This window comes from Neopsephotus bourkii, unplaced genomic scaffold (assembly GCF_033783945.1).
Source record: "Neopsephotus bourkii isolate Nb327-2 ecotype Australia unplaced genomic scaffold, CSIRO-AGI_Nbou_v1 NB_1248, whole genome shotgun sequence".
Classification (NCBI taxonomy): domain Eukaryota; kingdom Metazoa; phylum Chordata; class Aves; order Psittaciformes; family Psittacidae; genus Neopsephotus; species Neopsephotus bourkii.
In genome coordinates, this window is record NW_026901733.1 from 4,484,433 (window position 1) to 4,607,801 (window position 123,369).

The following is a 123,369-nucleotide window of genomic DNA, read 5'->3' on the forward strand; positions in this document are numbered from 1 at the left end:
TCTGGTTGCTTTTTTCAGTTACCTGTATCCTACGGCAAGCTAAAATCCTCTGGGCTTTTGGTAGGGGACGGAGTTAGACTGGGCAAGAGTTGTACTCTCTTACCCTGTTACTAAACCACACGCTTCAGCTGCCAGGGCTAACAAAGATGGTAGATGGCATTTGTTAAATGGTTACCTGAAAGACATTAAAGCCAGTTTGTGGTTGAGAAGAACTGTAGAGGAGTGGCACAGGCAAGTTTCTCTGTTCACTGAGCAAGTTGGATAAGCACTTGGAAGGAAGGCACAATTATACCTTCGTTTCTCATATCGACATTAACTTTTGAAGATTAATGGTACTACTTTTCTTTCCATTTTATTAATTTAAGGAAGATCTGGTCAGCTTAACTCCATTAGAAAATTTGGTGACACCAGCGTCATGGGGTGTGTTTCAACAGCACATTCAAATTTTCACATAGAAAAGGTGCTTAGAGAGATAAAAGTGACACCAACTGCATAAATTGTTTGATAGCACTGATCTAATTAGAAGATGTATCCTGCACTTGCCAACTTACCATTATTCTTCAGTGTATTGTAGAAGTAGGACCAACAATAAAGGGACAGAGTGAAGCACAGCTTTCTCTTGGAGGAAGAGAACCAGGCAGACTTGTGATCAACAGTGCTGCCTTTAAATCAGTTGTGTTTTAGAAGTATTTGCAGTGGCCATTTTAGTATCCTAAGTAGCTTCTATCCGCACAGCAGCTTTAGTCTAGAGACTTAAAGAGCTCCCAAAAACTTAACTCAGTGCTTCCTGAACAGCCACTGAATGTCCCAAACCCATAGTACCAACCAGTAAACCCATCTTCTTTGCCAGAACCTCTGCTTTCTCCCATTTTCTTCTCCCTATTTTTTTTGTTTCTTTAACCTCTGCTACACTTACTATGAAGCCACAAAAGCATGCAGTAGACACAGAAACCTGGCTGCACTATGTGAGGCGTATGAGCTACTGCATGTTAAAGTCTGTGATGATTTCAACGCTCCATGGCAAGAAATCACATTGTAAGCAACATCTCTACTGCATGTAGAAGTAGCAGACCTATTGCTGGACAACTGGTGGAGGATGAAATTTATTATTCTGCTGAAATTAATGACATCTGGGGAACGTTACTGCTTTTTCTCCTTAGTTAAGAACAGAAAACCAAGAATGAAAGCAATTGAGGGGAAAAAAATCATGAAATTTAGCAAATACATGTTCAGAACAATATAGTTTGGATATTTCTGTGTTCTGGGGGCAATGTCTATCCTGGTGATTCATAGCGCATAGCGTGATTCAGAGCATACTCTGGGAGCGTAATAAGCATGATCCTCTCTTCTCCCTCCTCCCACCACCAAACTCACCTCTGCCAATCAAACTCAACTTTGCCACCCTTATAAAGTGCTGATGTTTTTAACCACAATTCAGATGTAATCAGTCTCATAACTCACCCTTACTCCTTATCTGGTATGCTCAAGAGCTTGACCACTGGGATTGTGGTATCCCAGCTGCTTTGGTTCCCAAATTCTTTGCATGCTGATACGTGCAGATAAGTAGCTAGTCCTGTAGTGTACACCAGTTAAGGCAAGGGTGGAAAATTTTTGGCTGATACAAGGACGTGTTGAGCTGATCTGCTGAAGCCAGAGTACCTGCATGCAAGACAGCCTGGAGAACTTCACCTGCTCCCCTCAGCACATCAGCAGCATCACACTGCTCCCTTCCCAGTGCTGCTTCTAAACAGAAGAAAATTGACCTCTAAAATACAGGGCTCCTGACATCCTTTTGCAGCTTTCAAGTTCTCACCCCTAGTGCTTCATCTGGCCTTTTTGAGAGCACATGCCTCTTTGGAGGGGGATGGTGAGTGTGGCTTTCTCCCCTGCTTTCGGGCCACGCTGCCATGCACAGCATCCCAAGACCTCTCAGGGTACGGCCAGCCTTTAGGTAGTGATAGCAAAGCCCAGTGTTGGGAGTAGAATTCTGGAGAAATATAAAAGGGAAAGGATAGCAGTAGTGTGAAGCAGTTTTCTGGAGAAATCCTGGGAGTTGCAATAGCAACTGCCCATCTCATGGCTGCTTGTGAGGTCTGAAGTGCAGCTCAGCAGATGCTGTTCCCTCAGCTACAGCTCTGGCCTCTCTTCCTGCAATACTTTGTGGCAAAGTCATGCAAGAGGTTACCTTGATGCTCCCTCATCCTGGTAGAAGAGAAGCACCCTTTAAGAACAACCACCATCTCTCTTTGCTCTTTTTCCCATTAGATGCACGTACATCCCTTGAGGGCCTGAAGGCGAAAGCTCTTAAAAGGAAAGAAAAAGATGACATTTCACCACTGAGGGTTGGAACAATGGAAAAGCACTGCAGCAGCTGGTCTTCTGTGCTGGAGCATCCATTACTGCTGCGGCTGGTGGTATTATTCTTCCTTCTCACGTCTACATAGGCCCTGCTCTGGGGCAACTGATGTTTCCTGGCATTATCCTCTGCACCTGATCAAGTAGAAACTATCCTCACTGTGGCAGGGACACTGCTAGCCACAGGAAAGACAATAAAAAGTATTAAATAAATCTGTCATCCCTCCTCTTCTCCCCCTTGAGCTGTGCTTCATTTTGGTTTACATTTATATGAAACCAAAACCAGCCTGTCATTGAAGCAGATCCCCACGCCCTTAGGACTTACTCTTTGTAACTCTTGCAAATTTGGAGCAAGGAGGGGGAGAGAAAAACAAACCCTTGCATGTGTTTGGGGTACTTTTTCACCTCTCAGAGCATGCAGATGACTTGTTAATACTGATGAGGCATGCAGGTAGCTGGAGGGAAGCCCCTTGCATGCTGAAAAACAGCATTGCAGGGGTGTGAGTCAGGCACGTGTTGCAGCACCTTTCATTGGTCTGGTAAAGAAAAAGCTTTGAAAACAGGAATATCTGAATACTTTTTAAACAAACTGTTAGTATCCCTGGGCTGTGGCACCTCTGCCTAGTTTAGGGCAAGAACCAAGCGTATTTGATTCACTGTGCACTCAGAAAGGGGCTATGTGGCAGGGCAAGAACACGTCCACATGCTTTGGATGCATCTGGAGACAAGGTGCCTGAGAGACAGGCACCCAGGAAGAAACGATGATTTAAAAGCTGTGCAGGTCACAAGCAGGGTAAACTAACTATGGATTACTAAAACAGATGGAGACTTATAGAAATCGTCAAAGGAATGCGGTGCGCTTGGCAAGCGATGAGAAAAACCAACCCTGAAAGGTGCCTGAGCAAAAGCAGTTAAATTAAAACCATCTTTGCGACTGAGTCTGAGGAGGAAAACAGCTGGTAGGGGCTGCAGCTTGGTGCAGCCTGGGAGTACACACACTGTTAATGGTTCCTCCTGGTACACCAAGCTGAAGTCACTGCTCTTTACAGTGCAGGCATGGGAAGTGGAGTCAAGAGAAGAGGGGGACTTCTCAAGCTGTTGTAGTTGTGCCTCAGCTCTGCTCTGGAGGAAAGGGATTAAATCTGTGAGTAATTTGGAAATGGGAAAAAAAGACGGTGTATCTTAGGGGGATTTACAAAAATGGAACAAACTGGATTTCAGTGAAGCTTGGCTGAGAAGTCACTTTTAATAATTTTCATTAATAGCTAATATTAAATGATACATTAATAAATACTTGTATGAGATGATAGTATTTTCTTACTAATTAAATTATACAGCCGATTTTTCATACCCATGTATGTACCTGGGTTAGCCTAACCAATGAGCTATCCAGAAACTGATCATTCCCCGGATCAGGGTGGGTAAAAATTGTTTACGTTAAGTAACAAAAGAATGGGTATTTAATTCAAATTGGATTTCTTTTAGGTAAAAGACTAGTATTTTAAAAATCTTTTCAATATTATATATGAAATCCTGGCAATGTATATTAAAACCTGAACAAAAATAATTAAAATTCTAATATCTTTTTCATTTACCGATGGAAGTTTTCTGAAAGAGGCAAACAAAACAAAAACAAAAAAAAACCCCAACAATCAACTGAGAAAAAGTGGCAGAAACCAAATTTTGTTGCAGCAGTTTGAATAGAGCCTTTGCTAGCAATAGACTCTTTTGAAGGTATAAAAAGCAGATTTCCTTATGTTAGTGTATTCACTTTGTTTACTGCAATAAGTGTTTAACGTGAGGCTGAAAATGGGGGCAGGAATGGAACAGCAGAAAAGCAGCTCTTCTTATGGGTGAATAAAACAATAAATAAATAGGAGCGGCAGTGATCTACCACTTCTAAATTCTGGTAGGATAGAAGAAATGGAAACAACATTAGCTCCACTCCCCAAATACAGTAATTTGTGTCCTCAATACACCTGTTAGCTTCAAAGACAGGGCAGATGAGAAGAAGAGGATTGTGTATTCATGGAAACATGAACAGGATCTTCAATGGCTGCTGCTGACAGGGGAGGGAGTATGGAAGTCCCCTTAGCTCTGCTGATAAATCAATGCTTTGAAAAATGCATCTCTATTATTTACAAATCCAGCATGGCTTGCCAGATCTTCTCTCACCCCAAAATACACAGTTTTTTGTTCATTGTTATTGAATTCCCATTCTGTTTACACACAGCTTGGTAGGAATAATTAGTTTGAATAGTCTTCATTAATACAAAAGAGATGGTAATGGAGCACATGCACTCCCTGAAGGAAGCATAAAATAAATTAAAAAAAAATATTAGTTTAATCTGTGTTTCTCAAATGAAAATCACAAATACAAGAAGTACCAAATCTAAAGACTAAAATTAAATTGCTTATTGATTGCCAAGTGTTGAGAACTTACTTTTTCTTAGAAAAGAAATAAGCAAAGTAAAGATTTGAGACAAAACTTAACACAGATCTCTCCTTCTCTGTGGCTGTAATTCTAAATTCAACCCCGTCTTACATGCCTGAAGCATGTAAGGGCACTCCCTTAAGGGCTTTTTCTGGACCTAGGAGGTAATGCAAACAGCAGGGTCCCTTTCTGAGGGTCAGCTGGAGGACGGGTGGGCTGGAATAACATCCCACCTGAAGCCCCTCCTAATGCTCCCAGCGATGCAAGTAATAGCAGATGCAACCCCTGCTGGAGGTTACATGACTAGACTGGTCCTTCAGCTACTGATTAACTTCCCTCCAGTGAACTGGACTTGTTGCTCCAGATGTGGAACAACTGAACCATATGGATCCAGCTGTTGAATTTCAAGGTCCATCTTTCAATGCAAAATTCCCAGGAGGGATATTCAGCCCCTGAGCACCCGGGGATGTTGTATCTCCACAGCTTGGACTTGGCCATCACAGCAGGAAGGCGAAGTTGATGCATTGCTCATGCTAAGATAAAAAGAGGAAAAGACCAAGTTCACACAAACATTTCCTTTCTCAGCTCTCTGGACTTTATTTTTCTAGCTTGAGTTACAGCAAACCTTCTGAATACAGTGCAAGCCCGGAACATGTGGTGAACGATCATTTCAGATCCATTTTCCAGTAAGCTGAAGCTGGTTTGTAGCTGAGACATACGCTTTAATCCTCCCATTTGGAGTCACATGAAAAGTCAGCTCGGTCCTTTTTTCCTGTCCCTGAAGTTGCAGGTATTCCCTGTTGCTGCCATTGACACCTGGCCAGTGGGTCTGGGTGATTTGTCACGTCTGCTGGGACTTTATGCTTCTTCCTTGGACAGGCAGACAATCCTAGGAGATGTCGAGCAGTAGCAAGCAGGTTGCACTGGTCCCTGCCTTGTCCTCAGCTTCTTTACATCACGACTGGCGCTTTGGGCAGGACTGTGTAGGAAAAAATATCATTGTCAAAGGCTGTCAGTGAATACAGACACCGAAGGGAAAAGGTCTGTTAGAAGAATTATAAAGGTCCTTGGCAGAAGATGGAAAGAAGTAAGTTCCTTTGAGATTCCCAAATTAGTAACCTACCTAATTAATAAGGACTGGTAGCAGAGGGAGACAATCCACCGATTTATTTAAAGGAGGGAGTGGTGGAAACTCTCCTCCCAAACCTGATGGTCTGTGGTCTCAAATTAATGACTGCCAGCAATTTTCACACCCCAACGCTCTTAATGAACAGCCAGTGCTGTTTGGAAAGTTCGTGCAGATCTTAGCGCCAACACTACGGGCACCCCCAGCACACCACGGTACGACGGCTGTTTTGGGTGTACTTTCAGCATCGGAAGTGATTTTGGTGGCGGGACCACTCATGGCCTGTGGGCCCGGGCAGGTGCCGGGGCCTAACACCACCACAGCGCTAAGAACGCAGCGGCTTTACACCGCCAGCCTCTCCAGCACCGGTTTGCAGCGCTGCCCGACCACCCCCGCCTGCCTCCAGTCACCGGGAGGAACCTCCGGGCGCGCCTCCCGCAGCAGCGCACAGGCGTGGGGCAGGGGGCGGGACTGAAGCAGAGCGCAGCCAATCGGGAGGGCGATGGGCGTGTCAGTGGGCGTGGCCCGGCGGCCCGAGCGCGGGCGCGCGGCTGCCGCGGGAGAGCCGGAGCGCGAGCGCAGCGGAGCGGCCGCTCTCTATTGGCGCGCGCGAGCTGCGGGGGGAGACGCGCGCACAAAGTAGCGCGAGCGGGGCGCCGCGTGCTAGCGGGGCCGATCGGCTCGCGGGGGCGGGGGGGGGGCGCGTCCCGGTGGGGGCTCCGGCCCGCGGCGGGCGTGAGGCGGCGGCGGCGGCGGCGCAGCGAGGAGGAGGAAAGGGCAGCGGGGCCGGGAAGATGAACCGGAGTTTCAACAAATCTCAGACTCTGCGGTATCTGGAGTGCAACGCGGTGGAAGTGAAGAGCAAGGTGAGCACAGCCGAGGCCGCGCCGCGCTGCCGAAAATGAATGGACCCCCGCCTCGTCCGTCCCGTACTCCCCTCATTCCCCTCCGGCCGTCTCCCCGCCCAGTGCCGCCGGAGCGTGGTGCCGTAGTTCGTGGAGAGGCGGGATCGTCGCTCCGGGCGCAGCCTCCGGCGAGCAGCCCCTGCCCGGCGTGAGGCGGCCGCGGCGGCGCGACCCTTTCCCGACCGCCCCCGGAGCGGCGCCGGGGCGGGCGGGCGCCGGGGGCCCCGCGCCCGCCGCTCCCGCTCGATCTTTTGTTTCGCCGCGGGAACTTTGGTGGTAACTTTGTGGGGCAGCTCGGAAAGCGCCTTGCGCCGCGCCTCGCCTCGCCTGCCGGGATGGCTGGGGCTCGGACTGGGGGTGCCTCTGCTGCCCGCAGCCGCCGGAGCACGCCGTCCCGCTGCTTCGGCCGTCTCCCCGGTGGTGGGTCCGGTCTCCCGGTGCGGTTTGACAAGGGAAGCGGAGGAGTGAGAAAGAGAAGGGCTCCCCCGCTCCGGTTCTGGCAGCGCCGAAACGCTGCACTTGATCCGTGTATGAGAAGACAAGAGCGAGGCCTGCGAGAAGCTTCACTCTCCTGCGGCGGCTTGGCCAGGTGGTACAGAGGGTGCCAGCACCCGCCGTAAGCCATTCAGCTAGTGCAGCCTCGTACTGTTGGGGAAGGGACGGTATCCGCAAGGCTGACGTGCACAGACAGAAGCAGCCGTCTGCCGGAGACTGGCTACTTAAAATGCTGATGCCGGTTCGTGGTGTCTTTGCTTGGTCTTGCTGAGCTCCCTTCAAGAGGTTGCTCTTGGTTGAGCCAGCGCGTCAGAATCTTGCCTGCCACCCCCTGTGTGCAAAAATAAGTTGCATTTGAGCAAAACTGAGAAATTTCCCTGGGAGCCCATGCTTTACATGTCTGTAACTGAAAGGGTGTAGGCAGTGCGTAAGTTGAAAAGAGGATGGAGTAACGTTAGCATGTTCTGGGCTTGTGCACAGCCCGGGTCACCTGCTGTGACAGTGTTGGGACTCAGTGCTGAGTGCACCCTGGTTTTGTCCCTTACTGCTGTTAATATTTGCGTTTGGACCAAACACCTCTGAGCAACACAGATGGCTGGTGGGACAGCTTCAGTAGAACTACCTTGTATCCAAGGGGCTCTCCAGTCATTTCTAACCGTAGCCCCTGAAATGCAGGTTGAGGCCATTTCCTGACCTCCTGTTGCGACTTGGATGGGCTCAGCTGGCCTTAAAAGTTCCATCCTGCTTCCACTGATGGGAAGTTTCAGTTCAGTTTCTACCTGTTTTAAGGTATAACCTACCCACAGCATTCACTGTGGCCCAAATCCCGTTTTCTTATTGCTTTGTTATACCACATGCACTGTTTGAGCTTCAAACTAAACCCCTGACCATGATAAGACTTTTTTTTATTATGTTAATCCTCTCTCTTCTATGTTGATATTGCTATAGCTTGACTTTGCCCTATTAACAATCAAAAAGCAACATTATAATGAACACTGCATAGCCTCCTTTACAGCTGCAGCAAATCCTGTAAGTGAACCCATGTAGCTGTATAGACAAAGAGTGATTTAGGGAGATTTTAAGTGTACAAATGAGTGTAGATTTCTGGAGAGAAGGAAAATAAACTTGAGTGAACGGGAGGAGTTTACTGGAGGCCTTCTGTAGCTCATGGTTTTCACTGCTGATGGCCCAGAAGTTATTTTGGACAACTGTACTTCATTGTAAAGAGGCTTAAAATCTGCTGAGGGCCTACACCCAGTGATGATCCATTAACATGCAGCATGGATCAGTGCAGGGTGTGCTGCTGCTGGGGCTATGCTGTTAGCATGACTTGTGCACAATAACATCTAGACTGTTTATGTAGTAGGCTGTTGGCAAACAGAGGTTGGTACTGACATTGCAAGATGGTTTTCTTTTGTTTGTAAAGCTTGTAGGTTCCCTCTGATGGACTTAAGTGGTTAGAGGTAGATGCAGTGAAAAAGCACTGGCCAATGGTACCTGGCAAGGTACTGTGTAAAAGACCTTATACCTTTTGTTAAAGAGTGGTAATCTTGTGGAGATGGTTATCATGCCATCTGCCTTGTCTCTATGGATCACTGGCTTGTCCTGCAGTCATCTACATATATGAATTGTATTACTTTCTTTTTTGAATGGGTGCACTATCTAAGGCTGGGGAGACAAAAAGATCCCATAATGCTGCTTTTGGTAGCCGTATGTAGTCAGCCTTTTAAACACTTAGTTGCCTGTGTTTTGTAAGTGCAAGGCCTGCCTGGGCTTGCCAGAGAACTTGAAAGTTGAGTCTGAGAACTCATGATTGTGCAGCTATCGCCCGGGAGCGCAGGCTGCCAGGTGAGCGGAGGTGGGTGCAGTCTGCCTCTGCGCCAGGGCATGCTGCTGGCCCACGATCAAGGGATTCTCGGGTGGCTTTTCAAAGGCTGGGGAAGTGGTGGGCTGTGGGCAGGTGGAATCCCTTTTAGCGGAGGAGCTGGGTGTGAGAGCGTGCCACTTCTACACCACGGTGTGAAATGGCTCTTCTCCTTTCCTGACAATAGAGCTGGACTTGAAGGAGCTCTGGGAATAGCTGTGCGGAGTCATATAGGCAATAGGCTGCAAATGTTGGGTTTTTGATATGCCTGCCTCTGTTACAATAACTAGGTGGTTCCTTTCTTAAGGGTAATCCATCATACATCTGGTGTGTTGCATTAGTCATGATTCAGAAATGGCTCCTGTCAAAACTGACCAAGGTTTTCCTGGATTTCCTGAGTTTCCAAACAAAAGTTCTTGAAAGTTGGTTTGTGCCCTAGGTTATTGGAAGAGGAGAGTTTGTCAGCTGCTTAATACCATACTGGGTAAAGACACTTCTCTGACAATTGTCAAGTTTCCTTCAGTTTTAAGATTCTGATGTGTATCAAAGGGGTTATTAAATAAAAAGGGGTGTGTGTGTGTGTGAGTGGAAGAGAAGGATCTTGGTGGCCCATAAGCATGCTTCAGCTCCTGATGCTTCTGTCTGTGGATGTTTTAATGCTTTGTGATTATGTGGTGGGAACATTTCAGCGATATGTTCTCTGTCTACAGGTCTTTGCAGAAGAATGAGCTTTGTGGCGATGTGTGGTATCACTTTGTGTACGTCGGGTCGTTTTCCCTCTAGGCAGCTAACGAAGCACCTCAGATCTCCGTTTTGCAGCAAATACTGAAAGGAAGAAAGTGCATCAGCCATCTGTCTGCACCTCTGCTTTCAAACATGGCAGTGATGGAAACTGCTATAGTCCTCTGCTTTAAGAAGCCCCCTTACATCAGACTCTGTGCTTCCTCTCTCTTCCTCTGTCTCCTCCCCAGAGAGCTGGCCTTATAATCAAAACACTTAAAAGCTTATTGCTAGATAGGAAAGAGGAAGGGTACAGAGAAGCCTGCTTAGAAATTGGCACATGTCATAGGAAAATATTAATTGAATTGTAATTACACCTTATCCTTCTTCTCCTGTCTTTTACGACAGAATAAATGAGAAGCTCAGTTCTTATCTAGGTGTTGTCTGTGTAGCTCAGGATTAATGTTTCAACCCTTTTAGCCAGGATCTGAAAACACATTATCTTGCTGGCTTGTAACAACTGTGTATTCTCATGTGTCTAGTGTTCCCTGGCTCGTTTCCTTCAATGGGTGACAAGTGAAGTATCTGTCCCCTCTCAAGAAATTGCCTCTAATCTCTGAAAAAGGTTTCCAGATGACCCTTTCTCGCCTTCTTCTCCCTTTTACCAAGAGCTCCAGTGCCTGCAGTGTGTGGGGCTCTCTCTGTTTGTTTGTTTAGGTTGGGATCTCCTGGCTTAGGATTCTTAACGTATTTTTCATTTTCTGCGCTTAGCTTTACAGAGAGGTTGCAGGCCTCCTTCCCCGTGAGTCTAAGCCTAGAGAAGAACAAATACGTTTAGAATAGGAATTCCTACATTAATGGTGAGACTTCTGTTTAATTACATCTCCATGTAGCCAACCTTCTCTGAGTTGAAAGAGATTTCTTTTTGGTCATTTTTATTCTTGGATTGTATGTACAGCTTTTCAAACAGGATAGCTGTCAGCCCAAGTGTGTACTTCTTTTCCAGCAGCTTGAATATTCTGGAATAGTAGAGGTGTAAGATTGCCTCAGGCCTTTCAGTGGTACCGTTTGAATTGTTTTTGAAAGTGTGGATATGTTTCTGGCTTAAAAGGAGCAGAGAACTATTTTTCTGCTACTACTGTATGATTTCCTGCAAGCTGTACATACGAGCAAGAACTAATTTTCATGCTTTCAAAATAGCTAAATGCACTCGTGGCTCCCCAAAATACAGTCCTTTGTGGGACTTTGTGGGGAGGGAAGCCACCCTTTTTGTTGCTGAGCCCTCTCAGACAATGGAACTCTTGATAATGGCTGAGGATTATAAAAGTGCAGCTAACCTGACCCAAGTGCTGACTGTGGCATTTCTGCTTCATCAATAGTATCATGTTTTCTTGCATGGCAGATTGGTTTACGAATTAACAGTAATGTGGCTAATAACATCGTACTATTATAAACAAACCTATTAAGATAAATATAACCAGTTAACTATAACCATATTTTTTTCTCTTTTTCCCCACCCTGTTTTGATTTTGTTCCAGTAAATGCTGGTGTTCAGATAGATGCTGCAAATGAATTTTTAATAAATTGTCAATCATTTTCTGATGTGCTCACAGCATAGATGTGATACTGTTACAGCTCTCGAAAACAGAGCATGTTTGGGACCATTCATGCTCTGAGTTCTTACAAAGTCACTAGCAGATAGCATGATGTGCTTTGGTGTGGGGCAAGTATAAAAGTCAGTGCTTCAGCAAGTCTCCCCAACTGCTAGATTGATGTGATTTCCAAAGAGCTTGTGGGTTGGTTGTTTGCTCATGTGTTGTCTCCCCTTCTTAGGAGTGTACCTATACCCATTCAGTGAAGATAGCTGGTTTTAAACCTTTCACATTTTCCCACCCCCAAAAAAGTCACTGATGGTGCTCAAAGACCTTAGCAGTATTGCATGTCCATGTGACTGTTTAAATGCTACATTATATGGACACACATTGTGCATTTCAAAGGTATAAAGTATAACATCAAGCAATGTTACAACTAGCAATAGCTGCAAGAGCAAACCAGTCCCGTGTATAGAGATTTTAAAGTTCTGGTTCTTTTCTGCCTGGTGTTACCTGAGAGAGGTCTACAAATTGTGTTTTCCAGCCTTTTGTACTTTGATTTCACTCTAACCCTGAATGAAGCCTTAGAGGCCTTCTGAAGTTTTAAGAAATGTTTTCCATGTGTGGCATGCTTCGAAATTGATCAAAAAGCATCGCTCTTCTTAAACCTACAGGATGTTAAAACAGACTTCAAGTCTGCTGTCTTTAAGCAGTACTTTAGATTCTTCCAAGCTAAGGTCATACTTGTTGTACCTAGAATAAAACTAAAATAGGTGCAGTGAAAAGCTCTGTACCAGCTGATTTAACTTCTGGTTTTGAGCTTCAAAACATCTTTGATTATATGCAAACCAAATGTGGCACGGACTCAGAAAACCGCAGTGCTTCCCTCTCTCAAATGAAGACAGTATGCCACAGCAATAGCAGCTTGAGACAGTTTGGACTCTTGCAAAACCTGTCAGGAGAAAGAGACTGTAAACATTAATCTCTTAAGAAGTCTTGCCTCTGTTCCTTTCCCTCCCAGTTTGCTGGGCTTCTGACAGCAGGTATTGTATTTATTCTGATGTGAATAGCATCTACTAAACTCCTGGTTCCTCTGTTATTACATATCTTTGGTTTTTTTCATAGTAGGATGACTTTCTGAAGTGGTTGTACCTAGTGAGTTTAAGTCTGCCTTTAAATGTCTAGGTGACTTGAGAGAAAGTGACCACAGCTTAACAAGTCACCATGCAGCAGCTGAGCCACAGCAGTTGGTCCTGTGCATGCTTGCTGCCCTTCACAGATGAGAGGCTGAAAGGTGTTGGTTGCACAAAGTCATTTTGTGATAGTTCTGTTCAGGTGACAGATGCAGTAAGCACAAGCATGGTGTAACCGTCTTTCCTGACCTGTACTCTGGCACTGTGTGTGCCTGTAGGAGATACAGGGAAGTCTAGGACATGTGCTTTGAGCTGCCTGGCTTCATAGAGCCATGGGATGGAAGAGGGTAAGCTCCGGGTGCCCACTTTACAGTCTCACAGTCTCAGGTCCTTCATAGCAAAACAAACTAACAGAAAGTCAAAATCTAGTTGTGGAAAGATAATAGTTCCTCTAACAATGTTCCCAAAGTAAGAGTATTGTAACCAGCTTGGATATAACTGTGCTACCGCAATGGTTATCAGTATCTGTATGATGCATTGACTGGAAGGCTAGGGCTGCTACCTTGCATTTCAGCATCTCCCATACTCTTCTATTCTTGATCTTGCCTCCAGGTTGTCCACCTTTGCTTTTGTAATCATTTTCAGACTAGTAACTTGGGAATTCCCGATCTGCTTAGAACTTCATCCAACCAGTCTGTCTTTTGTGAGGAGTCTCCTGAATTTTAGTCTCACCACACTGAAACAGTCTTAAAGGACACAGAACAATGAATGGACTTTTAATTTTCTGAGGTGCTCTTTAAAGTTGAAAAGTTGTTTACAGCCAAGTCAGAAAGGCATGTCTCTTGTGTGAGGTTAAAATACCTGTGGAGGCTCTGTCTGGCAGGCTGCAGGACTAGCTCCCTCCAAGGAGTTCTTCAGGGGTGCAATTAATAATGCTTTCCTTGGTAGTCCCTTATTCCATTTGAAAGAGACTGCACATGCTTAATCTGAGCTTTTAGTAACCAAGAAAGCCAAGGATTGCTTGCTTGCCTGCCTCTAATTGCCTTTACAACGTGGGCCAGTACTTAAGATGAAATGCATCTTAGGAGACATTCCCTCTGTCGAAGTGAAGGCAGAATGTCCCAGTGCAGAGGTAGTCCTGTTCCCATTGGAAATTCCTGAGGTTAATGGAGGCAGAAGTGTCTGGGGCAGGGTGTGGTGCAGCAGCCCACAGCCTGAGGCCATCCCTCCTGCTTCTGCCCTGCGTGGCTATTCCCAGTCCCCCATCAGGTCTGGCTAGGGCTATGCATGTGTACTGAATTGCTCCTCTGCAGCTGGTGTTGGCCCTCAGCTCATGGGAAAAACTCTGGTGGAAACTAAAATGGGCTTAAATAAGCACCCAACCAGCCAGAGCCCTTACTGGTTACAGATGTCTTGTAACTATGTGGGTATCTCTTAGTAAATGTTCAGAATGGGATTTGCCCTTGCTGGAGACCTGTACTAGTGCAGGTCTTCCTGCAGGAAGCTGGGATCATGTTTTTTTCTGCTGTTGGCAGTGTTGATCAGACCTCCTGATTCAGTGGTCCTTTATCCTTCTGGGTGGCAGGGAGCCAAATGTTCTTTCCCCCTTGTACTGGTGGTGACATGCCGTGTAAGCATGCATCCTGACCTGTGTGCTGAAGCTGTGTGATGTGATGGGTGTGTGGTGCTCGGTGTTCTCTTGAAAATACAGGGACAGCTTGGTCTACATCCTGTGCAAAAACAGACCTTGGTTTGTACCCAGAGATGTAGGGAAGAAAAAAGGAAGAAATTTGCCTTCTGGAAAGGCAGACCAACCACTTAAGGCGAAGATTTATTTTAAAGACTTTGCTGTGAACAATTGTTTCTTGAAGGAGAACAGCACTGTGGGCTTAAATATAAAGAGTTGAGGCAGTACTGATTGAGAGACATGGTGGGGAGAAAGCAGCTATGTAGGTGACCTGATGGGAGAGGAGCTATGGTAGCAGAGAAAGGGATGGTGAGTTTAGAAGAACAGGATGGGACAATTACTCTTGTGGATAGATGTTTTCACAAACTGTTGAGGCAAAATAGTGTTTAGGAACACTAGGGAAAAGGACAGAGCGGCAATCAATTGAATCAAGGGATTCAGTTACTGAATCTAGAATCAGAAGCTGAATTTGTCTTCTGAGTGGGTATGGAAGAGAAGAAATTGTTTTCATGGACTGAGCCTCACAGACTGCTGGAGAGGTTTGAAGGGGTTGGAAAGGCTGTTCTGAAAAGCAGAGTCATGAAGCATTGTGTCCAAGAAGAATGAAGAAGAGGGGAACCACTTGTTGTCTTTGGGACACATGCACACACTATTCTAAGGATTGAAGATACTAAAGCATGGCTGCATTTTTACAGGGAAGTGAAAGGGGAGCATTCAGGGAGGAAAAGTAGGAATATGGCATAATGCCAATCAGGAAAAACTTTGGGGGAGAAGGTAGTGAAATTATGCCTGTGATGGGGTTCTTATGAAAGGCAAGTAGAAGAGAGGCTGTCTTGCTCTGTGAGTGTCTCTTGGAAGTAATAGCAGGGGGCTGAGCAGAACATGCTTCCCATGCTTCCCACCAGCTTCTTCACTGGGATGGAGCAGAGGTGCTTTTGGGCAAGAAATTAGAGTCTGTGCAAGGATGAGAGTGTTTTTCTTTCTGTTCCTGATTTTTACTTCATGGGAGAGGTAAGTGGCTAACGTAATTCGTGTTTATTGCTAAATATTGCTCTTTGATGTTTTCTTATTACAATAGCCTGAACTCAAAGCCAGCAATAAACTAGAGGGATGGCACCTCATAAACATAGGGCTTCATTTTTGACTATGTAAACTTTGTGAAACTCTAAATTTTAAGAAAAAGGTTAGTCTTTTTTGCTTGTAAATAACTCCTCCATTTAATTTCACAAAATAACAGCCCTCCAAGCAAACAAACATCAAATCCCTCCTCTCCCTCCTCTCCTCTGACCTCTTGTCCACGTAGCCAGAGAAAGAAATCGTTGCTTGCTCTCGGTCAGCCTGTGTAAGTTTTGGTCAGCTGACAGTGACTTTCTTCTTCTTTAACCGGGTTTTATCAGAACACTGCTTTTTCTTTTCTTCTTTTTGCTAATTTTTCATGGCATCTGTGTTTTGCTCAGGGTTCCTGTTTATTGCACAGTATTTTGGTGAGTGCTTTTTCTCATCTAGCTGCAGACAGCAAGTACAGTGTCTGGCTGATACTTCAGATCATCTTGGGACAGAGCTTATTCTTTGTGAAACAAAATGTACAGTCCCTTTTTCTTCCAGTCATGATTAGCTCTGTCAGACTAAATTCTTTCAAGTTCTCTTGGGCCTTCCTGTCCTCTGACTTCTGCAATAGTAGATGCAGTATTTGCATTAGAGAAATAGGTCAGGGTAATTTACTTCATTATGGAAGACTAATCTACTTGTTAAAACTACTGGTTTATTGAGCAGTGTAATACAGTATTGTTCTAGCAGAGACTCTGCTGGAAGACACTAGTCCTTGTGCGTCTTTCTGTGGAAGGATATACTGAAGATGAACTTTGTAGCTTAGAAAAGCAGATAGTCATCTTGACTATCTGCAAAGCCCTTAGAATTTGTAGTTTCTGGAAGATATGGAGTGCATATTATCTTGAAATCCTGGCTGAATACAATGCAGAGCACCCAGTCTCCAAGCTGTGTGGTACTGCAAAACCTGTTACTGCTGTGATACTCTCTATCAGCCTCATTAGAGATGATGAGTGAGCCAAAGCATTTTCCCCGCTCCCCCCTTCTGAAAAGACCCACTGACAGTGGTTGCTGTGTGTGCATAGGCACAGGGTGAATTAATCAGCCAAACTATTACTACAGTATTACTAACCTTTAAACAAAAAAACCCATCATCTTTACTATCTGCTTAAATCACTTTTGAAGAGGTTCTTCCCTCCTGCTCCTCTCTGCAGAATCGCCTTCTAGCTCCCTGCTTTAAAGGGAAAAATCACAAGTGAAATTGCTTGCGTTTGTTTATCGTTGTGTTGTTCCAAAGTGAAGGAAATTCCCTCTTGGACTTTCCTGAGGCTGGACTTGTGAACAAGTAGATTTGGCTGTACAGTGTTTGCATCAGAGCTCAACACCCCAAGTCTGCAATTGCATCCCTGTGGGTGGACTGTTTACCCTTGTGTCACGCTCCATTGATACTATCGTGTGTAGTGTGCCCAGGGGGGTTAGGATGGGAGGCTGACCCTTTCACCAGCTACCCACCTCTCATGGGGCAGCTTAAACTGAACTGATTATACCAAAGTGTAAATAACCATCCGTCCTTCTTTCCTCTCTCATTTCACACATCACTTTCCTGCTGATCATGATACTCCACCCAGCATGGGAGCTGGCCTGTGCCTTGGCGTGTGTGCTGGGCAGAGCAGGACTGGTGTGCTTCCTAGCAGACCATGCAGGGTGGGTGTGTAGGAAGGGATAGGTGTTGCCCTGGCTGGGGTGAGACCGCACAGCATCTTCTTCCTTGCAAGTACTGTGCATGCCAGTGGTCTTAAACAAGTAGTCTGTCCAGTAAACAAGTGGTTACTGAGATTGGCATCTAAATGCCCTCCTCTGGTGTGCTTTTGGCTAAAGGAATACTTTATTCCTGTTTATGTGTGTGGAGCAACTCTTAACAAAGCCAGCAAAGATCTTGTTTCTGCACCTTTACTGTAAAGATGTTAAACTTGACACTTGAAGATGGTTGCTTCTTACTTGAATTGAGCAAAAAGAAAACTGTAAAATACCCTTTAAATAAAAGACTTAAGCTTTTTTTGGGTTTGAAATGTGCCAACAGAAGTTAGTTGCATCTTGGATTTTTCTGGAGAGAAGCAGGGGTGGAGGACAAAAGAGGACTGTTTCTCCTCCATTGGAACCAGCTGTGGTTTGTTCGGCTTTTGTGTATTTGGATGGGCATTCTGAATTGAAATCCAAACTGGAACTAGCAGTTAATATTGCAAACAAGCAGCATAATTTGACTAAACAGGCTTTCAGATGATCATAACTAGGCTTTGATGCTGAAGAGTGGGATTTTCATAACTGCGGAAGTAATTTGAGAACATGCTTGCACCCAAAGCCTGTAGGATTGATTTGGTGTTTTTTGGTTGTTGGGCTTTTTTTCTTTCCTTGAAGGTTATTATGGTGGTGATTCATACTTTTGTTGGCCTTGGCAAATGAGTGGCTTGCATGCATAGTTGATTTAAAATCTGAGCACCTGTAAGCAAGTAATTCTCCATTTTGAGAAAGAATTTATCTAGAGAAAGTTCAGATTTTTTTGTTTTTAAATCATTTGCCTGCTTGTTAGTTTTTTGTCATTGGTTTCTTGCCCTGGTATTGACTGTCTTTGCAAATGAGAACTTCCATGAGATCATGGTCACAGCCTACCTTGTCCTTGGATTTGTGTATGTGATTCCTTGTTTTCAGGAATGAGTTAGCATGGTTGGGGAAGTTCAGTTGATGAACAGTAGTTTACTAGTACTATACAATTTGAGTTATGAAGTTAAATCTAGCAGAAAAATGATTTAAGCTCCTTATTTTAACTAGATGTCTGTTTTCACTGTTCATTTGCCTGAATAGAGAATCTGGTCGTTCCCCCCCCCCCCCTTCTGTTCTTAATAGTTTGTTTGGCTTCTAATGTCGAAAGAAGGTCCATTGGAATATTTTTTTTCAGTCACTTTCTGATTTGCTTAAAGCAACTTAATGGATTTTTAACACCTTCAGTTGTGCCAAATCAAACCCTCTTTTTTAATTTTTTAGGTTTTTTTTGTTAATTATTTTAACAGCCACTCAGTGGTCTGTAAAGCTTCAAAAATAAAAAACAGTGGAGTGACAGAAAAACTAAACCCATGAAAACTAACTTGGAGTAAGAGCTTTCCTCCTCCTGTATGGATTACCAGGAAATTCAGGGGGCATGTAGAGTGAGTGTATTTCCTAATAACAGGCTGTGCGCTCACATACCACACTTCTTTAAAGGTCTTGTGGTTGGCATCCCAGTAGTATTGATGAGAAACGTGTGAAGAATTTTTATAAGGTTGCTTGAATAGCTGAGTAGCTTCTTTTGAAAGTGGTAGAGTGAATGCTTCTGCTTTGGAGAAGAATGATTCTGTGGATGCCCAAGGTGATAATGAATGATGGCGCTTCAAAGTTAGATCCTCCAAATGGAATTATCCTCTAGAGGATTTACTGAAAACTTAATATTTAAAAAATACACTTTTTTAGGGTGACACTTTACCATATCTGTTGTCAAGCAAGGTGGTGTCTTGGTTATGTTCTACAAATGGCCTTTTGGGTCCTCAGATTTGAAAGCCCCAATATGTGATGATACTCATCATAGAAAGAGAGAGGTGGTGCAGACCGTGTTAAATGCCAAGCTAGAGTGTTTGTCTGTGGTGACATTTGACAATAGATGTTCTGTTTGTTTTCTCTTGCAGTTTGGGGCAGAGTTCAGACGGTTCTCCCTGGATCGCTACAAGCCGGGAAAGTTTGAAGACTTCTACAAGCTAATTCTTCACATTCATCATATAGCCAACCTGGAGGTGATGATTGGATATGCTGATGTGCATGGAGATCTTCTCCCCATTAATAATGATGACAACTTCTTCAAAGCTGTTTCAAGTGCTCATCCGCTGCTCAGGGTTTTTATACAAAGACAAGGTAAGATGCAGTTTCGTTTCAGTGCCTCAGTGTTCTGAGGGAAGGTGAAGATTGGATTTGTGCCCCCCATTTAAGGGCTGAAATGATATAAGAGGGACCTAGGAGCCCTCTCACTCCTCAGGACTCTTGTCATGCACTTCATTAGCCATTTGCAAGGATGGCATGACTTCAGGGCAGGTAGAGGAACTGCATTGCTGCCTGTTAGGTGTTTGAAGGCTAACATGTTGAAAATCACCATCAGCTCCTTTTCCAAGGGGAGTGTAACTTGTGCCGCTGATACTGTGTCATTACATTAGCATGCCAGCTCCACTTGTTTGAGCGAACTGAGGAGGAGGAGGGGATCATAGTACTGTACATGTATAAATTTTAGCTATCCATCGTGATAGTGTCATACCCAAATGATTCATGCCTGTATAGTGTGTGAATGGACACAGATGCATTGTTATTAAAAGAGAGATTGCAAGTCTGTCAGAAATGAGATCTTGTTTGACTGTTGACCTGGCAGACAGACAAATGATGATTCTCCTCTCTGTCCTTACTGAGGAGTGTTGAATCTTCCCATTTTGAATCAATCATCTTGAGCAGAATTTCCTAAACGTCAAGATGACATCAGGTTTAAGTGTTTGTGTGTTTTTCTTGTCAAGCCTTGTGGATATCTGAAGCCTTCTCCTTAAAGACTGACAGTTGCTTCAGATGAGGACTGAGTTTTATAACAAGGTGTCTTCCCCACAGTGCTCCTTAAATCCCATGGGAACCTAACACTGTGTTAACACTACCTCCGTGTTTTTTTCAGTCATGTAGTGATTTATAGCACAGGGCTCTTGGAATTAAAATCTTGTAGCAGAGTCAGAAACTAGATGATCTGAGGCTTTGAGCAGTCATGTGTCTCTTTTGGCCTGGATTTCCTTCTGTGTGGGTGTTTACTGATAAGGATTTAGCAGGAGGCTCCAGCCCTGTGCATTGGTATGGGCTGGTATAGTGTGTGGTTAGATTCAGTATCGTCAGATGCATCCAGGGCTGTGTGGCCCTGCCCATTCAAGCATGTTGTCTGCCACCTTCCTTTAGAAGTGGCACTGGAGAAGAGGATCTAGAGCAGTTTGTTTTGTTTGTGTCCATCAGATGAGTGGAAATACCTGTGGGAAAGGACTTGGGTTGCTAGCTCTCCCTTTGTGCAGAAAATGCAAAGGTGGATGACAAGTCCTGTTAAATCTGCTTCCTGTAATGCCTGTTAGGGCTTGTGAATGTTCATGGTGGGTCAGGTCATGAGAAATCTCTTGCATGACTTTGTCATGCTTGCATCAGTTGGAGTTTATTCATATCTCTGGATCAGTTCTGTTCAAAATGTGTCTTTCTCTGCTTGGGCAAACTGATGAAGTTGCTGAGTACCCTTAACTCTGTTGAGACAGAGGGTTGCCACCAAAATGCTGATCACAGAAGTAAGCAAATGAGAGAAAATTCTTGACTACATGTGGGTAAAAAAATGCTCCCTCCTCTTCTTCAGCAGAAGTGTGCTTGTTGTGGTGGTTTAGAACTTGTAATCTTAATGGACAAATGCATTCTAAAATGCTTTTCTTCTACCTGTTGCTCAGTGGAAAGAATCGTGCTGACAAGTAAGGAAGCCCATACAAGATGGAAGATAGGCCCACGCCTCCTCTTGTGTGGCAAAGCGTAAAGTTTTCCCAACACACATTCTCCTGTGCTCCTTCTATAAAGCTGAATGGAACAGTGATTTCTGGGCTTTCCCTTTAATTAATGGCACTTTTAATAAGGGACTCCTGAGGTTAAACACTAGAGATTATACTTGTGGGTGTTCCCAAACAATCATGTCCATTTTCTTTTCTGAGAAGAAGCCTTTAGAAATTGTTCCCTTAAACAGTAACAGGAGTTACTGAAAATCTTATTTGTCTCCTCTTCCTTTGCTCCCCTGCTGCTTTCCCTGTCTTCAGACTGGGCTGATGGAGCAATGCTGGCCCTTCTGTTGGAAACCTGCACTTAGAGAACAAGGCAACTAGCACCATGAAATCATTGTGCCATCCAGCGAAATGTGGTGTGCCTGCAGTGCTTCAGCTCACACTCTAAAATCTGACTTCAGAGGCAGGAAATTAAGCTGACGGGTGCTAGTAAAGTATGAGGACAGTTGTCTTCTGTGACTTTGAAGATTGAGAGCATGGGCTGTCTAGGCTGTTGGATCAGGGATCATTGCCCTTCAGTGGGAGAAGTCCTGGGAGGTGGCTGCCCAAAGTTCTTGTAGTGTTGTATAGCTGGGATGATTTGAGACAACTGGGCAAAAGTGTGCAAGCGTGGAAGAACTGAATAGTTGAAGTTCAGGTCTCTTTCTAGCAGAGGGAACTGCTTATCAGCTGCATGATTAGTCATCTGTTTTCCGGATTTGCAGCTGGGTTATCCCTTCTCTTGTCAAGTAAATTATACAATCATGTTAAAACGGCTTATCTGTATGCTCCCAGAGTGGCAAATAGGTAACTTACTCTTTGCACAATAGTCAAACAACAGTTTGCTGGTTTGATTTGTTCGCCTAGTTTTTCATCTGAGCTTAGTCTTGCACTTTTTAGATCAAAAGTGCTGCCCTCACTTTTACCCAGAGGCAAGCCACATGCGCACTGATTGGACGCTTGCACTCCAGGTTCATGTGTAGGTATGGGGTGCTGGTTTATTCCTCTTTCTTATTTTTGTTCAAGTATTCTGAGCATCAAATTTTTCAGGATCACAGTAGCTGTTGCCTCCTTAGGCAGGAAATGCCAGTGCTTATTAGTGAGCCTTTTTGCTTAGGATATGGATTGTCATATCCAGTGTTCTTGCAACAGTTACTGTTCATAGCTTTGGAGGTCTTGAAGGCTCTGGGATGTTTGCAAGTTACGTTTGAGTAAACTCAGCTATAACAAATTTTTATAGCTCATACTGATCCGTCTGCTGAAAGTATGTGGTGCTTTTCTTTTTTCTCCAATACCAAATTACAATGCAGACAGAAATTCTAATTAGAGAGCCAGGCTATAAAAAGAAAAGGCAGTTTTCCTTTGACTTGTTTTCCCAGGCTGAAAGTATGGGTTGCGTTCTGTGTTGTAAACCGATGTGGCTCTTTTGACTTCATTAGTACAGTAGTGATTGGTATCAGCTGATGCTTTGAGCCCAAGAATTTATTCACTTGGCTCTAACTAATATTAGACATCTGGAACTCTCTATGTAAGGTGCCTGCTGCTGGGGAAGGGACGGATGTCCCAAAGATCTTAAAACAATGCAAGGAATTATGGATGTGTTTTACTTGCTTCATACTAACTGAACTCTTGTACTGTAACCAAGACTTGCATGAAGGAAGAGCTTCCTCATCTTTTCGAGTTTCTGTTTGTTCTGGCTGAAGCTACAGCATTAGAGACAATCTCTTGAATACTGCAAAAACATTTAAGTGTAACCTCTAAATTCAACCAGAAACAACAGAAAAACTGAAAGGAGTTAGTATTACATACTGTCAACCAATTATATTTTTTCTTATATGATTAAATGGAACAGTATTATTATCAAATCTTGCTTTAATACCTCTTGGAGGCAAAGGTAGATCCAGCACCAAGATGCTGAAGTGCAGCAAGCATAGGTTGTGGCTCTAATTCTAACTGAGCACACCACTATAAATCCAGACTAATGATTCTGAGATAAGTGATGGAAGCTGCTGACAACCAGACCTTCGCATCCTACCACTCTTCAGGGTATATAGATTTTGCATGGTCATTAACAGAAGATCTGCTGTAGCTCAAGTAGCAGAGGAGGCCTAACAAGCTGCTTTACCACATCTGGTTCCCAGGCTGAGGTCAAATGATCTCTTCTTCTGGGAAGCTCTTTTCTTTTGTCCCACTCACAGCTGGAGGTGTGTCCTGATGGTGGTTTGAGGCTTTGGAGCTCTGCTTGCTTTGCCTGAGTTTCAGCAAGTGCCCTTGTTCCTATAAACCCTCATATATATATTGATGAAAACGTATCCCTCAGCAGACTAGTTCTCAAGAAAAACTTAAAGGAGTTGGGGTTTGGAGAAATAACAAACTTACTTAAATACTCAGGCAGTCTTGACAAGACATATGCCAGTAGGACTGTGATTGTGAATGTGGCTGTTGGGTGAGCACAGCTGCTGTTCCCGGTGAATCAGCAGTTGTATTATGATTGCTTTTAAGGAATTTCCATAATAATACAATAAATTAATGAATATGGGGGTACTTAGTGAATCCTAAAGCAGGTTCTAGATCAAATTCATTATCTTTTCACCCATAAAATTAAAGGTTTAAATGGTTTCATGGTGAGTGTCCTACTACTAGGAGTACAGGTGAAGTACTGGAGTGTCAGATGCAGTGTCTGTATTTCTGTGTATCTTTGTGAGATACTGCACATCTTGTAGGAATATAAAAGGCAAAAAATCTGAAGAAGCAAAAGAACATTCTAACAGCAAATAACCCTAAACCCCTTTCTACAACTAACTGGATCAGGGCCTTACATAAAATTTAGTAAATGCCACAAATGAACTGCAGCTGTTAACTGAGGAGGCCTGATGCTGGAGAAGGCTGATGTCTTCTGATACCTATATTGTTTTGCATTTTCAGGTCTGGAAGACTAGCAGTGCGTACAAAGCCATCAAGTATTATCTTCAAAAACGTTTCAGAAAAAAAACAACCCCTTCTTTTGTAGTTATATTTTTATAGTCCATTACTGTAACAGTAAGCCAGTGGTGAACACCAGTCGCTGCTTTTCTCCTTGAGTGGTTAGAGCTGCAGTCTACCATCAGTTCTCACTTAAAGCCTGGTCCAAAATCAACAGGGAAAAATACGCATTCACCTGGTTGGGCTTTGGATTTGGTTTAGTTTAATTTACATTAAATTACAGATTGGAAGATGCTGTTTTTCCTCAACTGTATTTAAACTGCTGTGCCATGCAGCATATTTCTGTATGTTCGGAATCAGTTCATAACTCCTCAATTTGCTATTTACCTGGCAAGGTTCTGTTCTGCTCTAAGTACCAATGTCTATGCTTAGCTTTCTTGTATTACGAAATCAGAGCAATCACACTCAGTTTTAAAATAGAAATGTGCTAATGGGAATCATGCCCAGGTTTGACTGAAAACCCGACAGTGGGTTCTTTTATTGTCTTTCATACTCTAAGCAGATAATCTCCAAGAATGGTGGTTGGTTGTCTAACCAGCATGTGTTAAACACAAAAACTGGCTTTGAGGCAGCAACTAAAATGAAACCTATTTCCAGCTACCTTTAACTCTCTGCTTTGTCTTCTAGAGCGGGTACAGTTAGAAAAGTTTGAAACTTTTCACATCTTTTGGTTCTTCAGTAACCTTCCTGTTTATTTTACAGCGCAGCCGTTGCCTTCACTTTCTCAAGATGTATTTCCAAGCAAGAGCAGTATGATTTTACTGCTCTCGTTAAAAGCTTCTCATACATTAAATAATAAAGCAGGTTGCACATGTTGAGGGAAAATACTGAACTATTTTTTGATGGAGCTGGGCAGATTTTCACAATAGCCTTTTATGAGTCTAAGGGAATAAAATCAAATCAAGGGTACAGAGAAGGTGACTTGAGGTCTTCACTTTATCTGATCCTGTACAAGAGAGGGAATGGGGAGGAGGCAGGGAGAAGAAACTCTTCTGGCACTCTGTAGCTCTCTGGGGTACTGGAGGATGTGGCTCTGATGTTGGGCAGGCTGTCACAGGGCTGCTACCCGGTCTCCTCTGCCCTGGCACTGATGTTACCAGGTGGCTGAGCTCTCCAAGCCAGCTCTTTGGCAGTAAACTTAGTGTTTGAGTGAGGAGCTAGCATGGGATGGGCAGGAACAAAGCAGATTTAAAGTGACTAAACACTGCCGTGGAGCTTCTGCTTCCTGGGAGGAAGAACTTGGCTGCTTGTAGCCTTTGGAAATGTGTGATGCCACTGTATTTGGAAAGGAAGCAAAGCATTGTGTCTTAGCTTTGACAAGATTAGAGGATGGTGGTAGATTTCATGCTAGTAAAATAAGAATTGCTGCTAGGCTTAAATTAAATCCTTTCACAATTTTCCTCAGAAACATCTCTGGTTTTGAGCTGGAGGGGTCTTTGAATGCTTGTCAAGCCAAGTAATCTCTGTCCCATTCAAGTCCTTTGATATCTAAAGATAAGTAAAATGCAGCTGTTTGTTCCAGTGAAGTCTGGCAACAAATTACTGTAACTTCTCTGCTCCACCTTTCATGTGCAAATGATGAGACTGGTTAATCATTATCTTTCAACTACTTTATTAAGCAACTTTAAAAACATTATATTTTATCTGGCTTGTCAGACATAAACACAAACAACCTTGGATTGTTTTGCTGGTGTGGTTAGTGTTACCTGGTGGCTGAGCAGGCCAGCACAGGGCTGCTTCTCTCCTTGAAAACTCCCTTTTTAGAGTATGAGGATACTTGATTTTCATCACTGGTTACTTTACCAGTTGTTCTGGTTGCAATTAAGCAAGAATTTTCAGTGAAAGGAGGGCAAAGTGTGTGGAAATAGGATAGCCTAAGATAGGCTTTGTAGAATCAGTCAATAACTGATAGTGGGAACTGTAGCAGAAATATGCACTGCATAAATATTAGTAGCTGTAGTGTTTAGTAAGCGTGGAACAGAAGCCTGGCAAAGATGTGTGGCTGTTGCTGCTGCTCTGTCACTGACAGCAAACATATATTGCACTTATGTGTTTGATCTACATGGGATTTGATTTCAGTTTCAAAGTTTAATAACTTAATAATAAATACATATAACCAAATATGTTAATAGCAAAAAATAGACTTCAACAGTTGGTGTTTCTTAAAGATAGCATCAAGCTGGTACCAGTACCACACAGTTTTGCTGAATTTAGACTAAAGAAACTTGTTTACAGTGGGAACTTGTGCAGCCTTTAATAGAAGCCTCTACTCAACGCCATGCTTAGCTTTAGCTGGTAAGCCACATAAGAACAATCCAATAAACACTCTTTTCTCTCCCTTCAAACTCCTGTTTGTTGTCTTACAGTTGCATATTGCTGCTCTGACACTACTTTAAAAAACAAAATAGAAGCACCCCCCAACTATGTCTACTTAAAGATAGTCTAAAGTAAAACTACTTGTTGTTTCCTTCCTTGGTCTGACCTTTTTTATATAAGATAATGAAGCTGCTCTAACAGGTGGCTTGGCTGTATAAAAACAGTGGTGAGCACTTGTCAAATGATCCACCCCTGTTAAGGTCCATGTGAGGGGAATTTTCCACTATTTATCTTTCCTTACCTTAGTAGTCAAAACAAGAGATTCTGTTTCCTGCTCATGGCTCAGGTTTTTTCCTGTTGTGCCTACTTGTCATTTCCCTTCTGTAAGTGATGGAAACAAGTACAATGCGCAGATAATAATGAAATGCACTTTATAGTCTCTTCTTTGACACTGGATTTTACCTAAGGTGACCTCACAAGCTCAAAGTAGCTTTCATGTAATGGGTGGAGGGTAGATGATGCCGTGCAAGTACGAACATTAGCTCAACATTCATGCCTTCAGAATTTAGCAGAAAGCCTATTCCAGAAGTACTCTAAACTAGTTAAGAGTACTGAGGGGCTTAAACCAACCTGATTGGTAGACTCTTGCACTGAAAGCAGGCATGCAATGAAAGATGTTTCTGCTAGGTGTTTGGAGTAGGCATTGGAAAATTAACTCAAAATGTAACTCTAACTCTAAAACAATTGTAAGTGACTGAAAGCTCCTCTTTTGTCTTCAGAGTGCTTGTCGTGTTGGGATTGTACCTTCCGAATTGAAATGTGTCTGCTTTAATACTGCATGAGAAATCTGGATATTTTTCGACTCCAAGAGAGAAGGCGGCTTGGGGGAGGTTGAAAGAACTCTTCTTTGACCTGCCCCTGATGATGATCTACTGAAATCTTATTTTTTCCTTTGTGCTATGTTTAGAGTAGCAAAGAATCCTGTGGGAATACTAAGGAAACTATTAACCTAGAAAACTTCACTGTTGTTCTTGCTCTTCAGTCCCCTGCCATATGCTGACATTAAATAACCTCTAAAAGCTACACAACTTATCTCTCTCCCCCTTGCTTCCTCCCCCCTGCTGTTTTCTTGTATTTTTTTTTATTCTTCTTTTTCCTATTTATTGCCTTTTCTTTCTTGCAGCTCTCTGCTTTCTACTCCTTACCTTAGCTTTTTAATTGCTCTGCAAGAATATCACTCGCTGGGTGGGAGAGTGCGTGTTGAGTTAGCGCACACAGGTGCTACTGCCTGTTTTACTCCTAAGTGCTTGAAGAATGCTTAGAGAACGTTGGAATCAGTGGGGTGGAACAGCAGTGGCAGAGCAGATATGGAAAGAGCAATTAGTGAGGAAAAACTGTCTGTAACCTTGGGTCTTACACCAATTAGTTTTCTTCTCTGATTATCCCTTTGCATTATAAATAATAGAGGAGTTGAGCATTTAAAAAAAATAAGCATTGTGAAATTTGGAAGGAGAACATTTGTCTAATTTGGTATGAATAAGAAATTATGTACTGCCTGTGGAAGCTGGAAAGCTGGAGTCCAGCAGAGTTGGTTGAAGGCACCATCTGCACAGCAAGGGCACTGGCCACAGCGATCTTGGTGATGGTGTTTCTGCCTTTTCAGCTGCTGTAGGTAAAAATGACTGTTTCCTTTAACGCTGAGGTAGCACCTGAGGATTTGAAAAGGCCGAAAGCCATTTTTCTCATTCCTGAATGCAACTGAGATGCGATAAGAGAAGGTCTGTCAGTTATGACCTCTGGTTGGACACTTGGGCAACTGGTTGGTTCACTTTGTTAGCCTGCTTTATTGCTATTTCCTTTTAATTCTGCCAAGCAATTTGGTAGATAGAGTGATTTTGTTTACAAAATAATGCAATCTTTACATTTTTGCTTTTAAGTACTTACTAAGGTCTAGTTTTAAAGGCAGCTGGCATGAGTAAGAAGGAAGAAAAAACACATTGTGTTAACCAGAAAACCATAAAGTTTCTGAAATAATTCCCCCCAGACTGCAAGAATCTGAATGAACAAATGAATGAGTGAATGAATTAACGAACAAATGGGTGCTTTATAATAGAGCCCATAAATAAGTCCAGGGGTAATGTCTTTGTGACTAGCAACAGGAAAATAACCCGGAGTTCCCTGAGCTTGCATTCCTTGGAGCTGCATAGTTCTGTTGTTGCCTTATGATTTGTAAAGGGGAAGTGTAGTACATTTGAAGAACAGTGTGCAGTGAGATGTTTTAAAACTTCTGGTTTCAGAGCAATTCTTAGCTGAGACAGAGTATCAATAGCAGGAGGAGTGACAATGTCTACTATGCCTGCATTACTCCTCTATCCATTAAAAGTGTACTGAACACTTGTGCAATATACTTGTTGCTTTTAGAACTTAACCTGAGTTGTAGAGAGAGGGGAAGGTAGCCTATGGGGACTAAGCGTAACTTAACATTTATGTGTCAAGCCCTTGTACAGGATCACTTCCCAAGCCTGTGTAGTCTTTAAAGCTACAGGTGACCCCTTCATGATGGGTTTTACCTCTGCCTCTCACAAAATGTGAGATCCTTATTTCCAGTGTTAAACTGAACTTGGGTCTACGGTTGAAACCTGGGTACTATGGCTGAAAAGTTGCATCTCCATTAAGTTCCTTCATGAGGCAGTTCCTTTTACATGCGGGTAGCCACATTTGTCAGCTTGCTGTACCTGGAAGGTTGTATCCCAAGGTTTTCCCCTTGACAGACAGTAACTGAAGCCAAACAGTGCTGCTGAGGACTTGCTAGTAAGCTTAACATTTGTAAGGGTGACTGAAAAATGCTAATTACAGTCATGATTTTCACTAGATCTGGCTAACACCTCTTCTCGTGTAAATAGACCAAGCACAGAGGCACATCAGGTTCTTCTTTGTGTTAGCTGATTTCAGCAATTGTGTGGCTGGTGCCTTTCTGACCTTTTCGAGGTATCTCTGCTTGCACTGGGCCATGACTAAGAAAAACAGGAAACTTCTTATTTAACTTTAGTTTTATGTTCACTGTTCAGGTCTCTTGCTTTTTGCTTGTGGATGCAGAGGTGAGAGTATTGCTGAATTTCCCCATCCCTGTTATTTTGGCTGATTTCAAAGGCCCTGTGACAGCAGTGCCTCAGCAGCTCTTGTCACAGTGTAGAGTTTGATGCGTTTACATCCCTTGCACTGAAAGAGAAGAATTGAATAGCTGTCTGCAGGCTGCCCTGAGCACCCTGGCCTGCCCCGTAGAAGAGTACTGGCCTGTGCTGTATCTCACTTTAAGCAGGATTTAATTTCTTTTTCCTTGATCTGTTTGGCTACCATACCATAGCACACTTCCCCTGCCATATACAGTTTCCCAGTCAATTTACAAGGGACATATGGTGTAATAAAGAAGTACCTGGTGGGTTGTAATAAAGGCTCTATGTTAGAGGTTGCTTATTACTGTACACTGATCTCTGCTGTACAAGCATTGCAGGGCGGTCGGGTAGGAGGATGTATTTAAATTCTTCTTGGGCTGCCGCATCATCCAGAGGGGATGGAGAGGACAGCGGGAGCATTGGGAGAAGTTACAGACTGGGTATCTGTTGTGATTTAACATGTGCTGCTGTGGGCAGAGTGGCTTGGAAGTACCTCAGGAATCTACCTCCCCTCTCTGAAACATTCCCAGAAGCAGCTGGCCACATGGGCCAGCTCATGGGTTGTAGATCACAGGAAACAGCTTGCCGCAACAAACTTGGCTTCTGCGCTGAGATGACCCTCAGCAAGGGTACGTGTCATCTGCCTTGGCTCTGGGCAGTGCATAGTGATGGTGAGCAAGAGGAAGGGTGTTGGCGGTGTGTGTGTGCACAAGGCCCTGTCTAATAGTGGGCTTCACCAGTGTTGAGCCCCAGACCATGTGGAGAGCATCCCTGCACTTGTCTTACCTCTGAATGCCTGAAGTAAAGCCAGATAGCAGTATTACCCTGAGTGTTGTTTTCAGCACTGTAGCTTAGTTGGTCCAGGTACAGCTGGTAAGCTACATTCCAAACTTCCAGCAGCTGCATCCCAAGTTTGCAGAGCCATATTGCATCATGAGGAACTACAGGAACTGCAGAGTGTAGTGCAGGTGTCTTTCTACCTTCATGGGTGTCATACAGTGTGTGGGTAGCATGCTCTTGAGTCTTGTTAGTCTGGTTTATGGGTGTGTTGTGCTTATCGGGGAAAATCAGTCGCTAGCTCAATCTGCCTTCAGTAATATTATGCCTGTGTCTCAGACCAATTCCATGTGGATGTCCGAGGACAGCTGAAAGAGAGTGATGTGAAGAAGATACTTCTCTATGTGCAGCAGAAGCAGCCTTGAGAGGAAATTGTTTCACTGATAGTGTAAGCCTGGTTAGCAAGGTTGCTTGCCAGCACTTGCTGAACAGTACCCTTCCAAGGTAGCTTTGTTGGTGTGGAGTGAGCAATTCCAGCAAACCAGGACTCCCTGCCTTAAATATCTGGCACTGTAAGGCGTGTGTTGGCAATGTGTTGCTGGATAGCTGCTTGCACACAGAAATAACAAGGAGTAGTTGCAACCCTGCTGAGAAAGATGCTGTTAGAGATATTTCTGGGTAATGCTGAGGCCTGAAGCAGCTTGCTACAGTCCTGTGTCAGGTACGCAAAGGCTCTGGCGTGGCCTCGCATCCCTCTCGCATGATGGGGCTGTGTCAGCTCGTGGGGACTGGCATGGCTTACAGAGCAGAGCACGCTCACACCCTGTGCCATGTAATTGTGGGGTCTGTTACTCAGATCTGGTTCCTGCTGTCTTGCTGAGACATGATTCCTGACTCTTAGTGTTTGTACTGTTTCAAGGAAAACATAAGATTTGCTTATGTTACTAGCTTTCATGCAGCCTAAAATAAACCAGGAATGCTTGTTATTCAATGCAGTGAATGAATCCCTGTCCTCTTGAATGTGGTGCTTGGCTACAGTGCACGCAGATGGGCTTTGTGAACTGATCCAGTGCATGAATACCAGAAGTGGTGTGCTTCTGTGAAGAGCCCTAGGGCAGAGTTGAGGATAGAAGGGCCTGAATGGGATTCTTGTCGTATGCAGATGAAGTCTGGGTCTCTTTGGGCTCGTGTTGCACATAACTTGCAGATCTGCTTGGTGGCTTTGTTAGTTTTCAGGAGGGGGTCTAACAGTTCTGAGAACTCTCCATATCACTGAGGCTCCTTCCAGAATCTGTCTACTCACAAACAGAAAGCTTTATTACAGTTCAAAAAGCGGAGAAAGGGAGAATGCACAAGAAGTTATGAACACCTATGGGAAAGATGGGGAAAGAACTGAAAAAAACCCTGACAAAATCTCACTGGTTTTAAAAAGGAGCCCAGCGTGGACTTCCAGATTTGCATGCTCTGTTTGTAAGTTGTCACTTCCTAGATCTTTTGCCTTGAGACTTTTCCTGTAGTTAAACCAGGAATCATTTAAAAACAAATAATCGGCTTAACTGTTTCTTTATAGCATTTAGCATTTGCAACCAGCTGGCTTGAAAATATGTATGCAAGAACAGTAGCTGTTCTGAACAGCATTTTGAGAGGCCTGAGGAGCTGGTACCTCATTATTTGGCTAGAACGGCTTTTGGAGACACCCTACCAGGGAGGATATCCCAAGGCCGAATATTGAATTTGGGTAGCAAAGTACAGAAGACGGTTCAGGTTTTTTTACTGGTGTCAATGGCACTGAGGATGTTGGCACTTGGAGGAAGCTTTGTATTGGTGTCAATGGCACTGAGGATGTTGGCACTTGGAAGAAACAAGAGTGGTTGGTTGCATGTAATATTTATCTATCCTTTGATACATTTTATCAAAATGCCAACATCAGTTCTTGTCAGCTTGGATGTTAGTATAATGTAAGGTGTGGAAGACTAGAGCTACTGAAATACAGCCCCTGAATCTGCTTGCGTTGTAGTGCTTCTGTGGGGAGCTTTCCACTGTTCAGAAGAGCGTTTCTTTCAGAAGTGGGGCAGGAGGCTGATGATTACCAAACCATGAGTTCACACAGGTGGTGCCTGCCAGTGTAGGGGCACAGTCACTGCCACGAGCCACACCTGAATAATGTAATCATTTCCATGGTGAAGCATGTGAGCTTTTGCAACTTGTAGATAGAATTCTGCTTTCCCAACAGCTGAAGGTGGGTAAGCTTTCATTATTTTCCTTTTGTGATGGGTAAGTTACATGCTTAACTCTTTATCATCTCACTGTGAGCTGGATGAACAGCCTTTGCACTGGCCTGATAAGCTTTTCTTGATGAAAATAAATCGCAAAGTGGTTTTAAGACAGTTATTGTTAATTTTTTATGCCACTTAGTTATTGCTAATGATAAAATGAGAAGGTAAAAAAAAAAAACCCTCAAGAGTTGGGGTGTGTTTTCTAGTCACCTTCAACTGGGAATCTACATCAACTGGGTAATAGTTACCAACTAATGGTTTTAAAATAGTTGTGATGAGTAATCTGCTCAGAACACATGTATACACTTCAGAGTGGTTTACTTTGATTAAAGCAAACTGTCAAATGCACAGTTCCACTGACTTCTTAAAATACTTTGTTTCCTGTCTGTCTCTCCATATATGAGCATGATACAACTGCTGTGATCTGCTGCTTATTATTTGTACTCTGTTTCCTAGCTTTCCCAAGGGTGCAGTGGCCAGTAATGGTCTGAATAGGCAGCAGCCCAGGTCCTTTGGAGAATGATGAGATTTAAAACTGAGGTGCCAGTCTCAGTTCAAACCCTATAAAGACTCCAGATTTGTTCCTCCACGTTTGTTTACAAGATTGAGTCCTAGTATATGAATGCAGTTGTGCCTGATGGCTCAGAGGATCTGAAACAGCCAGTGCTAGACAAATCCTCATGTCTATGGGAGTCCACCTACCCAATGGATGTGTAAAATGGGAGCTGGTAAACAGCTGCTTCTCCTCAGACAGTGTGCTTGTCTGTCTTTGCAAAGCAAAAGAAGGTACTTAAAGGGAAGTATGCAACCATGGCTCTCTTCCTCATGGTCACCTGTGTGCATCCCCCTGGAAATGCTAAATATGGCACCTTGTGCTGAAGTTTAAGCACATATATAGAAAGAAGGGAGTCTTATTTCAGCTGTTTTGAAACTGTGGCTTACAACTTTTTTTTTTTTAATTGAGATCTGTTTACAAGCAGTCTAGGACATACATTACTCCATGCTCCTCTCTGTGTGGCAAAAATTGTACAGAAATGTGACTTCTGTAGCCATTTAGTAAGTTTTTCAGCCAAGCTTTCTTCGAGATGAAGAGTTTTCGTTTTGAATTACCATCATTCATTTGAAACAAAAATAACCCCCCAAAAATTGTCAGGCAAACCAATAGATTTTTTTTTTTTTGTACATTCACTAGCTCTGTCCAGCTTTATTATCTTAGCAGAAATTGGGTAAACAACTCCTGCAATAGCATGACACATTTAAAGCAGTCAAAGCAAAGCTGCTTCAGAGCACATCACTTCTGTCAGTAAAGAGCAGAGCGACATTCTGTGTGTGTTGTCTCATGTACCTGTATTATCTTTTAGAGGCAGGTGAGAGAGGCTCCTTAAATAACATCTCTAGTTAATCAAGCATTTCATAACCAAGGTATTTGACTCATCAGCTGTTGGGAATAGCAGCCCAGGTCCATTTTGCCTGGGGGGAAAGGGCTCCCTGGGAGAGGCTTTGTGAAGCCTCAACACAGTTCTGCCTTCAGCTACATTCGCCTGTATTTTCTCTTGTGTTTGGGATGCAGCATGGTGGTAAATCAGTTAAGCTTGGGGCATGAGGTCCTCTCCTAGGATGCTTTGTGGAGTTTCATGGTCCTTTTGCACAACAAGGAGAAGGAGACCTTATTTTGGAGTGTTGCCACCGTGTCTGCTGAATCATGACCATGAGAACTGCTGAAGGGGGTCTGTGCTAAATAACAAGTGTCGTATGCCAATGGTTATTTTTGGTGGTTTCAATTACAATCCTCCTTTCTCTGAGAACCGCACTGGTGTTTGTGTAAATGAATGCCAAATCACAACAGTAAAGCCACTGAGTACCCAAGCCAAATCTGAAGAAGAGTGGACACGTTTGCAGCAATGTTCTTGGCTCTTCCGGCCCATGACCCTCAGCCTCTTCCTTGTGTAAACATGGATGGAGGCAGTCAGGAGCGTTTTTATTTAGGAGCAGTATCAGGAGGCTTAGCTTAGGGAAGAGGCAGCGCAGAGGATGGAGCGGTGGTTAGGCTTTTCAGGCTTTGTCTCAGTGGGAAAGTATGAATGCATTTAATACTGTATTTGCACTCATGGCTGGCTGGGACCCAGCCCTGACCACAGTGACTGCTGATGCTGCAGGGATTGCTTTGGTTTTTAGCACATGGATGAAGGAAAAGTACTTCTGGGAACTTACTAGTAGCTTGGGAAGAGCAACCTTCTTTGCCTCCTTTCACTTTTCTCTTTGTTTTTCTCTGCCCTTCTCTCTTCCCCCCCCCCCCCACTTCTTTCAGCAAAACTCACTGTTTAGACATCTTGTGAATGAATGGTGGAAAGTCTTTGACTTCTGTTTTGAGGGTACGCCAGGAGTGACTAACATTCCTTAATCTGATTTTATTGCACATTCTTGTTGTGGATATATTTTCTCTTTTTTCCCCAACCAGAAGAAGAAAACAATCCCTGATGCAAGTGGCTTTTAAGCTCTGTCTTCCTGTGGCTCCACATGTAGTTAGTTCTCTGTATCCATATGGGAACTGACTTTGTGTATTGTTTTGTTTTTATGCAATAGATCTTTCTCCAGACTGTGACTTGAATAAAAGCAGGAGGGAGTTCAGATGCTGAGAGTCCCTAGTGTCAGCTGAAGCAGGCAGCAGATAATCCCAGCTCTGTTCGGTACATTCATTAGCATTCTAGAAATACCTGACATGTCTGTTTCCTGATTAGGAGATCTGTAGTCAAATGTTCATTTTCTCACAGGAAACAAAGTATTCAGAATTTCTCTGGAAAAATTTAGGAATGCCTTTCCGTGCACATAACTGTGGCTTTTTTTTCTTTCATTTGCACGTGTTGCTGTTTGTTAGGGACCTCTGCATCCTGGTGAAGCTTCTGGCACGGAAACAAAGCATGCTATCTTGCTCTGTACACCCCCATTAATTCCGATTTCTGCTTCTTTCTTTAATCGGCAGATGTGGGAGATGAGCTTGACAGGAGCTGAGAGACTTCCAAATGGTTTGGAGGGGAGGGTAGTGTAAGGAAATGTGATCAAAGCTGGCTATTGTCACTGAAATATGAGTGTTGCTATTGATGCTTGTTTACAGCTTGTTAAGTCTTATGTGCGTGTACAGTTTCATTTTATAGGCAGATGGCTTTTAAGAAAAATAATGACTTCTCAGTATGCTCTCCTAAAGTGAAACACCGCTTCCTTCCTTCCCCCCACATCCCCCCCAAAGTAAGGTTTAAAGTGTACAGCTACCAGGAGTGCAGGATTCAACCAAAGACAAAATATATCCTTTTTGTTTACTAAATAATCATCTGGCTTTGATTTTTGCCTTAATTTAGTCCAAGTGCTTGGGGGCGGATAGATGGGGAATGCAGTGTTGGGGGTGGAGACTTTCAAGGGAAAACTCAAGGCGTAGAAAATAAAGTAGCAGAGGCTATACCCTCTGTCCAGGCTGGGAAACAGCACCGTGGCACATGCTGTTGCTCATCAGTTCAAGGAATGAAGCTGTGATTCCCAAGGAAGTATGTGATAGTTAATATACTCCTAGTTAGGTAGACTTATGCTGCTTTATTTAGCTCTGGCAGTGCTAGGTGTTTTTATTTGCAAAGCCCATGCTTCTTCCAGAGCTTGTGGTCAACTTCTGAGGCACTTCTGCAGGTTGTCTGGTTTCTGTAGTTACCAAGGAAAAAACTCTGACCTGCAAACACAAGCAGAACAAGTATCTAAGGACTTCATTGCACAGACAGTGGTACAGGCATTTTGGCTGCTTCTGTGCTCTTTTGGCTGGACAAGACCTGGTTTTGCTCCAGAAGCCACATAGTTGGGTTAGTGTGGTGCCAAGCTTGGATTCCTGTGCCTGGTGTCCAGAGCAGGCTGGGAAAGCAGCCATCCACCGTGGATGGGAGAGCAATGCCCTTGGCCTTGGTGCTCCTGGGGTAAACAAACACAACTATGTGTATTTTTCCCTGTGCTATGCCCTCTTTTTGGGTGAGAAAGTGAAGGAGGGGAATTGAAAGGTGTGGCTAGCACCAGATATTCACTGTGCTATAAACAGATACATGCTCTACTACACCTCAATTTTTCTAACGTGTGGTACGAATAATTCTTTAGCAATGTTAATTCAGGTATTTGTGCACTAAAAAGGGTCGCTGGATAGCAGTGAATAAATGCATGCTCTCCAGGGCCAGGTTTCTCTGTAAGACTTTGTACGGGCTCCATCACTGAGCATTACAGGAAGGAGGAAGAGTGGTGGTTTCCAGAGGGTAACCTCAGACCTTCAGTGATGACTCACAGCCGTGGGGCTCTGAGGAGTGGGACTGAAGGAGGGTGCTGTTTGAGGGCAGACAAGCAAACCCTCCTGAAAGCATAGGGCTCTGGCTTTGTTACTTACACTGTTTTCCTAGATTTCAGTCCTCCTTTGCATGTACCCAGTTACCCTGATCATTGCTTCCTGAATCAGCTGGGAGAATGAGGCAATTGCTGTTACTCCTGAGAGCATCAGTGACTGGGGTGCTGGAGGGACAAGATGAAATGCCAGGGTGTTGAGGTAAAACTGCTTCTGAAAAGAAGGAAAACGGAGTTGCTGAAGTTTTTTCCACTTATACGCAGTTTCCTGTAGTACAGCAGTTCTTTGCTTGGCAAGGTCTTTTATATTGGTGTTGTAGTAAGCTTCATAAGACTTTGAATTATAGTATGCATGCTAATAAGAATTTATTGTTTTTTTGCCCTTGAAATGAACAAAGCCACTCCCACTCAGTATCTTCAATCTAGAGAAAAGCACACTGTTCTCATTGTGCCTTCCTCTTCCCTTTCCCAAGCACTTTTCCATGCTGAGAGAAGTTGCTGCAGATCGACTATAGTTTGTGCAACCTGTTCCCCCTACTGCCAGAAGTGTAACTCATGCCTGTCTTCATGCTGGCAAGGGTGGATCTTTGGAAAACTGGGGAGGACATGCGTGTGGGAGGGGAAAAAGGTATATGGTCCTGTATTAAGCTGAGACAGCAACTGAAAGCCTCAGGAGTGTTTTGACTATTGCTAGAAGCTTGGGGGGGGGGGGGGGCAAGGGGGGAGAGGAATTTACATTTTCTGCCAAAACTTCCCACAAGTTACAATCTCCTCTTAAAAGAGAGTGTATTATATAGGGCCAAATTGGGCTTTCGGACTCTGCAGCCTAGCAAACCATCCATCCTTTTTAGTCCTATGGCCCTGCATAGCAGTGTCACAGAAGCCTGGTGCAAACTGGTGTAATACCCATTTCGGGGGGGGGGGGGGGAGTTTCCTCAGCTGGGGGGCTACTGAAGTTAGCAGAGTGGCTGCTGCCACCTCTCCTGCTCCACCAAGTAAGCAGTCTTATCTGGACCCTCCATGCCAGTATACTTGCCTTGGCTACTGGTTCCCTCCCTGCTGCAGCAGCAGCCTAGCACCTAGCCTGTGTAATGGCCTTCTCTGCAGTGTGTTCCTGCTCCCTCAGAGCTTCAGGGTCTGATCCACCTTGTAAGCAATACTTCATGTTGGGGAGGCCACTTCAAAAGTAGCTGTAAATACTGCTCTTCAAGTCAGCAGTTTCATCCAGTGTTGTCAATGGCAAACTAGAGAACACCACAGAAGAATATACTGCAAAGACAAATGTAGCAGGATGCATTCACAAAAAAAACCTAGCACACTGGCATCTGAGAAGCACTTTGGCTCAAGAGGAGCCTCTATTTAAGGTGCTGTGTTCTTTTTTTGCTGTTAGTCCTTCATTTCAGGAAAGAAAGGTCGAGGTGAACAGCAAGAAGAAGAGGCTTAGAGGCTTAGGAAACTTTTCCTTCTATTTTTCCCTAAATTAAACAGGTAAATTGAGGGAGAAGAAAATAGGCCTGACACTGGTGTTGGGATAAAGATGTTGAAAGATGGATACACCTGCTTTTAATGTTTTGATTTGGATCAGGAGGGCACTTCTGAAGTTAAACCTATTGATTCTTCTCCTCTCTGCCCTGTGTGCTGGCTGGCAGTGCAGAGCAGCATCAGGGCATGCAAGCTGGGTTCCTTCTCTCTAAAACAAAACCAGAGGCTGCATTCCCAAAGCCCACCTTGCTCACTTGATATGCCAGTTGTTTGGTCTATGGCAGCAGGCTTGGTCTGAAGTAGAAGCCTTTTAATCTTTAATCTAGATGTTGAGACCTTCTGTATCATTGCCTGGTAGTTTTTGTTCCAAAAAGACATAGTTTAGACACATGCTAGAGATCCCATGGTGCAGTTTGCTGTGCATCTTGGAGATTGATCTCCTCACCCTTTGCCCTCTCTGTGTCTGGATGACTTTGTTTTCAAACACGCTTGATCTAAAGAGCCTCTGAAGTCCAAGCCTACCACTTGCCTCATGTAACAGGTGACTGGCAGGTTGGAAAATGCAAGTGAGCATGTGCAATAATGTTGTCCTTGGATTATGATTTCATTGCTGCAATCCCAAAACCATCCGTGTAACTACTTGCTTACTGTTAAAACTACAACCCCAAAGCTGCAAGTTGTGAGGTTTTGGGGAGAACAGAAGAAAGAAGAGTCTATTCCTTCTCCCACACAACATCTGAAATTGACTAAGATGGGAGAGGAAGGAGCATTATTGACTGATACGAATAGTCAATAAATAAAACCTAATTTGAATTAAGGAAGCAGTGTCCTAAATGACACATGCTTCACATAAGCTCATCGTGCTGTATGTTTGGTTTTGGCCAGCTCTGGAAGGAATTCTAATTATTAACCAGCTATTAATTGCTCTGTGTCTTTGTGGTTGGGATGTGCTCCTTACACAGGAGAGAGCAGTTCCTTAAAGGTTCACTCACTAGTCACCTTGTTTGGAACCTCCAAGGTGTCAGTGATCCTTAAACCCTCAGGGTGTTGATGGAATGATGCAGTTTTGCAGTTCAGTGACTTGGTCTTTCACAGGGCTTTTTGTGAGTCAATTTTTAGCTTACACTCTTTATTTTGCCTCTTCTTGGGGAGCTTGCTGCTTGCAGTGATTGTTGGCCGTGCTCTGCTCTGTTCAGGTATGCCAGATGTTTGCTGTGAAGTAGCTGAGAGTGAGAGAAGCCTCCATCTTTGGTGGCTAGACTGGTTTTGGCACTGATGATGATTTCATCTTTCAGCTATGCAATGTGTCTGAGACTGGGTTGGCTGGAGACACACCTGAGTAACTTCAGTTGTGGAGATTATTAAAGAAAAATGCTCCCCCTCTAGTTATAATAAAACTTCTGCCACCCATTTCCTGAGCCTTACCGGCTCTGAGTGAACTGTCATGGGGCACTTCTCAATTCTAGTTTTTATTAATTTCTTCCTTGTTGTTTGACCAGCACTTAACACAAGTTAAGTTCAGAAGACCTAGTTTTGCTGCCTGTATTTGAGGGAAGGAAATAGTATGCTACTCTGTCCTAGAAAAGGAAATCCTTCCTGGATCGAGGCGTAAAAACTTGATTCCATTTAAACATGGCATGTTCTAGCAGGAAAGGGCTGGAGTGCCTTGAGCCTGCTTGGGTTTAGACTTTTTTTGTTGTCCAGGCCACTTTCTGTTAACTTCTTAAAAATGTCCTTTTCTGGAGTTCACTTGTGTTGGAAGCTGTTCACCTCCTTGATCTTCGTGTCTAAGGCGGCAGTCATAAGGCATGTGGAATTCACAGCAGACTCTTGACCGCTAAGCAGAAGAGCCTCAACAACATATTATGAATTTTAGGGTTTAGGATTAATTCAATCTGAAATTGCGGTTGCTTTGTATTACAACCTTGTGACCACCTACACTGGGCTGTACCTAATTTATAGTGTAGACTTCTAATCTCCACTTTTAAAGAAGCATTTCCTGGCTGTTGCCCCCATCTCAGGGCCTGTGGGATCTGGCATCAAACATTGTTTGTGTTCACTTATGGGGATAGAAAGGAAAGGTGTGGAGTTCATCGTGCTCAACAGCATCTCTTTTTCTGCTCCTGAGCCAGATGCCTTTGCATGTGGCCTTGGGTGCCAAATCGTGTTTCAGCAGGCTGAATAGAAGGATTAGTAAGAGCCAGCTATTGGCAGGAAGGCATCTTACTGTCAGTGTCATGGCATGAAATTGATTGGATAGGTACAGCTCTTGCATCTTGCTGGGGAACTTTTTTTAGCTCTGTTAATCACTGTGGGAAATCTTGAATCAAATACTTGAAACTTCCCCACCCCCTGTCCCCCTAAATTAAGGCTAAAATCCTGGGATTCTTGGTTTTGTTTTTAGTGACTACTGTATTGAATAAATAAGGACCCTGCCTTTAAAAATGCAATGGGCTTCTTCTGTCCTGGTGTGTCTTGACTGGGGCTGCCAAAAATTTCCTCATTCAAACTGACATAAAGTTGCAGTCTTGCTGCATGAAAATCAATCACCTCATGGGCAGCAAGGTATTCAGGGACCTGAGATGTCCCCAGGAAACTGCTTACAGTTAGAAAATTCCTCTTCCTTGTTCACTCACTTGGTATGCACCAGCTTCCACTGCAAGTCTTGTGGGGTGGCTGCTGGTGCATGTGAGGAGTTGCACGTTTCTTGTGCCTGAATAAAAATTGTACAGCAGTGTGTTGCAGAACTCTTGGCCGTAGCCAGCAGGCAGCATGACAGCGATTCATTTGGTACTGCAAGTTTTGCCAGGAGATTAAAGGACTTTTAAGATGGGTCTTCAGATGCCGTTTCAGTAGGGTAGGTAATGGTTGGTTGTTCTGGTGTTTTTACACTATAGATCTGGCAGCATGCTTTCCCAAGGTAACTTGTTCTTAGTCTGTGTATGCTCTGTAGACAAGTATTTTTATATCGTACATAGGAGTAAAATAAGCTTGAATAGGCTGATTAAGGTAGGACTATGGTAGCAGCAGTGACTAAGGTGGAAAAGCAATGGGTCATTAATGTGTGGGCTCTCTTTAAAAGAGCATATTGTTTTTTAGCGTTCTTCCATTGTGCACATCAGGGTGTTCATCTTGGTTTGCAGTTATCAGTGATTTTCCCCTTAGATAAGTGACCAGTAGTTGAGCTGTCAGGCAAATGATTTCATGCCTGCACAGCCTGGGCTGGGCACCTAAAAGAGAACCAAAAACATTATGTGGCTGCTGCATTTCATAACTGCTGTAAAACAATCGCAGTGGGGCTTTTCCTTTCCAAAATGTCAAGACAATAGAAGTATTTCTTCTAAAGAAAGAACAAATGGAGGAGGAAGGCTCTAATTGCCCTTTAAAAACAAAATCCCTATCTTGCTGTGCTGCTTCTGGTCTAAAATTAAAAGTTAGATTAATCTTTGAAGCAGTGCAAGAATCTCCCAAGTGGCTTTCCTCTCTCCACCCAGCACGTGCCTGGGTTTCCCACTTGCTTTAGGAGCAAACCTCTCCTAGGGATAAGCTGAATTTTGCTTGTTGCTGCCAGGAGCAGTGAGATGTATTCAAATTTGGGGAGGCGAGGGGAGCAGTACACTGATCTCCCTTCTCCTTCTTCCAAAACAAACAAGGGTTGGATTTTTATTAAAACCATGACTAAGTTTTGTTTCTTAAATGAAAACACACACTTTATTGACTTTTTAAATCGGGTCTAGCCCTTCCAGTCATGTTCTGTTAAGCGTGCTCTTCCTCCTGTCTCTCTCAAACCACTTGCAAGTAGAGTTTTTAATAAAGAGTGTGTTTTCATGTTTTTATAGTAAAGAGGGAGGAGATCAGGCTCAAGTTGCTCTGCTAATGAGACTCTTTGAGGAAATCTATCCCGTGTTCATCTGTTTCAGTTACTTCTGTGATAGCTTACCTTCCCCCATGCCTTGGCAGAAGGGCAGCTGCCTCACCAGCAGGAAGGGAATGAGATACTAAAGCTGTTCTGATGTTTGCATTATTGATCTTGGCAATACTGCTCTTTAAATCCCAGACAGCCCTCTGCCTTCCTTCAGGTGTTGCCTCTGCTGAAAGAAGAAAGCAGCTTTCCCCTGGCCTGCTATTTATGAGGAAGGGAGAATTCAGTTTTGCTTTATCTTATTTCTGGCTTCAGTGTGAAAATGCCTTTGCTGACTGATGATGGAATAGGAGCAAACAGGATTTCATGTTTGAAACATTCAAATGAATGGTTTCCTGTCCTTACTGTGGGACTTATTTAAATGCTGTATAGGCCTTTGAAAAGCTGTTCACTGGAACTCACTTGCTTGCAGGTCTGACTTAGAGCAGTAGGTGTTAACCACTAGTTTCCCTCTGACGCTAATGCCACTTTGGTTTGATGGTTTTGGCCACTGTTCCTGCTTGCCGCCATTCGTTATGTACATCTCCTCAGCACGTTGAGCCAAGCTGTGACTTCCACAGATGTATAGTTGGCTGTGCAGTGGGTTTCTCAGGCTTTCATTTCTTCACAAATATGCCTGTGCTGGCAAGATGCAAGCCGACCATCATAGTGGTCTCACAGAACAGCTGTCTTTTATATCACCTCACTCCTTTTAATTAAGGGGCTTTCTGCTGATGTTGGGATCTGGGGGAGGCCAGTGGCAAATGCTGTGAAATGTCTTCTCCTCACTTCCTGCCACAGAAGAAATATTGAATTCTGCTGATGTGAAGCTGTAACTTGTTTTTTGTGTGTGTGTTGGGTTTTTCCCTCACACTTGGAGTCTCAGCAGACTGTCCTTGCTGGAAACCCAAAGAAAAGTTGAGCGGCTGGAGATGTCTCACTACCTCTTATCAATGGAATATTGATGCTTTCAGTGAGCCTCACAGAACACTAAGTGTAAAAAGGCATCTAACTGGCTTCAGGAGACTACCCTATAATATTGGGTGTAGTAGTGCAGAGGATTGGACACATATATTCAGTGAAATTCCATTGAAACTTGAAAGCTTGCAAATACCTTCTGGCACTACTGCTTCTGAGGAGGAGCTATATGAGAGAGGCTTCTGCTGCTACAGGGTGTGCTCTGCCTGTCTGGAGAGTTGTTGCAGAATTGTGTGCAAACAGGAATGAACTACAACAAGCACTAAATCAGTTTAGCATCTTTTTTCAGTTCCTGAATACTGACATACAGCTATAACTACATCTTTACAGATGTATTCTTCTATGCCATAGTGCTGGAGTTAACCACACGTGGGAAATGCTGCTCTGACGAGCAATTTTGCCAGAACTAAGAGTTGGAGTGTGTATTCATGGAGTAATGTGACTGGGCTTGGTAGACACTCACTGCAAAGAGGTAGGTCAGTTTGGTGGTGCTGACTCAAATAAGGCTTGTTTGGAATCTATAATGCTCATTTAACAAAGCTGTATAAATCGAGTGACTTTTCTAGTGAATGCTTTCAGGCCCTGGCTACAAGGACAGTGGGAGAGGAGTGTGATGTCTGATTAATGGTAATCAACCAGCTGTTAATGAAGTATATTCTCAGTTTCTCAAATTATGCAGAAGAATTTTCAAGTGGGTTGTATCCAGTATCCAAACTTGAATGGGCATGTTTTGAGGCTGTTAGGTACAGTTGTACTGGAATACCTTATAGCAAAGGTAGGGTGGAAGATCTTTTGTCTTAATTACCTAAACAAGCTTAGGCTGGAATATGTTTTCGTAAGGTGGTGTCGTTTTTTTGCAGGATTAAGTCTGTAACCTGGTGTTAGCTGGCTTTCATTCCCTGGGAAGTAAGTTGACCACCTCCTCTGGATTGCTAGCCTTGTGGACAAAGGATATCCAAACATGCATAGTAAACTAATGGTGATAGTTCAGCATTTAGTTCTCATTCTCCTGTTCCACAGAATGGCTCTGTGAATTAATTCTGTTTTGACAGAGCTGCGTGACTTATAAGTCATCTGTAGACTCAGTGCCTCCTTCCTTCAGCAGCTGCTTGTTTCATAGGTTGCAGCTTAGCAATCACCACTCCTGAAGAAGAAGGGATGTTTTGGGAGGGTCCAGTGTAAGTGGTAATATGAAGGGGGTCAGCAACGTGGCGCTGGTTATTCAAAGGAAAGGGAGATAAGAACCATTCCAGGCAGCAGTGTGGTATATGGACATTTTGTACTCCTTGGCTTTTCCCAAACATAGTTGTTTGCACCTCTTCCTATTCTGTCCCACCCCATATCTGTGACTTGGTTTTGACTCCTGTCTGTAGAGAGCCTGTTAATGTCATCCTTTGTTTCCTGTCCTTTAAATCACTTGGGGAGTTCAGTAAAGCGCACACGCACACACAAGTGATTGATAAGCCTTTAGGTTACAGAGCAACTTTTACTTCCATTGCTCCCAAGAGACTGCAGTGTGGTTTTGGGCCAGCCCTGTTCTTGTTCAGACATCTCATAACATGTCTGTCAGGTGTGCTTTCTTTCCCTCCCTCTCCTGTTTTTCTTGATAGGTACGTGAGATCATCTTTTACCACCACCCCCACCACCCTTTTCCCTCCTCCCAACACCTAACATGTACTGTGCAAACTGGGATTTTACTCTGCGGTCTCATCTTTGCAGGCAGCAAGAATTCTTTACTAGGTGCAGCACTGCTGCTGGCTCAACCCCCTGTCTCCTCTGCCTTTAGTTCTGTTTTTACGCTCCGCTGTACAAGTGAAGCAGTAAAACTCTGTGACTTAAATGGCTGACAGGAGAAGCATAAGGAATAGCCATGAAATGGCTTTAGGGTAGGATCAGAGTTTGCTTGGCATGTGTTGCTGGGTTGTAGGTGTTGTGTCTTTTCTGGTTTTAAGCAGTACTCCTGTCTTTCAGCAGCACTGAAGTGGGATGGTGTACCTCCTGCCCTCTTGTAAGTTATGCTCAGTCTTCACAAGGAAGTCACCCATACATGATGTGATAGATCTATCCCTGCAGGCTAAAGAGCTTACAAAGCTCTGTTGCTTGAACACATATGCGGACTGCCCACCTGTCTGCAGAAAGAAAAGTGTCTCGAGGAGGAAGTGTTTTGGTTTTGGGCTGTTCTTGTTACCTCAAGCAACCCAACTTCATGGAGTAGGGGGGCTTGAAGTAACTGCTGTGTGGAAGCAATTGTCTCTGCTGTTTAGAAGCTGATAACTCCTGAGAAGCAGAAGGGATTTTGAAGTCCAGTGAGCTTCATGGCATTGTCGAGTTCCACCACACTATGTGAGTTAATGGGCCCAAACTGGCCCTAACAAGCAGAATCTAATGATTAATCCAAGTGCTGTGTTTCAGTCCTGGCTTAGTGAGAGGCCTGCAGCCTCCTTGAAGCATGCTGCGGACAAAGCAGGAGGAGGATCACAAAAGACTAGGCCCAGACCGTGAAGACTTGACCAACAACAGAAGCCAGAATCTACTGTCATGACAGAAAACAGATAAATCTCTGAAGGAAAATACTATTTTTATTCTTCAACTTAACAGCATATTGGACTGTGATAGTTAAAGCATTAAGCTCATAAAGCAGGTCCAGCTGCAGCTCCACTGACTTCAGTAGTGATGATGATATACGATAGCTGATGATGTGGCCCTGTAAATTTAGGTCCAGCTTTACAGATGCCTGAAGCTAGAGTTTTTAGTGTATCGTTTGAAGATAAAAACAAAAGCTTTCTTTTTCTATAGGAGAAATTAAAAGGTTTTGATGTTAGGTTGGAATGGGGTTTTCTGCCTGAATACTGTCTTCAGTGGAAAAAGAGAAGGATACAAATAAATTAGCAATTTGTCTCTAGATGGTGTGAATTGTGAACTTTTTCTTTATTTACTTCCTGGAATCTTCATTAAGGAAGGCATATCTCAGACTGAAGTGCGGTGACTGAGGAAACTTACTTTGAGAGGACCTCTGTAAATAGACTAGTGTTTAGCAATGATTTCAGTTCCTTCCTCTCCCAAATGAATTTCAGCTTTCCTCAGTGCTGGCTGCAGTGCTCTTCCTACCTCATGATCTGATGCCTGACCCTCTTGTTTTATCTTCTCCTGTGGCTAGCCTTCTAGGACTGTACAGACTTTGGCACTTCTAAATGCTCTTAGTGCTTCTTTTTGGTAATCAGTGCTCCTTGTAATGTAGTCATCACCTCAGCACTACCCCCTCCTATTCTCTCCCCCCGCCTCCCCCCTCCCCCTTTCTGCTCATTTTGATTTTCTTTTTTTCCCCTTTGTGCTGCTTTAAGTATCTCTGTTACTGAGTGTCCATGACAGCCTTTGGCTCTCTGTGTGTACACTGGACTACTGCCTTGTACGCCTCTGCTGTGAAATCCAGATTCTTTTGAGTGGGTATCTATAAGCTTGACAGTCTGAACAACAAGCTGTTCTTGCTTCTGTTTTTCTGGAAGACTTTTACTTAAGTAGCCACTTTTTTAGTGAGGTCAGCAAATGCTCAGATGCTTTCTGCTCCTTCCACAGTAGCACTTAACCCTGCTTTCATCTGTTGGCTCATCACAGTGGCTTTGTTGGCCTCCATCAGTGACACTGGCCAGAACATATGCATTGCTTTAAGCTCCTGTCAAAACCTCCTAGGACAAACAACCCTGTCTTTTATCTTCTCTTATTCCAGATCTCACTCAGTGTCAGATGCAAACCTTGCCTTCCCTTTAGAAGATGTCACTTCAGTGTTTGACCAGATTGTCGAAGTGAACTGTAGCACTGTTCCCTTTCCAGGTCCCTTTGCTACAATTGAAGTAACTTGCTGTCAGTTCTCTGCATTTAGAGCAGAGGTTTATTTACAGGGTTATAGCCCTGTATTTGGATACATGGGAGTTTACATCCATGAGTGGTAAATCCACAGGCTAACTTCCCTTTCATGCTAGAAGGCTGTGTGCAGACAGCAGTCATCCTTTTGGAGCACGTTGCTAGCCAGTAACAGTAGGAGCAGTGTGTGTCATGCAGTCAGCAGTCTTTCTTTAAAGGTGTTTTTCTATGTGATACGTTCATACAGTTAACTACCCCTCTGATGTTAGCCACATGGCCTCCTTCGGGGAGTACTTGCAGAGCTTTTCATTATCTGTTGCTCCAGCATGTCTGTGTACACGTACGTTTCTTTTCCCAGGAGGAACGTGATAAGGCCAGAAGTTCTTCATTCTCCTTTTGATCTGGGGCTCCTTGAGGACTGGTAGGGAAGCTTCAAGAATTCATTCTGAAGCCAGGACAGATGGACAGCCAATTACTAGCTCACTATCACTGGGATTTTTGTTGATGATCCTTTGGGTTTCTCCTCAAGTCCCTTATCTCCAAAGCAAAAGTCATTAGTTTATTTCCTGGCTGCTTTCCTCAGTACCTCCTTTTAGATGTGGTGGCTGTGTAGGTAGATGATAACATCCGTAAGATTGCTGATTACTGTAAAGGCATACAGAAGTAGTTGATACAGAGCTGTCACACACATTCGACTTTAACAGGCCTCTCTTGGCTTGAAAAGAATCCTTTCCAAAGCAAAGTCTACAAAATCAGACTTGGAGGAGGCTAGGCTCAGGCTTTTGAGCTAAGACAGCATAGGAAATATTTACCTCTAAGGACCAGTGTTTTCAACCTGTGCTGTAACTTCTTGGTCCTATATTAGTAGCCTTCTGCTGTAAAATTGCACATAGACTGCATGAAATAATCCTGCGCTTCCAAATATTTAAGTGTTGCGGATTTTTTGTCATCCCAGGAACTTCTTAGGATGGGAGCAGGAGGACAATAAAATGGGAACTTAATAACTACATAGTAGTAATTTTGAGAGAGGGCTGGCTGAAGGAAACCTTTCTTTATTTAGCTAGGAGAACTAACTGAAAAGAAACAGTTAATACATAGTATCCCACAGTCAAAAAAAGGCTGAAGTGTAAATAATTTTGTAAATACTGGTCTGTGGAACTGCTGGCACCATTACTGCTATTTCATTAACCTGATGAATCCCAAACCTCTAGGCTCCCACAGGGAGAGGCCAGAAGCCATAGGCAGTGACCTGCAGGAACTAGCAATGACTTCCTTCCAGTTGCTCAGAGGCTGTCAAGGAGGAAGCACTTTTACTTGGCCACAAACCCCACTGCTTTAACTGGAGAAAGGTACAGCAGTGGGTTTTGGTATGCTGTAGCAATCCTGAAATCAAGCTAGGGTCATGCCGTGGCACAGCCTGAGAAGATAGCCCAAGTTTGTAGGGCGAAGCATGGAAATGCATGCTGGAATTTCTCATGGATAGAATCTGTCCTTCCAGCAAAGCTGCCACCAGGCTGAATGTGGTCTTTGTAACTCGTGTCTGTTTTTAGCCTTTCTTCAGAACTTAACAGTATCAATACTTCTTTCCTGCTGCCTCTCAGGTGTGTTTTCCATGCTTCTTTTCTACCCTTGGTTGTGGAAACAGAGCAAATTTTCACACTGAAAGTCTCTTTGTGTCCGAAGCTGAACATAAAGCTGAGGTGGGTCTTCCCTTGTCTTAAGTTGCCTCTTCACAAGCAGAATCATCAGTCAAGTTCAGTCAAGGCAAAGCTGCTTTTTGAATTAAATCCAGATTGTCTTTAGGCCTGTTCTGCCTAGTTGGAAACTATGAAATGTTTGATACAGTGTGGCTGTCTTCCAGATAGTAGTGGACCAAAACAAATGAAAAGGCGTAATTGAAAATTGTGAAATGCGTGGTTCATATGTATGTATGAACATGAAAAAATACATATTTCATATACATATAGGTGAAAATATTGCATTCTTTTTATAGAGAAGATTTAAAGATTGTTTACAAACCAGTACTTTTCTTGCAAGCACTTCCTCAGGCTTGAATGATCTCTGTGTTGTATTTAGAGTTTGAAGACTACATGTACCAAAAATGTTGATGCAGTCCCTGGTGTGAAGATATCTGCTGGGAGAGACTAGACAGGAAGGGCTGGTGCATGAGCAGAGTGAATCAGACCAATAGCGGGCAAATTACTTGCTTCTCCTGGCGGTTCACCTACCAATGGAACTGTTTTTTACTGGTGTTCCACTGTTGTTTTCCCCCTCAACCTTTGTGTTGTGTGGAGCTGCTGAAGTGCTGCCTGTATTAATACAATCAGCAGTAATAAAAAGGAGTTTGCTTATCAGCCTGGAGCATCCTGGGCAGCCTAGTTGCTTGTCAGGATGAAAGAGTGAAGGGTGGAGTTTAGTTAGTGAAGATCAGGTATGTCCATGGGAAGCTGGCAGTGGTGGAGGACTCAGAGAGGGCCTGTTGGGTGGGTTTGGCAAACGTGCACTATCAGTGTGAATCTGTGATCCATGAATAACCAGAATTGATACCTGCTTTGTGTGTATTCCAGCGTTGTAATGAGCTAAATACTGTTCCAAGGGTCTCACTGCCCTTGCTTGTGAGAGCTGTGGTGACAGTCTGAGGTGTCCTCCTCTCTCCCAACACTGGGTAGGAATCTGGCTTTTATTTGGGGGTGGGAATGCTGATAAGACCTACAGTGTGTCTTCCCCTCTCTCAATTCTGCAGTGATAAACTGCTGAGTGTAGGACAGAGCTGTGCTCAGCACTTGCTGGAGCATGTGGAAGCCACTTGTGCATGCTGCAGGGTGTTCGGTATGTTCTTCTCGCAGTGGCAGTCCCAGTTTTGCCAACATTATCTGACTCTTGCACTTCAAACTGTGGTGACTCTTTGCCTGCATTTATATATGGTCAGGTTTGAGTTGCAGGTACAGAGTACCTTTTAGTGAGCCAGCATCCAGCCAACAGCTCGTGATTTAACTGGAAGGACAGGAGACCTGTAAGAGTAATATAGCATGTCTAAAGCAGACCATCACAAAATCAAGCCTGTCCTAAAATATAATGACAGCCTAAAGCTTTTGTAAGCTGAAATCTCTGCATTCCTGGCAGCTTAGTATCAGAATCTGTATAGCAGTTTGAGCCCTCACAGTGACATTGGGGGTGTAATAGCATAACATAGCGTACACCTTTCTGCACAGATGTCCTCTGAGAGGGCAGGACCACATCTCTCTTCTGCTATCATTTCCTACCCTAAACAAGCATTGAGCAATGTTTTCCTGCATTTCCCATTCCTCTCATGTTAGCTGCTGCTCACATTTTGCAATGATTCTTCACCAGTACACTTTAGGTTGGTCTTCTAGATAAACATATGTTAATGACACAAATTGGTGTGGTATTTCAGGTGTTAGCTTTTAATTGGAAGTCCCTTCCCAAGTAACTTTTCCAGTCTAACAGTAAACAGGAATTCCTCCATGTTCTGCACGCCACTGACAGCATGACTTCCTCTAATGGAAATTAAAGGATGCGATCCAGCATATTTTTTACATTAGAGGTGCTGACAGGTTATAACACAGTGTGTAAATTTAAAGAGCTAGAATCTCTTGGCTGTGTTGCTGGCAGAGGGTGACAGTGGATGGGACAAAGCAACAGCTTTCATGCTCTATTAGACACAGGAAGAGGGGAGAATGTTGGGGAAGAGGCCTGATACAGTTTGTTGTTTGGTTTTGGTGGTGTTTTGGGTTGTTTGGGGTTGGTTTTTTTTTTTTGGTTTTGGTTTGTGTTTTTTTTTTTTTTTTTTTTAAATGTGGCCTTCCCTACTGAAACAATTGAGAGAAATTATCAGTATTGATCTTGTGTAAATTCACAGAAACAAAAGAACTTCTCCTCCCTCATTCTGAATCATTGTGCTTCACAATGCAAGAAGTCTGAACTTTCTTGCTGTGCTTGGCTGCCTTATCTTGCCCCTAGACTGCGAGGCTTGATACAGCAGTTGCGTTTGGAAGTGGTGAAAACTTGCAGTAGGCAGCAGAGCCAGCAAAGCCCCCTGTGAAAGGAGCTGTCATTCGGCATTACAGCCTGTTTCAGTGGCAGAACTTGCTGTGCAAATGTTGCGCCCACACCAAGTTCTCAAACTTCACAAGGTACTGCTATTGTAAATGCTTTAGCAGTACGGTCACTTGCATCTGTTTACCTCCACTGTGACACAAGTGATTTCTTGAAATGGATATAGTGAGAGTACAAGGGCAGGCTTTTTCTGAAGAGTCTGCAAATATTTGTGGTTGGTGATGTGTGTGCTGCCAGCTGTAATATCTGCATGAGCAGCTAATAGAATCTGCAATAGCTGCAAATGCCAGTTAGGGAAACTTTGTGTGCTGCTCCGGGCACTGGTACCTCAAAAATGGAAATTCTAAAGCAAATTTCAGAAAGCTGTTTTCTCATGAGAAGAAGTGAACCACAGATCTTGTTAACAGTGTCTTTGCAAAGGCACAGTTTCTGACTGCTTAGAAAATGAGGATGTTTAAAGTGCCCTGCTGGGGGGGCAGCAGAGACCTGGTATTTTATTAGAAGAACAGGAAGCTCTCTTGCGTGGCTTTTGTGTTTTGGGGGTTGAATTGTTAAAAACCTGTGCCACCTTTGTTTATGCCTGTTAACCATTGGCAGCTGATAAGGGCACAGACTATACACAGTTGAAGAAGGTAAAACTTGAGGATTAAAGCATCTTAGTCAAACTGTTGTACCTCATTTTCATGTCTGCTTAAGGCATCTATAAATTCCAGAGGAGATGAGGGAAGAGTTTTAAGATGGGGAGAAGGTGACAAGATGTCTCCTGCTTTCTGAATCAGTGTAGTAAAGGGGTTTGCGTTCTCACTATTTGCAAATCACTTCGAAAATAAGCCATTGTTGCATGTAATCCTTGTTCATCAGGTGTCCAGCTTGTACCTTTTAGAAAGCATTTCTGGCAATGAAGGCAGTCAGCACACTGTGGAAAGAATAAATCGTCTGAGGATATTGGATCTGTTAAATTAGACAGGAAAACCATCTCAAGGACCTTCCTCAATTAGCACACTTTCTCTCAAGTGACTGGTGGTATTCTCACAGCTTCTTAGCCAGCTTTTGGCCTGATGTTCTTCTGAACTGTAAGCCTGGCTCTTTGCTGGTTCCCTTACTGTCTGCTTAAAGGTTATGATAATGCATCTCCACTAGCCCTTTTTGAAAGTAAACTTTTAGCACAGAATGTGAATAAGCCACATGAAGAGTTTATTTGGAGTGAAGGAAGACTTCCTTAAGTACGCTGCTGTGCACCCTTTAGCACTGCTTATCAGGCAGGTGGCAAAGGTGTAAAGCGCCTAGAGGTTATGTAGTGAATGGATGTGCTGAAAGCCCTTAATTTCTGTTTATTCTTACATTTAGCTAGTGAATAATTGTCATCCTGTACAGTATTGAGCATCTCGTGACACATAAACAGCCCTCTTAATTAGTCAGTCTCTCATTTATTTATACCTCCCTCAAAGCTTAGTTTGACCAGTACAGAATGGGTTTGGGTGGGTTTTTCCTCTTTGTTTTCTCTTGTTCTTTCTAACTAGCTTGCTCACACCTTCCACTTCTTTTTCTGATGATAGTCAGCTGTAGCTTCAGAAAGGCTGTCAAAGTTGCTCAGGCTTGCAGCTCTCCACCCTGTTCCTCTCTGTGCTGAGCTGCTCTGGTTACTGTGCCCATGGGTGCCCTGTGCCACCACACCTGGCTTCCATTTGTGAAGGCTTCCTTCGGCTGGCTTTTCACCACATTCCTCCTGCTGCCTAGATTGAGAGAGTGAGGTGGCAACTGCTCTGGCCTCATGCTGAATGCATCTTCAGTGGTCAAACCTGCTGTGCTAAAAACCTTGCAGACATCAGGCAAGGGCAATACAGGTATCCAAAAGGACTCACCACTTGGTGTGGTAGTAATATCTGGTATTTCTCTTAAGCGATTAGGATAACTTCTAGAGGTCTCTTAATTTTCAGGCATGCTAAGCTGTAAATTACTTCTGAATTGAAAGTTTTATGACTTGTGAATTGGAGATTCCCTATTGGCCATACTTAACTAGAAGTACTGAGGCACAGACTTGTTTAAGCTGGTAAACATAGCTGCTGCCTCACCATTTGGTGACATTATTTCCTTCTGGATATTCCCTGTTGGCTTCCAAATCACTGCCAGGGTATATAGAGTGACTCACTTCTTGTAGTGCTTCCAAGATGGAAATTCTTAACTCTAAGCTTGGAGGTGACAATAGTAATATTTTTTTACTTACTTGGTAGATTAGTGGTTGGGGTGAGCCCAAAGGTGATACATCCATATCCAGTAACTCACCAGCTAGCAGCTGCCTTTTGCATGTTGAGTGGATTTGTGTGGGGCTGGCTTTCTGTTTGGAAAATATGCTCAGACAGCCCTGTAGTTTTAGGGAGGGTTTTATGTTGAGCTTCAGCAGAAAGCTCCCATTGTGAAGGAGCTCGGGCTGACTCTGCATAACATGACGAGGCTCCTACGCAGCACCCTCCCACAGCCTGTCAAACCGACAGTGCGATGCTGGCTCTGCATGTAGCAGCGGTGAGAGCGCTGGGAGCTATTGACTAACGTGATTATGAAGCTAGGAATCTCCTCCTCGCTTCCTGTGGGCTGTGTAACACAAGAGCAAGACTTTTTAATTAATACAACAATCTGAAGCGAGCGAAAGAGCAGAGCTCAGCTAAAACAGTTTCCCCAGCTGTTTGGGCAAGCAGATGATGTGAAATCTGGCATGTTATGTTAACTTTACATTGGCCTTTGACTGATCTGACAGGAGAGGCATAAAACCGAACAGAACGGTTCTCAGCAGAAATGTGTGTTACAAATGAGATTTTCCTTCCTGTTGCCTGGCTTTTTGATATCTGCAAAGCCCAGTTGGTCTTGAATGCCTCACCACTCTCTCAGAATACCTCAGGTATTCTTAGGACCAGGATTTTCCAGTTGTCTGTCTTTCCCAGACAAGCAGGTGATTCACAGCCACAGCCTTTTTTCCCATTTTCTTTCTTAATCTTTCACTACTGTATCTGTGTATTAAAAGGTGGAGACTAAGAGCTGGAGGTGATTCCTTTCAGCTAACCTATCATTTGACTTGCCATGGCTAAAGGCTTGACTTGTGTGAAATGAACTGAAACAGACAAAGGCAAGATGACCTGTCTTGTGTAGAGTTTTAGTGCAGTGGTCTGGATGTTAAATTGCATCCACACAGAAGGAGAGGCTGGAGCTGAGCATTAAATGTGATCTGGAAGGGTAAAGGGGAAAGAAGGTGAGGAAAAGGATTTCCTACCCCTGTATTTTATTTTTTCCCCTTGCTGCAGCTCCCTGGATTAATGTGGTGTTAGCTGCAAAGCCAAGGGCAGGTGTTGTTAACTTTGAAACCTGTTTAACCTGCCTCCTTGATGCTCTATCTATCCCTCAGCATGGGAGGAAGCACTCGGATCTTTTCAGTTTCTGCAGGAGGGGCTCTGTGTTGATGCTATGCCTGAGTGCTGTACCAAACACTAAGGTTCTGCACTTCTGTTCTTGGCCACCTTAAAACATGTCCATCAGGCTTAACAAAGCAAGCATCTTTTTAACCCTGAGTGAGTTGTTGGTTCTTAATGTTGACCTCTATACTGTAGCCACAAAACTTTGTGGAGCTCGTAGACTTTAAATAAGCAGTTTGATTAGCTACTGTATGAATAAGTACATGTTAAAATACAGCACAACTTAGTGCTGAGTGTTTGTATCCCCCCCCCCCCCAGGGCATTTTAGCAAGAAGACACACTGATCACATCAACCTGTGAGCCAGTGTTTTTGTTTTATATAGCAAGTAGTCTTCACTTTTAATGTCCTTGGAAGAGGGTTGTTTGTTTTGTTTTTTTTTTTTCCTGAAGATAGAATGCATCATCAAATAAAAATTCTTGTCTTGGTCACCACTTGGCTCCTGTTGTGGGAATTTAGTATGGATTAGTAATACTGCCTGATCTTATTATTAAAGATCTTTCCAATTCCTGATGCTGTCTAGCAATGTGAGAGTGAGGTGAGGAAAAGCATGGCAAAGGAACAGTGGGCTTTTGTCTAAAGAAGGCTATGGGGTTTTTAATTCAACCTTGTTTCATAGAGGGAGGGTGTGTGTGTGTGTGTGTGTGTGTGTGTGTGTGTGTATGTGTGTGTGAGAAGACGTAAACTGGCTGCTCACAGTAGTACCAGCCCAGGAGGGACTGAAAGTGGAGGAAGGTCTCACAGCTAGAGGCATCAAGTAGTGAGCTGAGGTTACTGGTAGCAGTCAGTGTGTCTGGGCTTGGATGCAGCTTATATCAAAGCTTGTCAGAGTCAGCTCAGCAAGCACTTGCCTTTTGTATTGGGAGGATGCTTCTGTTGAAAGCATTCTTGGAAACAAGCTATGCCGTGTAATGAAAATAAGTCCTAATGTACCACATCTGTTCTTTCCTTCCTTTGAACCGTGCAAATCCCTCCTCCTTCCTTTAAAGCTGCTGGGCTTTGCGTAACCTCTGATGTATTCTCCAGGTTTATAGCTTAACCATTCTAATGGGAGCTTAGTCCCTCATGAGCACTAAGTTTTTATTTTTAGCACTATGGGATCCACAGATGCAAAGTGCTTTATGTAATTAGCCCTCTTGTGTGGGATGCTCTTCCTTAAGGTGACTTCTGGAACTTACAATGGAGGTAAATCAGTCAGTGCCCACTGAATAGTTGTGTGGATGTGGTCTGGCCACAACTTAATTTCTCTGGGCACAAAGAAGAGCCATGTCTATGCAGTTCACTCAGAGCAGAGATCAGGCTGTGGATACTGTATGTTCTTTAGGGTACACGTTTGCCATTTCCCCACAATGATGTCCCTTCACAACAAATGCGGTGATGACTCAGTGTTATCTCCTGTGGAACAGGATAGCTGAGATCATGACGGGAATTCCCAGTGACAGGAATACTGGGTGTAGCTGAGCATGGCAGTAGGAGCCTCTGCTCTGTTCATAGCGGCAGGAGATTGCTATTAGCAGAAAGGAGGGCTGCACTTAATAGCATCTGTGTTTAGTACCTCTGGAGCAGCAGTGCCATCAGAAACTTGCTGCTACTACTAGCAGAGCTGTGCTTCCATTCAAAGTAACTTGTTTGGGTGGAAGCTGGAGATCTGTACTGTAGTGTTTGGTGTAACTTTGCTGGTGAAATACATGGAGTAACTTGTGCTCCCCAGGAGGCATATAGATGCTGATGTTCATTAAGGAGACCCCTGTATGGGGTTCAGTAAGTAAAGAGAAAGCTTTCTTACATTTGAGCGAGTACATGTCAGCTTCACTTGCCATGTGTCACGTTTTGTTCTGGTATCATGGAACCTCATCTAATTCTTTAATTTCTGAGTAATCACTTCCTGTCTGCCACTCCCTTGTTTGTATCATGTGCTCACAGGAAAAAACACTATTTTTTTAAAAGCAAAAGGCCACACCAGCCACTAGGTTACCACACTCACATAATGATGGGGTGTCTCAAAAACTGAAGAAAGAAGCCAGGATTTTTAAGAGGTGCAGACATCATTGGTGTACTTTGGGGAGTTTTCTTCTGCTTGATTGTTCTTTCAGTCTTGCAGATCAGTGCTCGACATTCTAAGAAAGAGAAACTTCACCATCCTGCTAGTGGTCGTCTGAGGGCTGGACCCCTCAAGTATGCAGGTCATGCAAACATCCACGGCTTTTGGAGAGTCCCCTCAGGTGCAAAGTTTTCTCAAGCCACAGCCTTTAATTACTTTGTGTACGCAGTTGGGCATGGAGCCCTAGCCACTGGTGGAGAAAAGAACATAGTATTATATAAATCATGTTGGGGAAATCACTTGGCCAGTAACTCCACACAGCTGATCCTTCTGCCAGAATTGCCGTGATCCTTTTAAGCTGCTTTTACGTAAAACATGCAGTTTTTACTGACAGAAGTGGGATGAGTTAAGTGCCTCTTGCTTTCTGGTGGTGGCCAGGCAAGGATATTGCTAGTCTAACATTAAAAGTAACAGATTTATTTTGTTCTCAGCTGGAGAAGCCATGGTAGTTGTGTTTGAGACAAGGCTTCCTTTCTGTTTTGAGGAAGAGGGGTGGGGACATGGTGCTGACCCTCATGCTTCATGCTGTTACTGCTGCTAAGGAAACAAGGTGGTAACATGCTGCTGTAGCCCAGATAAGTGCTGCCATTGCTGCAGAGGTTAGGGGTACCGCATGATGGGGTGGGGTGAAAACCACAGGGGTTATGATAAACTTCACACCGATAGCTTGTGAGACAATCTTTAAATATCCACTGTTACGCTGCAAAAGGAAGGTGTATTGAGGAGCTTATCCCTCCATTGAGACAACCAACATATGTTTGGCTCTGTAGGGGGGACGTGCATGGGGCAAATCCCGGATAGGCAGCCCTCCTTGGAATGACTTTCTTCAGCCTTTCCTTAGCCTGTGGGCAGGGCCTGGAGATACACTAGTAGCAGTGTTCATCTGGGGGCAGCTGTACATTAGGGATGGGGATGGCATTTTGTCCCCCAAGTGGGAGCAAAGAAGAAGTGGCAACTCTTCTTCCCAGCCATCTCTGTAAGGTGGATCAGCTCTGCACTGCCTAGCACAGGCCTACTGAGGAGCAACTGAGTTCTCAAGAAAAGTAGCACTTGCTTGTGCCCTTGGGTTTAATCAGGAAAACTCTCATTTTGCGCTCTGCAGGCAGCTTGTGCTACCTGTCATGAGGAAAGAGAGCTTCCTGGCGTGCTTTGTTTATATCTAGAAGAAGCAACGTGAGGTGAGCAGCCTTGCCCTCTGAAAGAGGAAGGGTGCTGAGGAAGTCAAGTGTTACAGACACAATTTGAGTGGTAATAGTTCGATCGTGCTCTTGACTTTGCTTCTCCTCCACGTTAGAAAACAGACCATTAAATAGAAATATATAAAATGCATTTGTTTTGTACCAGCAGTGCTTTAAGATTGCTCATCTCTTGTACCCCGCAACCTGAGGGGTCCTTGTTTTTGCTTCACTGCTTGGGGCTCTTTTTCCATTGCATCATTCCCGTGTCTGAACCACAGGGTTGCATTGGCCATACTCCCTTGGTGCATGGGATACTGGCTCCAGCTTGCTTCTGCCATGGCTTCTCCTGCCTGCTGGCTTGCTCCTGCCTGCCCTGGCCTACTCCAGCCTGGCCAACAGGGGACTAGAAAACGTCTGGGGCAGTGCTGCCTGGTAGGATTCCCACAGCCAGGAGGGCACCAGGGTGCATCCAGGAGGCTGCAGGTGGAGGCGAGAGCCTGCCAGTGCCATAACGCCCAGGGCATCCGAGGCAGTGCTGCGTGGGGCTGATGAGAGAAGGTGCAGCTGTGCAGAGCCTTGCGCAGGGCTGGCCTAGGAGGGGTGTTTATCCTGTGACTCATCCGACTCCAGCCAGCAAAGTTTGGGAGACTCCCAGAGGTCGCGACTTGAAAGACAAGTGCTGTAATTAATTTCTTATGCCACGCTTGTTTGGAAATCTGTTTAATTCTGTGATAAGAGGCAAAATCTGGACTTTGTTTACGATCTGCCGGCTTGGAGGCAGGAGCCAGAAAAGTGCTTTGTAAAGCATTGTGAATGTGTTTTCTCTCCCTCCCTCTCCACCGCTGCAGGATGTATTTGGCATTATCACGCCACAAGCAGTGAAGCTATCAAAACACGATTGCAGCTTTTTTTTTTCTTTTATTTTAAGAGAGATCCTAGAGGAATTTTAACTGCATAAAACCACCTCTTTTCTAGAGGTGGTAGCAACTTTTTAGAACGATCCAGGGTAAAGAGTAGGGAAGAGACAAGACCACTGCCTGTTTCTTTGAGGCTTAAATCTTCAGTAAATGTGACCTTGTCCATAGTTTGGGGATTTCTTTTTTTAGTTTATTTTACTGGGACTTCAGAAGTCTGAGTGAAAAGGCACTTCCTAGCTTACCTGTCTGAACTAGCTTGGGATGAATAAGGTGTTACTCAGCAAAAGAATGCATGAGAAAGAAGTACTTCAGAACAGAAAACAGTTTTTCTTGGTAGTACCCTTGTCTCTCACAGATCTAATGTTTGGAACAACTAATGTCCTCACTGCCACCTTGAATTAAGGTATTAGTGCTCCCAGCTCTCTAAATGCTTTCTCTCTAAATAGGAAAAGCCACATGCATGCTACAGAAATGTGATTAGCAGTTACCTGAACACAGGATGATAGATGATTCTCGATCACTATCAGTTTTGCTTTCAGCTAGAGAGGGAGGAGGATAGGAGAGGAGGAGAGCACCTGACAGAGAAAGTGAAGGTATGTGGCAGAAGGCAGCAGGAGGGAGTGTGAAATACCTTGTTAGATTCAGTTCCCTTGGGTGAGCTACAAGGTGTGTTAGCTGGGTAATATAGGTCCTGCTTTCCCAGCCTTGCTCAGCTCTGCTGGCTCTTGAGCAGAACCCTGAAATGGCCTTCAGTGCTGACAAAGTTCCTTCTGAAAGGAGAAAAGACTGTTTTAACATCGGTGTCTGTAGGATGACAGTTCTGATCAGGTTCAGTACTGCAGCTCTTCAAAAACTTTTCCTTTGACCTCTGTTACACACTAGGTTGATTTTGTGCTGCCTTTCCAAGCTTCCTTTGCAGCTTCTTCTGAGACTGAGGAAAACTTTTTTCTTTCATCTCAGAGGTATAGAATTTGTATTCTGAATGAATAGGATCTTTATTGTTATTATTATTATTCGTGGTGGCTTTCCAAATATTGAAGTTGTGAAAAACAGAACAGTATTCTCCTGAATTAGCTCTTTGGGTCAGTCTGTTAACTTCTTGCCTTCCATGCTTCAGACTTCTGCAAAAAGTAACTGGTTTTCTACTACCACTTGGGAAACGGTTATACTCAGTACTTGCAGAATACTTGATAAAATACACCACTTTTTTGTGCTGTTAATAAGATTTTTACTGTATCTACAGTGCACAGTAAGAGTTATTATAGCTGGGTTTCTCATTTTGCTTCATTTTGTTTTGCTTTCCCTAATGTGTACACATTTTCTTTTGTAAAGAAGAGATTTGCTTTGTGCTTGTATGGGGAGCAAAGGGTGCTCCCCTCAATTCCCTGATCTTCTGAGTGAGCGGAAGAGTGTGTTTGTTGCAGGTAAAAAATTGAGTGGGTGGGAAAAAAGTAATTAAAGGGTTGTTTTTTAATAACTTTAAACGTTAAAGTTCATGATGATGACTTGTTGAAAACATTGCATGTAATTATAGGTTGGAGAGTGGTGGTTTTGGAGGGTGTTCCCCCCCCAAACATCTTTGAATAGGGCTGATAACCACCCCATTTTGATGCCATCAGCTGAGTGAATACAATTTTTGATGGCTGTTGGGAGATGCTGGATACATGTTGATAGGCTTCATTTGTCAGGCTGTGACCTTACGGAGAGCCCTTACAAGTAATGTTATTACTGTCTTCATGCATAACTGACCCATTGCTGCTGCTGGGTGTCCGCTCAGTGCTGACTGGCCTGGGAAACAGTCTTGCCAATAAAGCCACCATATCAGCACCTGCAACCTTGGGATGAACCTAATAACGACTGATGGCTGAGATGTGCACGAGAAACATGATGTTCCTCAAATTCCCACTGACCCACTGCAGGAAAAGGGAAATATTAACCAAAACAACAACAAAGCCAAAGCTCGAAATCTACAATTTTCTGATGCTGCTATAACATAACCTTGCAGATGTGGTTTGTGGAAGAAAACAAGGGGAGAAGAGCTGTTTGATTCATGTTTGAGAGCAAAAGAGAAGTAGAGGAATAAACGGCTGACAATCCTAGTAAACACTATCCAGAACTTTACCAGTGAAATTTGTAGTCCTGTAGCTGGCTTTTGGGCTAGTTTGGGGAGCTAGGTTTGGATGTTTCTGAGGGCAAGGATGGCTTTCAGAGGCACAAGCCTGAATGCTTGTTTTACACTTGGTAGCACCTTTCTTCTTCAAAGGCCTCACTTGTTTCGTGGGGCAGACTTGCAGGTCATGGAACAGCTCCTGTTCCTTCGAAACAGTGCAGCAATTCAAAAATTGGGAGTCTTCTCTTGAGAGGGGAAGAGGTTCAGCAAGGGAATGGTGGCCTCTGATGACAAGCAGTGAGAAGTGCAGGAGGCCACACCAGCAGTGCAGACTAAATCCCCATAAGGTTATCTTGATTCTCAATGGAAGCAGCCTAAAAATGTTTCTTATGCATGTCTGACACCATGAAGAGAGCCTGACACTTAATACAAGGAAGGGTTGCTTGCTCTAGCATGCTAAACCAAGGAACAAAATGATGTTCCCCTTCTTGAAAGAGAGTAGGATATTTTAAGTTCATAAACAGGTTGGGAGTAGAAAGACACGTTTGTGTTCCTCAGTTTTTAATCCTAACCTACTAACAAATGCTTCCTAAATAGTAAGGCAAATTTATCTTCTTAATACTGAATCACTATAAAGGGGAAGTTGCTTTTTGCTTTTGCTGAACTGCAGCTTGCTAGGTTTAGCAGGGGCTAAATTAGAGTAGGATGGTGTTCTCAAATGTTATTTCTAGGGCAGTTATTTGGTGACGTTTCTTTTAAAAAACATGTTACTGAGTTTGCAGCCTACAAGCAAGCGTCTGGAAAACTTTGTTTAAGAAACTAAAGGATTAAGATTAAGGGTCTCAAGGATAACATGCTTTACTGTTAATTTGAATTTGTCTCTTTTAAACTTGTTTGTGCTTTAAAAAACCCTGTTGAATGTTGTAGATAAACCATAATGTTTAGGTAGGCTTCTAAATGTCGATGAGATTGTGTCCAGCTCCTTGTGATATGAAGGGAGAGAGAAGAGAGTGTATGAGTATCAGTGCACGTGTGGAATACACGACTTTCCGTGGAATATCAGCTACAACTGCTTTGCCTGCTATATGTTTTTCAGATTGGTTCACCCAGAGGTTGCTGGCAGCAGCAATAGCTGGATTTTTTTTAATACTCCTGCAATACACAGAATGCCGTGTTAGCATTCAGATAACCTTATTTTTCTCCCTATGAAATATTCCTTGATGAGTGATATTGGCACTGGACCTCCCCCTGAGCCATAGTTCACTTCGTGTCTGTTTCCTCTTAAATCACTTTGCTTTGTGGTCAGCCCTACAGGTCATAGACAAGAGACTGCCAGCTTATTTGTCGTCTGATTACTTTCCAAATGTTTTTTGTTTTAATCTAAGAAAACAGACACTGAATGCAACTTGAGTCTAACATGGGCACTGTTTTGTAGCTGGGACACAGAAGGTAGAAGGGTTAAACATGACATGTTCTCTTGAAACGGTTTTATGACTGCTGCTAATTTGAGTGCTCAGTATTAGAGATCTGTTGGATGGAGGGGTTACCCTTCACTATTAATGACTCATTGGCCTCCTTCCCAAGCTGCCTGAAGTGCTGCTCTCCCTAGTGGAAGTAATTTTGTCTTTGAAGTACTTTCCAGAGCTGTCAACTAATGTTCCACAGTTCCCAGAGGAAATAATAAGGCATGAGTGCATGTACACTGAAAACGTAGAGTCTGAAATGAACTGTTCCTATAGGAGCCTGGCAGTCTGCTTCTCTGTGGAATTCAGCTTGTTTATACAATCTTATCTGGCTAAGCTTTGGTATTTCATCTGGCAGGCGGTTCCTATGAAAAGCAGCTGTCCAAGCAGTGGGAGTGGTGCTCCTGGTGGTTTTTTCAGAAGGTCTATAATTTCTTGTTTCATGTAAATTAAAGAAATACAATACTCTTTTGGCTACAACCAGATGCTCTAAGCAGTTTTATTTCCCTTATAAATAGCCTTTTAAGTATGCTCTGCTGTTATGTACTGTATGATTTGACAATAGGATTCACGATGCCCACCAGGAAAGTATAATGAATTCTGTGAAGTCACAGACTGACTGCAGAATTGTTAGAAGAGTAACTCAAAAATGTTCCCTTCTATAACTTTATAAATATGGGGTTTTATTAAAAATAATATTCTGATAGTAAAACATCCATGCTTCAAAATGAAAACCTTCTTTAATGGGTTTTATTGTTGCTGGACAAGTGGAGTTAGTTCCACCATTTAAAAATAACCAGATAAAACCCCCAAATAAATAAAAACCTGCCAAAAAAAACAATGCTACCACTACCACTGTTGTCAGGAAAGTAAGCCCAGGTATATCGCTGCATGAAGAAATCTGTAGCATGTATCATCTCTAATGGAAAAGGTCCTCAAGGATAAGTAGGTAATGACAACTCTATTAAGGAAAAACAAAAAAGAAGGCAGTGCATATTAACAGAAAGGATGCAGCCAAAATACTTAAGGTCTTGTGTAACTTATTGACAGATAACACAATGATTTTTAACATGCACTGGAAACTGAAGCTTTTGGAGAAGAGAATTGCAATAGTACTCAATGTCTGCAGAAGAGTTTGAGGTATTTTATGTGTGGATTTGGGTTGTGGTTTCAAGTAGGAGAACTGGGAAGCTGAGGAGTCCTCCAGTTGTGGTAAATGTTGTTCATTTCTTTTTACAGTATTTTCAGTAGGAAGCAAGTTATGAGCACAAGTAAAATCGACAGTCCAAGCCTTCCGAAGTTTAGTGGTTATCCAGGATTATCCGTGCACATCATAACGCATCTTTGATTGAAAACACTACATCTTGTAGATGAAAAAGCCCATGTAATGTGCTTCCTTCTAAGAAACAGGAGTCACGTTCAGCACCTAAGAGACTAATTCTGCTTCTGTCACCTGCATGTAGCATTTCACTCAGGCATAATTGAAGACATAGGAAAACATGACACCTTGTAAAATATGAGGATTTAAGCACTGTTTGGATGTGCCACTTGATGGCACTTCTGCCAGTGTGCATGAAGATTTCTGTAGACCTTTCGCTCTGTAGAAGGAGAATTTGATATTGTGACAACTGAAACATGAAAAATGAGCTCTATCTGGTTCCATATGGTACATACTGGTTTTCACTGAGACCTGCCATCAAGCACAGTCTGTTTCATTAGCTGAAATGGCACTCCTGCTTGAAATCCTATATGGCGAGAAACTCAAAACCTAACAAGAAAAGGCTGACCTTCATCAAAAGCGTGTCATAAATTATACAATGATGCAGGTTTTATTTCAGCCTGACACATGCCACCTGAGCAGTTTATTACTGGAAACAGGGATTACACCAAAGTGTGATCACCCTCTCATTGATTAAAGTGAGTGATGTCACCTGGCTTCTCTGAATAACCTCATGAGGAAGGAAAATTCTTTTCATTATGCTAGGGACTGATGATTTTCTGCTGCCAGAGCAGCAGCTGATGTTAAACATCAGTAGAGATACTTCGCTTTATTCCTGCAGCAAGAGTACTGGCTCTAAATAGCATCAGCAGGGAGGAGGGGGAGAGGTAGCTGCTTTGTTCTGAGGTTCAGTTACTTATTTAACTCTATTTGTATTTATTTAGGGTGATTCCAGGTAAGTGTAACTGCTAGTGAGCAGGTCATCTTGAATAGAAGTAATGTAACAATCCCCTATTGTCAGGTTGGAGAAATATGTTTTAACACTTCCCCCTGTTAAAACTGGGACTTCATCTTTGACCCTCAGGATTATGTATGAGAGGGTTGGAAACTAAATGCATGACACTGTTTTAAAAACCAAAATTCCAGTCATCATCAGGACATGGAGGTTCTTTTTTTTTTTTTAACATTCTTCAGCTCTGGAGTACTAAATCCAAGAGTGGACAGAGGTTCAGCACTGAAAGTTGCCTTCATCCCTTGTAACATAATCCCTGCAGAATTCTGCCTGATTCATGTTTGGAGGAAAAAGATATCATTTTTGTGGTCAGCTGGGCTTTTTGTTATTAAAGGAGATGGTTGTTTTGAAGCTGCTCAGGGGTTAGGAATGCTGGCAATCATCTGGGGAGACAGGTTAGTGGGCTGAGTGCAGGTGAGGAGGTCACAACCAGTTCTTTTGTGCTGTTGCCCTGGTTGGCAGTTCAGCCAAAGGAAGCTGCTTCAGAAATGACCTGTGTGTGTGTCAGGAGGACCATCGTACTTCTCTTGTGACATTACTACCTGATTATCCCAAACTTGCCTGTTGTGAGAACTAACTCTCTGAGTTGTTGTTAATTTAAGGGGAAGAAAGCAGTGTTGTAAACAGATCTTCCCAGGTGAATTATATGGTAAAGCTTTTGCAAGTCTGCCTTAAAGTAACGCAGCTAACAGGGAGAGAACCCAGGTGCTTTTAGGGAATAGATGGATAACTAGGACGTGTTTCATCTTTACCTCCAGTGAAATAAGTTGGGCTTGCCAGCCTAATTCTTTTAGTCTTTAGGGGATGCATCTTTTGAGTTTGGTTTGCCAGCACTGCAAGAAATGGTCTTAAACACATAAACCCATGTGAAATTTTAATTGCCATCTTAAGTTGGAATTTTGGGATAAAAATCGTCTTGGGCTATAAGGTACAATGCTAGTATTCTACAGCACTGTGTTTTAAGTGAGGAAGAATTTCAATTCTGAATCTGAATCCCCAAGTTTTTTTCATGAGACTGTCACAGAAATCTATCAGTGAATTGTGAGGGTGAGGAGAATTCAGTGTTTAAGGCTGTAGCTCTGCATGACTGGGAGGAGGCGAGTATGACATTAAACAGAACAAACTTGGGTAAGACTCTTTATTTCACAGAAGTTTTTCCTTCAGGATGACTTTCTAGATGCCTTGTGATGTCCTCGGTGTTATTACAGCCAATGTAAACAAGTTATAGGGGAATGCAGGAATGGTCTTTCTGAAGCCTTCACGTTATTTTTTTTCCAGCCCAAAGGACTGTGTAGGATCAGAGAATAATTCAGACTTCCAGAGGCCACCTAATCCAACCCCTTGCTCCATGCAGGCTCAGTTAGATCAGGTTGCTGCTTACCACTTTTTTTAGTATCCTTTGAGTTGTTTAACTTGTTGACAGACTTCAACAAAGTGACATTAATGCGCCTCAAAAGCTGACTTGAAAATGAGACCTTGCAAGCACAAACATGTCATTATATGCTTGTTTTTACTAACATTTCTTTTTTTAAGCCTTTATCAAATAGAGGTATTGTCTTTCTCAAGCATTAGCATTCAAGATTAATTTGTTGGAGATAATTTTCTTAGTGGCAGTTCTGTAATCGTTCTTCTGTATTTTACTGCTCATTTTCAACAGTAGAATAAACTGAAGGTCTGTTAGTTTATCTGGAAAGTGTTAGCATGCTTAAACCCCAGGTGAAATAATTTTACAGCTTATATATGCTTGATGTTTAAAATATGCACAGTATTTTTCATGTTAGGTGCAGTGGTGCATTTTGTATGCTAACAGCTTCATGACTAAGTACTTTCTTATGCAAAGCACGATCTGAGCTTCTTACAGGGAATAATTTGTCATATTACTTGGCTCATTTAAAGCTGATCACTTTGCACATGCCCTTGAGATACCACTACAGAGACTGAAGTATTAAAACGTTCCTTAAACAGCAGACCATAGACAGGCTGCTTTACTGTGGATCTCCTTGCAAGGGCAGCAGTGAATGTGTGAGTCCGTGTTTGTTCTGTGGTCCTTAGAATATGGACTAGGCAGCAGCGCAGTTTCTTTCTCCCTGCTTTTTCTACTGGGCCTCTTGCTTACACTGAAAGCTGAGAATCAGAAGTCTTTTCCTTCAAAATATGGAAGGAGTATGACTAGTCATTGAAAAGAACTCACTCGTTCTGAATGTTGTGGTGATGGACATGAAATGAAGCTTAGAGTAAGTGGAAGAATCCATTTGATTTTTCCATATTATCAGGAGTGTGGATTCACTGAACCAGATTTAAGAGGTAAATGCCCTGTAGGTTGTGTTATTCTCTGTTTGATTGATACATTGGTGCTGTTCCTTTTTCAGATGAAGTAGACTACAGCAATTTTGGGACCAACACACTATCAAGGAAGAAGAAGGCTCTGGTGACTCTCCGCAATGACAACCTCCGACGGCGTCCTCACATTAACATCAGCATGCCTCATGATTTTAGACCAGTGTCATCCATAATCGATGTGGACATTCTTCCTGAAACACACAGGAGGGTGAGGCTGTATCGACATGGGTGTGAGAAACCCTTAGGATTTTACATTCGTGATGGCACCAGTGTGAGGGTTACTCCTCATGGACTAGAAAAGGTACCTGGTATCTTCATCTCTCGTATGGTTCCTGGAGGCTTAGCAGAGAGCACAGGCTTGCTGGCTGTGAATGATGAAGTCCTGGAAGTTAATGGCATTGAAGTAGCAGGAAAGACTCTCGACCAAGTCACAGACATGATGATTGCCAACAGCCATAATCTTATTATCACAGTCAAGCCAGCAAACCAGAGGAACAATATCATTCGGAGCAGTAGGATGTCTGGTAGCTCTGGTCAGTCTACAGACAGCACTGCGAGCCACCACAGCTTGCCCACATCCCATGTGCTGCAGAACTTCCACCCTGATGAAATGGAGAGTGATGAAGAGGCTGACATTGTCATCGAGGGTGGTTTGGAGCCACAGCACATTCCTAAACTGCACAGCCTTACTTCCAGTAGCCTCTCTCGAATCAACGGCAGCAGCCTTAGCCACAGACTTCAAAGGGACCTGGTGCTCAACAACAACTCTGGCCGAGAAAGCAATGGCAACATCCACAAATTACTCAGCTCCTTAAAAACTGATCCCCGACACAGTCTGGTTATCCCCAGAGGAGGTATTGAAGAGGATGGAACAGTCATTACACTTTAGTAGCAATTCCTGCACACTCTCCTTTCAGTCTTAAGTGCCGATTGGGACAATTGACTGTTGCAACAACGTTATGCACTAAACAGAGAGTTGGTATTCTCATACACCTCACGAGTGCAGAAAATTGTTGCTTTATAGGAAACGTGGCATCTGGAGTTAGACATAAAACTGTCATGCACTGCAAAATTTGTCAGGAGAAGCCAGAGTGTAAAACCTGGTTTATGTCCCAGCCCTAAAGTGAGAACACATACTTGGTTTAGTTGGTATAAATCTAAGCAATCTTACAGGCTACCAATTGCAGTGCTACATACGTGGGTTTGAATGCATGGGTGGATGTATTTATACATGCATGTATATGAGTTAGATTTTAATAGTAACAGACATGTCTATTTGAAGTGGAAGCTGGTTTTCTTCTAATACCAGTTTAAAGAGAGTGCTCCTTAATAGCCATCTCATCTTCTACCGTTACTTACAGACCCTCCACTAACTTGTTTACACTATATTTGCAACCTTATGTCTAATCCAGACAAGCTCTTTAAACAGCAGTTTCCTATTCTGGTGGTAATAACGTTAGGGAGATGCTGCAAATACGTTTTCCAGATGAAACTATATATATGTATTTTTAAAGCGTAGGGAGGGGATGTTGGAGGATGTTGCTGTTACTGCTGTGGGTGCAGCACCACCTGCTGTTCAGAAGCAGCCCTGCGTGCAAGAAAAACACGACAGTAAGGGCTTAGAAGTAGGGTTCAGGCACCATTATGTGTAAATGTATTCTTTTTCGATATTTATTAGATAATACCTCTTTTTTTTTTCCCATCATCTCTTTTTTTTTTTCAGTATCATGGTTCATGTGAGATTTAGGGGTGCAAGAGATTAGGTGATACAAGTAGCAGAGTGTGCTAGGACTGTTCCCTTCACCTCAGAGCTGACAAGTCCTCGCTGTGCCTTTGGGGCGACCTAAACCACAAGGTCTTTCCTCTAGAAAAGGTTGGCTGATTGCTCTACAGAGGAGGGATGCTGACTGGCTGCCAAAACCTAACTTCTGTTATTTTTGGACTCTTCTAGTAATAAAGCTTAATGTCTGCACAGGATTTCTGGAAACTTAAAATATACTGGATGTTTGCGATGGTCAAGACATGCTGACTGGATGCTGGCTGGTGGGTAACCAGTGACTGATGAGTCTATTAACTGTCTGCTTCTGAAAATGCCATGAATTGATTAAAGTGGTCTAATCTAAAATATTTTGTTATATCTTGGATCAGTGTAAGGAGCAAAATATAAATGTTTCGCAGTGTATTTTTCTACTTTTAGCTTGTGTCATTTGCTTTTTGTTTTTAACTTTGTAGTACATTAAAGCTTTTTTATATTGTGGAATAGACATTTCTTAAATATTGTATGGAGGTGAAAACTCAGAAGTCTTGGTTTGAAAAAGTTACATTCCATTCTGGAATCTGTAATGGCTGGACAAAGGACAGAATACCTGTGGAACAACCAGTCTTCTGCTCATTGTTAAATACATTTGGGACATTGACCTTAGTTTATTTCTTTTTAGATTTGCTTTAAAAGTTTATTTTAAAATTCTTTCACATACTCTAATTAAACCTTTCCTAGGTATCACAGCAGTTAGAGCTGTACTTACTTCTCCCAGCACAGTAAGAATAGAACATTGATTGTGTTCATCTTAAAACTGTGTTTGTGCTTTACCAAAGGTTTTCATTAAAAAAAACAACAACACACAACTGATTATTGGTGCAGTAAAAAACCTGAATAGCTGGATATGCTTCAGTCAGACCATCTGAGCAGGAACACTCTGTTACACCTTAAGTAAGACTACTTTTGTGAATAAGTGGATTTGTCTGGCTGAAGTTACCTGTTTTACCTTATTTAACTGATGAAAATGTGACCTGTCTGCAATAAAATGTGCACTGTCTTACTTCTACGCTATTTATCCTTTTCCCTGTGCACAAGCACACCTTTCTGTGGAAGTATCTCTGTCCCATTAGAAACAAGATACCTTGTTTTGATGGCTCTTCAAATACATAATCACTTACACTACTGATTTTCTCCATACCAGTACAGACATGGATTCCTCGGGTTGTTAGTGATACCAAGTTTCTTTCTGTAATGTTTTTAACCAGTACTGCCTTTACTAAAGGGTACTGTTAGACTGATTCCCATGGGAAGCAAGTGGTTTGCTGCACTCCTCATAGGAGTTTGACATTTCCTGACTTGGAGGACCTGGGGTATTTCTGGTTCTTCAGGAATAGCTCTCAACACCTCTGGGTTACTCATGTGCTGCCACACTAGAAACTGCTCTGTGTCACTGTCCAAATAAAGTGAGATAATATGGAAATACCTAAACTTGTCCAACTAATTCATGCCAGGAAGTAGCAAACATAAGTTGCATTTCACACATCAGCGTGAAAGTACTATACCCAAAACATGTTACAAGCTGAGAACAGCAAAATATTGATATATGAGCTTTAGAGCTAACACTTTGCAAAATAACTCCTAAGGCTTGCAAACATTTGATGCAAATAAGACAAACGGGGGGGGGGGGGGGGGGTAGGAGGGGGAGGGAAGAAGCTTCTATTTTTGCATGTACCATATTGGTAATTGAAATTAGCCGTGTTTGCACATTAACTGCTTTCCCAGTACAGACTTGCCCGCAGAAACCGCTGTGGGGAAATGGGATGGATCCGGTTAGGCTTCATGTGTTGAGGCCTCTTAGGATGTGAGGTCAAGTTGGCGGGTGGGGTTTTAAACGCGGGTGGCTGAGGGCAAACTCTCCACAAACGTTCTTACACGGGGAGACGCGTTTCAGTCCCTGACTCCAAGCGTACGGCTGGGGCAGCTCGGAGGCCACAGCCAGGGCCTGTGAGAGGCAGCAGTTCCTATGGTGCTTGAGACCCCCAGCAGCCGGACAGGACGATGCTGCCTCAATGCTCCGCCATCGGCGATATATGCGGCCGGCCCCAACGCCAGTGCACTGTGCCGGGGCAGGCCGCGGGGCCGGCCTCTCCCAGCTCCGCCCGCCGGGAGTGCGGCTGCGCTGCTCCGCCCCGCTCGCGTGAGGGGAAGAGGCGGGCCGCGGGGTGATGGCGGCCGCAGCTGGGGTAGGGGACAGCGGCGGGGCCGAGCTGCCGGGTGTCTGCCTTGGCGCGGACAGCGGGCACGTCTCCCAGAGCCACAGCAGTGCCTCCGGCCTCGGGGAGCCGGAGGATGAGGACACCTTGGAGGCGTTGCTCAGCGCCACCGCCGCCGCCTACTCCGCTTACCTGCTGGCTGACCGCAGTCTCTTCAGCGATGAGGTGAAGAGGCTATGGCGGGACAGGGAACTGGCGGGTACCTCCTCACCCCTGCGGCCCGGCTTGCCCGGCTCCCCGGGCCCTTCCCCGCCGGCGCGTGTCCGGCCACGGAGCCTGGCTGCCCCGGCGGTGCGGGCGGGACGGGGAAGGCGTCACTGGCCTTGGGGCGCCGGTTCCAGGCTCTCGGAAGGGTTTTGTGCCGGTGTGTCGAGTCGTTCCGCGGTTCCTAGCCGGGAGGTGGGGAAGCCGGGGGTTTGCTGTTCAGGTGGTGTAGTCTGGCTGGTGTCTGGACTCGGAGGCTTTCTCTGGGAGAACCTGGGGGTTTGCATCGTTTCAGGTATCTTTAAAGGGTTTCTGTTTTGCAGATAGAAAGCTTAGACAAGAACCTAGAAGATTTGCTGACCAGAGTGGATGAATTTGTGGGAATGCTGGATATAGTACGTATAACGTTTGTGTACGTGTGCTTTTGAAGTCAGAATGTAGTTTAATGTCTGTTCCTGTTTTTAAGTGCAACAGGTACAGGAAGCAACCTTTGTCAGGTTCCAGTAAGCACATTTGTTAATTAGATAACTTGTTCTGATAAGCAAAACATGTCCATGTACAGCTATGGGCCATATAACTATAAACTATAAAACTGTACATTTTCATAATTGTGTATGTGTGTGTGCATATACATGGAACTCTGTTTTAAATGGCACAGTGACAAGATGTTTAAAAGAACAGTATGATAGTCTGCTTCTCCTCTAAAATACATAAAGACCTTCTTTGTGGTTTTGATAATCAAAGTATCTAATCAGAGTTGCCAAGCCTCCAGAGTTAGATTTATCTTTAGGGGGGCGCTTTCATCATAAAGGCATCTTTGTTTTCACTTTTGCTGCGGGGAAACTGGGCAACTGAATGTAAAATTCCTATAAGCTAACACTGGTGTTGCAGGTTGTCTTTTACAGTGTAGCACATGTGGTTCCTCTGTGCTGCTGGAAGGGGAACTTCTGTTGTTTGTTTGTTTGTTTGTTTTTATAACAATAACATGAGATTTTTGTATACAGTTAAAACAAGCTTTTGTGGCCTGACTTTTTTAGCAAAGCTGACAAAATGTACAGGTAGCAAAATTTAAGTAAAAAATTTAGTTTAGTATATTTGACTCTTCAGTATGTCTTGGGAAATGTTTCATCTCTTAGTTTTGTTAAGGCTGTAGCAGCCCATTTTAATATAATTATAAAGGTAAATATTTTTGTCTATGCAAAATAAATTTTCAAAGTTACTTTCTAAACTATACAAAGAAGTTAGTTTTAATCTAATATTTTTATGCTATCTGACTTTTTAAACTGTGAGTTTTAATCTTTTAATTTGTTCCTGTTTCTAGAATGAAATCTACTAACCATTTTGTTTTATTCATCAATATTTGTGTTATTTCTTTGAATCATCTTTAGATTCGAAGTGATTCCTCTCAAGTTATCAATGAAAGTATACCTGAAATTTACACAAAAGCTATAGAAATGAGACACATATACAGGAAGATTGACAAGCTAGAGGTATGTATTTAATATCTTTTAAATGTATTCTGTTTCTTAGCGGGGTGCGGGGACAAGCAATGATGCCCGGTAATTGTGTGTATATGCATGTGTGCATGGAGAGTGGGCTCAGATCTGTTTTGTTCTCCATGTCCAATCTGGGTTCAGTGCTTCAGGGTTAGTAAATAACTTTTTTTTTTTTTTTTTTTAAGAATTTCCGAAGGCTGAGGTTATTCTACTAAAAAAATATATATTTTTATTTACTGCTTGAAGCAAGACAGATTTTTTGGAAAGCAGTAATACCATTTTTCCTTCTTTATGTTGGGTGGGGTTTTTTTTTGGTTGTTCTGGTTTGGTTTCTGCTATAGTATCCTTCAAAATTACTGTCTTAGGAGCTATTTGGGTACTAGTGGAATGGAAGGTCTACTGATGCCTGTTAAAGTGTGAATCGGGTCCTTGGTCCCACTTTTTGTAGAAAGGCAGATGGGACTCTAGATACTAAGAAGTCTAAATTAGTTATTTGAAAGGCAAATAGGAAAAGGAAGACTATTTCATTGCGTTTAACCTGGTTTTGCAGACTTTTTTTAAGTATTTCAAGTATATTTTTTTAGCAATAAAATGAGCTTCCAGGTGGAAGGGAAATAAAGCATAGAGGTTTTGGCTTCATTAAGTAATGGAACTTTCCTTTCACTGCTTTTTATGCAATCTATAGTCTGTTTTGTTACTGAAAAAGTTGGATTTCTTTTGGTTTTGTTGTTATTGGTTTTTTCCACACTAGGCTTTTGTGAAGATGATCAGCAATAGCGTAGCTGGACTGGAAGAACGGGTCACAAAGGCAGAAACAGACCTTGGAGCTTTTCCAAGCACGTTCAAGAAAATCTTGCACACAATCAGCATACCATCCTTCCTTAATGTAAGTGAAGTTTTGTTCCCATGTGACCAGCTTAGTTGCTCTGCTTACCTGTGTAGGTGATCAAAATAATAAAAAAGTATATTAACATACAGCTGAATTTAACTGCAAAACTCTTATATACTTTATTATTGGGATTTTGGAAAAGTTCTTAGACTTATAATAAGTATATATGTACACAAAAAACCCCACAAACACCAAAACAAACAAACAAAAACCTTAAAAATCACGAATTATTACAAAGATCTATGTAACTTTCCAAAATAAGGTTGAATACACAAAAGACTGTGGAGGGTACATACAAAAACATACTGCACAAGCCTTTATGTGAAAGCACCCCTGATCTCTAATGGTATGCAGTGCAAGTAGAAAGAGCCTGTACAGACAGAACTGTTAAAGAATTGTACTGCATTGGTAATATCACTGCAGAAATATTGTCAAAGAAGGAAATGAGAGCTACACAGCACTGTTTTTAAAATACAGGTACTGTTCATATTCAGTCCACATGGTTCAGTAATCATGTAAGCACCTTGTTAAACTTTCTAAGGATGCAGTTTTCTCTCTCTTCCCTTGTTACTACATGTAGACTTTGTCTACAGAAGACTTGAAGTGATAAGGAACCTGTTCTTTAATGCAGCCTTTAAGTTAGTTAACTTCTCATTCCTTCATTTTTGTTGGTGTTCAGGTGTAGAGTGATGTCATCTTTTCTTTTTTAAAAGACCAGCACAAAGCTGCTATTTATGGGACAGTTACAAAACCAAACAACCGCAGCAGTTGCCTTGAAGAATATTCAGCAGTATTTTTCGTTTTGTTGCTCAAAGCAGTTGTCAACCATGGAATGAGAATCTTCAATTGAAAACTCTGAAAGTTCTAAGAAAGAGCTTTTGTTGGTGTTCTTGGGAACACTCTGTCCACTTTAGCATGTTTTTCCGCATCACCTAGGTGGAAAGTCAGGTCATTGTTCTGCAGTGGTACTGAGTATTGCATAGTAAAATATCTATTTTCACTAGTAAACACAAGCATGTCTGAATTAAAATGTCTGAGGAGGTTTCTCCTCATGCCTGACATGTAGCTAGCATACTCAATATAGAAATGCTTTGGAAAAGGAGGCTACACCAACATAGGGATTTTCACTGTAGCTGTAATTCATATTTCACTGCTACAATTTGAATTTAATCAAGTTCCCTCTCTCTCTTCTCATTCAAATGTATCTGTTTCTTTACACAAAGGATATGCTTTGTGTTTCTCAAGCTGTGTATTTGTAATCTCCCATACAGATTTTGCCTCAAGTTCTTCCCTTATGAATACCAGTCAGTATAAAGTACAGTACTGTAAAACTTCTAATATTGCTAAGGATGTAGACTTCTTGTCAAAAGGTAAAAGTGCCTCTTGAGCAGCTGCAAAAACAGCTCATCATAAATGTGTACTTAGGCAGCTGTGGGTACTGTGCCTGCCTATGAATTTCCTCATTAGATTGAAATTATCCCCATCTTTCACATATGTAAATATAGCACCTCTTAAATCAGTGTCAGGAGTTGCAGAATATCTGCAGCCTTAGTTTTCCTTACTTGACAGGTGTTTTCTCACAGGGCAGTACAGGATAGGAAATAATTTTTAAAAGCAGAACTTTGACTTCTAAGATTGTTTTTTATATTTGGAAAAATTTCTGATATAGAGAACATTTTAAGCTGAAAGAGGGGAGATTTAGACTAGATGTTAGGAACAAGTTCTTCACTGTGAGGGTGGTGAGGCTCTGGAACAGGTTGCCCAGAGAAGCTGTGGCTGCCCCAACCCTGGAAGTGTTCAAGGCCAGGCTTGATGGGGCTTTCAGCAACTTGGTCTAGTGGAAGGTATCCCTGCCTGTGGTGAGTGGGCTGGAACTAGATGATCTTTAAGGTCCCTTCCAACCCAAACCATTCTGTGATTCCATGAACATTGGTAATATCCACTATTTATAGATCTGTTTATATATATATATTTTATTTCATTGCAACTGTAATGGCAGAACAAGCTTATTTTGGAGAAAGTTACAGTATTGTAAAGTTACAAATATAATTTAAATGTCATAAATCTGTACTTTTGGATAGAACAAGAGAATATCTACTTATTTCATATGGAGTGCAAGGATACAACTCAACTGAATATTGGAAAAAATCCACTTAGCTGTTCTGTAGATACTTATTTACATCCTCATTTTGGTCCTATAAAAACATTCCAACCTCAAAGTATACCAATGATAATAGGTACGGTTTTAACTTTATTATTGGTGAAGACTCTAATTTCCTCATCCCAAATAGGTGAAAAAAGTATCTGAGGAACTCTGCAGACAAACTGATTGAGGGGTCTGCAAAATAGTTCATAAAAATCTTTTCATGAGTCCAGAATATTTTTCGATGAATGAAGTCTTGATTTCAAGCCTTCTATTTGAGACCATGTATTAAAAACATACTCTGGGTCTGTGTTGCAGTGCAGTGTTATTTACATGCAGGAAGGCTGACATGTAGTGGTCCTTGCTGTTGTCTCTTAAAATGAGCCATTTGGCAGAGCAAAACAGTGTACAGTTAGTATTTAAAAGAAGCATGTACACCTTTCCTGAAAAACAGTGTTAACAGTTCTTTTCCAGTCCTCTACTGTATTATTTTTAATGGTATGTCATAGTACATATATTCTAACATATACTTGATGAATAAGCTCAACAGGAGCAGCAGCCTTCTTGAAGGCAACATTTGCTAAGTATTTCTATATGGAACTTTTTCACTAAGTAAATGAGAACACAGATTAGGGTTAACTCAAAGGAAGCAGCTGAAGGGAGCTCAAAGGCTGGAGCAGGAAAGGTAGAGGTATATGGTTCTGGAAGGATAAAGGTTACGACTATACAATATATATCAGCTGGAAAAGATTACCTATCTGGCTCCTGCAAGGCTGACATGTCACACACTTTCCAAGACTGAATCTGTTCAGGTGATGGCATGCCAAAGGTCAAAGGCTACTTTTCTTCACTAGCATATGCCAGACCCATCTGAGCTATGGTTAAAAATTTGCCTAATGAAGAAAGTATGTCTTTACAACTCTTATTGTTTTGCATTTTAGCTCTGTAGGCTTTGTTTTAAAACTTGCTTTTTCAAGAAGGTGAAACATAAACTTACCTAATTTGCAGAAATCATCTTCCTCACGACAACAACAGACCCTCTATGAACCTCCAGTCCTCTTCAAGACTGAAGACTATTTTCCATGTCTTAATGAAGCACCTTACCAATGATTTTTGCTTTGGAATTGATGTGAATCAGCCAGAACAGAGACAGCCAAGTGAACAAAAGAAATGCTAGCCTCAAAATTGCTGCATTTTTGGACATTATCAGTGGCATATTGCCATTATGATTCTCACTGTCTTCCTTCAGGCAGTATTTTTCAGGTAATCTTTTTTGTGTACATTATTTCAAAAGTCTTCCTAAAACACAGTATAAATTTTCAGATTATTTTGAGGAAGGAATGTAAGAATACTTTGACATTAGATTTTTTCTTCCTTTTAAAAATAGATAAACAATACAAAACAATTTTATATATAAATTTTTTAACACAAATACTTGTGCTGCTGCAAGTGTAAATAGCTATACCACAAAGACGTGGGCCTTTGTTTTTTGTTTGATTGTTTCTCCTCCTGCAATGTACTTATCGGGGTGAAAGAAAAACTATGCATGAAATAATCTACTCCAAGTATTGAAACCTGGTCCCTGCAGTTTGTACGGAGAAATGCACTACGTTGGGATGTACAGGTTGCAAGGGAAGTACTTGAAGTTCGGTGAGCAGTCAAGAGCATGGATCAATGAACATGGTTCACAAAGCAAACATCCTGCCCCCACTGATGATCATCATGTCGAAGTGACCTGAGATTCTAATTATTGCAGCATTGTATTGTTTGATGTGTAACCAGGTGGGCATAGGATATACATGTTTAACCTGCTGTCAAAAAGCGTCTTAAGTTGAGGCAGTGATATCCTTGGGCTGAGCCTCAATCAGGTGCCTGGCCAGACTGTCAACTTTTCCCTCCCAACGCTCTGTGTGGTTACTGGGATTCCCTGCTGATTGCAGGGTGAGTATATTATCAATAAACTAATAGCTAACCCCTGTTGTTGTGATCTTAACATGTCACCTGACAGCCTCGAACTGCACCATTGTTCCTGAAAACCTTCTTGCATACAGCCTCATACAGTGCATAGCAGGTATTACTCATAAATTGTTTTATTCCTCTAAACAACAATTTTATCACTGCTGTTGTAGTACCAATATAACTCACTAGAAATATGCAAAATTCAAATATCAGGGGAATAAAGAATGCATTAGGGAGAAAATGTCTGGTGATTTTGTGCAAGCACAGAAAAAGGTATCCAGTTGTAGAGCAAGGATTATATATTAATAGCTAAAGCTTTGAAAACCATATGGTCTTGGCTTCAAACAGCAGAGGGGATCAGGTTCTAAATAGTATCTAAAGCAGCATTTAGTAAAAATCAAAACAAAGATTGTGAAGTCAAAATTAGTAGGTTCCAAAACCAGAAAATCTAGAAAAAAAAAATGTTACATGTAAACATGCAGAAAGTTAGAGCCATTTGATGTTGAAGAAGGGCTTCCCCCTGCTTCCCGTACTCCTTGCTCTCATAATTATTTCATTATTTAGGTGTTCACTGCAGGAACACTTGCATTTCCAAAAGGTGTGGTACTTTTCAGGTTATGTATAAATAGTCTTTGAAGGCTTATCACTCTTCAGTGAAATCTAATGAAATGGCTGCTTAGTGCAGCAACATAAGGCTACAGTCAGATACTCTTAAACACACTTATGCTGACATTACAAAACGTTTTAAAGTAACTTTAGAACAAATTTCTAATGAAATTAATCATTTTTTAAGAACTTTGCCCTCTGCTGGATGGAGCTAAAATGCAGTTATTTTTAAACACATGATATAATTTAAAATGTTAAAGTAATAAAGATCTCAGCAAGTTTATACAGCTGAGTATTTGTCATACTATAAATAAGAGAAGAAAGTCACATATTCTGAAGTGGGCATTTATGTTGAACAGTTGTTTGTGGGGAAAAAAAAAGTATCTTCAAAGCACACCACAAAGAAAAATCATGCAATTCCTATAACTAGTACAGTTTTATTTGAAATGCTTTAAAATACTTTTATTACTGAAAATAATGGACAATCCATGGCAGATTTATTAAGGAAATTCTGTAAGATTACTGGCAGTAAATTGTGGGGGTTTTTTTTAATAAATTATACAAAATAAATAGCAAGGTCATAGTTCAGCTGTGAACTACAGTCTAGAACACTTACAAAATTAAGGTGTTCTCATAGTACTGACAAGACCTACATGTGCACTCTGCCTTTGAATTTGTACTACCTTGGCTGACTCCTTGATTGTGATCACTCTCACCAAGCAGGAATAGCATAAACAAAATCCCAAGTGTTCACTCACAGTAAAAGACTGATGGAATGTTCCTTTAATCTGTCTACCTTGTGTTAGTGTAAACCCAGTAGTAACTGTTATGAATTAGGCTTGATATTCACTATATTTGCCAGCTGCAAATCTAAACCTCAGGATCACTGATACTAATATTCATATATCCAGAAAGCCATACCTGTGTCTTTCTCTGGACAGTATTTATCTTTCTCCTCTTGCTTGCGTTCCAAGATACAAAGAGAGTAACAGTAGCACTACATTACCCGTTTTTAACATGGAGAGCTTTTTTGGATAGAACTGCTGTAAAGCAGGGCATCACGTTTAATGGGGTGAGCTGCTAAAGGTTTGTTACTGAGTGTGTGAAATGAGCTAATATTTAGTATCAAAAAAAGTCTTCACACAAATCTTTTATGACATGAAGAAAATGTTTTGAAGTTCTAGCAGAGATAATGCTACAGATTTTGATCTGGTTAGGTACATTTTATTTTTGTTCTACTCTTTAGCAATGCTACTGCAGGTGCTGTAAAGCCCAAAGAAATTATAGAAGGATGCACAGATTTGATGACTTATCTGACCAAATAAAATAATGAATTGTTTAAAGATTTAAAGAGGTACTGGGTTACACTGGCATTATCAAAACCCAGAGCTTGAAAATAACCTTCAAGGTTAAGTAATTTTACCTGCAATACCAAGAAATCAGTAGCAAGATTAATTTGCATTCTGTCCCACAGAGTGACGGGACACAGATGACGCAGAGTAGGTGTCATCAGGTGACACAGATGATACAGATGACCCAGTGTTATCAGTTACTCTGTCCCACAAGTAAGTGATGCACTTTCAAACTCAAGTTTTTGTAGAAAAAATCCCACATGCCCAGACTGAAGCCCTGCTTTGAAAAGCCAAAATCCCCATCAGATTTAGCTATTGCCAAAGAGGAGTACAATGGGGGTTGGTAATCTCTCTAGCCATTGCTCTTAAATCCATCAGACATGATGAGTTTCCAGCTGGTGGGATCCACAGCCTTATAGGAGTGAGGTTACCGTGGCAGGCTGTGCTGCAGGTGCAGAGTAGAGGCTTTGTTCACTCCGCTGCTCGTGTTGATTCTTTCAGCCGGTGGGTGGTAGTACAGCTTAAAAGGTGTTAGTACAGACTCCAGCGCCACCTGGTCTCGGAGATCTGAGGAAGTTACTTTCTTGCTTAAGCTTATCTACTCGCTGGTCATTTTTACGATTTTGCAAAACAATATAAGCAGTTTTCGAATTATGCATGATCAATGCCTTAAACATGCTGAGTAACAGCAAAGTAGAAAAAGGGGAAACAAGGTACTGCCTACGGGCAATACAAAACAATGCTGGTGAGACGGAATGCAGTCCCCTATAGATGCATAGTTTGGAAAAGAAAAAAATGAAATTATGCCTTTGGAATTCTGTCAGGCAAAAGGCTAAGACAGGAAAACCAAAGTATCCTGTCTAAAATCCACATGGAAGACTCAAAACGTCATTCAATGTTTGTCAACTTTAATATTGGCTGTACATTATTTGATGGACTATTAGTTTAAGGAATAGAAATAAAAGACATTAAAATTACATAAATAGTCATAAAATATGTTTTCAGTCAAATGTGCAATACATGATCTTAAATAGTCATTAAAAGAAGTATATTTAGCATACAGGTATATAAATAAGCTGGCAGAGCTAAGAAAATTAACTGAATGATAGCAAGGATTCCATCAGAGTCTTCTGAGTGAAAAAACAAAGGGATAGAATTCATAGGGGAAAGTAAATGAAAAATACACTTGCTGAGTATGAATGAAGAAAGAAAAGAAAGATGTTTCCAATTTGATTTATCATCCCCCCCTGTTCAGAAACGGTAGGTTTCCTGAGCATAGCTTGATGCCTACATTGATTAAAAATAACTTAATTGCCATCTGTTTCTTACAGGTGACACTCTCAGGATTTTCTTTGCAAGCAAATAGTCTAGAAAGCAACCTTTACATCAAGAAAAGGCAATAGTTGAAATTCCCACAATCCTAAGACTTTAAAATGAGTGCTGGCACTAAGTATGACAGGAGCATCTGAAATGTTTCTCTGAACATGAGTCAATCTCAAACGTTTGCAGAGATTGCAAACTGGCAGAAAAATTGGTTCAGATTGATTCATAGGAAAAGAGATAAAAGGGAAAAGAGAAACAGTAAAAGCCTCATGAAGAAATGGAAAAGGCAAAAATAGCATAGCAGATAAGCCAGGGCAAATGCTAGTGTAAACTTGCAGTGGGAGAGCCTTGAGCAGAGTGAACAGATGAGGGCAGGATCTCTGAACTGGGAGGGATGAATGAAAATCCACAACAGAGCTGACATACACATGCGGTTTTGTTGTTTGCTCATAGTTTAGGAGCTTTTCTCCTCTTCTGCCTCAGGGTGCACTACTCCCAAGTACACAGTTTAGGAGGGGCTTTACCTGTACTGGAAAAACTGTGAAAGAACTGTCTGGACCAAGTGCAGTTACTTCCTTTTGTTCCTGCCTCTTTCACAAAAGCGGTAGGACTTGCAGGTACCATTAGACCTCTGTGACTAAAAATCAGCCCTACCAAGGCAAACAGTCCAGTCAAGCACTGATGTCTTAGCACAAGGGTGAGGGGTGACACCCCTCTACTCCCAGCTGTAGCCCTGAGAAGGCAAATAAAACACTTTCCCTGGCAGTGTCACCAGCAGCATGTACAAGCCAGTGAGATGCATAATACGGAATTAGCATCAGTTTTCCTCATGCGTCTTTGGTTAGCCCTTTCCTCTGCAGGGATGTCTTTGTGATTTGGTTTGAAGTGTAAAGGGAAAGAACAAAAAAATTAGGTGTTGGGAACAGCCTTCTCTTCGTCACTGCAGAAGTGCCTGTGTGCTGTGTGTCTTGCTCAGGTGCATACTTTCAGCAACGTTTTATCAACACCACCACAGTGGTTCAACTGCTAGTGTTAAGCAGTGCCCTCATTCTTGGTGTCAGTGGTTGCTGGGAAGTCTTTTGGAAGTGTGTCTGTTGCGTATAAAATCCAGTGTATTGGAAGACTGTTAAGGGAAAAAATACTTATTGAGGGGAAAAATACTAAACAATATAATTTAATAGAAATCATGTTTTCTTTCTGGATTTATTAGTTTGACTTTTCCTGGATTTAATTGTGTTTCTGTAGCCACAGGAAGGAAAACACAAAGTAATGCCAGAGAAATCTTGCCTAAGGAACATCAGCTATGATGTTGTTAGCTAACCAAGTACATGAGCCATTGCCATTTGCAAACTCATTGCATATGCCAGTGAGATAAGTCAAGACTCCACCAAACAAGTTGGATGAAATTATGGGGATATGGAATCAACAATAAGAAGAGATCAGTGAAAACAGGGCTAGATGATATTCCAGTGCCCATCTCAGTTAGCATTCTGGCACTCTGTAATTTGCACCATGGAACTGTCTGTGGGTGTGAAACGGATTCTTTTTGGATCCAATACAGCCAGAGTCTTGCTCCAGGAGTTTATCTGACATGCTACAACTGCTGTTGCATATTCATTCCATGCTGCTGGCCTGTGCTAGTCTTAGGTCAAGGTAAACTCAATGAAATATTTAGCTTGAACAGCTGGCTTCTCCTTACAAATCTGCCTCTGCTGTGCTGAACTATTTGCTAAGACAGGTAGAGCCCCAGGGTGGTAAACAGCAGTCTTCAGGAGTACAAAGACTGAATCAAGGCTGTGCAATGAGTGCAGATGAGATGGTTTGCTTTTAAGGACTTGAATGGGTCACTAAAATGAAAATGAAATTCATGTAGGAAAACTGTGAAGAGAAGAGCCTGAAAGCTGCTGGAGAGGAGATGATGGAGATGACGTGATATGGAGGAACAGATTTAGACCAGCTGAACTCACACGTAGTAAGGAAGTGTATAGGAGGTGGAAACAGGGGCAGGAGACCCAGCAGGATGATAGAGCTGTTGTTTAATCTTGCAGGGATAGGGTTGGGAAAGCCAAGGCCTACCTGGATTTGAATCTGGTGAGGGGTATAAAGGGCAACATAAGAGGACTATTCAAGAACATAAACAAGAAGACCAGGGAAAATGTGTCCCACTGCTGAACGCAGGGGATGATGCAGGACACAGAGAAGGCTGAGGTACGCAGTGCCTTCTTTGCCTCAGTGTTTGCTGGTAAGTCTTTACTCAACTGTCTTTACTGGGCTTGCCAGTACAAGAAAGATATAGATGAACTAGAGGGAGTTAAGTGCAGGGCCACAAAGACCATTCAGGGACTAGAGCACCTCTCCTAGGATAAGAGGCTCAGAGAGCTGGGACTCTTCAGCATGGAGGAGACAAGGCTTCGGGGGGGGAACTCATCAGCATGTATAAAAACCTGAAGGGAGGAGAGGAGACAGACCCTTAGTGGCTGCAGTTACCACAAGGGGCAATATGCACAAAAATACAAACTCTTGCCAAAGCACCTTCTCTGTTGCATCCCACATCCATTTTTCTGAACCTTGTTCCCACAAGCTTCTTTTTAATATCCTCTAATTCCTGTATTGGAGGCCACAATCAACATTCATGGACCATCTGTGTTGCTCATCATCTTTTGGTAATGTCTGTAATTTCCCTTTCCATGATCTCTTCCCTTGGCTGAAGAATCACAGAATGGTTTGGGTTGGAACGGACCTTAAAGATCATCTAGTTCCAGCCCCCCTGCTGTGGGCAGGGACACCTTCCACTAGACCACATTGCTCAAAACCCTTTTGTTTTGTGTATGAAGTTTCCATGCCTTTGTTGCATTTCTCTGGAATTTTTCCCACTTCTGCTGTATCCTTTTTCAGATCAGGAAACCAGGACTAACTGCATAATTCCAGGCACAAGCAAATCAGAGATTTAAACAGTACCACAATCTGCCTCTCTCTGTTTCTTCTCTAGTTATTTCTAATATCAGATGTGCTTTCTTGTCTTCTTCTGAACATTTAAACTGATACTATCAGGACCTATCATAGTTAGTTGTGTGATCTCATTCACAAGCAACTGCTCAACTTTACTTTCTGACTCATAAGGTTCATACAAGGGATATTTTAATGTAATGCCTAAATACGTGGCTGTTAAGCAGGAGGTGCTTCCAGTTAGTAGGATGAGGTTTTGCTAAAAAAAGTTACTGCATACATGGATCTGATATAAAAAGTACTGGATTGCAGGGCTATGCACAAAGCGGCAAACACACAGATGCTGCAAAGTCAATGTATTTACGTATATAGATACAGCATTACTGGAGGTCAGCTACTGGTGTAGGTGTTTGACTCCTCTGTATATTTGTGCTCACCTGGCCTGTCATTGAACTTATAGCTACAGCAGTCGTAGAAAAATGGTATTTAACCTCAGCCTGCAGTACTGTGCTGAAGCAAAGAGCCTAACACCATGCACCAGGTACTGTTCAGCCCACCGCAGCTTTGGAGGAGCAAGGTAACACTTGGTAGCACTGACAGAAACTTTCTTACTTTTGAATTCCCTCAAATTCTTTGTTGTGCCAGCATTCCTTCCAGGGTGCTCTCTTTACCTTAACTGCTCTGTATCCTGAGGCTGAGCTGGCCCCTGCCTCTTACAGAGCCATAGGGCTCCAGGTCTTTCTCCACGGCTGGATGCAGGGGAAGAACTCTGAACATCTGCAGAGGTTGGAGGGAACGCTTCTCATGGAAGATCCTGCTGGGAGCTAGCTGAGAGCAGCCATGCTGAGGATTTTCCTCTGGTTCTTTCCTGAAGCCAGAATCCGAGTAGCATGGCCCATGTTGAGGAACATCCTGAGGCTCAAGTGGGCTTTTCACTGCCCTGCTCTGGTGAGATTTGTGCACTTGTGCTCTCTGACATTTAGATTGTCAAGGACTGAGCCTGAAGAACGTCACTGGGGAGGGTGCTGGGTGTCTCAACAGACAAGCAGGGCCTGTGCCACACTCTCCTTTGTACAACAGTATTCCCACATTTTGTCCCACAAAGGTAGGGGTTGAATCCAGCACTTAAGACTGTTTTCAGTGATTAATCATGTGCTACTTTTATCCTGCAATGTGTAGGAAGAACTTAAAGTCAATGACTACTCTGCAGCGACAGTCTCCTCTTTTCTGTGTGAGGGTTTTGTGGATGTAGTTAGTCAATAATGGCACAGTGCTGAGAAGAGGAATAGCCTTGCTTTTGTACTCATGCTCTTTTCAGAAGCTCAGTTCGTTTCATTTTCTTCATTTGAGAGTTATGGTTAAACTAGAAAGCAGAGATTACTCCTCTTGCAAGAAAAACTGACACCTCAAACTGTGTTAAAGTTGAATTTTTGTGACGCATTACACAGCCTGGATTACTTTACAGGTGAGATGGTAATACCAGATTTGAGTCCCACAGTCAAAGTCTAGCAGAACTGGAACAAGAGGAATATTCTTAAATATATTGATATGATTGATAGTGTATAATTTTATTGTTCACTCATGGTTCTTGACTCTATATGGCTTATTATCCATATGTGATGTATTTATATTCATCTGAATGCTGCTGGTCCTTAGGGTCACTTGTTAAGAGTCTCTGGGGAGAACAGATTGGTTACATTTTGTATTGCTCACAAACTTTTCATATGCATGGTTTGACTTGTGAAGAAACTGCTTAGTGTTGGTGCTTAAAAGAAGGCTGTGAGGCATCCATGCTTCCTTGGCAGGCCTTACTTGTCCCTGTTGTCATATGTCTCTCCTAGTCTGTGTGGGCACCTAATTGTACCTGACTCATACCAATTGATGGACTGAATTAATGATTAAAACATTAATGATGACAGGCATTTGCATCAGCTGGACCCATCAGAGCGTGCACATGTGAAAAGATTCATCTCAGGCCTTCTTAAATGTGGGGATCTGCATAGGCAGGGACAGCCTATTTCATTATTACTGCTGGAACAGAAATCAGGAGCTTGAAATCCATGATGTGTCTGGAGCCCTCACAACAGACACATACTGGTGCAGAGTTCCACTCCAGATGGAGATGGGTACTCAGCTGTGTGGAGGCAGAAGGGTGGGAAGACAACAGGTAGCCTGGGGTCTGCCCGGGATTTCTTGCTCACCCAGGGCTGATCACAATGCAGACAACAGGCTGAGGGCATCAAAGACGAACTGCTGTTGGGAAGAGGTGCAGGAAACTTCCAGAAGAGACAGCAAAGCAAAGCAGGGGAAGGATGTGGGTTTACATATGTTGACAAAAGAGGAAGTTATGAGACTGTAAGCATTAGAGTCAGTCACATTAACGTAAAGAGGAGTGGTTAATGTGGATAGGTGAAATGGATTTGCTTTGTTGAAGATGGAAGCTGGGAGAGAAGGAGGAATCTGTTTGGTCATCTGCATGCCACATACTCAGTTGGACACCAAAATTTTAGCCACAGATGAAATAGCTCTACTGCAGATGAATTACCTCTAACTCCCTGATTGTAATGATTCAAGCACTTCCTTTCAAATTGCATTTTTCCTTCTTATGTGCTCTATAACCTATTTCCAGACAGAAAATTTATTACACCAGTCTTTAATAGTTGAGTGTTACTTTTTCTAGCCAGCTGTTTTGGTTAAATCTTCCTTTTAGCAGAAAGATGGACCAATCAAAAATGAGTCAATCCGTGTTGTACTTTTTTTTGTATCTTTCCCAGAAATGTTTAGTAGGGGTTGCTATAGGAGGCAGAATGCTGGACTCAGATCTAATTGTGTCAGAGGTTTCTGTTTCTGTAAGATAGGATAGTTTCCAATGCCCACTCTTAGATAATGCCAATGTTATCCTAGTATTTTATCCAGAATAATTAAACAAGCAAGCATCTGGAGGTGCTCTGATACATCATGAAGCCAATGGGAAACCCCTTTTGTTTCCATTCAGATTCCAGTATGTTTGATACTACCTGAAAGTGGTGGAAGAATATCAATGATTTACAGTTTGGATATTTCCCTAGCAGTGGCTTTTACTTTCATTGCTTTCAAAGACTTGATTACATTTTTAACTATTAGTGTACAAACTCCCTCCAAATTTTCACCTGATAAGATCAGCAATATTCATTAGTGAGGAAATTAACAGGCAATGTTAAATATGCTAAAAATGTCCAGCTCCACTTTTCCTCTTTGTTTGTGTGTATCTCAGCTTATATTGCTCCCCAGTCCCTGAAGAGTCACGGCATTTAGTTTGTACTGATACTTTCCACGTTCCATGAGGGAGCAGTGATTTTGATTTACAGAATCATAGAATAGAATCATAGAATAGTTAGGGTTGGAAAGGACCTTAAGATCATCAAGTTCCAACCCCCTGCCATGGGCAGGGACACCTCACACTAAACCATCTCACCCAAGGCCTCGTCCAACCTGGTCTTGAACACTGCCAGGGATGGAGCATTCACAACCTCCCTGGGCAACCTATTCCAGTGCCTCACCACCCTAACAGGAAAGAATTTCCTCCTTATATCCAATCTAAACTTCCTCTGTTTAAGTTTTCACCCATTACCCCTTTTCCTCACTACAGTCCCTAATGAAGAGTCCCTCCCCAGCATCCCCCTTCAGATACTGGAAGGCTGCTATGAGGTCTCCACGCAGCCTTCTCTTCTCCAGGCTGAACAGCCCCAACTTTCTCAGCCTATCTTCATATGGGAGGTGCTCCAGTCCCCTGATCATCCTCGTGGCCCTCCTCTGGACTTGTTCCAACAGATCCATGTCCTTTTTATGTTGAGGACACCAGAACTGCACACAATACTCCAAGTGACATCTCACGAGAGCAGAGTAAAGGGGCAGGATCACCTCCTTCGACCTGCTGGTCACACTCCTTTTGATGCAGCCCAGGACACGGTTGGCTTTCTGGGCTGCGAGCGCACACTGAAGCCGGCTCATGTTCATTTTCTCATCGACCAGCACCCTCAAGTCCTTCTCCACAGGGCTGCTCTGAATCTCTTCTCTGCCCAACCTGTGGCTGTGCCTGGGATTGCTCCAACCCAGGTGTAGGACCTTGCACTTGGCATGGTTAAACTTCATGGGGTTGGCAACAGCCCACCTCACAAGCATGTCAAGGTCCCTCTGGATGGCATTCCTTCCCTCCAGCGTATCAACCGAACCACACAGCTTGGTGTCATCGGCAAACTTGCTGAGGGCGCACTCAATCCCACTGTCCATGTCAGCGATGAAGATGTTAAACAAGACCGGTCCCAACACCGATCCCTGAGGGACACCACTCGTTACTGGTCTCCAGCTGGACATTGAGCCATTGACCACAACTCTTTGTGTGTGGCCATCCAGCCAGTTCTTTATCCACCGAGTGGTCCATCCATCAAATTGATGTCTCTCCAATTTAGAGACAAGGATGTCGTGTGGGACAGTGTCGAACGCTTTACACAAGTCCAGGTAGATGACATCAACTGCTTTACCGCTGTCCATCAGTTCTGTAGCCCCATCATAGAAGGCCACCAAATTGGTCAGGCAGGATTTCCCCTTAGTGAAGCCATGCTGGCTGTCACCAAGCACCTTGTTGTTTTTCATGTGCCTTAGCATGCCTTCCAGGAGAATCTGCTTGAAGATTTTGCCAGGCACAGAGGTGAGACTGACTGGTCTGTAATTGCCTGGTTCATCCATTTTCCCCTTCTTGAAAATGGGGGTTATATTTCCCTTTTTCCAGTCGTCGGGAACTTCACCTGACTGCCGTGATTTTTCAAATATGATGGCCAGTGGCTTAGCAACTTCATTCACCAGCTCCTTCAGGACCCGTGGATGGATTTCATCAGGTCCCATGGACTTGTGCACATTCAGATTTTTAAGATGGTCTTGAACCAGATCCTCTCCTACAGTGGGCCCAGGGTCTTCATTCTCACAGTCCCTGCGTCTGCCTTCCAAGACTTGGGTGGTGCGGTCAGAGCCTTTGCTAGAGAAGACCGAGGCAAAGAAGTCATTCAGAACCTCAGCCTTCTCCAAATCCTGTGTAGCTAGTTCACCTGAGAGCTTCCTGAGGGGGCCTGCATTCTCCCTAATCTGTTTTTTATTTGCTGTGTACCTGTAGAATCCCTTCCTGTTATCCTTAATATCCCTAGCCAAGTGTAATTCTAACTGAGCCTTAGCCTTCCTAACCTGGTCCCTAGCTTCCCAGACAACATCCCCGTACTCTTCCCAGGCCGCCTGTCCTTGCTTCCTCTTTCTATAACACTCTTTTTTTATTTGAATTTTCCTCAGCAGCTCCTTATCCATCCAAGGAGGTCTCCTGGCCCTCCTGCTGCACTTCCTTCTAGTTGGGATGTAACACTCCTGAGCTTGTAGCAGGTGATCCTTGAATATCAAATTCCTTGTTTTCTGATCAGAAGCACCACCATTGTTTTCCTGCAGGCAACACTGGATTTGTGCCAGATCAGAAAACCCCTCTTTTCCAAGTTATGATTGCACAGATGTGGTAAATGCAGGTATCTCTGGTGACTTTTGAAGATCTTGATGCTGTCTTCTTAGTAGCAGTCCAGGTGCCCAGGGGATCTTGCTTTATAATGAAGCTGAATAGTATAAAGATCTAAACCATAAACACTATAAAATGAAACAATCAACTGTGAGGATATAAATGAACATTTCAACTACCAGAGACTCCCAACTATGCAAATTTTCATTTCCTTCTACACCTTGTGATGGCCATATGGTGGCATATGTTATTGCTGAGCACTGGTGTATGACGCCCTGGGAGTAGTACAGCCTGGTATTTCAGGTTTAGCAGACCATTTCCAGAGGTAGGGTTCACAGATGATGGTTTTCTCACTCCCGCAAGCAAATAAAACAGTGGCTTTCACCTCCAGATAAAGGGCTCTGATAACACCAGCTCCAGCTCCAGCTCTCCACCCTGCTCCTCAGCCAGCTACCACCACTCATGGCAGAGGGACCGGGGAGAGACTTCCTCCTGCACCTTCTCTAACCTCTTGCTTATTGGTGAAGGGATGCTGTTTATCCCCACCTGCTGCTGCTACTTGTTTAAAAAGGGGACAAACCCAGACATTTTCTTTCTGAGTTTTCTTTCCTTGTTGTGGAGTTCAGCCTCCGGAGGTAGATAAAGCATAATTAAAACCTACTGAGTCATCAGACTTGGCACAAAACCAGGCGGAACCTCGAAATTATGAAAGGCATTGTAAAAAACTTGGGAAGCACTAACCTCGGATGATTTTTTGTGATGATAAAAAGATGAAAGTTGGAAACACGTAACTGAAGTATTATTTGGAGAGATGCAGCACTTCTGAAGTTAAATCAAAGCATCGTGTTTGCTGTAGTTGGAGTAGTTAATATTTGTCAGATTAGCTTGAGGTATTTTGATGTAGTGTGAAGATAACAGTGGCAAAGTGCACTTGCACAGGTAAAATGAGGCATACGCACACCCAACTCCTTTCACAGAAATACACCATCAGCGCAGGTCCTCTTTAACCTGCAACATCTTACACTGCATTTTACTAATACTTTCTACAGATTATGTCAGAGGAGTGCTGGAAGTGATTTATTTTAGACACAACATGTAGTTACACTTGGAACTGCCTTATGACTCACCTGTTTCAACTTCACGTACAAAACCTGGGTAAAACTTGAACAAGTATTGGGCTGTATGAATTAACCTCATGGGCTGTGCCTGCTGTGGCAGCAGGATTATTTGTCAGCAGAATTTCTTTTCACAGCCCACTCTTATCAGAAGGCAGCAGCAATTACTGAGCTAAACCGGTATGTGAAAACAAACGCTGTTTTGGAGCTGCTTGGTTGCTGTGGAGGATAAATAGCTCCTGACCCTAAACAGGATCTTCTTAAGCAAAAAAAAAAGCGGTGTCCCTATGCCTTATAAGGCATGGGCAGGCTTACTCCAGCGCTGAAGAAGGGGCGCTAACGGGCTCACGCTGCTGAGTTTCCCCGGCAGCGGTCGCAGGCGACTGGAGAAGTTGAGCTGAAACTGCAAACACTTCGAACCCGGCACTTAGCGCCGAAACGCGCTCAAGAGAGGAGGGAGGCAGCAGGTGAACTTACAAAACCCCAAACCATCGCTGGATCATGGGGAAGTCAGGTGAGCAAATGCCCTCGTGCGGTTTGCTGTGCGTTCTCACAATGCCTGTGCCTGCGTTTGTGCTCTGGAAGCACTGCTAAAGCGTTCGTTAGTGGCTTTCCTCAGAGAAAGCTGCTTTCATTTTGCATGGTACAGCCCGGGAGGAGCTTTCCCTCCGACACAGGGCGAGATTAAAAATCTGATGGAAATGACACCCTCTCCCCAATCTGCACAATGCAGAAGTACTTGTATTTTATATACAGCTGGCAGTTTGTAACCTATAGGAGCTTTGCTGTGTGAAATAATTATAAGCCCTATAGCTTCAACATTATCTTGTGTCTGGCTGGCTGATAAAACTTACCTGCCTTGCAGATAGGCAGCAGGATGCTTTGATTTGGGGGGGGGGGGGGCAGCTTTTATCAGCCTTCTTGTCGGGAGGATTTAGATTTAAGGTTTGGTTGCTGTTTAACTGAGGATGGCCTTGCTCAGCTCTCTCCCCAGCTGTGCACATACTCATGAAGCCTCGCCCTGCTGCTGGCTGCATTGTTGGTCCTTTCCCCATTGCCACTGGCTGTCTGTGTGCCCTGCTCTGACTGTCTTAGCTGGGGGATACTCCTCCAAATCTGCCAAGGAGCCAGAGACCTTGTGCCCAGGGATTCCTCTTTGTCCTTTTAGAGTCATGAGTGAAAGTCTGTGCCGATCTTCTGAAACGGACATGAAACTGGATGGTTTATTTTTGTTCTTGTGGTTGGGACATGACTTCTGTGACAAGTCAGAGCCTGGCAGTTTATTGGCTGTCTGTCCTGTGTGTAAACAGCATGTATGGGACACACTGAGCAAAAACTAGTACTTGATTCACTCAAAACCATAGGCCTCTTCAGAGAAACTTGAGGAAAATCTTTGTGCTTATAGCACTATCATGAGCCTAAGCATGAGTGTGTTGAGCTTTTCTCCTTTTTTTCTTTTTCCAAAGAGCAGCATCCTAAATGAGATCAGAACTGTCTGCAAATGTGGCTGTAAAGAGCTTACCGATATGACACTCAGTCCAGGTGAAGCATCATGTAGCTGCCAGTGGGCGGTTTTGGCCCTGTGTCCTGGAAGCTGCGTATGTTTTCAAGTGGATTGGGAGTTAGTAAATAACCTTACAACTATTTGAATAACTGTGGTTTCTGAGAAGTATGAAGTTCAGCCATCCCTTGCTAATAGCATAAAAAGTACAACTGCAGTTTAGTGGCTGTATGTTACATTTGCAAAGCACATCAGGCAAAAGCAGTGTAGCTATTTCACTGTGCACATTCTGATTCCTAAATGTTTAAAATGTTAAACATGATTTGTCACTTGTGTCACTTTTCAAATCAATGGTAAACTGGGCCCATGTTACTGGCTTTGAGCTGCATGTGATATTTTTAGGTGAATCATAAAACTGAGGTCCTGTCCTGACAATTGGTTTATTGACTAAACCCCATCTGCACTTTTGCACTGAAGTCTTCAAATTCCTGTCTGAGATCATTCAGTGCGGTTTGCCTTTGAATGGGTGGGAGCAGCTGTTTTACAGCATACTGCTTCAGTGCCTCTTCCTGTGTGTTTTGTGTCAAACACCTTGTCACCTCGTGTTCCAGCTGTAATACTCTTGAGGATATGGTGCCAGCAGGTTTCTCTGTACTCGGATGTATGGAAATGTAACAGGTTGGGATCTGTCTGACCTCAAAACAGAGCCCTTGCTCCTCTCCTAGTCAGAAAGATTAATGGGGATTACTTGAAAACATAAATTTAAGGATGCTCTAAGTCATGTAAAGCGGGGCCACTATTTTAGAATAAATGTCTTCAGAGCAGTTATTTAACTTTTTTTCTTTGATAAATCTATCTTGAGGTCTTGGTATCCCCAGGCAAAAAAGATGCTGCTACTGAAAATCTCAGTTCTTTGATGAAAACTTGCTATGTGTTGTTACTACACACTGGATCATATTTGAAACAGTGCATTGGACGTAGCAGAGCTAGAGTCTTAGTTTTGCTTCACTGAATAGAGCTGAGTGTTGGAAGACGTTGGTACCTCTGACTCAGCTTTCTTCCTTGGAAGCTGCCTGCTGCTGAAACCACATTCATACTGAAACTCCATCACCACGTTTAGAAAAACACCTTCCATGTCTGTAACTCCTGCAAACACAGCCAGACAAGGGGACCTCCTCTGCCTTCCCCCTGTTCTCTTTTTGGACAGCATTTGGATTAGTGGCTTCCCTCCTTGCAGATCCTGGAGAGCTCTAATGGAAAAGACTTGGACGAGTATTTTCTGCAGGAAATGAGGCGATGGTGAGCTGGCTGCGCTTTGTTGTGCTGTTGCTGAGAACACCGTGTTGGTAGGGCTGTGACCCCCCTGCAGCTGTGCTCAGTGGGAGGCCGGGGTCCTGTGGCAGCCTTCACCCCAGAGGGGATATCTATGTGAGCAGCTGCGGGCGATGCTGGGGAAGCAGCTGCCTGCCAGCTCCACTCCTCCGCTCTGGAGCGCGGGGATTTCTGCTGCATGGCGGGAGTCTCCGAGAAGGCTGGGATGTGGCAGAAAAGGGCTGCTAAAAGTCTCACTTCTTTGCTTCCTGCTGCTTGCTCCCTGGAAACCAGCTGGAGGTGACAGCAGGGGACTCACCCTGTTTCTGGGTGCAGACACTATCGGACAAAGACAGGGATGGGTTTAGTAAATACTGTCTATCTTTTCACACTGTTTGCCTTGCTTTTTCTTTTCCCACTTTTGCAAATGTGGGTGGGACTCCAGAGAAAGGGCTGGGAGTTTCCCACTGTGCTGCTGTTGAGTCAGTACAAAAATAAGGGCTGAGAAAGGGTTTGACGGAAAGGAAAGAGACAGGAACCAAACTCGGTGCAGATTTCCATGCTGGTTTTAGTCTTCCTCAGAAGCATGTGCTGGTTTCTAACTCTTCAGATGCACCTTTGGACCACAGTAAAAAGGGCTGTTGTGTTTTCTGTGGAGCGAGCTGCACCTTCAGCTGATCTGAAGTGCAGACTTGAACTTTATCATCTCAGTAGTAGACAGCTGTAGCAGCTCATAGCAAAAGTACAAGCATATTAGAGAAGTGACCCGTTTGCCTTCTGAGAAAGGCAATACTCGCAAGCTGCCAAAATGACAAGGCGTTTTGTGCTGGCTGGTTTTACAGGACCAGTGGGGATAAAGGAAATGAATTAGTCTAAGCTGATAGCAACCAAGCATTTGTGTTTGGTAACAGTGGGGCATTTGCAGAGCTTGTCATCAGTACAACTTACTGGTGTGGTGGGAAAAAGGCCTTTCAAAAATTAATTCCATTAAAAACCCCACACTTGACCAGGTTTTGTGTGTAGAAGACGCTGATTATTTGGTATACGCTCAAGGCAGATGCATACCGAAACAAGTATGAAGGGCTCACAAAGAATAAGGTGGAATGTGATGGTCTATAGTAAAGGAAATACCACTCAAGGTTTCCCATGCCATAGGGTTGCGCATCAGAAAACATCGACTCTCCTTTCTGAATCCTCCAAGAAATCTTTCTCTAAAGAAAAATAAAGCATGAAGAAAGCTTTTATTACTGGAACCACTCAAACCCTTAGTTCTCTATCAGTACAGTTGGTAGTGTCTATCTTGCCTAGATTTGAATTTGCCTCAGCTGCTGCTGTGTATTCAAGAACAAAAAGAAAGGGGAAGTGAGACTCTTCATTGTGAGTACTTTGTTGTTTATTACATATCTCATCAGGCCAGAAGGCTATTTCAGATCACTGTTTTGGTAGAGGCCGTGCTGTTCTCTGACAGATTAGCTGGAGCATATCTATGTTACGTTTTTGGAGGCAGATGTAACCATGTTCTGTCTGGTTTTTGAAGGTCTGATAGCAGCTCCGCCAGATCTGGGCTGGGTGACCCTGTGGAAGGGGACCAGGTGGGTGGCCAACCCCTCTGGCTCCTGTGCAAGCAAGCATGAGAGATGGTAGTAGTGGAGGAAGAAAACAGGGGCCTGTTTATGGCCACCACAAACATTATTTACTGTCATTCAAAGTTGACTGAACTGATTTGAACAGAAATCACATGGTCTTTATCTGGTCTCCAAGCAAAACACGATCTTTAAGCATGATCATTGCAGAGCTGCATGAAATGGTGAGTTAATTGTCCTCTGAAGCTTTGCCATGCCACCGTTGTAGGTGGGGTGTTTGGGATCTATTTTCTAACACAGATTGTGTGGGCTGTCCCTGCACGTATACCTGTGTATCACTGAGCTGAAACGGTGTGGTTGCATGTTGCTGAAGTCTCTAATCCCTGTTGTAAATTTAAACGCAGGGCACAAGGAACTGTTTTCCGTGAGACAGCTCTGATGATAGCCTGTGATAGACAGATGTTAAGAAATTATTGAATACATGCTTACTTGTATCCTATGTGTGTGTTTGTCACACTTGTAAATAATGCAGGCCATTGGTAGGTGTTGGGCACTTAATACGTGATCCTCAGAAAGTGATTTGGGGTCAACTGTGGTAGGGAATAATCCATTCTTGAACTTTCCCTTATGAAGACCCATTACTAAAACAAACTTTTCAGCTTAGAATCACAGAAGGGTTCAAGTTGGAAGGGACATCTGGAGGTTGTCTGGTCTAACTCCCCTGCTCAATCAGGGCCTAGTTGGTTGCCCAGGACCATGTCCAGATGGTTTTTGGATATCTCCAAGGATGGAGAGTCCACAGCCTCCCTGGGCAACCTGTGCCAGCGCTCTGTCACCCTCACAGTGAAAAAGGATTTCCTGGTGTTCAGACTTTAGTAGCTTCTGGATCTTCCATAGCTTCACTGTATGAGGACTTACAACTGTGTGGAGTATATTGCCCTGAGATACCCCAATGGTAGGTCACAGGAGGGGATGTCCATAACACAGTGTTGTAGGTGTTTCATTGACTTTCTGGGGTTTAACATATTGGGGAGGGGGATCAGAAGATGATGTAATTGACAGTAAGTATGGGTAAAGAAAGCTTCCTGTGTCTCCCTGCCTGGTCTGGGCTACTGGATAGGTGAGTTTACACATACCTGGTCTGGGCTACTGGATAGGTGCGTTTACACATCAGCAAGCATAAGAAATATACATGGTCATATTTCCATGCCTCAGGGAGGTGCATAAATAAACATACTTTAAACATTGCCCCAGCTAGCTTGGATGTCCTTGGCAGAAAAGCAAAGTGGGAGGGTATTGGAGCTAATGAGTTGAAAGCTAGTTCAGGTATGACTACCCCAAACAATGGTAAAACATAAATGGTAGAGGTATAAAATGGCAGAGCATAACCCAGGAGATGTGGGGTAGTTCTACCTTTCTTCAGTTCTTCTTTCAAAAATCTTCATTTTGCAAAGAGTTTTAATTCACTCCAGACACCAAATGACCTCGAAGAGCTGTTACTTGGTGAAGCGTGTATTATTATGCTGCTGTCATGCAAACAGGAGGAATCACAACCTAATGACTAAAGCTCAGATTTCATAGTATGGAAGTTCTGATTTCTGGTGTTCATCGTTAGTGAGTACAGTTGTACCTTATTTTCTTCATAAATTACTATAATTAGAAACTCTAAGCAGATATGATGGTGGGAAGGAGGAAGAGAAGAAATTGAGAAGATTGCTTCACTTTCTTCTTCTGCATAGTGTGGTCAGTTCTAACTTAGGTAACTTGTAGCTGCGTATTTTGAAGTGTACATACCCCAGGAATTGCATGTACCCTAGGAATTGTGTGACAATTAGATTTAAGAACACAAGGCTTGGTTCTGCTCCAGGCTGCTGATTAGTGTTTGCCTTGGGTTTTTTTTGAATGCTTATACACAGAAGTCTCTGCTCCCTCTCAGAGCTGTGCAGTTTCCAGTTTACCAGGTGTTCCTTTTTAATCAGGGCAGTCAATTGCCAAACAGTTTATAAAAGGCCTTAAGTGAGGAAGTAATCAACACTGTCTATTATAGCAAGAATAGGATTTGCAATCAAATAGTGACATGACTAATGTCATTGAAACATTATTACACTGGCAGCTTCATATTCTCAGGCAATATGCCTCAAATTGGGTATGGGTGAAAGTAGTGTGTTGTGTCATATGGCACAGGTAGTGCGAGGTTACTAAGATGCCAGTTTGCTGTAGCAGAAGCTCAGTGAGACAGAGACTGTGTGGTTCAGCTAGGCTTAAACCACGACAAGTAGCATTTTCTCTTTCCTTCCCTCCAGGATGTATATATGATTTCATTTCTCCTGTATGTTTCCAAGCAGTCAGCCAGTTTTACTAGAGAACAGGGGAGTTTAGCACTGAAGGAGTTCAGTTTTTACGGCTGGAAGTGATTCATGAATTGGTGTGTCAGATCCATACTCCCAAATGGTGTATTTAAGAATAACATTAAGAGACAGTCCTTGAAGACATTACTGTCCCAAATGGGGAGTAGGAAAGTGCAGTCAAATACATCAAGAAAGAAACATGGAATATTCACTCCCTGGGCCATTGCAGAGGTCAGCAAGTAAAAGACCACCCTGGAGCATTTGTAACTTTAAACCCAAGTGCCGAGTCAAAATGCACTGGAGGCGTAACTGCCTCCTTAGCATTTCTTATATCAACTAAATATCCATCACTTCTCCCTTGAAGGGACATTATTCCCACTGTGAAAGGTTCAACCAGGGCTAGTTTCCAGGGAATTACATTTCAGGTGAGGATCAAGTTTATTAATATTAACTGTGTCAGGTCTCTTTAGGTCTAGACGAAAATGCCATCAATTGGAAGCTGGGATGTCTTTAGCTGTAGAATTTTGTTTGTTTCCAGCCTGTTAATATGCTTTGAGAAGTGTGTCAGAACAGAGGTAGCTTCAATGATATGGGGCAGTAATAAAAGACTTCAGGATATAATTACTTTGCAGTTCCCTAAAGCCTTCAATGATCTTTTGTATTTTTTTTTCCCCCAAACCTGTTGGCCATATTAAAAGTTGCTGCATTGTTATTCCACACTCCATTTCTGCTATCAGGGTAGGGTAGAGAAATTCTGCAGAGTCAAGGGAGACTGTGGGGATTTCAGTATTAAAGCAGTTATACTCCCTGTTTAAATGGATACCCAGTTACCTTTATACGTGTTTTCTGTCCACTGTGCATTTCTGTCCTCTCCATGTATTCTGGTGCTTAGCTTCTTTCTGTCTGGGTTCTGGTCAGGAAAGGGTGTGGAAGTAGCATGCAGGAAGGACCCATGTCCTGGTTAATGTGAGTCACATTGCCAAGGTTGATGGTATCAGGTTTATTCATTTACCTCTTTCCAACAGGGAGGGTCCCTTGAAGTGTATATTGCAGCTTGCTTCAGATATGTTGCTCTGGCCATTATACAAGCAAATTTGTAATTATTTATTTTGGGGCAGAATTGAAAGGTGGGGTCATTATCTCCATTTACCTGTAATGAACCCATTGGGTGAAAAGTTGTCAGGGTTCAAAGAGGGATTGAGACAGACATAATGGTATGCTTTTGTGGACGATTCTATATGAGGTCTGTTTCATAGACTCATAGATTCAGAATCGTTTGAGTTAAAAGGGACCTTTAAAGGTCATCCAGTCCAGCCCCCTTGCAGTAAGCAGGGACATCTTCATCTAGATCATGTTGCTCAGAGCCCCATCCAACCTGACCTTGAATGTTTCCAGGGATGTGGCATCTACAGACTCTCTGGGCAACCTGTGCCAGTGTTTTACTATCCTCTTCATAAAAAATCTTCCTTACACCCAGTCTGAATCTACCTTCTTTTAGTTTAAAACCATTCCACCTTGTCTTATCACTACAGGCTCTGCTAAAAGGTCCATCTCCATTTTTCTTGTAAGTATTGAAAGGTCTCCCCAGAGCCTTCTCTTCTCTAGGCTGAACAACCCCAACTCCCTCTTGTTAATTATCTGGAGCCTAAATAGAAAAGCTTAGTATGTATGGAAAGTACAAAATTACCATTGAAGATTAATCCATAAACAATAAGAGAGCACTAAGAAGACAGTGATACTTCAATAAATTGATACTGTGCTCTTTCTTGAATCACTGGGGTGGATCCTTAGCCATAAAAATGTATGCCTTTTTTTGTTACTAAAGTGGATACCTGATAGAATGTTGTGCATCCTGAGTGCTGACTTAAGGGCTACATTATGTATTTCTGTTGTGTAGGTATTGGGTAAAGAGGTTTTGTGGAGTATTTATTTTTCTTCACATCATTTTGAAACTCTGCAAGACCAGTGGAGTGTGACCGGTTGATAGCTCCAAAGGTGATGCAGAGCAGCATCCTTTTTGTGGAAAACATGTTCAGATAACTTGCTTCCGTTTTAATGTCCAAACTAAGAGAAGAACAGAGCAGGAGAAGACAGGAGAAGAGGCAGGAAGAGCTGAAGAGGCAGGTAAGATTCAGGCACAAAGAGCTCTTCACCTGAGAAAGACTGAGTAGGTTGGCACTGTTTAGAGACAGTAAGAGAATGGAGAAATAGTATACTCAGGAAAACAAATCTGTTTGGACAAGGCAACCTAGGTGCTTCTGCTTACTCTTCCAAGGTCACACAAAGTTGATCAATGAAACTGAAAATCCAAACCTGTAAGAACGGTAAAGTGTGCTCTGTAGCACACCACAGCCTTGAAATGTATTGTCACATGCTGTCATTATCTTTAATGACATTATCAGTGTTCCAGAAGAATCCAAAATAGAGGTAAAAAATTGAATAATGAGGAACAAGCAACTGTGTCTAATACCTTTAGTTGTTTCACTTACTAAGCTGTGTAATGATTCATGACCAAACCTAACTTCCTGGCAGTAAGAAATAGTTTCTTCTAGCAGCTTAAGCAGCCTACATGAAGGGAAAAATGTACGTCTCTTAAGCTGTTTGGGAAGCTGTTCCCGTTTGGGTGGGAGCCTGAAAGCTCCTATTAGCTCTCACTTTTAAAGTCTGGCTTCTCAGTGTATGGAATATTGGTAAAATGGAAAAACTTAACGTGCCTTCCAAAACTAATTTGAAAAACATCTGGTGGCTGGGTTGTCCCTCGCCACACATGAGCATGCACTGGAGAAGCCGTGGAGAGGGAGGCAGTTAGCACATGAGCCTGAGTCATGGTAGATAAGTTTCTATAGAAGTCACTTTTGAGGGAAGGGGAGGATGGAGGTTCTGTAGGGACAGCATAGCAGTGCCTGCCGTGGCTAGAAGAAGCTCAGTTTTGTCCATGTCTTGTTGGTCTTTATAAGTCAAAATGTTAGTACAGAGCTGGACTGTGCCATACTTCTGTGCACGGATGAGCAAAGCCTGTGTTTCAGTCAACTTAATTTTTTGTTTGTTTTTAGAATTTTAATTTGTTCTTGTGATTGAGAGCAGATAATTTTAATAGAAACTTTCACACCTGCAGGTCAGATTGTTTATGCACTTCCAAAGCTATGTATTGCAACTTCTTTGATTTGCAGTCTGTCTTAAAATTCCCCTGCTGGAAACATGGACCCCTGCCTTAGTGAATTGAGTACCTTAGAAACAAGCCATGACCCCATAGGATGCAGCAGATGAGTGGTAGAATTGGTGAGCTGTGAACAATGGTAATAAGAGTGATGGGACAGGCTTATTAGCGAAAGGGTGTGTGGGTGCTTAAGCACCAGAATGGAGGCGTTTGTTTAGTTTGATGACATGTAACTTGTGACACACAAAATTTAAGGAAAACCTAAAAACCTAAAAGGAGGAAGGTGGTGGGCAGATCTCATCTTGCTCAACAGGGTTCATGTTGCTGTCTTATGCCAACAGTCCTATACCAAAAAAATTGAGCCTGAAAGCATATTGATGGAGAATATACTAGATGTGTGTTCACAATGGCCCTTTGGTCTTTGGAAAAGATCAACCCAACTTCAGACTGTGTTCAAAATGCTTAAGGTACTGCATGAAACAGCGGTGGTTTTCTGTGTGCATTGGATGTTAAGAATACAGCTGCTTTGTTATCCCAAAGCTACTGGGGAAACTGAAGAGAACTTTGAAAACAGCTTAAAGCAGGAGCATGGGTTGGGTAATCACCCTAGGAAAAAGACACAAGAGCAGTATGTGCAAACTGACAGCTCTGTGTGGGGGAAATGCATATTACAAACAGCAGAATAGTGCACACACTAATAAAAGAGAATGATTGATAATAGCTGTTAGGATTGAGTAGGGAGAGGAAGTTGAGAAACCTAAGGTTAATAACAGGAAACTCTAGTCAAGATGTCTTGGCCTGTTCAGAAGCTTCAGCAAGACAAAGTGAAAACTGTTTTGAAGATGCTATGTATACCTCTGTAACCGTTCTCTCAAAACTGTTTCAGGTTCCAAATTTCTCAGCAAATTCCAGAGGGTGGCCAATGACAGATTATGTTTTTTTTCTTTTCCTCTGAATCTTGGGGGAAATCAGCTAAGTCATAAGAGGAGGTAACATGAGATTGCTGTCAAAGTGAATTGCATTGTGACAGGTTGTGTGTCCTCTGCCTTGCACTGCTGAAAGTCTCGAGTTTATGACGGTGCAAACAAGAACTCTTTGAGAGCTTTGCAGTAACTTTGGAATTCAAATATTTACTGAACACACTGTAGTACAGGGGAATAAACCCATCCCCAGCAGTCATTTCTTTCCTTACCACTTCTTGTTTGTGAGCAATTATTTGTCTTGAGCCAAATAAAGGTGCATTTTGAGATTTCTTTGAATTTGTTTTATGTAATGAATAAAATAATAGTGCATGTTTCGAAGTATTTCTATAGTTCTAAACATTTTAGTAGCTTCATTTTCTTTAGGCGACGTTTTGACTAATACAGAAAATTCTTGCATACAGTGACAATAATACACATTTTTAGTGCATTTCCTCAAAGGACCTGTAGGTCACTTACACTTAGACTTTGCAGTTGTGATGCAATGAACTGAAATCTTAAAATGAAAGTCAGTCAAACTAACCTTAAATGCACTTGCTATTGAGTAAAAGAATAAGGTTTACATTATTCTTCAACTTTTAGTGATTTTGTACCACACCAGGGGGAGTTAGTTCATGGATGGAAGGTGTTAACACCAGTTTCATCCTACTCACAGGTAAAGAGGGTGGTATTCTTTCTTCAGTCCAGCCTGCACTAGCATCTTAGCTATAGGGTATGTTTTTTCTGTCTTCACTAATGTCTGTGTTTGACAGGCCTTCCCATTTTTTTTAATGTGATTTCAGCTTCCAAACAATTTGCTGAAGAAGTCTTGAAAGCACACAATGACTACAGGAAGAAACATGGAGTCCCCCCATTAAAACTCTGCAAGAAGTTAAACAGAGGAGCCCAGCAGTGAGTTCAGTCCTTTCTTTTCTCTAATGAGATTTGTGACACTTTTATCTGTTAGGTTTGACTGTGTATACTGCAGAAATATTTGTGTTTTGACAAGCTGACATTCAATGAAGACTTACTGGGTGGAGAGTGAGGCACTCCACTCTTTCTGTCTCCCTACCCAACTCTTTTTGTCCTTTCTTTCTTCTTTCATCACGTAACACCAGCTGGTCACCTGGACACTTTGGGGTTACAACTTTATAAATGTGTCTTGCACCCTTTTCCAGGAATGGGCTGCATCTGTCTACACTGGTGTGTCTCCTCTGCAGACAGTAGTTGCCTAAAACATGCTTCACCACCACCTCTGTCAGATGATGGATTGTCTTCTGCAGGGCAATAACCACTGCTGCCAAAATAGAGAGAAAAGAACTTTTTCATGCTACAAAATGATGACTGGTCTAAGATCAGTGGAATGAGAAAGAAGTAACTTCAGATCATATTGTCTATCTCCCTGCCCCAAAAGCAAAATCAGTGTATGTTGTTCTTTACTTTGTCAGGAGGAACACATCTTACCTCTTCTCCAGTGCTGAAGACTGCACACCTTCTTGTCAGTCTAATGGACATCTGTCTTTATGCTGTCTGACTTAAGTCTTCCTTACAGAAATTTGAATCCAATACTTCTTATCCCTTTTGCTGCAGATGCAACCAGGTCATTTCCTTTCCTTTTACAGCAGCCTGTTTCAAAGTAGATTTGAAAACCTTTTTTTTCTTTCAGGCTGAGCTTCACAGTACAAAGGAGATACCTGAAGGAGAATGCTGATTCAGAAAATAAATGTTGTTCCACAGTGGCTAAGTAGTGGCCAGTTTGATCCCTGTAGACATGAAGCTTTCTACCATAAGCGTGCAGACTTATCTGTGCTGGCTGGCTGGGAGGCAGAGAGGCTGTAGCCTTCTGGTACCTGATTGTCCCAGCATAGTGCTACACCATCACACAGATGCACCAGCTTCTGCACTCCTAAACCAGAGATCTCTGCCAAGTGTGGTGCTGTACAATGTGCACATGCCCCCTCTGGCACCAAGCAAAATCTGTTTCTGTCTTGATTTTTTTTCCCATCATTTTTTCTTGCGATACCATGATAAGTGGATATAGTATTTCTAAGAGATGGAATGCCAGTGACTCATCCACATACCTCTGTAATCTGCTGGGGTTTTCCTTCTGCTCGTCAAAGGGCTGTTTTGTTTCTGTTTTACATGGTGCGTCAGGAGGAAGAAATTTCATTGACTTGTCAATAACACTTGTTGTGTCTCCAAAGTGCTACAGTTGCTTTGAACAACTCGTATGAATAGTTCAGATTATTTTGTCAAATATGCATTGCTCCACACTTATCTCTAAGTGTTCTATTGCCCTTGCTGGATATTTTTAGATCCTTCTGGAATTCCTCAGTCCTCTCTGGTCTCAGCTGACTTTCCCAACTGTGGTGAATAACAATAGTAAACCTTTGGTTGTGCAATGACACATATTCAGAGACTGATGAAACTGGCTGATAGCAAGAACCAGATGGTTGATCTGAATATAAGACATGAAATATAAGAGATGTCATATTTGTCAAGACAGATTTTGCATCATGTTAAATTCAAAGAACTTTACCTTTTTCTCTATGTATATTTGACATCTCTGTTGCTATGCATTTGGTGTATATCTGGGTACTTTTCTGTGCTTCTCTGGGCTGAAAATGGTCTGTTTCTTACTATTTTCAGTTCCAATAATTACGACAGGTTACATGAACTGAATATTGGATCTCCACTTTAGCATGAGATGAGTCATCCTCAGCAGATTTATCTCTGACTGTAATGAAGCATAGAGTGGTGATCTCAGATGTAAACCTCATGCTTTTAACTGCCTGAGCTAGATTGAATTAATCGCTCTTTGTCTCAAGCCCTTGGCAACTTTATCTGTGTGCAGTGTGTCCTTTGTTCCAGTCTTGCCTTTGCTTGGGATGTGGGAATCCTTGAAGAGAAAAATCACAGGACTGTAGCGATACAGGACATGGAGGAGGAGTTAGGGATCCTCTAGTCCAGGAGCTAGCAGACTGACAGCTGACAAGTTTACATTCATCCAGACTAATAGATCTAACTAATTACTTTTTTTTTGTTTGTTGTTTTGGTAGAAGAATTAGGACAGAAGGAAATAAGAACCCAGTATCTGAAGTACTAGCTTGGGCCAAAATGTTCAGCTGGACAAATTTCCTGTCTCTGGCAGATGCCACTAATTCACGATTAGGGAAGGAGTAGCAGGACAAAACAAATGTGGTGATCCTTTCTGCATGGTCTTCCCCTGGATGTTACAGATCTATACTGTAAATTATGGTTTTCCTAAGCAGAATGTTGTATCGTAATTTTTTGTTGCAGTTATTTAATAAGCCCTGACAATTACTCTCCACATACACACACTGTAAATTAGTCTAGCTCTTTTTCAAGCCCACACATGCTTTGGTGTCTACATTGTCCTGTGGCAGTGACTTCTAATGCACAGTGTGGAAAAAGCGCTTTGTCTTGCTTCACTTTTAAATCTATGACCTGATGATTCTGTGTGTTCCCTCCTATTTCTTGTACCGTGAGAAATAACAAATGGTCTTTCCAGTTTCACTGTCTCTGTACTGAAGCCTTTCCAATGTTGAATAAACAGAATAATTGTTTTACACAGATATTCTTCTTAACCCTGTTGTGAGACAATAAAATACATCCCACGCTCTCACATGTCAGGTTATATAAAAAACGGTGCTGCTTATCCCTGTGTTGGTGTACACAGTTGTTGCCTCAGATGCTCCATGTGGTCCCCTTCTCTTCTGTACTGTCGCCTGGCACATTGCTCTTGCTTTGCATCTGACTTCATTTGTAAATGTAGGGGTTTTTCACAATTGCTTTGACTGAATCCCCACTTCAGTCTTTTTCCTTACTTACTGGGGACATTTAAGTTACTCCTGTGAGCGGCCTAAAACATCAGGAGGTGACACCCGTAACAATTGCTGCAGGTACTTCCCTTTACACCAGCAGCTGCAGCCAAGGATGGCCAGTGGATTTCCAGGTGCAGGGTGCGGGAGCTCTGCCCTTTGATTTCTTCTAGGCCCTTTTCAGCAGTGAAACAGATGCTCATGAAAGAAAAGAAAAATGGCCTCTGGGCTTTCCCTTTGCCTAATTCCTAGATCTATGTAAGTTTAAAGCATCCCTGGCTTCAGAGCTTTACAGTTGAGTAACTTAAACCGTCATAGAATCATAGAATAGCTAGGGTTGGAAAGGACCTTAAGATCATATTCCAGCAAAACTCCTTGCTTGCATCTCATCCTCTCCCTCCTCCTCCTTCTCTCTGCTTGCCGTGGCTGTGTTCCATGGCTCAATATGTGGATTCCTTTGCTAGGTATGCAGAAGAACTGGCTACCACAAGGGTCCTCAAACACAGCTCTGAGTCTGCTAATGGAAAATGTGGAGAAAACCTAGCATGGGCATCCTATGACCAACCAGGTAAGCTTTCTACTCTTGTTGTCACAGAGACACTGCATAAATGGTTTTTCTCGTACTTTGGGCTCAGAGCATCTGGTTGCAACAGTACTGGTGTTTCCTCTGCTTCAAAAAGGCATCCATTTCAGTCCCCTAATGTCCCTGGGGACAGGATGGTGGTTTGCAGTAACCTGCATATACTGACAGCAAGAAGCACATGTAGGTACAGAGGAGGTAAGGGACTGTGGTAGTGTGCTGTGTCCTTTTGGAGATAGGACTTGGCAGCTAGGCTGCTCCGTATGTCCCCACTATGGAGCTGTCTTGAGTGCTACTTGTATGCGCATGCTACATACTTCACCTTTATCCTTAGTTTGTCCCAGCAAAGAGAAGGCTGACCACAGGCCAGCTGTGGTGAGGAAGGTGGAAAAATGGCCACTGCATGCTACGTAGCAGTTCCTGTTTTTATGGGCAGAATGGGAACACGGACACCAAAGTGACAGAGGCTAATGGGTTAGACATCCAGTCTCTTCTGGTCTGTCAGCAAAACAGGCTTTGAGCCCTCTTCCATGCCTTCATTTTCGAAGACAAAAGTACTCCATATATTTTCTGATCATAAATGTAACATGTAACTGGCAGCCTTTGATTTGGATGGGTGGGGTGCTGCATTTTGGCCAGGCCAACAGCCTGTGGTGAGCTTTCAGTTGGAGTGATGTTCAGCAGGCTCTTCCCTTCTGCTTCCTCCAGCGGGCAGGGCTCATGCCTTAGCCTGCTGAGACAGCAGGTGGGATGTATTAAAAGTGACCACTTGCTTTCTTTGTTCCTGTCTACCCCTGGAATTTCCAGCACATCCTCAGGGAGGCAAAAACTCATTTCTGCAGGCTGGAGCCTCTGTCTGAAAGACCTGGAAATCTTAGGAAAGTGAGGTTTAGACCCAGGGACACTGCTCGGTTCCTCTGCAAGTGCCAACTCTAGTCCCCAGTGGGTACTTTTTCATGTTGAAAAAGAAACCCGGGGTGAAAAAATACAATTTCATCTACTCATATTTGGCATTCTATCCATTGCAAGAGTCTGAAGCAAGGGTTCAGAGCAGCATGGGAAAACACAGATGTACGGCGAAGTTTGTGTCTATGACTCACTGACTGAGCTTACTTCTTATTTGTGTTAATGGCCTGTGCTCCTTCCCCCGAGGTTAAAGTCACAGAATTGCCATTTAGAGAGCTGGAATCAAAACACATGCATTCTTCTATAAATTATATAATGCCTATCTTTTTCTGTATCCCGTTTGTTCTCTTCAATGCACTGTTTCCATACTTAACTTTCCAGTTCTGAGCAATTTTGTTGCTATTTTTTTATCCACAGCATTGAACGTCTTGCTGAGAAAATTAAGCTACGTCCTCTTTTGTTCTGTAAAACACTTCTACATTTCCTGTGTAGCAGGATCATTCAAAGTGCCAGAATGAGAAAACTAGTTCTTCAAAGAAAGTTATTCTGTCCTCTGGCCTTAGTCTCTATCTCTATGGAGCTGGTTCATTCTTCCTCTTTCTCATATAGTTCCCTTTGGATAGTTAATTTGTACTCTGCTCAATGAGGCTGAAATTTGTATTAAGGAATCCATTCAAGGGCATAACAAAGGCAGGTAGTGTTTTTCTGTTTCTTTCCCAGATAAAGCAAAAGCCAATAAACCTCTAGCATACCCTGTATTCTCTCTCAAAAAAAGTGATGCTATTGTTTATTTTGGCTCTTCCTGAGTTCTGTAATAATGCCAGAAGATACATTTCTTGTTTCAGAGAAGATTTTAAGCTTTCAACCATAAAAGCCTTCTAGCTCGACTCTTCTCCTCGTTAAAGAATACCTTGAATTGTATTCAGGATTTGAGAGTTACATAGCCTAAAGCTGTTGCTGGAAGTATGTTTATCCGTGTAATCCAAGAAATAGCTGACAGCTGTTTCCTCCCTCCAGTCCTGCAGGAACTGCTCCATGGCAGACTTCTCTTTGTGCTCAAGTAAGTGAGCTGTCATCTGCCACTAATGCAAGAGACCACAGCCCGCCTTGGCAGCTGTAGTATGTCAGGCTTCTCAGGATATCATCTCATTGCATTTCTCATCTGTTGCGAGGCTGAAGGCAAGCACTGGATAACTAAATTCTGTTTGGGATGGCTGGTGTGGTCGTGAAGAATGTGCTGTGCCGTTCGTGAAAACACTGTGGCTTGTGAACTCCAGAGAGTTTGTAAGAGAAATACACTGTATGTTAACCCTCAAATCTGTTATGGGAGGAACCTGGGTCTGCCTACAGGTCAGTACTAGAGGGCAGAACAGCAGAGACACCTTCTGCCCCAGCCTGGGAGGAGCATGCTTTGACTGAGTGCCTGCCTTGATGCATCTCTTGCTGCATAACACCAGGTTTATACAGTACTGTTAAATAAAATAAGGACCTGCATGTGGAATGCTGAAAGTAGAGGATTACTTCCTAGAACTGTCAGTATGACTTCAATCTAAGTACATCATAGTTCATTTCTGAGGCAAATTAAATCTACCTCTACGTTTTTTTCCCCTCCGACTGGTGGAAGAAAGGTTGTGTTAAAAAAAGCTAGAAAAACATTTGAGGAAAAATCTAAGATTTGGGGCATGTGGTTTTTAAGTAGATCACCATGGTGCTGCCCATCCTTGCACAGGTATATGTCCTATGTGATTTTATTTGAATGTTTTTAGCTACTTACTCAGTGGGATTACTTGGAGATTCAAGGTTTCTTTTTATGAATAGAAACAATAAGGCTGGGCCCAGAGAAATTAAATGTAATGGGAGCTGAATAACAGTAGTAGGGCTGCCGCAGCCTTGTGTTCCCAGGAGTGAGGCTGAGAATGTATTCCCAGGCTTGCAAACACAAGCACACATGTACAGCATGTACATGTGTATATATGCAGGTGGCCACATAGATAAGCGCAGATACAGTCAACATTAAAATGAACAGCATCAGCAGCCTCTTCCCGTGCCCCTTTTTGGCTGATCGTAATGAAGTGTGTTACCAGACTACATATATAAAAATATAATAGATGTTAAAATACATATTTCCTACCAATAGATTTTTTAAAATTTATATAATTTATATTTTTTATAGCATTAAATTATATATATATATATACAAAACTATGTGTGTGTGTGTATATATATATATATTGCTAACAGAAATACAAGTCCAGTGTGGATCTCTGCAGCAGCTAAAGTCAGACACTCAGTCTGCCCAGTATCTGTTCCTGATCCCAGTCTCCCCAGTTGCTTGTGCCTGAATGTAGCACCCGCTGAGGCTGCAGTTCCACTCTGGTTGCCAATACAGTGTGTCTTGCACACATGCAAACACAGCTCCCTGGCTGTTGGCTAGGACCCACCTTGTCCCTGCAGTGGCCATACATTTAATGACTCCTCCCAGGCCACTTCACCTCCTCACCAGCTGGTCCAGCTTGTGCTTCACACTCAGCACCCACACCAGTGCTTCAGTTGCAGACACTAAGGTCCCTGCTACCCTTAGTGTGATACTGATTGTTGGCACTCACGGACACCCCACCATCCACATGGAACAGAGCTTCTCACCCAGGTGAATAGAGAACAGCTAGAAATGGAATTTAATGAGACAGCAGGACAACTGATGAGATGCAGAGCATGGCCAGGCAAGAGTACTAACATCTGTTTGCAGCAGTGGCCCTTTATTATCTCTCTGTCCTTCAAAGAGTGGCATCAGCAGAACTTTGTTCCATGACTTTTAGTCCTATGTATGCACTGACCTCATACATTCAGTCTTCTGACCACCTCAGGCACAGTCAGTGTGGCCACATTACTAGCTTATAGCTTGGATAAGTAAATAAAATCACTGCTGATTCTGAACCTATTTTTGGGCACAACTATAATTGGACACTAACTCAGGGTTGCTGCACCAAGTTTTTATGTGATGCAGATGTGTCCTGTAAGTCATGGTACTGATGACATTCATTGGAGCGAGATTCAGCCTGTTCTGAAATGAACATTCAGTAAGCCTAACTGAGCAGGTCATCAGTCAGCTATTGCTAGGATAGGGGTGGAGTCATACTATGTTTCCTTAGAGAAAGTGTTGAAACTATGGATGTGGTTTGCAGCAATGCAAACAGGAAGGGTGTTTAAAACCCCCCAGCAGCATACTAATTGGTTCTGCAAGTGAAGCAACAGAAGAGAAGCTGCAGTGCTGACTGTAGGACCAATCTGCATGCTTTCTGACAGAAGCAAACTTCTGTGGTTTCTACTACAATTGGGAATGAGGAGTGGGAGTGAGTTTTCTATTCTGTGTTCTTTCCTTCTGATTGAAATGCATTTTGAACAGAAAACAACTCCTGGTTTGGGTAGCTTTGGGGGGAGTGGCAGCTGTTTTCAATGACACATTGAAATGGAAGCTGACACTAGATATAACTGCATCACTTACTCCATAATGACTTGAAATCTAAATACCGTGTTCTCTGAACCACCAACTCTGAGGATGCAAGTTTCTGCTAAATCAGGTAGGCTCAGCGCTCTGCTGACCCTTCTGCTGTTCTCTCTCTGGAAGCTCAGGGGTCACTGGGCTCAAAACAGAGTTTTTCCTTCGTCCCCTATGACTCAGCTATCGCTTTCAACGCTGGTTTGGCTTGTGTCCCATCACTGCATTGTTTACTGCTCCCCAGGGGCAAAGAATCAGAAAGAAAGTATTTCAGAGGAAAGGGAGCATGTTTAATCACTAGGTACCCACCTGTTTTCTCAAGTGACAGTAACTTCCCTTCACCTCCTTGGCATATGACAAATAGTATCCATTCCCTTTACTTCCAGGACCCTTCTTTAGCATGATCTGTTAGTCTGTCTGAAGTTGCCTAGTACTTTGGTCACCTTCTCTTTTTCTGGGAACAGGTTAGTCTTTAATTTCTCACAACCTCTAATGTAATGACTCTTAATTCAAGGAGGATGACAGCAATGCCATGTAATGATAATCTGATCCTGCACATGAAAACCAGAATACAGCTATCAGCTTTGAGACTTTCACTGCCTGGCTGCAACGAATTGCAAGCTTTCATACATGAAGGCTGGGAATTAGCACATTATAGATTATGCTACCCAGCTATGCTTGCTGACGTTCATGTACAGGATTGAGTTATTCTTGCCTGATGCCATTGCCGTCTCCCTTGAATGAAAGTTACCAAATTTTCATAGGATGGGTGGTATTTAAATTGACACACCCCTCCCCCCCCAAAAAAAAAAAGAAAAAAAAAGAAAAAAAAAGAAGAGAGTCTATGTTTGTCAAAGCTTCCACGTGTCCTGCTATATTTCCATTATGGAGATTTTAAGCTCTTGTCACATGAAGCCTGTGTACACCTCTTAGAACTATAGTAAGCAGAGAGGGGATGACTTCCTCTTGAACTACTCTTTATGTCACACTGGTAGGTTAACAGAAGGAATGATGTGCTGGCAGCAATGGGAATGCAGTCCTACATCTGTGAAAATACTATTTACATAGTATGGTCACTTAAGCACTTGTATACATAAAGTACATGTGCTTCATAATGGACACGTGTCTGCAGTCACATTCTGTACTTGTGTTCCCTTGAGTTTCCCACAAACATGCCTGAAGGAGACCTTCAAGCAGCCTTCCATTACTCAAAGGGGGCCTACAAGAAAGCTGAAGAGAGACTTTTTTCAAGTGACAGGACAAGGGGGGGTGACTTTAAACTGAACGAGGGTAGGTTTATATTGGATATTAGGAAAGAATTCTTCACTATGAGGGTGGTGAGGCACTGACACAGGTTGCCCAGAGAAGCTGTGGCTGCCCCATCCCTGGCCAGGTTGGATGGGGCTTGGAGCAACCTGGTCTAGTGGAAGGTGTCCCTGCCCATGGCAGGGGGGGTTGGAACTGGAGGGTTCTTTAAGGTCCTTTCCAACTCAAGCCATTCTGTAATTCAGTGCTAAATCCTTCATAGCTTTGAAGACTAGAGTGGAACAGGAAGATCTGCTTGTTTTGTTGTTTGGTTAATTCTTTTTTTTTTTTTGGGGGGGGGGTGGTAAGTTACTTTGTGCTTTTTCTTCTGCTCTTGTATTACATAAAGATTGCTCTTTGCACTTTTTTCAGTCTTCATTTCAGCTTTAGTATGAGTGACAAATGAACAGATACTTACTTGTGTTACATATTTCAGCCTTAAAACAGGTGTACAGGGTTTGTTGTTTGGCACAGGGAAAGCAGGAAATAAGGAACGTGGTGTTATTCCTGAAATCTAGGAAGCAAGAGAGATTTTGCTACCTTTTTATGTGGAAAATGTCAAATGACTCTACTAAGAGAGCACTAGTCCTAACAAGCAGTGTGGCGTAGGTAAGTTCACAGTATTTCCAGTCCACAAGTCTCTCAAGAGATGGCTTTTCATTCAATAATTTCTTTTCAACAACAGCTCTGACAGCCAGCTTGCCAGGCTACCACCACTATCCTTTTAGCAGGCTGCACTCAAGAAACTGAAGTTTAAAGAAGCCAATGCCTGACTTCTAGAATAGCGCAAGTTTAAGACTTTTGGCTGCAAAATAGCAGCAAACATGAGTCATTGCTGTTCTGCAGCCAGCAGTCCACCAGGGACCAGCGTACTTCATGACGGTAGGCTTAACAGCGTTGGCAGCTTGCTATGAAAGCAACTGGCCTTGTGATACACATCCTGGAATGCTAAGCAGAAATTTCATTATCGATGTAGCTCAGGGAAAAACCTGCTCCCTTGACCCCCCAGTGTTTGACATAAAATTTCCTAACAACCAGTAATGGAAAAGATGCAACATTTGAGTTTTGGTACACAGCATCTCCCAAGTTCTCACCTGAGCCCTCTGTGCTGCCTGTTCCACAGGACCCACTGCAGATTATCAGAATATGCTCCTTTCTGTCAATCTCCTAAACTGTTCAACAGAAAATAAGAAAGGATTATTTCTTTGGCAGAGACCCACAGACATGTAGAACTTCATCACTGGCCATAGTCATAGACCTTACACAGCTGTGATCACAGCATTGGAACAGGCTGTCTGGGGAAGTGGTGGAGTCACCATCCCTGGAGGTATTTAAAAGATGTGTAGATGTGGCACCTGGGTACATAGTTTAGTGATGGACTTGGCAGTGATAGGTTAATGGTTGGACTTGATGGTCTTTTCCAACTTCAACAATTCTGTGATTCTTTGATAACTGAGTAGCTCCAGCTATTGCAAAACAATAACAATTTGGTAAGTTACATGCACTACCATGTTACCTATATTTCAAAAACCCTTTTCAGTAGAAAGACTGTTTCTCCATGTTTCTAGAAGTTCTTGCCAGCTATTAACAGATGATCCTGCTAGCCAGGCTGTGTGTATCTGTGCTTATATCATGATTCCACAGCAGATTTCTTTTGTCTTTCAGGAAAGGATGTGGCTGACAGATGGTACAATGAAATAAAAAATTACAGCTTTCAAAACCCAGGGTTTTCTTCTGGGACAGGTAAGGTCCGACTGGGCACTGTCTCTTCAAAAAACAGCTTTTATGTTAAGAAATTGGTGAGCCAAGGTGTTTGGTGTTTTTCAAGAAGCTACCTTCTTTTCTTAGGAAAAATAATAGAGATGAAAAAGATTTTGCATTTCCTCAAATGTTAGAAACTAACAGAAGGGTAAAAGGAAACTGAGAAATGAAGAAGTAAGCAAATTTTGTGGGGTTTTTTAATACTGTAGCTTTCCTCCAACTGCAAAGTTTTTAAAAGGCAACATATTTTTAAGGCAAATTAATTTGCAGAAAACACTAAATTGGGATCATATAGGTTTCTTACTAAATGTACTGTGCTGGTGTTTACGTTGACATGTGCCTTCTACCAAATTATATCATTTCAATCACAGAGATCACTTCAGATATAACGTGGAGATCAGAAACAGGCCATTGGCTGCATATTGACAATCCAGTGTTTAATGAACGTTAGAACATTGTTCCTTGATGACAATCCAGTGTTTAATGAACATAAGAACATTGTTCCTTGAATAATGCTCAAGCAAGAGATATGCCTGAGCTTGTTTCAGACGAAGAAAATCATGCTTTTCACCCATGGGATTTGTGTATGCAGAGAGGGAACAACTGATGGAGCAGCACAGTGCAGGGGTGGCTATTACAACTAGGCAGAAGAAGCCACAAAAGCAGTATTATTTTTAACAGTTGCACATGCAGATACAGGGGGGAGCATGAGATGGTTAAAGCAAATGAATATTAGTCACTGTCAGAACTGCTGTTCACACTGCAGGGAGTATAGACCATGATGTCTGTTGAATTTTATATCTGACACTCATCAAACTACTTCTTTCTTGATTCTCCTACAAGATATTCTTATTTGGACATGGAAATGGGAATGGTAGTGAGGAATCAGATCAGATCAGGCTGTTTCAAGACAAAATGCTAGATGCAGGGTTTTTTCATGTTCTTCACTTGTTCTCCAGTTAGGAAAAGAATCATTTTCTTATTGTTCCTTCTTTCCCCACTCCTTATGTGTTAAAGGGAGTGCTACAGATTTAGTACCTAAAATGAATGCCTATGTTTCTTTCTTCAGGTCACTTCACAGCAATGGTTTGGAAGAGCACAAAAAAGATGGGAGTTGGAAAAGCATCCGCTAGTGATGGCTCAACATTTGTGGTGGCTAGATATGATCCAGCTGGAAATGTAGTAAATCCAGGCTATTATGAAGAAAATGTCCTTCCTCCACGAAAATAACTTCTTTTTTTCTTTTCTTTTTTTCCTTTTTCATTTTTTTTTAAAGGTAGCCTTATTGCTTAATGATAAGTGAACCTGGATTTGGACTTGACAGTGTTTGAAATGAAGCACGAGTCAATGAAATTTCCTGTTTGATACTGCTGTTCACTTCTCATTACAGAGGAAGCAATTACATGTTACTCGAGTCAATCTGCACATTAGGTCCCTGTTGTTTCTGAGGGGGCTTCAGTTTAACTGAGGATGAAGTACACACAGAATTTCTGAAGGGTAACCTTTATAAGTTGTTTTCTTTTTTAATAGCTTGCATGAACTGTGTGTCAGCGTGTGAGTAAGCACATGTTGGATGTCTTTTTTTAGGTGAGCAAATTTATAGCCTTCTGTAAACTGAAGATACCAGCTTCTAATTATATCATGTACTCCCAGTTTTCCAGTGTTTTTTAATAACTGTAACTTCTTTGTTCTGTCTGTACCTCCTGCTACTGTGGAGCCTTCTCTCTGCAGATGGAACATATGCAAAACTTCCTGTATGAAAGGTACACATGTAAAATGTAGTGGCATTCAGACCTATGTTTCTTTATTAAGAGGATCTCACAGAACACTAAAACAGCACTGGCAAAATGTATCCATCAAGCAAGCCATAATTAATGTGTGACTTGAAAGCTACTAAAATTGTTTAAACCCCAGTTACATTTTAGGTGCTAATACTTAAAATCTACTTGAGATGAGTGTGTTTCAAGTTCAAAACCCATCTTACAGTTTACAGCATGTACATTGTCTCATAATCAACTTGTTTACTTCTGTTACAGGAAAGTAAGACACTATTTTTTCTCTTAGATAAAGTTTCTTTGATAGATTTTATTTCTCAATAACTTATTTTTACTTTCTAAGGAATATCTTATGCATGTGTTATGCGATACAGACCTTAACATTCCGAAAACATCTCTTGTCTCCTTTAATAATGCCACAGTAGGAGGTATTCACATGGCCATGATTAAGAGATTCACATGATCTTTGTTCATATCATTCAATAACAGTGAAAATATTTCACATGCTGGATTGATGCCTTGAAAAAAAAGTCAGACTGAATTTACATCAAGCAAGCAAGCAAAACTCCGAAGGACAGGCTTTTTCTCTTAAGAAACACAGATTGGGCCGTTTTGGCCAGGCTCATGCACTGTTCGACTTGGGGTTTTGTTTTCTTTGTCAAAGCTTCCTTTGCCTTCTGCTGAGATTCTGTATGCCAGAATTTGGTTCATGAAGAGTGCCATTAAAGAAATACCTATTTTTGTTTACACAGTTGTAATAAACTGCACTGTTGCAACTTGATTATATGTCACTGTGATGTTGTATGTTACAATCCTTTTGCTGTAACCAAGAATTTAACACATATAATGAACATCTGAAAACGAAGTATTTTTGAATGTGACTTACTCCAGCCTTTGCTGTTACCTGAGTCTTTGTTGAATAATCTTCAAACTCTATTTCCAGGATGTTAACATATGACACGATTACTTTTGCAACATGGAGCAGACAGTATTCTAGTCCAGGGAAAAAAAAAGATGAAGCCTTCTAAGAAATGCTAAATCAAATGGCAGATTGTACATCATCCCGTTATAAAAAGATTGAGCTAACCCTTGGAGCTGAGGAGGTGTACCTCTTTCTGTCTTGAACTCCTGCTTTGTATCTTGTTTAATTTCTGTGCTCCTCCTCTCAGTTGACATGTTCTCAGCAAAGCATGCCTACTCAACTCCAACTCAGATGTGTGTGTTTCAGTAACTGCAGTCTCAGGACCCTTCTCTCTTTAGCCCTCAGCTGACAAATGTTGCAGTTCCAAATAGACTCATTTTCTACATATAGTGCATTATCATCGTAGAATAGTTTGGGTTGGAAGGGACCTTCAAAGCCCATCTAGTCCAACTCCCCTGCAGTGAGCAGAGACGTCTTCAACTAGATCAGGTTGCTCAGAACCACATCCAGCCTGGCCTTGAATGTCTCCAGGGATGGCGCATCCACCACCTCTCTGGGCAAGCCAGTGTTTTACCATCCTTATCACCTCACAGAATGAAAATAGGACTTCCTGGAAAGAAAAAAGACGTACTGTGACTAATATAAAGGTAAAAGCTGGTGTTAAATAAATCAACAGTATTGAAATATTCTGTTTTTTTCCTAATGACATTGCTGCTATCGGCCCTTTAATTCCTTGAATGGTTGGCATAAGGCTGTATGTATCCTACATAAGTGACTCAAGTGAGAATTTTTCTCTGCTGCCACCTAGTTTCTGTTTTAATGTCAGAGAGAACGGGGAAGGTAGGTAAAGAGAGAGGACAAGACAAAAGAAAACAAAGCTTGTAGTTATCTTTATTTCAAACGGTAGTGGCAGGTGAACTTCCAGAGCTTTTTAGAGCATTTTGAGGGGGCATCAGAGGTAATCAGACATGGAAGAAGCACAAAGCCACTCAAAAAAACACAGTGCATGCTTCATGCGTTCCACAGGGTCCATGCAAGTAAGTATGACTGTCACAACTGAAAAAAACCCTGCCAATTTAATTCTTCATGACCCCACATCACAATGTTGAGGCCTTTTGCAAATGAACAATCGCTGTGCAGGAAATTGTGGTGGATGTAGGAGTCATATCCAAAAGGAAGAGTAACGTTGCTGATGTGACTCACTCAAAAGCCATATGATTTTGGGGAGGTGTACACTGAAACCTGACTTCCCGGCCATCTGTGTTAGAAGACTCTGTGTAGGTGTATTGCTGCACTCTCCACCACATCTTGGACAGCTGTGCAGATTGGGAGGTGCAAAAGAAAGGTTATCTATCTGCTGTCCTGTTACAGCAGAACAAGGTGCTCAAGAGCTTCCTCAGCCAGGGTTGTACAAGTCGTGTTTGCCCTGGGAATAAAAAAACAGGCTTACCTGACAGCTTTGATACCACAGAAAGTCACCTGTCTTTAGAGACCTGCAGATGGTTTCTAAGGTCATTTTTTTTGCAGCAGCAGCATCAGGAGGAGGAATTCTAGCTGGTCAAGGCCTCATTTCCAGTCTTCTCAGTTAAATAATAACAAAACACTTACTTAGGAAAGAACTGGGACCAGTCTTTAAAAAAAGCACTAAAAAGAGCAGCCTGCAGTACACATCCTAATCTGCCAATTTGCCTCCTTTGTCTTCCCAAAAGGACAAAAACTCAGGCAATTCCTCCTCCAAAGAGTGGAAGATGACATTGAGAAGTGGTAGAAGTACTGTTAGAAGACCACAGATCAGACAGAAAGCTACACCACATGAAGAACAGTAAGCCCATGGGCAAAAAAAGATTCAAACACTTGGTGGAAGTCTTGCAAATTGTACTTGGAAATGCTTTGCTTTCTGCAAGCTCAGCCTCTCTGCTTGTCCCCAGCTTCAATTTTTCAGGTGTGCCCCAAACAGCAGCCTGTGGGCTGAGCAGCCCCTCTGCTGTGGTCCTCCCAGACACTTCCTACATCCTCAGTTCCTGAGTAGTAGCTGACCTTAGGTTGGATGAATCTTGGGTGAGGTGGTTTAGTGTGAGGTGTCCCTGCCCATGGCAGGGGGGTTGGAACTTTATGATCTTAACGTCCTTTCCAACCCTAACTATTCTGATTCTATGATTCCACAACCAACCTAGCAGCCACTGTAAATCTTCCTGGCAAGGTTCCTCTTTTGAGCTGGTTTACTTTCTCGAGCAGTGCTGTCAGGGCCCTGCCTCCCATATCCTTGAATAAGAAGTTTTACATTCTCTGCTTTAGCTCAAACACTAATTCCTCTGTCTGTCCTGGGCTGTCACAGCTTGTCTAGTAGGTTGCTGAGAAAGACAGGATTACAAGAACCCTGTCATTGATGCAGAGAAATGCAGTTGGCTTTAAGTTGTGCAGGTGAACTGTAAAGAGATCTGCAGAGAGCAAGGTACGTGAAAACATGGCCAGGATGCAGAGCCTGCTGATCTCAATGCCTGTCTTAACGCTCTGTCCAACCTGACCTTGAACATTATCAGGGATGGGGCAGCCACAGCTTCCAGTGTCTCAGCACCCTCACAGTAAAGAACTTCTTCCTTATCTCTAAACTGAACTCCCCCTGTTTGAGTTTTAGCCCAATTAACCCTTGAGGTCTCCACGCAGGCTGAACAGCCCCAGTTTTCCCAGCCTGCTCTGTTGCCACGCATGTGTGGTCTCCCACAGATTTCCACCAGGGTCTTTCCTCCTCTTCTGCTTCGTCAGAGACTCAGTTTGGCTTTCCTCATGACTGCCAGCAGAACCTTTTGGGGGAACGTCCGCGGACACTCTTCACCACACCCCGCACCCCCGCTTGGCTCGAGTGCCAGCCCTGGGCACACCGGTTACTCAGGCAGCGCGGTGCTGCTCTCCCCCAGCCCGCCCACGGCACATCCCGTCTGTGCTTCCCGGGAAGCGTGGCCAGCCCGTCCCGGCAGGTGGCAGCATCGCTCCGCGGTTCCCTCGCCGAGCCGCCGCGGCCCCCGGAGAGCCCGGCTCCTGCGGTGCTGCTGCCCCGGGTCCGGCTCTGAGCGCGGTTCCTCCTGTGCTTGAGTTACTGAATATGTTACAAGCAGTCACAGCACCCGCTGGAATACAGGCGGGCTGGAGCTGGGGCTTTCTGCTGCAGGAATTTGGTTGGAAATGGAATTTAGAAGGGATTTAGCTGAGCCCGTACAAATACAGAGTGAGGTAAAGTGATGGGAGCAGTGTGTGGATATGTGTTCTGTCTTGTCCTTTTGCGGTGAGCCCGGGGGGTTCACCCACATCTGCCTCAAACTCTGTGGCTTCGGGACCTGCTGCTTTATCTATACCTGCGTTCAAAGTTCACATTAAACATTGGCTCCAGAAAACAAATTAATAACAAGGCAACTTACGACATGGAAAGCTTGCATTTGTCAAAGTGTCTTGGCTGATGCAGTTCTCAACCTTGTTCTGTAGTGCAGACCCAGTAGTTAGATATCCTCAGTGGCCTTGGGCACAGTGAGTAGGTGCTAGCTACCTGTGAAGTGTACTGGCTGGTGTCTATGAATTAGCTGAGAGCCAAAGACGACAGAGGAGGAGACCTGTGGCCACAGTGCCAGTGGGAATTGGGGATGGAAGGCTGCTTCAGAGGAGCTTGGCTGGATCTGTAGCACTTGCTCCCATCTGAGAGGAAACAACGTCCTGCCTGCCTGCATTAAGGATGTAGATGTCTTCCCTTCTTGTCCTGCCTCCACTTTTCTTGATTCCTCCACATTTACTTAGGCTTTCTGCAAAGCAGAAGAAATCCCCTGCAGCAGTGAGTTTACTGTTGGTGGGGTATTGCTAAGAAGGGGCTCATGACCCTTAGGACAGTGGCAAATCACTATATGCAGCTATCCCATATGTTTTTCCCATGAAACAAATAGCTTACAGTGCCTTGCATTCTTTGTGTCAGTGTTGTGCACAGGCTGAGCCTCTTGGAAGCATCAATACAAAAGCTATGCCGGTGTGAGAACCATGGAGGAGACTTAGCCCTGTCCCTCCATCACAGGTACATGACCAAATGCCTCACTCCAGGCAGAGTTACACTGTGGAATATGTGTTGAATCACCACCTCTGGGGGTATTTGAAAGACGTGTACATGTGACACTTGGGGACATGGTTTAGTGGTGGATTTGGTAGAGCTAGGTTAATGGTTGGACTCAATAGCCTTCAAGATCTTTTCCAACCTAACCAATTCTGTTATTCTATGATTCTTGAATTGTTTCTTCATCAAGCAAGCTATTTCTCTCCGATATTTGATAATCTGTGTCTCTGTTGGCTGCTTGCCCACTTCCCTTGGCAAGTGCAGAGCTTTCATATAAAGCTCAGAGTCTTATTCAATTATTTTGGTTTGGCCTTCCTTGGTTGGGAATTGCTGGTGAGCACAGTGCCTTCAGGCTGTAATTTCCTGTTGCATATTTTCTGAAACCATGTGAGGGATTGCTCTTGATGAGCTTTCCAGGAGCCTGCTACAACTGAACTTGTCTCATTATCAGCCAGAAATAGCCTTCAGCTTCTCGTCATCCTTCTACTCTCACAGCTCAGGATTGTTTTGTTTTCCCTTCCCGGGATTTGAATGCTGATATGAGGTCATGGAGTCTCTGAAAGTAAATGGCACAAGTCCATCTGGGCTAGCACAGAAAGAGGGCAGGAAGAGAACGCTCTGAGTACTATGGATAATTCATAAAGGCATTACATGGTGCTTATATCCTAGACCAGGGCGTACCACAGGATGGTCTAGGAGGCAGCAATGGCTGTTCATGAGTGTGTATCACCCTTGTGCTAATCTTCAGCAAAGAGGTGATCTGGTGGACAGAAGTCAATGAGAAATTCGTAGGGTTGAAGGTGGCAGGTGGCCCAGAGAAGAGGGGAGGATCAGCAAGGCTGCAAAGGATCATTCTCTGCTCGTCTGGTTTATGCAGTGGAGCAGATTGAGGAAGTGCCTCAGGTGTACTTGAACCGAGTTGAGGACTCTAACTTAGGGCCATAAGGAGCATTCAGCAATGTAGAATTGATCTTTGTAGACCAATAGGGGTACCAATATGCCCTGTCTACCTCACAGGCAGCTGAAAGGCAATTCATGACCACATTTGTAAAGTTGGACAGCTATCCGAAGGCTGATGAAGAGATCCTTGTCCTGGCTTTATGTGATGTAAATGGCCTGGAGTGGTCTACAGGGGCTTTGAAATTCTCTTTCTTACTGCTGAGAGATCCCCTCTCTGAAATGGCAATAGGTACTGTAGCACCGGCAGGATCTGCCTTCCCTCGGGGTAAGAAGTATTGTCATGAATTCTCACAAGCACCATGGTCTGGATGCTCTGAGGGAGGCTGTGGTATTCAGAGCTTTGAAAGATCAGAGGCAGCTTGAAAGCTCATCATTCTTTTCTTTAGTCTCTGGGCTGCAAGCTTTGTGCTGTCTCAAGGTACAGCTTAAGATTGCTGTGCCTCTGCAAGCGAAAGCAGGGTCTCCTTACCTGCATGTTACCTTTCATGCGGCATCTCTGCCCATCTCCTCTTTCAAATCATAGGACTAATGAGTAGAACTGAATACTCGTGTTTACATATAGCATCTGCCAAGCATTTATCAAAGATGTGTCCAAAAGCTTTAGAAACTCATAAACTCCTATAAAACTGAACACAAGAAAACCTCAATGATGGTTTCTGCCTCACTGTAACTTGTGTTTCAGCATGCCACTGTACTCAGGGAAATGTATTGTAGGTGTTAGTAATTGTTTCTCTACACCCATCGCAGCAGCTGAAGAGTTGAAATTGGTAATGATCTTTCCAGCATCCTAGCTATTCTTCAGCTGCTCACTGAGGCCATTAATCAACATACCCAAGACTGCTTGAGCAACATTTGCTAGCAATTAACCTATGGTTATGGGAGTGTTTTTCCCTATTACGTTTCTATTCTAGTCTGCACCTCAAATAAAAGGTGTACTCGAACACTGCTTTTGCTAATTGAAAAGCCTAGAAAAGAAAAGTTCTCAGACTTAGATGTACCGTCTTGATAGGAGAAAAGAGGGCATCCAGTATGCTGGAAATGTGTTACATTAAATCCTTTCCCACACTACTCAACATTAGCTGCGCTCTTCCTTTTCAGTTGCTTTTTCTAATGTTATAGAGACAATAGGACAGACATCTGAGGTGTGTTGCAGTTTGTCAATACGTGTTTTATAAGACTTATTGGAAGACTCCATTGGGAAGAAAAGCAAATGTATGTGTGTTCTCCTGAACTTCACACTGCCCCACTTTTTCTCTGTTCTCATTCCTTAAACACTGAGTAGTTTTATCACCTCAGTTTTCACTAGCCAGACTGAATGTTTCTAATGTTACTCCAGTGGTGGCAGTGAAGTTACAGCTGGGGTAATCTTCACCTCTAATGTTTTCTAGTGTCTACAAACTTTATTTGACTCATGAATGTTAGTGTGGGGTTTAATGGAGTTAATGTCACAGGGCCTCGAGCGACCTGGTCTAGGGGGAAGTCTCACTGTCCATGGCAGGGGCGTGGAACTGGATGGTCTTTAGGGTCCTTTCTAACCCAAACCATTCTGTGATTCTGTGATTCTATGAAATGGAAGAAGCGGATTGCCTTCAAAATTACTGCAGGGGACTTTTCTGGCTTGTAGGACTTGGCAAGATGGCAAATTAAAAATGTCAAAAGGAATGAACATGCACCATAAGCAGAGCTGGTGCAGTATCCTAGGTGTGCTGATATGACTGTGTAGGACTGGTACCTCACATCCCAGCTTCTTCTCGCAGTTTGTGTGGAGATGGTCTAAAAGCCTTCATGTTGCCTAAAGCTAGAGGAGTGTCACATTCTGTAGCTGTGATCAGAAGCAGCTTAGACACAGTAGCACATGCACCAACAGCAAGTTTGCCACAGCATACCCACTGCTATTAGCCTTAGTGAAAAGGCAGAGGCTGGAGCACTGGATGGAGACCTGTCTATGTGCAAAGGAGCTGTTTTCATGTGCACATCCTTCTGCTGGCTGTATTTCAGGAGTACAGGAGGAAATAGTGCAGTCCTTTAGTACAACCAGTAGTAGCTTTAGATCCTAGAAGCAGAGGAAGGGCTTGTAAAATAAATCAGTTACCTGCCACGCCTTACAGCTTGTTTGCATCACTAATATGTACTTTTTTGATTTGAAGATGGGAATAAGCTCATTACTAAAGTACCAACATCAGAATCATTTTTGTTTCTTGTGACCCCAAAGTTTCATGTTTGCTGTCCATTTTCCTTCACCCCGTTCCCTGCAGGGAATGTCATCATACTTTGCCTCAGGATGCCAATTTTTGCAGCATTTGTCACTCAGCCATGCAATTCTGATAGGCAGGACTGTAAGA

At 43.0% G+C, this 123,369-nt stretch overlaps 3 protein-coding genes and 1 long non-coding RNA gene across 4 annotated transcripts; 3 read left to right on the forward strand and 1 right to left on the reverse strand.

Moving 5' to 3' along the window:
- Positions 1-5,361: 5,361 nt before the first annotated feature.
- Positions 5,362-6,261, reverse strand: LOC133218381 (uncharacterized). Its single transcript, XR_009727127.1, has 2 exons — positions 5,913-6,261; positions 5,362-5,768 (listed from the first exon to the last, which is right to left on the reverse strand). It is a non-coding gene; the product is annotated as an uncharacterized LOC133218381 (long non-coding RNA).
- A 351-nt stretch (positions 6,262-6,612) lies between these two features.
- PARD6G (par-6 family cell polarity regulator gamma) lies at positions 6,613-69,761 on the forward strand. Its single transcript, XM_061364730.1, has 3 exons — positions 6,613-6,781; positions 19,072-19,294; positions 66,972-69,761. The coding sequence occupies exons 1-3, from the start codon at positions 6,710-6,712 to the stop codon at positions 67,829-67,831; spliced, it is 1,155 nt and encodes a 384-aa protein (XP_061220714.1). The 5' UTR covers positions 6,613-6,709; the 3' UTR covers positions 67,832-69,761.
- Positions 69,762-70,893: 1,132 nt separating this feature from the next.
- BLOC1S4 (biogenesis of lysosomal organelles complex 1 subunit 4) lies at positions 70,894-77,927 on the forward strand. Its single transcript, XM_061364696.1, has 5 exons — positions 70,894-71,139; positions 71,502-71,573; positions 72,567-72,668; positions 73,426-73,560; positions 76,715-77,927. The coding sequence occupies exons 1-5, from the start codon at positions 70,927-70,929 to the stop codon at positions 76,814-76,816; spliced, it is 624 nt and encodes a 207-aa protein (XP_061220680.1). The 5' UTR covers positions 70,894-70,926; the 3' UTR covers positions 76,817-77,927.
- An 11,516-nt stretch (positions 77,928-89,443) lies between these two features.
- On the forward strand, positions 89,444-116,264 carry GLIPR2 (GLI pathogenesis related 2). The gene is made up of 5 exons (XM_061364697.1): positions 89,444-91,048; positions 102,197-102,305; positions 105,700-105,803; positions 113,188-113,265; positions 114,353-116,264. The coding sequence occupies exons 1-5, from the start codon at positions 91,036-91,038 to the stop codon at positions 114,511-114,513; spliced, it is 465 nt and encodes a 154-aa protein (XP_061220681.1). The 5' UTR covers positions 89,444-91,035; the 3' UTR covers positions 114,514-116,264.
- Positions 116,265-123,369: the final 7,105 nt, after the last annotated feature.

Bases quoted from the DNA above. Each gene is read 5' to 3' on its own strand.
- PARD6G (XM_061364730.1), top strand. From the start codon at position 6,710: ATGAACCGGAGTTTCAACAAATCTCAGACTCTGCGGTATCTGGAGTGC. The intron at 6,782-19,071 runs GTGAGCACAGCC...TTTCTCTTGCAG, and splicing joins CGGTGGAAGTGAAGAGCAAG to TTTGGGGCAGAGTTCAGACG. The intron at 19,295-66,971 runs GTAAGATGCAGT...TTCCTTTTTCAG, and splicing joins GGTTTTTATACAAAGACAAG to ATGAAGTAGACTACAGCAAT.
- BLOC1S4 (XM_061364696.1), top strand. From the start codon at position 70,927: ATGGCGGCCGCAGCTGGGGTAGGGGACAGCGGCGGGGCCGAGCTGCCG. The intron at 71,140-71,501 runs GTGAAGAGGCTA...TCTGTTTTGCAG, and splicing joins GCAGTCTCTTCAGCGATGAG to ATAGAAAGCTTAGACAAGAA. The intron at 73,561-76,714 runs GTAAGTGAAGTT...CCTAATTTGCAG, and splicing joins GCATACCATCCTTCCTTAAT to AAATCATCTTCCTCACGACA.
- GLIPR2 (XM_061364697.1), top strand. The intron at 105,804-113,187 runs GTAAGCTTTCTA...TTTGTCTTTCAG, and splicing joins GGCATCCTATGACCAACCAG to GAAAGGATGTGGCTGACAGA. The intron at 113,266-114,352 runs GTAAGGTCCGAC...TTCTTTCTTCAG, and splicing joins AGGGTTTTCTTCTGGGACAG to GTCACTTCACAGCAATGGTT.